General features: G+C 44.3%; 1 protein-coding gene across 2 annotated transcripts; it reads left to right on the forward strand.

Moving 5' to 3' along the window:
• The first annotated feature begins 6,455 nt into the window (after positions 1-6,455).
• On the forward strand, positions 6,456-118,396 carry NSL1 (NSL1 component of MIS12 kinetochore complex). Of its 2 annotated transcripts, XM_069233916.1 has the most exons (7): positions 6,456-6,714; positions 28,574-28,649; positions 39,321-39,451; positions 40,571-40,699; positions 82,536-82,590; positions 100,084-100,151; positions 117,028-118,396. In XM_069233916.1, the coding sequence occupies exons 1-7, from the start codon at positions 6,481-6,483 to the stop codon at positions 117,328-117,330; spliced, it is 996 nt and encodes a 331-aa protein (XP_069090017.1). In that variant the 5' UTR covers positions 6,456-6,480; the 3' UTR covers positions 117,331-118,396. The 2 variants fall into 2 exon arrangements, with proteins under 2 accessions (XP_069090017.1, XP_069090018.1); XM_069233917.1 differs by lacking the exon at positions 40,571-40,699.
• Positions 118,397-144,179: the final 25,783 nt, after the last annotated feature.

A 144,179-nucleotide genomic window follows, 5' to 3' on the forward strand; every position in this document is an offset into this window, starting at 1 on the left:
AGGTTTTCTGAGGAGGAGCTCAGGGTCATGGTGGAGAAAATCATCTGGGTAGAGCCACAGCTATTCGGATCACAGGTGCAGAAGACATCCATTGCAAGGAAGATGGAGCTATGGCAGAGAATTGTCAACAGGGTCAACGCAGTGGGATAGCGTCCAAGAACAAGAGATGACATCAGGAAGAGGTGGAACGACCTGCGGGGGAAGGTGTGTTCCGTGGTATCCAGGCACCAGGTAGCCGTACAGAGGAATGGCGGTGGACCCCCACCTCCTCCCCCACAACTAACAACATGGGAGGAGCACGTCTTGGCAATAATGAATCCTGAGGGCCTCGCAGGAGTAGCAGGAGGACTGGACTCTGGTAAGTCATATCCTTACTACTAAATCCCCCCACCCTACCTGCATGCCATCACATACTCCCATCCTCACACTCACCCTCACTCCCATGACTCCACCATCTCCCACACACCCCACCACTCCCACAACCAAGCCCTGCATGCAACAACAATGCATGGGCACCCATCACAGACATGCATGGACACCCATCACCAAAGCATGTCCATTAGAGAGACTCACCCAGGGCACACAATCACCACTCACACAAGGGCCAAGGCGATAGTGCAAGCACAGCAATAGAGGGAAACACACTCATTGCACAAGATGGCACACACAGATAAAATAACAATGCATTTACACCCCCCAACAGGACCCCTACCCAACGTCACCGGACAGGAGGTGCCAGCTATATCCGGTCCCCCCACAGAAGAGGCCCACAGTGACGACAGCATCTGTGCACGCCTGGATCAAGATGACCAACCTGGCCCATCAGGGACCTCTGGATAGTCGGTTCCCCTGCCACAGTCCCAAGCCACCACAGAACCTCGCCCCTCAAGAAACACCACCACAGCAACCACCCAGCGGGCCCATGCCACAGTCCCCAGGACACGTCAATCAGCATTGTGTCCACCACTACAGGGACACCAGGCAACCCCACTCACACAGGACGATCAGGGACCTGTGGTCAGTGGCAGTGGGCACACGGTTCAGGGGACGGAGGCACTGAACAACAGGGAAGCTGGGAGGACTGCTGTGCGACAGGGGGAGGACAGGCCCAGGGAACCGACCCTCCACAAGGCACTATCAAACATCATGGGAGCATACCACCTTTCCCAGGAGACCATGGGCACGGTACTGGCCAGGTTTCAGGAGACCCAGCGGCTGCAGGAGGGACAATACATGGGGATCAGGGAGGACCACACCAACATCTACACCATCCTGGTCACCATAGCAGGGGTGCTGGCTGACATAGACAAGACCATGAGGGAGGCAGTGGCACAACAAAGGGCCCCTGACACTAGCCAAATCGAGGAACACTGGCGCTAGTGGACAGGAGGCCCCGCCACAGGAACAACAGCCCACCAGTACCCCACCCCCTGCAGAAGGAGAACCACCCCGCAAACGGTCCCTGCGAACCAGGCAGAAGACAGAGTACATTGCCAAGACCCCGCCAGGAAATAGGGCCCTCCTGATTGTCACCCTTCTGTCCCACTATGTCAGCCTGTCCAGCCTTGAACTGCCATTACTCCCCTTCCTATGCCCCATTGGACAATGCACCTGTGATACCAAGACAGGACTCTTCTATGGACCTTCCTCCACCATCACCCCAGACCCTTCCACATACCCCATATACACATTAGCCCTTAAATAAACACCCTTGAATCACAAACCAATCTGGAGTCAGTCTGATCTTTCACAAATGTATTATTACAATATCACCAACAATTAAAAATGTAAATGTTCATTTGCTCATACCAATGTATGACAGTTGTTGGGCAGCAGTACATATAGCAGAAGGCAGAATGAGGTACCCAGATCTGAAACATTGAAAGCCAAAGTGAACTGTCAGTGTCCATAGACAGAGGTGAAGAGGCTGACTTATACAGTGTCCTACAGTATTCAGAAATGTGAGGAGCAGTTACAGTCTCTTACCTGTGTGTCACTGAAAGTACTGCATGATGATGTTCGTTCGGTTGTCAATATCTTCTTCCTCTGCCTCCTCTTCCTCACTGTCCACAGGCTCCACCGCTGCCACAAGACCATCATCAGGCCCATCCTCCTGCAGAAAAGGCACCTGGTGTCGCAATGCCAGGTTGTGCAATATGCAGCATGCCACGATTATCTGGCACACCTTCTTCGGTGAGTAGTATAGGGAGCCACCTGTTAGATGGAGGCACCGGAATCTGGCCTTCAGGAGGCCGAACATCCTCTCAATAATACACCTAGTTCACCCATGTGCCTCATTGTAGCGTTCCTCTGCCCTTGTCCTGGCATTCCTCACTGGGGTCAGTAGCTATGAGAGGTTGGGGGAACCAGAGTCACCTGCAAATGTCGAGGGATAACTGTTAGACACACACTAACCCTTAGGGACTACCCCATACCCAGACACCTACTCATACTGTGTGGGGACCTTGGGCTCACCTATTAGCCACACACGGTGCCTCTGCAGTTGGCCCATCACATAAGGGATACAGCTATTCCTCAAAATGTAGGCGTCATGCACAGAGCCAGGATACTTGGCATTCACATGAGAGATGCACTGGTCTGCCAAACACACCATCTGCACATTCATCGAATGGTAGTGTAGTGTAGCCATTTTTAATATAGCCTTTGCGCATTTGCTTAAAGCATTAGGCCTCTGTGCACTTTGTTCTAGATGCATTTTATTCTGCCTCGTGCTGTTATTTTTCAATAACCAGTTTCACAGTCTTTTTTTATTTTCTTCTATCACACTGTTTAGCTTACTTCAGCACCGGAGTTCTCAAACAATACATTCTTGCTCGCTCTGTGCTTCAGTCAAGGATACAGTCTGGTACATTGCCGATAGACGTGGTAGGAGTTTAGTCTTTAGGGTTCATAGAAAGTACACATTCTTACGTAGGGACGTTTCTTAGAACACTGGCGTGTTAGTTATAAAAACACTTCCTAGTACACGTAAGAGGGAGATTCCGACCAGGGAACCACAACTAGACGCTGACTGCCCTGTTGCAGATGCTAATCCAGATCACAGGCCTTTGCTCAGGTATGAGGGTTGATGTCCTCCCGGGTAATCTGAAAGGCAAGTTTAGAGCTTAACATGCTGTGCTCAAAATAGAATTTAGAAGAGAGAACGTAATCTGGTAACACTATGATAGCGTTATTTCTATGTTTCACTCTCCTCGTTACTATTTCAAGCCTATTGTGTTGTATGGTTCTGGTTATTGCGGCTCACGCCTTGTTATCTAAAATGCAGTCGTTTTATTAAATCAATCTGTAAAACTTAAACTGCCTCTGCCATTTGTATATGAGACCACACTTGGTATGAAAGAACTGGTTGGGATCTGAGGGACCACGACTTCCCTGAGAAGCTCTACGATGTCATGCGCTCGGCTGCCCTATCATCCCTTCCCTTTGGGAGAGATGAGACACTGCTAGTTAGCCGGAGCAAAACCGGATTAAGGACGGCAAGGGTCTTTCTCCGTGGGATAGACTTAGTCACCCGCACTGAGAACGACCCTGTCACCCAAAAATCCAGTAGTCTCATTAGGATAATAAGAGCCAACGCGACAGGGGGTTGGGGAAGTTTAGGTTTTAGGTTTGGGGTCAGGGTAGTTTTAGGGGCAGAGGTGGGGGTAGTTTTAGGGGTGGGGTGAGGTGTCGGGTAGTTTAGGTTTTAGGGGCGGGTGGGGGGTCATGGTAGTTTTAGGGGTGGGGTGGTTTTAGGGGTGGGGGTAGGAGTTAAAGGTTGTTTTAGGGGTGGGGGTTGGGGTAGTTAGATTTTAGGGGTGGGGATTGGGGTAGTTTTAGGGGCAGGGATAGGGGTAGTTTTAGGGATGGGGGTCGGGTAGTTTAGGTTTTATGGGCGGGTGGGGGGTTTGGGGTAGTTTAGGTTTTGGGGCGGGGTGGGGGCTTGGGTAGTTTTAGGTTTTAGGGACGGGTGGGGTTTTGGGTAGTTTAGGTTTAAGGGGTGGGGTTGCGGTACTTTTAGGGGCAGGGATGGGGGGGTTGCAGTAGTTTTAGGGGCGGGGGTGTGGGGTCGCAGTAGTTTTAGGGGCAGGGATGGGGGTCATGAGGATCGCATGCAGAAACCATGCATGCCATTCCACGCATGCCTTTACCAGGAATGCCTTTACAACGAAAAATCGTTGTTAAGGCATTTGTGGTAAAGGCATTAGTGGTAACAACGCAGTCTGTTGTTCATGCATGAGTGGTTCCAGCATGCGTTGTTCGAACATATATTCACCTGATCCTACAAAGGTAAAGGACATTCAGTCAGCCCCCAACAACGTTTCTAGTGTCCACAGCTATTTGGGCATGATCAATTACTGTGGACGTTTCAGCAAGAATTTAACGGCTTTGATGGCCCCTCTCAGAGACGTGATAAAATCCAATGTAGTGGGGGAATGTGGGTCTGAACAAGAAGCATCCTTCCAGGCCACCAAAATAGCTTTATCAGAGCACACTACGTTGGTCTATTTTGATCCCAATAAAGAGTCGGAGTTATCGGTTGATGCCAGCCCCACTGGTTAGGGGGCGGTGTTGGCGCAGAAGCAACTGGATTGAGAGTGGGCACCTGTGGCATATGCTAGTCGTGCCTTGACAGAGACTGAACAACGCTATTCTCAAATTGAAAAGGAGGCCATTGCAGTGGCAGGGTGGGAGCAAGTTTATGCTGCCTTTTGAAAAAGATCAGTGGGTGGTGAGTGCACTCAAGGGTACTACGATGACAGCTACCAAAGATCAGGAGACCATCACAAGGAACATATCGTTCTTCACTGTTTTGTGTGCCAGATCGTGAGGTAGCAGTGGCAACTGGGTCTGAGTTTGCAAGTTTGTTTGAAGCTGACGGAGAAAATACAGCAGATCATCCTGACAGTGGACCCCCAACTCTGGGTCCCTCGGTGAGTGTCACTAACTCTCAGTTATCTGCTCTGGAGGAGACGGAAGTGCAGAACTCTGAGCCAATTGGAGGGCTAGCTCCATGCCAATTAACTCACTGCCTCAGAGACAAGGAATTGAGTGATACAATTTACCTCCTCGACCACAAAGCTCGACGCGGCTGCAAGGATTTGTGGTGGACTAACTGCCAGTTATGTTTTTCGCTGTGGATTGTTCTAATATGCTGGAGTGTCATTGTACTTTCTTTTTAGGGTCGAGCCTGCGTTGCATGCGCTCGCCCATGCGTATCGCAGCGAGACGCTTTAGTATTTAGAAAAGGGCTGGAGCCCTGTCAACTTCACGTCAGTGTTTTTTATTGGTTCGTGGGCTTGCCTAATAAAATCTGCTTACTTTCATTAGTCGAAGGCACACATACGTCATGCCTTTTCCGGTGGCTAGCCCTCCTCGAGCGCAGCGACCAAGTACAGAAAACATGCGAGGCTCGCTGTTTTGCATCGGGCTCGTGGACTTCTTTTTCTCTAATTTACGAGTGCGATCTTGCTTGGCAGAAGTCGGGCGCTTTACAGTTATTTCACTTTTTCGGGTTAAGTGCATAAATGCACTTTTGCCTGATAGGTGAAAAGTCGGGTTAGGAGTTTACAACATGATCAGCTCTAACATGAGCAAACGCGAGACCCGTTGCATTGTAAATGCTTGTTATGTTTGTGTTTTGTTTGGGTTAAGGAGGAATGTTGTGTTCATCATGGGCACGCCCATGATGCACGCTCGGAGAGAGGTTATGTTTGAATCTCCCCAGGGGTTTAATGCGGATGGTATGACCTGTGACGTGGAACAGGAGTAAATAATAGGTCTGAGGAGGCCTTCCTTGTGACCCAGTATACGGATCTGAGTAATTACTGCATGCTGCGCTAACACAGTAGGACCCTGCTACGCACGACATTACATTCAGTGCTTTCTGTCACAGGTTAGGGCCTTGTAGCATTAACAATACACAAGCCACCATTCTCCATTGCACCACTCAAGATTTTATTCTGTTGCTTTCCGGTTACGCAGATACCTCTCAGTGCATTAACTAATAGAGGTTTCAGATACACAATAGTGAGCTTTCCACTGATTTACTTCACTTTTTTACATTCATTTTTCATTTAAGCCGTGAGTTATTTTACACACTCTTTGACTCCGCCCCCTTTGCATGCAACATCACAGTTCTCATACTTTATAAACGCACTTCGATGCTGCTCATAAGTACACGAAACCTTGAAGATATCACACATAACCAATCCGAAAACTCGGTAGATAAGCAAAGTGGCCTAAAACGATGCGTTTTAATTAGTATATTCATTGTATACGAATCTTTTTGGTTGAACGTGTTTAATACCTACAAATATTTTACAATTAATTTAAAAAGCATTTTCCTCACAAGCAACAATCTTAGCGCGTGCATCGCAAAAAAAAATGAAAACAACGCGCATGATGTAATCCCACAATTCAACGCGTGCGCACCGCACACAACTTCCGGTTTGGTGGACTTGTTTTTGAAAGAATAAAATGGCGGCAAGCCCCGGACCAGTTCCGGGGATGCCAGTGGGAGGCGGTATGGCGGCACCGCAGGGAGAGGAAGCGGAGACACCCGCTGAGCGAGACCCCCGGGTGCGCTGCTACAACAAGCGGCTCCTTGCGGAGGTGCTGGAGATGTGTAGCGACTTCACCAGTGCTGTACTGCAGAGCCAGCCGCAGCTGTGCCCGGAGCACAGGAACAGGGCGTTGCAGGAGGCGCGCTGGGTGAGTAAATACGGTGTACTTGTCCCTCTTGTCATTCGAAGAGTTGTCCATTGCTAGAGCCACAAGGTTTCGTGTTTCCAGTGTTTTGGGGTTAGCAGCTCATCAAGTCTTGTTCTTTGCATTCTGGTACTTGTAGTTTTGTGTATCCATTTATAAAGATGGGACAGAGTATCAGAAACCAAACTTGGACTGGATACATGGACCTGGGAAACTTCAGGGGCCATCTGCTTGGCTTCTTCCCTATAAGCCGTATATTTCAGGGGCAAAAGCTGTATTGCATTCAGTCTGGGTATTTCCTTCTATATTTTGGAAGCACCATTTCACCTTAAACCTTTTTGTGCATTTTGTATATTATACAGTATGTAATGCAAGTTTAAAAGAATGACTTGCATACTTACACATGCTCTGACCTCGTAGGACTGAAAATGCAAAGGTCACTTCTCCACTGCACCAATCAAGAGTCTCTGGTACTCTGGTTACACACAAACCTCTGCAGCACATTACCTAAGAGAGTTTTCATAATATACTATAGTGCATTTCCCAGTGAGTAACAACTTTTTTATTTTTTTATTTAAGCTTTATATGTAGTTACCTGATGGTGAAAGACCAAAACTTGCAGAATATTTTATTTTTTAGCCACACCTTTGACCCTGCCCCCTTTGCATGCCGCATCACAGTTCCCACACTTTTTCTGATGCACTTCAACCACTGGGTTTATTTGTATCTGATGCAGTATTTAATGTAGGTGTTGGGGGAGGTAGGGCTTCTCCCAGTGTGTGTATACCTGCCACAATTCTCTTCAACAAACATCTCATTACTCTATCGGGGTTCTTCATTTCCTTTGTTCATATAGAGGAGGGAGTGCTGTGGGCAGCGGAGTCCAAGGAGTCTTAGGGGATTTTCCTTCCTGATCTGGTTTAAATGCCTGCCACATGTTCGGTGTAACTATTAATTTCTTGAATTGTTTTCCCTTGAATGCCCCATAAGTATACACCTGTTAGTGGCTAGGTACTTCTGGGTCAAACGCTCCCCCTTTCATCATGGGTGCAGACTGTTCTGGGTACCCTGATGCCATTCTTCACAATGCTTAATAATCCTGTCTGAATCTTCTATAAATACTTTTAACACAAGTTGCAAAGGTGAAATCATTTCTGATATTGACTTCAGCACTGTACATATTAAATGCAAAAAAGTGTTTGTGTGTGTATATATATATATATATATATAGAGAGAGAGCACTTCATTTGTGATTAAACCAGTTGACAAAGGTGGTAATGTGGTTTTATGGGACTTGGCAAAATATCAAAAGGAGGCAAGAAGGCAGTTACACCTCTCAGGATGTTATGAAAAGTCACTGTTATTGGCCTATCGGATATCAGTGACCTCATTTCACAACATGTTAATGGACAGTTACAATCCGGGTTTATTGACAGATGATGAGATAAGATTTCTGACAGTAAAAAAGCCAGTTGCACCTTGTTTCTATATGCTGCCTAAGATCCACAAGGACATAGATAATCCTCTGGGCAGACCAATAGTGTCAGCAAGGGGTAGCCTGTTGGAAAATGCCTCAATTTATCTTGATTATTTTCTTCGTCCATATGTTTTCAACTTGGCATCATATTTTAGAGACAGTAAAGATTTCATCACAAAAAGATACAGAATATACCGTGGCACGATGATTGCATCATGGTTACAATAGATGTGGTATCTTTATATACCTGCATCCCACATGATTTAGGCATTCAGGCCTGTGAGCATTTCTTTAGAGATAAGCCTAGAAGAGTGTATGAGCATTCGAAATTACTTTTGAAAATATTAAGATTTTGCCTGGAGAATAACTTCTTCCTGTTTGAAAATCAATGGTACAGGCAAACTGTTGGGACTGCGATGGGAAGTTCATTTGCTCTGAGCTATTCCTCTTTGTTTATGGGGTGGTGGGAGACAAGATGTGATGACAAATGAAAAATGGTGCAAGCATATAATTTTCTGGACCAGATATATAGACAATAATTTTCTGATTTGGGATGGCCCAGATCAAATACTGAAAGATTTTTTGACTTGGCTCCCTAATAATAATTGCAATTTAAACTTTACATATAAAACTAATAGGCAAGTCATTGAGTTTCTTGACATAGAAGTTACAATTGAGGACAATACTTTACAAACTAAATTATTCAGGAAAAGTACGGCAGGAAACAGTATTTTACATGCCCGGAGTGGTCATCACCCCAAAGTCTTAAGTGGAGCATACCATATGGGGAGCTACTAAGGGCCAAGAGAAATTGTCAGTACATAGATAAGTTTCCAAAGTGAACAACTTGAAATTATTAAGATTTCAATCTAGGGGTTATCCGAATAAGGTCATTCAGAATGCATGTCAGAAGGTGACAAAAGTAGAGAGAAATGCTCTTCTGAATCAGAATAAGAAATGGAGAGATCGAATTACCTTGAGATGTATTACAACTTATAATGCATATTCACCTCAGATTACGATAGTCCTAATGAAATATTGGCATTTAATAAAGGCAGACAAAGTTATTGGTAAGATAGTTACTCCAAATCCACAACTGACATATAGGAAGAGCAGCTCCTTACAGGACATTCTGGTGCATAGTTATCAGATGAAGAACCAGGAGACGTTCCTTGAGAAACAAGACTTTTACAGGTGTATGAAATGGAAGGCCTGCAGGTACAGCTCAAATTGTGAATAGTATGTGCTACCCACAGGGAAGTCAGTCAGGATTAGAAAGTTTTTGAACTGTAACTCCGAATTTGCCGTTTATGTGATAAGATGCCCATGTGGCTTCAATATGTAGGTAGCACGACCTTTCTTTTGAAGAAACGGATCCTGGAGCATTGGCGAGCGATCAAAAATAATGATATAACATATTTGGTTGCACGTCATTGTAACCTAGTACATGCAGGAAAAATGGAGAATATGTTGTTCTTTGGAATAGATAGGGTACTACCAACACCAAGAGGGGGTGACGGGGAACGAATACTGAGATGGATGGTGTCTGAGTATATCATACAACTTAGTAGTAAACACCCATGGGGTTTAAATAAGGACGAGGAGCTCTTTGGTCATTTAGGCTAAATGCAATGATTGGAAATTAATTAGACGTTATTAGTTTATGAAAGGGAAGTGCTTTTAAAATTTAGGAATGAGTTTAACGACTTGCTTTGATTTATTTACCACTATTCTTGACTTTCGTTGGTTATCCCCACTTAAACAAAAATCTGGGATGTGAATGGCCACTTGTCTGGACAAGAATTGAGGACTGAGAACCATAATGAAAGTACAATTAACTTCACTATTAGAAATATTAGAACACAAAAAATTGATAAGCAGGTTAATATTAGAATTAAATCAATTGTTGATACAGTAGGCATAGTTTGCTATGGAGTAACAGGGTATAAGTTAGAGAAAGAAGTAAATGTTCGTGTTAAATGGAAAATGGTTGTGAAATGGATTGGGTTATGTGATTTACCATGTTAATAATGGGTCTTTATGTTATTTGTATTTTAGCGCATATTTATATATTTTTATATATAATATAATTTTTCCATAGATTTACTTCTGCTGTGTTTGATAGAAATTGGTAAGGGATATTTGTTAAACTGTATCGAGTAAAATTAATAGTCCTCGATAAGGACTGGCTGGTGATTTCATCTCCTGTAGTGGAGACACTTGTTAGTATTTCTTTCATGTTCAGTAATTGAAAAGTATTTGAGATTGGGGATAGGGTGGGGTCTTTTGTTAAGATTGAGGCTTTGGAAGAAGACAGTTTGGTCGAAACACGTAGCTGCTAAAAAGCAAGCACTTTGTTTTGTGTTGACCATTCATGAAAAATTAAAGACAGAGTTGTTTGGAGTGCCGCGTGGATTTTCTCTTCATTTGCAACATGATTTACGGGTCCTGCGCCTGTAGCAGTGCACCGACCCTGCTTGGTGGAATGCAGGAAGAACAGCAGGATGTGGTTTGTTTGAATATATATATATATATATATTTAGCAAGTCAATCTGTAAATCAATATACAGTCACCACAATATAACAATTTCTCATCAATGTATTTGCAATATTGTCACCATCTTAGTGGCACTAAAGTTTGTCTCCCCAAAAATGGCGTGAAACGGATTACCTCTCATCATTCACTTTGGACGTTCCTGATCATAAGCAAACAGGACCAGACTCGTAGTCTGCCTTACAAATTTGTACCTTCCAAGACCCTCAAGAGGGAGGGGAAAATATGAGCAACTCCAAGACTTCGGAGACCGCCCTGGGCTCACCTGTCTGTTCGAGCTGCAAGGCCCACACCCCCTCCACGATGGCATATTTTCCATAAACACTGGTATCTGCTTACCTGTATGCATGCTGATCATTGGAGGGAAGGCAATGGGCTAGTCCCCAGTGCCTGGTAGGTCCATCCCGGAGCTGTCTCCTGTCTGGCTCTGCTAATGTGAGCTCTGGACAATTTTCCTCCCTCTGCCCTTAGAAATTATCACAGCCTTCCATCTTGGGTTCTAAGGATAAAGTTTTTCACTGCCGGGTGACCCTCTGTAGTGCTGTATGCAAAGTCACTTAAAAGGGAGAGTCTCAAAGATAATCTGACTGCATCCAATATTTATACACTTCAGCAGGCATGGAATACAAATAGCTGATGCAAACGTTACAGCCTGACAAGCACATCTGTTAGTTATGTGAGTTTTTTTTTTTTTTCTTAGCCTCTAGATTTTTTGTAAGTGACACCCAATGCTTTCTGGGCTGGGGGTGTCCTGCTGCTTCTAGATAAGATAACCTGTGTTTCTTGGAACTGTTTGTGTTTTTTCTCTGCCCACACCTTTGTTCTGCTTTCCTGCTCTTATCTCATGACCGAGCTTACAGAACCTCTCTGGAATGTACTTCTGAGTTTATAGAAGACATTTATTGTTATTACTTCACCACGAGGTTCCTGAAAGACGAAATTAGTAGATTGGAAGCACGCGTTCAAAAGTAGTCGCAGCAATGAAAGCAAAATATATCAAAGTACTTCTCAGTTGCAATGCACACAGCAAATACATGTGATATATTATAGCATAACTTCAAAGCAAAGCATAAAACGATAATTTAGATATCACAGCACCAAGAAAAAATGCGTTACAAGAAAATGGACTGAACAAATGAACCCTTAGAAAAATGCCAGCAGCACCGCTCTTGGGGTTTGAAGAACACTTGTTAAAGTGCACATATTACCTTAGGGATAATTTATACATCACAGCACCAAGAAAACTTGATAAAGAGAGAGTGCATTACAAGATCGGGGTGTGAACAAGTGAAACCCTAGGAAGATACCAACAGCACCAGTCTCTGTGGGTTGGAATGAGAGTGCTAACTAATTTTTGCCCTAGGGCCCTATGCAGTGTTATCAATCCTGTTATTGTGTTTCCCAAATGTTATCATGTTATACAGGTGTGCACAAAACTGTGACCCCAGTCGATCTAAAATGGCAGTATATCTCACTATGGTTCACTGCGGGTACTAAAACAGTAATCAAGCAATATAAGCTACCAGAGAAGACAGTGCTCCTAGGGTCTAAAGTGAAAGTACACCACAGTGTAGATCCACCATGTATAAATCTACACTCTCTGAGAAGGTGCAAGGGCAATAATACGCCACTCCCATCATATTATTATCCCAAGGTTATTAAAAAGAAAGAATGGAAGAGATCTAAACTGGCAAAATCTAAAATGGCAAAGAAATTCAGTGCAGTTCACAACATATCCAGGTGTGGGGCTCTCAGATTAAGACTGCTGTACAGGATTAACTACAGAAAGAAAGCCAACCATCCCCCCAAAAAAACTAAAGTGCAATACAATGCAGATCCATCCTAGAGTTCAATGCTATATTCATCATACTTCTGTGTGTTCTTAGTGGCTTCTCTGCCTGAGAGGGAAGTAAAAAAGTAAGATGGACCACATAGCTAAATATCGCAAAGGAAAGGAGGGCATCCTAATGCCCAAATATTGCCTTGCTCAGCAATAGTAATGCAGCCTTCATGAACTTTACAAATCTTGCTGTTAGTTGGCTTGGTACCTGTTTTAGGCATTCTTCGACTGCCAATTTACAGGCCTTTTGTTCAATTTTCTGCAGCTCAGTAGAAGCCAATATCGTGTGAGAGAGCAAAGGATGTGTAAGAGAGTTTCCTTCATGGTGTCACAGCCCCTGCATGAGGTGTCCTGGTCACTCATTAGACCTACTTACTTATAAGCTTTGAGTTGCAAGTGCAGAAGTTGGACCTTAATGTTAAGTTTTTGTTCGGTGTGATAAATATTTACCGGCAATATTTTGGGTCCATATAAACCCTCTAGTAGATGTGCATTGCTTTTCGAATGGATGGTTTGTAGATCTTCATGGGCTGAAAGTAGCCTGGCTTGCTGTAGCAGAATTTTCAAAAGTGTTGTTTTTTTTTGTTGGTTTATTTATTTATTTATTTTTGCTGAAGAACAGCATGCAAGAGTTCTTTGTTGGCGAGTTGTTTTAGCAGGCAGCAATCAAACACATATAGATCTGATGATTTATCTTGGACAATGGCCCACCAGAGCTGCTTTAAAGCCCCTGGCTCCGCTGCTGATAGCTTTGCAGAGATGGAAAGAAGCCTTGCGCTGAGTATGTACTCTTGGCGCGCCAAATTAAAATCCAGACAGATTTGTGTCTGCACCGTGCATGCTGGTAGTTTGAATAAGCGACTATAACATTGGCATTACGTCTGATTCAGCCCGCTTAATATACAAGTATTATAAACAATAGAGCCACGTACATGCGGGGGCATCAGTTTACAATCCATGATTTTACGAATAGCAGAAAGATCTGGACCTGAAAGGTTCTTAAGGAGGCATTAAAACACAAAAGTAAGGGCGCTTGCTGTTATTGTCACTGCCTTAGTATGGGGCAGTTGGAAGGCCCTGGTCCTTTAGCCATACTTCCAAATATTTGATGTTAGACAATCTTTCCATTTTCTGGCCACGTATGAACCAGCCACCATATCTAATCTTCCTTCTACCAGAGAATAAATATTGGTTTTGATGGGATTAATACAGAGCCTATTGATTATTATTATTTTTTTTTTTCCTTCTCTCTTCCCCAGTATTCAGCCAGGTTGGTCAAGGATCTTTGAAGCCCAATCGCAGACTTGGTCTAGTAATATCTTATCAGCATATTGCAACAAGTGTAGGCTTCTACCTGAATATTTTGGTGAAAAGTTGTTAGCAGCACTTCTATGGTGATTGAAACTCGGCAAGATATAAGTTAAATAGTAAGGGGGCCAGAATGCAGCCTTGTTTGAGGCCTCTGTTAGTATAAATCTTTTCTGACGTAGACCACTTGTGTTGTCAGAAGTGAAGGGGAGTGATCCTATTAAGGAAGTAAGGATCAGGTTCTGTAATCAGGCGATACAGAGAGGGACCTACAAGGAGCATATTGACACACAAAGTAGTTATGTTCAGTGCCAGGAACTACTGTGGCAATCAGTGGTATAACAAAACTGGAGGGGGCTTCCCTGCAAAGAAAATGGAGCCCCCCTCCACTCTAGACTCACTCAGGGCAGCTGCTGTGCTGAGGGGGGCCGCTGGGCCTTTGTTACACCACTGGTGGCAATGTGTATTTTTTTAGAACAAAAACTTGTTTTCTTCTTTTTGCCAGTGTTTGTTACAATGGTGAGGGCCTGGAAGCTCCCACAACAATAAAATGTTACAAAAGCCATGTAAAAAAAAGACCTGCATTGACAAAACCAAAAGCCTCCCAAACAAATGTATCTGTTGGCTTTTACCAGTGCTTGTTTGTTTTCATGCTTCCCACATTCTTTTTGAAAATGGCTACACTGATTTTCCAGTAGGAATATTTTTTGGAAATACTCGCTTGCATCAACACATTTTACTAAATGACGCTTCAAAGAAATAGTACCTAAAATTTCATAGTAGTGAAACTTTTTTTCCTTCTTGCATTTTTCTCTGAACATTTTATTTTGAAACCAAAGAATCATCACTCTTGCTTACAAGCTTCTGCACACATTTGCATCAATCGGAGAGCATTCTGGGAACATTATATTTAGCCTCATAGTGTGAAACTTTTCAAAAGTTATGACTTTTTTGTTGTTGCTGGAACTGCTGTCAGTAGTGCAGTGTGACCTTAAAACGTTCATTTACAGCGCTCACCCTAATAATGAAAGCTTTTCATTAGTGAGCCATAAATACAAGTTTGAGCAGTATTAACATATGGACACATTACCTCAACTTCAGGCAGTTCCCTTCTCTGTAAATTTTCAGCCAAAGCGTTTGTGCTGCAGGGAGTTGGGCCTACTTGTCCCAAGGACAAAATATACATGAAAACTTGTAGCCCTTGACCCCAAACAATATGTCCCAGCATGCCTGATAGGAATTCTACATCCCTGTGTCCCTAAAACATCTCTCCAATTGCAATATTTGTAGTGTCATATATGGAATTATCTGCCCATGCAGTAAACTGTACATTAGGCAAACCGCCCAGAAAACTAAAATATGTATAGGCTGACATCATTGAACAACATCATTTCAGGACGATCTGACATGGCAAGTCATCAGTGTTTTCCTGATTCCTCAGGGAGGTGGAAACATGGAACAAAGTAGAATTAAGATGGATCTTAACCTCTTCACTGCTAGGTCTTTTCCCCCCTCAGATGACAGGCCTTTTTTTGGCTATTTGGGGCAGTTCGCACTTAGGCTCTCATAACTTTTTGTCCACATAAGCTACCCACGCCAAATATGCGTCCTTGTTTTCCAACATCCTAGGGATCCTAGAGGTACCCAGGGTTTGTGAATTCTCTTGGAGGAGACTAAGAAATTAGGCAAAATACAGCGATTCTTTTTTTTTTTTTAATGGGAAAAATGGCTGCAGAAGAAAGCTTGTGGCTTTCCCCCTGAAAAATGGCATCAACAAGGGGTTTGCGGTGCTAAAATCACCATCTTCCCAGCTTTCATTAACAGGCAGACTTGAATCAGAGAACCACAATTTTGTTATTTTACTGGGACATACTCATTTTTGCTATTTGTGTTTTTTAGCCTCCTTCCAGTTAGTGACAGCAATGCCCCAAAACACAACTTGGACACATCAAAATGATATGTTACAAAACTACCTGTAGTTGCAAAGGGGGGGGGGGGCAACCTGGGTTTTTGGTGCCAGGTTCGGCGGTCATCTAGGGGAAACCTACCAAATCCAGACATTTTTGAAAACTAGACACCCAGAGGAGTTCAGAGAGGTGTGGCTTGTGTGGATCCCCCAACATTTTCTTACCCAGACTCCTCTGCAAACCTCAAAATTTGCTTTAAAAAAAGGCATATTTTCCTCACTTTTCTTTGTAGGATCACTGCGCCTGCACAAATTTCCTCCCCCTGGCTGCAGGAAAAACTTACAACGCGAAGGAGGTCTCTAATGAGTATTATGTGTTTTAAATTTGACATCATTAAATGTGGGGGTGGAAGGGGAAGTCTCCCAGTGTCCTTTCTGTCCAAAGTTGGTGGAGGGAAGTCCTTGCCTCCCCACGCCAGACAGAAAACCTGTGTACTGCTTGATTTGCAGCTGCTCCGGCTTTTGTGCACTTTTCCAAGGATTCCTTTGTGCACAACCTCGCCTGGGTCCCCAGCACTCAGTCCTGCATTGCCCAACTCGCTGAGTTGGACTCCGACGTCGTGGGACCCTCCTTTGTGACTTTGAGTCCCCCACTGTCCTCAGATCTTCTAATTGTCCCGGTACTTCTGCGGGGGCTCTCTGAGTTGCTGAGCGCCCCCTCTGTCTCATCCTCCAAGAGGCGACTTCCTGGTCCCCAGCAGCACCCAATCCTGTGTTCCAGGGACCACGCTTGTCAGGGTGAGAGGGGACCCAGAGGACCGGTGATGCAGAAGTTTGGTGCCTGCGTTGGCAGGGGGAAGATTCCCTCGACCCACAGGAGATTTCTTCTTGGCTTCCAGTGCAGGGTGAAGCCATACAGCCCTCAGAGCATGCACCACCAGGAAACAGTTGAGAAAGCCGGCAGGATGAGGCGCTACAATGTTGCTGGTAGTCGTCTTGCTACTTTGCTCCAGGACGCCTGCAAAACCGCAACAGTCAGCGGTCGATCCTTGGCAGAAGTCGAAGAGGGAAGTGCAGAGGAACTCTGGTGAGCTCTTGCATTCGTTATCTGAGGAATAGCCCAGTGGAGAGACCCTAAATAGCCCAAAAGGAGGATTGGCTACTGAGAAAAGGTAAGTGCCTATCGGGAGGGGTCTCTGACGTCACCTGCTGGCACTGGCCACTCAGAGCTGTCCATTGTGCCCCAACACCTCTGTATCCAAGATGGCAGAGGTCTGGGACACACTGGAGGAGCTCTGGGCACCTCCCCTGGGAGGTGCTGGTCAGGGGAGTGGTCACTCCCCTTTCCTTTGTCCAGTTTCACGCCAGAGCAGGGTTGGGGGATCCCTGAACCGGTGTAGACTGGCTTATGCAGAGAGGGCACCATCTGTGCCCATCAAAGCATTTCCAGAGGCTGGGGGAGGCTACTCCTCCCCAGCCCTTCACACCTATTTCTAAAGGGAGACGGTGTAACACCAGAGGAAATCCTTTGTTCTGCCTTCCTGGGACCAGGCTGCCCAGGCCCCAGGGGAGCAGAAACCTGTCTGAGGGGTTGGCAGCAGCGGCAGCTGCAGTGGAGACCCCGGAAAGGCAGTTTGGCAGTACCCGGGTTCTGTGCTAGAGACCCGGGATGCATGGAATTGTCCCCTTAATACCAGGATGGTATTGGGGTGACAATTCCATGATCCTAGACATGTTACATGGCCATGTTCGGAGTTACCATTGTGACGCTACATATAGGTAGTGACCTATATGTAGTGCACGCGTGTAATGGTGTCCCTGCACTCACAAAGTTCAGGGAATTTGCCCTGAACAATGTGGGGGCACCTTGGGTAGTGCCAGGGTGCCCACACACTAAGTAACTTGGCACCTAACGTTCACCAAGTGAGGGTTAGACTTATAGGTGACAAGTTACTTATGTGCAGTGAAAAATGGCTGTGAAATAACGTGGATGTTATTTCACTCGGGCTGCGGTGGCAATCCTGTGTAAGAATTGTCTGAGCTCCCTATCGGTGTCAAAATAAATGCTGTAGCCCATAGGGGTCTCCTGGAACCCCAAATACCCTGGGTACCTAGGTACCGTATACAAGGGAATTATAAGGGTGTTCCAGTGTGCCAATGAGAATTGGTAAAATTAGTCACTAGCCTGCAGTGACAATTTTAAAAGCAGAGAGAGCATAAACACTGAGGTTCTGGTTAGCAGAGTCTCAGTGATACAGTTAGGCACCACACAGGAAACACATATAGGCCACAAACTTATGAGCACTGGGGTCCTGGCTAGCAGGGTCCCAGTGACACATATCAAACATACTGACAACATAGGGTTTTAACTATGAGCACTGGGCCTTGGCTAGCAGGATCCCAGTGAGACAGTAAAAACACCCTGACATATACTCACAAACAGGCCAAAAGTGGGGGTAACAAGGCTAGAAAGAGGCTACCTTCCTACAAGGATGAGTTGGACTGAGGTAATGAAGATTACTGGCAAGTAATCGGGATGTGCACTATTTGCATTGCAACAGGCTGTGAGCTGCAGAAGCATTAGTTGTGGAACAACGAGATCATAGGTGAAACTGATTTAGAGAGTTAGAAGATGTGCATACTCTGTAAGGTGTATACCTTTTATTTCCATTAAATGGTATTTCTGTTTTGAAGAGTGTTGCGCAATTCAAGTTTTGGTGTGGTCCTGTGACCGAGCTTGAAGAAGCTATATTGTTTTTTATCTGGAATAGTCAGGTGGCAGTAGATTTGAATTTAGGCACTGCATATTGTTTGGGACTGGTCTTGATAATTTCTGGAGCCTAGAGTCTTGCCCTGTCTAGGGCTCAGTAGAAAAATGTAGCATAAAAATGTGATGTGTATACAAAACTGAGAAAATACAAACTAAGTCACTTGACTTGTATGCAGTTCTTCTGTATTCTTGCAGTAAAGGTGCTTACATCTGAAAAGAAAGCACATGTGATTAGGTTTTCCTCTCAATGATTTACTCTTAGCTATTTTTAGGGTCGAGCCTGCGAGGCATGTGCAAGCGCATGTGTCTTGCATGTGAGACACTGTTGTTAACAAAAAGGGCTTGTAGCCTGACCGTTGCTTTCCCTTTTGTTGGCTTGCAATGCAGTTTTCTTTACAGCCTCTTAATTCATCACTGCAGGCCTAGCATCATTTCTCTTCCTCTCTGTGGAGAAGGGACCAAGTGTGACTGGCAAAGACGTGCCCAGCAGGACAAACTTATTTTCTATAGTTAAGTTTCTTTTATTTTTCTAAGCCTTTTTTTTTTTTTTTTTTTGCTCGTAGGCGCCGTTATCAAACGATGAGGAATATTTTGTTCTAAATATTGCAAAGAGACATGGTTTCTAATGTGTAATTTTTAAAATGCTGCTTTAACACATTACACCCCAATCTGCCCCACTCCAATCTGTCCCATTTCTATCCAAAACAGTCTGCCACACTCCAATCAAAAACAGTCCATCCCTCTTCAATCCAAAGCAATCTGCTCCACTCCAATCTGCCCTATTCCAATCCAAAACAATCTGCCTCGCTCCTATCCAAAACAAACTGCCCCTCACCAATCTGGTCCACTCCAATCCAAAACAATCGACCCACTCCAATCCATGCCACTCTAATCTTGCCCAATACAAAACAATCTGCCCACTTAAATTCAAAACAATATGCGCCACTCCAGTCCGCCCTAATCCAATCCACCTGGCCCCACTCCATCCTAATTTACTCCACTCCAATCCACCCCACCCCACTTCAGTCCAATCCACCCTACTCCCATCCAAAACAATCTGCCCCAAAACAATCTACTGCACCTCAAATCTGCCTCAATCCAATCCAGAACAATCCCCCTCCACTCCAATCTGCCCCTCTCCAATACAAAACACTCTCCAGTCTGCCTCTCTCCTATCCAGACCAATTTGCCTTATTCCAATCCCGACCAATCTGCCCTATTCCAATCCACCCCACCTCGCTCCAATCCACCCCACTCAAAGTCCAAAATTCTATCTTTGGCCAATCATTTTTATAAAAATAAATCTTAATATGGATAACATTTGATAACCTTCATTACAGATATGCAAGATCCATACAAAGTACATTGTACAGTGCAAAAGCTGCAATACAAAAATGAGCAGCACAGCTAATACGGGGACATAGAAAGTAAGGCTACATGTCTTATGCCCGTCTACAAAAAGCTATAGAAGGGTCCCCTATGTTCACTGGGGTACCCTATGTTCACTGGGGTATTTAAGTCCACTACATAAACTGGCGTAATATCAAATTATTAGTACAGGAATCTACTCTCACAATAATGTCTATGTACTATTTCTTTAAAAAGGCATTCAAACCACATCTTTGTCATGTACATTTTTTTCAAAAGAGCACCCAGGCAAAGCAATTAAGAACATCCACACGGCCAGTCAAAAGGCTCAGTAAAGGGATAGCAGTAAAAACGGAAAGCAAGCATTAAAACGTAATTGAATTACGCAGGGAAAATGCATTTTTCAGGAAGGAGCCAGCTGCTTCATAAAGAGAGCCTAGTTGCATAAAATATAACAATGCCGCTCTACACTTATTAAAATTAAGCTTCCTTAAAACAGGCAACAGATAACGTTTGGTCAAAGGAAGATAAAAACCACAAAAAGGCATGGTATAGCAAGGTCTGCGGTGCCATCTCATCACAAAGGGCATATGCAAATATCCATATTTGCAAATCGGCCTTGTTTTTTTTTATTTATTTTTTTTAAAATTTATAAAGTGCATTCCGGCATAAGCATTAAAGCGCTATGAACAAAGGTGAGCGGGCCACAAGGACACGGCACAAGGAGGGATGACACCAAGTTACTGTGGAAAGAGCCAAGTTTTTAACTTCTTTCTGAAAGTCAAGAGACCGTGTTCTTTCCTCAACATAGGAGGGAGAATATTCCAATATTTAGCTGCAGCAACTGAAAATGCCTTATCACCCCATCTGGCCTTTCGAGTCCGTGGTACGAAGGCCAAATTGGCATCAGCAGATCTGAGCTGGCGGCTAGGAATATACCAGCAAAGCCCTGAGTTCACAAGATCCGGGCTGCTGGTATAAGAGAGCTTTTTGTGTTAAACACATTGTCTTAAAGGCAATACGTTTCTTCACAGGCAACCAATGTAGTTGCCTCAAAGTAGTGCTGGCCGACGTGGAGCAGGGGAGGTTGAGTGTTAAACGTGCAGAAGTGTTCTGGATCAGTTAAAGTTTGCTTAGTGACAGCTTGTCAATATTAAACAATAGGGCATTGCAGTAATCTATTTTCGAGATAACTAGAGCAAGAGATACCATAATTTGGAGCTTCTCTTGTAAATAGGGAAATATTTTTCTCAGTTTTCAGTATCCAAAAACAGATTTCAGTGATGGAGCTAACCTGTGGTTTAAAGGACAAGACAGTGTCGAAGATGACCCCCAGATTCTTAGTAGAATCATTTGGAACCGGTAGATCTCCACACACTGATGGCCACCAGCTAGGCCCAAAAAATAAGAATTTCCATTTTGTCGCCATTCATTTTGAGCCAGTTCATGCCCATCCATCTATTAATCTCACACATACATCGCGGTCAGCGACTTCTTCCCAATTCCCATGAATAGGGTTGATCAATTGAGTAGCATCCGCGTAAGAAGAGGTCAGAAAGCCAAATGAGCGAATCAATCTGGCTAATGGAGCCATGTACAAATTAAACTGGCTGGGACTGAGTGAAGAACCCTGAGGTACCCCGCATAGTAACTGGTATGCAGGAGATTTAAAGTCCCCGCATGTTACTATAGTAGATCTGTTTTCAAGAAAAGTCTAGAGCTGTGCCTCTAATGCCTGCTGGATGTAGGTGATGCGTCATAATTTGAGGAGAGATGGCATCAAATGCTGCTGATAAATCTAAAAGTACTAAAATAGTGCCAACACCCTCATTGACTAGTTTCCGAATCGTATCTGAAGTGGAAATGAGAGCAGATTCGATGCTATGGTTCTTTCTAAAGCCATGATGAGTGGGATCTAGACTACCAGAGTCTTGAAGAAACTTGGCTAATTCTTCATTGATATGTTTTTTTTGAAGATCTTAGATTGGAAAGGCAGTAAGGCAATGGGCCTTAGATTCTTGAGGTTGTTAGATTTACCATATGCTTCCTTTTTCAAGGGAATCACTGTTGCCTCCTTCCAAGAGGAAGGGAACACCCCGAGGTCAAAACCTCCTGACAAATGGGGACAAGAGCAGTGGAAACTAGATCCGGGACCAGCTGTAAAATATGAGGTGGACAGGGGTCACTAGGGGACCCAGATTTAATGGTTGTCATAAGGGCTTTTTTTAAAAAAAATTCTCTGAGCCAAGAGGCTGAAAGATTGTGGAAAATCCACCTGGATGTGTAAAATGTTGTTTTCAAAATATGCTGCCACCTTATTGCAGAAATCTTGAGAATACTACGAATCTGTGGGCATATCAGAAGTGGTGAGAGAGCGTACTGTTCTAAAGAGCTCTCTAGGAGTATCAATGGCTTTCTCTGTTCTACTTGAGTAGTAATCCGTTTTAGCAGTATTAATGGCATTTTTTGTACAGTCTAAGGGTAGTTCTAAGATTAGCTTTTTCCGTAGGATCTAACCTCCATTTCTGTTCTTGTCCTTTTCCAATTTTTAAGGTCGTTCGTAAACCACTGGCTATTGGCCTTGTGGGGAGCAAAGTAACCATGAGCTGAGCCTTAATCAAGATAACAATACACATTCCCAAGCCAGACTACGGTGCCGCCCCTAATGTAATTTGAATAAAACAATAATCCCTGACAGCGCTCTTTGATAGTTCACTGCCCTCTCTTCTAGAGCACGCCCAGGACATCTTGTTTGGGGTCAAGGGCAACAAGTTTTTATGTCTACTTTGTCCTTGGGACAAGTAGGCCCAACCCTCTGCAGCACAAACCCTTTAACTGCCTGTTTACAGAGAGTGAAACTCTCTGCAGTTGAGGTAAAGTGTTTCCAAAAGATAATGCTGTTCGAACTTGTATTTATGGTTCATTATTTGAAAGCCTTCATTATTAGGGTGAGTGCTGTAAATAGATGTTTTAAGGTCACACTTCACTACTGACGTTGGTTCCAGTACAAAAAAAAAAAAGTGTATACACATGTTTGAAAAGTTTAGGTTATGAGGCAAAGTATAATGCTCCCAGAATGCTCTCTGATTAGATGCAAATGAAGTGTCATTTAGTAAAATGTTTTGATGCATGCTGATATTTCCCAAATATATTTCTAATGGAAAATCAGTGTAACCATTTTCAACACGATTATGGGAAGCATGAAAATAAACAAACACTGACAAAGCCAACTGATCTGACATATTTTTATAAGTCCTTTAGTTTAATCAATGCGTGTCTTGTTTTGACATGGCTTTTGTAACACTTTATTGTTGTGGGAGCTACCAGGCCCTCAACATTGTAACAAACACTGGCAAAAAAAAAAAAAAACGTTTTTGAACTCTAAAAGCACACGTTGCCACCAGTGGCATAACAAAGGCCCGCAGCCGCCCTACAGGGGGCCCCTTCACCTGCCCTGAGTGAGTCTGGAGAGGGGGCTCCTCCATGTTCTTTGCAAAGGGGCACCCTCCAGTTTCGTTATGTCACTGATTGCCACTGTAGTTCCTGACACTGAACAAAACTACTTTGTGTGCCAATATGCTCCTTGTGGAAGAGCAGAATGCGATCACTCACAGTAAAGCCAGCCGAAAGAGAGAGAAATAGAAGTTTAATAAAAACAAAATGTCTTTGTTAACACCAGACCTAATTAGGGACCAAGACCCACATGTAGGTAGCTTTTTGCATGTCGCAAACAGCAAAAAGCACATTGCGATGCACAAACACAGTTTTGCGACACAGTAACTTGGTTACTGAATCGCAAAACGGGTTTGCGACTCGCAATTAGGAAGGGGTGTTCCCTTCCTAATTGCGACTCGCAGTGCAATGTAGGATTGTTTTGCGAATGCGGGCGCAAACCAATCGCAGTTTGCACCCATTTCAAATCGGTGCTAACACTTTCGCAAAAGGGAAGGGGTCTCCATGGGACCCCTTCCCCATTGTGAATGTCACTGTAAACATTTTTTCAGAGCAGGCAGTGGTCCTGTGGATCACTGCCTGCTCTGAAAAAGTGAAACGAAAACGTTTCATTTTTCGTTTTTGTAATGCATCTCGTTTTCCTTTAAGGAAAACGGGCTGCATTACAAAAAAAAAAAAACTGCTTTATTGAAAAGCAGTCACAGACATGGTGGTCTGCTGTCTCCAGCAGGCCATCAGTCCTGTGAGGGCCGCCATTCGCAAGGGGGTCGCAAATTGCGACCCACCTCATGATTATTCATGAGGTGGGCATTTGCGAAGCACAAATGGTGTCAGGGACACCATCCTACATTCGGATTTGCGACTCGCAATTTGCGGGTCGCAAATCTGAACCTACCTACATGTGGCCCCAAATTCTTAAAGAAAGTCACAAAAGTGCACCCATGGTATATGTCGTACCCCTATAAAATATTTGTGAACTGTATTTTAGCATGGGTAAATACGCATGTGTAGATTTGCTCATGTGAAAATCTATTGAGCATTTGCAAGTTCATTTTCCCTCCAGCCACTTTCTTCCCAACCCTGGAAGAAGTTCTAATTCTGCCATTGTCAGGAGTAAATGTCCAACCTTTCTTATTATGGGAAAATATTAGAGAGAAGCTGGTGAAAATCTTTAAAACATGCAGGTTAGTAGGTTTGCAGACTCAAAGGCATTCCAGCCCTGGAACTATTGCTTACTGCTTCCTCCAGCCCCAGTATGCAGATCTGCAGAAAGGTGGAAAAATAAGGAAATTGCTACAGTAGGGATTGAAACTGCAAGTATTCAAGCCCTACTATGGTAGTAGCCCTGGCATAATCAGAGAGGCTATTATCAGAGCTCTTACATAATGAGATTGCTGCCATAATTTGGCGCCACACTACATGGCACCAAAGGGACAAGTAGATCTTTTTACAGGACAAGTAGATTTGAGAAGCAACCTGTCCCCTGGACAAGTAGATATTTTAATAAATTCCACACCCCTGTAGCGGCAATGAAACACTCCCTGATCCGCTCTCTATCCTTTTTATAAATGTCAGAGGGTTTCTCATAGAGGAGTGGGCAACCTATGGCTAATGTCTCCTGGATATATTTGAGCCAGGGTATTCTGTTCCCATGATCACATGATAGACAGTCCAAAACAATTTCCCTATTCAGGGTAGCTGCCTCCTTACAATATAACACCATTGCAGCAGCAGAACAAGGTTTATCTGGTCCTCTATGTACTCCATACCCAGTTCTTGATGAGTGGTGAAGTGGATACATGGACACCCAAAAGGCAGCGACACACCCTATTTTCCTTCCACCTGAACACTGCTAACATCTCAGTACCCCAGACCTCTGCACCATAAGTAAGTGTAGGCAAGCATTTAAGCAAGGGTAAAATAGGCATGTTGGCGTTTCATGAGGCCAAGGGGAAATTTGTGCCAATTGCACACAGAAATCGATTCTTTCATTGACACAAGGAGTCCAGGGTCAAGCATTATCCTACAATATACCAAGACATAGGAACAGGAGCACTTTCAAACCCTGTCCCCAATGCTAATGCGGCATGTTTTGGGGGCCACATACCATAATGAAGGTTTTAGTTAGATTGGTTTTCAACTCCAAGTCCTTCATAAATAGCAGGAAGGAGGAGATCAAGATCATTAAACTGTTAGCAGTTCTGGCGAGCAACATGGCATTGTATGCATAATAGAGCACATGGACAGGTTTTGTTCCTGACTGTCGGGACATCTGCCCCTGATTTGGTTAGGGCTGATTCCACACCTTTTAAATAGAATGAAAACAAAATGGGAGCCATCATGCAACCATGCCGTACCCTACGATTGACTGGGAAAGGGGTGGAGCATTCACATACCAGCCGCACCTCACAGATGTAGGCATGTCCGTATGTAGATGCCGCAGGAAAGTAACAAAATCCTCCTCCATGCTCAGGGTGCTTAAAATAGCCCACAACTTAGATCTATTGATGCAATGTAACGTGGATGAAAGATTCATGAACGCTAGATAAATGGGGCTGGATTTAGCATACCTATACGTTGAAAGTAAGAGATGTAGATTTAACCCTTGTTCAATAGATCCCAGGCATTTCCTAAAACCATATTGCACCTCAGAAAGGATATTCTTTTCAAAGGATCGAAAAAGCAGCCTATCTAATACTACTCTCCCAATGATTTCAACAGTGAAGTCTAATAATGAAATTGAGTGATAGCACTTTGGGTCCTGCACATTACCCTTTTTGAAAACTGGCACTATGTTGGAGGAGTGCCAGGAGGGCGGAAACCCTACCTTACATGCCGAATTACAGTTAACTAAGGGGCCCACAGCTCTGGGTTTATTTTATATATGTCCATAGGTATTCCATCAGGGCCGCCTCCTCCTCGCCCTCAAAGACACACAGGGCTTGTAGTCCCCTCACGAGCAGCAACAGCATTCCACCTCACTACAATCCAACCCACCCCATTCCACCCCAAACAACCTCACTCAATGTAATTCACCCCACTGACTCCATTCCACCCCTCCTCAATGCAGTCCACTCCAGGCCACACCACCCCATCCCACCCCCCTCCCCCCCAATTCACCCCACCCTTCTGGCAATTCACCCCACTCTACCCCAATCCACCCCATTCAGGTCACCCACTCCAATCACCCCACTCTATTCAGTCCAACCCACTGTACCCCAATCCACCTCAAACTGCCCCAATCCAATCCACGCCAACCCACTCCACTCTATCCCACGCCATTCCACTGCATTCTACGACACTGCTCTCTACGACACTCTACAACTGAGCCAACAAACTCTACTCCCCTGTGAGTCTCTACTCCACTCCCCCTCTAAACCACTCTGACTCTCCACTCCAACAAATCCAGTCCATGATATTCTACTCTCCCGCACTCACTCCTCTAGGACACTCCACACCACTACCTTTTAGCCATGCTGAACAGTTGCCACACTGGTGTTCAACATGGCAAAAACACATTGCTAAAGCCAATAGTTCTTTCATAGGCCTATTGGCTTGCCAATGCTTGTTAGTATTGCTGTCACTGTATTGGTAACAGTGTTTTGCACATACACAGCACTCAATTTTGTAAAAGGATAGATGTCAGGTCCCAAAGTTTTTTGCTCTGAAGCCGGGGCTGGAGCTATTGAATGTTGGGGATTCCAAATACCAAGACTGCGTAGTCTTGATTCCACTTGATACCTCTTTCATCCACTACCAGAAACTTCTGCCCATTCATCTCACTCTTGTAGTCTCCCTCCTCCTGTCTCATTATTCTAATGAAACTACTGGATTTGAGCGGCAGAATCACCTGTGGTGTGGGGAACGGAGTCTGAACCCACTATAGATTACACCTGTCGGCTTAATCCGGGTTTTGCTCCGGCTACTAGCAGTGCCTCATCCCTAACCAAGAGAAGGGATGATTGGGCAGCCAAGCGCATGACACAATTGACTCCTCAGGGAAATCGTGGTCACTCAGATCGCATCCGTTTCTCTCAGTTACATTAGTCTCACGTATACAAGGACAATCAGAGGCAGTATGTGTTTCAATAAGGTTTTTAATGAAGCAACTGCATCTTGGATACTAAAGCATGTACTGCAATAACCAGGACGATGAACCATGACAGGATTAAAATAGTGACGAGAAGAGTAAAGCATAAAAATAACGCTACCATATTGTGAGTAGACTAATTCCTACCTAGGCTACATTAGAGCACAGCATGTTAAGCTCTAGTTCTGCCCTTCAGGTTCCCCTGGGAAGACATCATCCCTCATACCTGAGCAAGAGGCCTGAAGTCTGCATAAGCAGCTGTAGCGAAGTGTCAAGCAATCCGCATACAGTCATGGTCATCTGGCTGGAATCTCCCTTTAATGTGTATGGGACAGAGAAGTGTTTTTGTAATAAAACAGCTGATGTTCTGAGAAAATGTCCCTACGTAAGGATGTGTATGTTTCTATGAATCCCAGAGACAAAGCGTTACCAGGTTTACCAGCAACCTATCATACTGCAGCCTTGAGAAAAGTGCAGAGTGAAAGAAATGTCTTTTTTTAAGAACGCAGTGCTGGCCTAGGTAAAGAACAGCCAAATAGAGAAAAATAAAACAAGACCGCAAATGTGGCTATCATTAAAATAATAAACGAAGCTGAATAAAATATATCAATGTTAAAGTGCACATCAGCAGGCCTCGTCTGCTACAATAACATGTATGGAGCTATAACTAAAATGGCTACACAACACTCCTTTCCCTCTTTTGTGGTTTTTCCTCTTCTGCACTCTGGGATGCAGTCTGGTGAGAAAAATTAAATGCTGGTACTCCTAAATGAGTGCCAGAGGGCTCCACTTGCATCCACCAGCTCCAATTAAGCACTGCATATCCAGAAGAAATATTTTCTATAACATACCTGAATGCCGCTAATACAATATATTGCTAAAAGTTGTTTTTTGTAATGTCTTACTAATAAAACATTAGTGAAAGTACTAGAATTTTTTTTTTTTTAAATGAACTTTAAAAACGAGGTAACATTAACAAAAAACATAACTCGTGCTTGTGTTTCAGAATTGGGTTAAATGAGCTTTGAAAAATGCAGAATGTGAAAAGGACCCAACACTGTTTATTGATAGATTTTTTTCTTTTTCTTTTTTTCAGAACTTTGAAACAATAGTACAAGAGAATGTCACTGTTGATGGACTGCCTTGGTCGGAAGCTTCAGAATCTCAAAGTGGTATGTTGTGTTCTTGCGTTTCCTTTAGTGCATCAAATTATGATGTTCAGTTTCTACTTTACCACCTTTCTTTAGCATTATCCCATGAAAGCAGAAATGTTTCATGAGATGTACAAGCTTAAAAATCTGTTGTCGACTGACTGTCAGCCCTGCCAGTTCAGGATAGACTGTTTTCCCATTTCTAACAATGAGGAACAGGGTCAGTGCTGATTTGCATAAGGCAGGCTAGAGTCTAGAATGGTATGGTGGGTTAAAATACTATGAACTGGAATGCGACCAGAGCAGTCTCCAGGAACTGAGATGAATTCACGTATTCCATCCTTGTTGTTGTTGTTGCAGAGGTCATCTTTAATAGGCATGGTATGTACTTATTGTATTTATTGACATTTATATTTGCTACTTTGCCAATCTCAAAGATAACTTTAATTATAAGCCCCATGAATTTGGGTTTATTTTGTGACATAATGTGTGTTGTGTGTCATTAGCCATAGTCTGTATTTATATGTTAACTATAAAACGCTGTTTTTAAAATATATCAGTAGCAAGAACTCTTTTGGTTATGGTTTAAGTAGTTATGTCCCAGGCTCAGTTGTGGTGCCTCTATTCCTGGCTTCTGCTCAATTTTTAGATTTCTTTGAAGCGTAATTTTGTAAAATGTGCTGATGCATGGCACCGTTTCCAAACAAATATTCGGAATGGAAAATCAGTGTAACCATTTTCAACAAGATTATGGGAAGCATGAAAATAAACCAGCACTGGCAAAGCCAACCGATCTGACATTTTTTGTGAGTCTTTGTTTCTTCAGTTCGTGCCTTGTTTTGACATGGCTTTTGTAACACTTTATTGCTGTGGGAGCTGTCGGGCCCTCATCATTCTAACAAACACTGGCAAAAGGAATAAAATGTTTTGGTCCCAAAAAGCACACATTGGCACCAGTGGCATAACAAAGGCCCCGCAGCCCCCCGCATGGGGGCCGCTTCAACACAGCACCTGCCCTGGGTCTGGACGGGGGGCCCTCCATGTTCTTTGCAGGGGGCGCTCTCCAGTTTCGTTATGCCACTTATTGCCACAGTAGTTCCTGGCACTGAACAAAACTACTTTGTGTGCCAATATCCTCCTTGTGGAAGAGCAGAATACAATTACTCACAGTAAAGCCAGCCGATAGAGAAATAGAAGTTTAATGAAAACGAAATGTCTTTGTTAACGCCAGACCGAATTAGGTACTCAATTCTTAAAAAAAGTCACAAAAGTGCACCCATGGTATGTCGACCATGAAATCGTACTCCGAGAAAATATTTGTCAACTGCATTTTAGCACAAGCAAATAAGCCGACCAGGAAATCGTACTCCTAGAAAATATTTGTCAACTGCATTTTAGCACAAGCAAATATGCATGTATAGATTTGCTCGTGTGAAAATCTATTGAGCGTTTACAAGTTCACTTTCCGCCCCCCCAACCACTCTTTTCCCAACTATGGAAGAGCTTCTACTTCTGCCATTGTCGGGAGTAAATTTTCAACCATTCTCATTATAGGAAAAGATTAGAGAAAAGCTGGTGGAAATCCTTAAAAAAAGGAAGTTAGTAGGTTTGCGGACTCAAAGGCATTCCAGCCCTGGAACTATTGCTTACTGCTTCCTCCAGCCCCAGTATGTAGATCTGCGGAAAGGAGCAAAATAAAGAAATTGCTATAGTAGGGATTGAAATTGCAAATATCCCCTACTCTAGTAGTAGCCCTGGCATATTCAGAGAGGCTATTACCAGAGCTCTTGCATAATGAGGTTGCTGCCATAATATGTTGTCACACAACATGGCACCAGGGGGGCAAGTAGATTTTTTGTTTTTACAGGACAGGTAGATTTAAGAAGCAACCTGTCCCATAGACAAGTAGATATTTTGTTAAATTCCACACCCCTGGTTGAAAGATGAGGAATAGGGATAGCTGCTGTGGCACCACCCGTGCAAACCTACGAACCATAATTTTTTATTTTTTTAAACTAGACAACCAGGGGAATCCCGGGTGGTGTTCCTTGCATGGATCCTGCAAGGTTTTCTTGCCAACAATACTATGTAAATATCAAACTTTGCCTGAAATGATACATTTTCCTTCCATTTTTGTGATGGAAACTTCTGGAATCTGCTGGGAACTACAAAATTACTAACACTCATCATTACCCCACTTGTGGCAATAAAAAAAAGGCTGACCCACTTGTGTGGCTGGGCCTAGTGCCCGTGACAGAAACAAATGAAACCAGGTTCAGTAGGAGTCCCCTGATGATGATGAGGAGGTGGTGGTGGGCAGTGAAAACTGACCTGTACGTCTGCACATCAAAATTAGATGTGCGGACTTGCAGGTCAGCTGCAGATGCCCCTTACTCAGTCAGATCATGGGAGGGTGGCAGCCATGCCATAGATGGAGCCATTTTCGCCATGGTTACAGCATCCACATATATATTGGGCGATGTGATAATTATCTTCACGCTAAGGATGCTCTGTCGCCATTGCAGCGGAGTATCCTTACCTCACAGAAATAAATCTGGTACTAATGTTTTAAAGTTAATTCGCCACTTACACTGGTTGTGATTTGAAGCTAGCATTTCTGAAGGTGCTAGTACAAAATAAATTGGCTGCATGATGCACTGAGATGCAGTGGCTTGTGTATGAGCAGGTTTTCACTACATCTGGAGGAACTTGATAAGGAGTTGAGAAAATGATTGCCTATTCTTTCTTAAACAAAGAAGTCACACCTCAATATGTAGAATGGTCAAACTCTTGGGTAAGCACATGAGAAGACTTAGTTCAGTGCTTTGACACTGAGAATTTTCATTGTTAAACCCTTGGTGATCAGTGTGTCTTCAGGGCATGAAGGATGAGTGAAGATTTGTTATATTATCTTGAATGTGATGCATGCTGTTCTAGGGACACATAGACTGCTTGATGAGGTGGATATAAAACTCTTTCTTCTTTAAGGTTGAGATGGGCAGCGGCATGGGTGATTCCCCTACTAGTACTGTTATAAATTTTGATGGACATAAATAGGGCATTTCCCCTAGAGGGGTGTGCAATTTTATTTTTAAAAAGTGTTCTTGTCCAAGGGACGGAATGCTTCAGAAATGTCCTGTATAATAATCTACTGATCGCATTTGATGCTATGCAGTAGGGTGACCTATTATGGCACCTAGTTTCACAATATATTACTAAAATACATAAAATAAACCCAATTGATATATTTGGGTCCAATACCTAGGTTGCCAAATGAAGATCAGCCAGACTGCTCATTACCTGACCTTTGCTACTTAAGAACATTGTATAACTTTTCTGCAGATCGCCTCCTGTCAATGAGCTTAAGTTTCCTTGTCTGCATTAATTAGGAGCATGAACCCGGCACTAGATCAATGGCTGGTTTATTTTTTGCAACTAGGTGAACTCAGCAAAAGTTATGGGCCTTTTCTCAAAGCTATTTACCCATTCAAGCTTGGTTCACATGCAAAATGTTGTTCTCTTTAATGGGAAACTGTCTGGGGGAAAAGAGGCTGCAAGAGGGGATGTGGTGACCAGTCCAGCTGAACACAGGAGGGGGTGGGGGCTTGAGACTTGAGGGTCTTTCGCACGCAGACCCACCGTCGGTCCACAGCAGCTTGGGCTGGGGGGCACGTGTGCAGTGAGTCTTTGTCAGGCGGGGATGCGTTGTAAAGACTTCTCGCAGTTCTTGGTTCCTGCACAAAGAGGCTGCAGACAGCGACTGGGAAATCATTCTGCCTCAGCCCGAGGTGGAGGTTCCGCTCTGGAGGGTGTCAGGACCTTATTGGCCCATTTTGATGCCGGCTGGGGGGATTGGGTGCAATGGTGCTTTTAGGTGTTGGGTTTTCTGTGGCCCAGGGCTTTTGCGGTTCTTGCTGTTCTTCTTGGGTGCCTGTAGATTGCAGGGAAGTAGCGCTGCAACTCCAGGGGAGAGGCTTGTTGTTCCTTGAAGTACTGGTAGTCATCCCAGGCTTCTGGAGGCAGAGGAGCTGCAGGACAAGGCGACTTTAATGCAGTAGTCGGGGACAGCAGGAAGGCCTGCAGGTTTGGGAGCCAAGTCAGTTCCTGCTCCTCAGTTCTTTATTTTGACAGCTCTTCGGTATCCTCTTTCTTAGGTCAGTAGACTCTGAGTTCCTCATGGCACGGTGACCCCTATGTACTAAATTTAGGGGTGTTAAGGGGAGTGGAGGGTTGTAGCCAATGGGCTTCTTACTCTTGGGGTCACTACAACCCCTATATGACCACTTCCTGTGGGAAGTGGGCATAACCCTGTCCCAGAGTTCCTAATTCTGCCATCACCAAGATGGTGGAATTTTCCTAGAGTGAGGCACATCAGGCAACTCGCCTTGGAGGGTGTGATTGGCCTGGTAGTGCACCAGGCCTCCTTACATATCTAATTGTCTGCCTGTCCTGGAGCCAAATGGACCTCAGGGCAGGGGGTGGCATCTCCCAAGTCTGAAGAGAGATTGGGTCACAAATCAAAGGCGGCAGGGACGTGTAAATCCCTGGCCTTGTTGTGTAGCCATTCTGCTGCAGGTGGTATGAACACCTTCCTCTGGAGGAGGCATTGTTTTTGACCTCCGAGAGTGAGGGCTGTCATCTGCAGGGGTCAGAAACCGGTCTGTGGTGGCAGGCTGGACTGTACCAGTTAGCCAGCACACTAAAGGACTAGTAGGTTTCGGGTTGTAACCTCTGTCCATGTATTAATCACTGGAATCATTGTGGGTTTGCTAATACAGGGTATTTGATACCAAACACTATAGGTTTTAATGAAGCCATTATGTAGCTGAGAAACCAGTTTTGACCAGTGCCCAGTACTTACCCTAAGTTAGCTTCCCAGTCCACTTGTAATGTCTAAGAGTTGATTTACACATCACCGGGACATATCTGTCCACGCAGATATGTCCTCAGTTGTAGCATAATGCTCCCTGTCGTAGTGCTGTAAGGCCAGTTGTAGGGATGACTTACCTATATTGCTTGTACTGATTACAGGCATGGCACACAGGTGTGTGCCATGTCGTGTTTTCAATTTTATATGCACCATGTCACACAGCCTGCAATGGCAGTCTACCGAAGTGTGGTGAGGGGTCCCGTAGGGTGGCACAATAAATGGTGCAACTCTTTGGGACCCTCCTTAAACCCATGCCCTAGGTACAATTTACTATTCAGTTGGAGGCGTGCTAAAGGTATTGTCAGTTGGGGTACAATTGCACAGTTTTGAGGAAAGAGATCTGACACTGGGGACCTGATTAGCAGGAGCCTGGTGCACTTCTGTCAAAATTGCGTCAAATGCCAGTCAAAAAGGGGCACTTTCCTACACTAACACAATAGAAATAACCCCTTTTCTAGGGTGGAAAGGGATCCTGCAGCATTTTGCGTCTGCAAAAATAAAATTCATAAAATGTTGATAGGAGTGTGTTTCCTGCCTGCTTACATAAACGCTTGTGAATTCCAATAAGTTGTAAATTTGCACCAATGCAAAGTCCGAGAACTGGGGAGTTACTTTTGCACCTTTCTTTAAAGATTGGGGGTGAGGGGGAAGGGTATGGGGGAGTGGGGTTAAATATATATATTTTTTTAATATGCTATCTATACAGGGGCCATTAATGGTTTGTACCCCGATTCTTCACTAGTTTTTTAAATACTGGCCTGCATCAAACATGTTTTATTAAATTACACCTTAGGAAAGTGTTATTTAAAGTTAACATAAATTGCATGGTAGTTTAGCAAAAATGCCAGATTTTTTTGTAATCAAATTGAAAATATTATTTGGCTACATTTTATTTTAAAAACACTCACAAATGTTGCTTAAATTCTTCTGTACGTACTAGTATATAAACTAGGAGCATTCTGGGATCATTATCAATATTGTAAATGTGTAGGCGTTTTTGTATTGCAACCACTTTCAGTAATGCAAGAAGAGCTTATAACTCGTGCATTTCACGAAAGTACCCTCTCTTTGGCATTCTTACCCCCACTTTTTGCCTGCTGATAGTATGCTTTGACTGTTGTCACTGGGATCATGCTAACCCGGACCCCAGTGATTATGCTCGCTCTATATTTGGTTGCTTAGGGCTTTGCACACCCTACAATTGTCATACTGGTACCACCATACCGGTCACTAGTATATCGTACCTAGATACCCAGGCATTGGGGCACCACAGGTTCCCCATGGGCTGCAGCTTGTATTGTGCCACCATGGAAGCCCATGCAAAATGTGTCTGCAGGCCTGCCATTGCAGCCTGCGTGAAAAGGTGCATGCACCCTTGCACTACAAGTCACTGCACCAGGTCACTGTAAGTCACCCCTATGATAGGCCCTCCTAGCCCAGAAGCAGGGTGTAAGTACGTGTGTTTGAGGGAACCCCGGACACCTGTGTCTAGCTACGTAATGGTAACTATGAACCTGGGCATATTTGGTATCAAACATGTCGGAATCATTCCCCAATTCTGTTGCCAATATTGGTTGTATGATTCCATTCATTCTGGAGCGTTTCTTAGAGGACCCCACTGCTCTTACTAGTCTTTCAGGTTTTGCAAGCAGCCCGTGCTGCTGCCACCCTCCAGACGGGTCTCTGCCCTCCTGCTGCTTGACCAGCCCAAGCAGGGGAAGGCAGAACAAAGGATTTCCTGTGGGAGAGGGAGGGCAACACCCTTGGAAATAGGTGTTACATGTCTTGGGAGGGGGTAGCCTCCCCAAGCCACCGGTATGCTTTGAAGGGCACATTTGGTGCCCTCTTTGCATAAACCAGTTTTACTAGTCCAGGGACCCTCTGTCCCTGCTCCGGCACGAAACTGGACATAGGAAAGGGGAGTAACCACTACTCTCCATCACCACCCCAGAGTGCCCCAGGTGCCCAGAGCTCCTCCAGGTGGCCACTTGGTTCTGCCATCTTGACTCCAAGATGTTCAGAGGCCCCTTGGAGCATCTGAGTGGCCAAGTCAGGTAGGGGACTCGCATAGGTGGTCACCCTGCTAGGTGACCAATCCCCCTTCCTGGGCTGTTTAGAGTCTCCCTCTTGGGTTGGTCCTCTGATTTGACGTTCAAGGTTCTAGCAAGACTCCTCTACCTCGTTTACTTAATCTTCTGGGACTGCAACTGCAACTGGACTCTTCAGGAACCACCAATCTGCAACGAGGACTCCGCTTTCCAAAGTTGTTTCTCTGGCTCCTTCTGGCAACTGCAACATTTCCCGGGCTATGCACCCTCTGAGATTGAAGAGATTCCATCCTCTCCCCTCCCCTCTCTCTTCTCTCTCTTCTCTCTCTCCCCTCTCTTCTCTCTCTCCCCTCTCCCCTCTCTCTCCCCTCTCTTCTCTCTTCTCTCTCTCTCCCCTCTCCCCTCTCTTCTCTCTCTACCCTCTCCCCTCTCTTCTCTCTCTCCCCTCTCCCCTCTCTTCTCTCTCTCCCCTCTCCCCTCTCTTCTCTCTCTCCCCTCTCCCCTCTCTTCTCTCTCTCCCCTCTCCCCTCTCTTCTCTCTCTCCCCTCTCCCCTCTCTTCTCTCTCTCCCCTCTCCCCTCTCTTCTCTCTCTCCCCTCTCCCCTCTCTTCTCTCTCTCCCCTCTCCCCTCTCTTTTCTCTCTCCCCTCTCCCCTCTCTTCTCTCTCTCTCTCCCCCTTCTCTTCTCTCTCTCTCCCCCTTCTCTTCTCTCTCTCTCTCCCCCTTCTCTTCTCTCTCTCTCTCCCCCTTCTCTTCTCTCTCTCTCTCTCTCCCCCTTCTCTTCTCTCTCTCTCTCCCCCTTCTCTTCTCTCTCTCTCCCCCTTCTCTTCTCTCTCTCTCTCTCCCCCTTCTCTTCTCTCTCTCTCTCTCTCCCCCTTCTCTTCTCTCTCTTCTCTCTCGCCCCTCTCGCCCTCTTTCTCTCCCCCCCTCTTTCTCTCCCCCCCTCTTTCTCTCCTCCAAGGCTTGTTGGTGGGTCTCCAGCACCACTGACCAACTGCAACCCGACAGATGACATGGGACACCACCTTCATCACTTAAGGAACTCCTCTTTATCTCTTGTGCTGCACTGCTGGTCTTCATCCCTCGTCGACCTGGTCCTGCATCCACCGAAGGGTGGGTAGTGGCTCCTGCCACGACCGGACACTTCATCACAAACTTGCCTTTTTCCCCTTCCTTTGCAAGCCCTCTTCTGTCGGAATCTACCTTTTGGGTTCTTCCAGTCTGGTTTGTGTCTTGCATAATCCTTATCCAAAGTCCTCCTATTTGTTTTGGGGAAAACCAAGTACTTAGCTCTCCTCTCCTGGTCGCTGGAGGTCACTCTGGTACTCATCTCTTGGGGTTTCTATTTCCTCCAGCTCCTTTCTAGTGATTCCACATTCTTGGATGGGGGTCTGCCTTCCACATTCCACTTTTTTAGTATATGGTTGTCCCTCACTATTTTCTATTACTTTTGCCAATGCTTATTGCTTTGTATGCTCTTTACTGATTACTAATGTATGTATAATGGTGTGTTTACTTACCTCCAGTTGGGGGACTGCCTATTAGTCTAGTATTTGTGTTACCATAATAAAGTACCTTTATTGTTGTAACACTGTGTGGTTCTTTCATGTGCGTAAGTGCTGCGTGACTATAATGGTATTGCATAAGCTTTGCATGTCTCATCCACAGCTACCTCTAGAGAGCCCTAGCTTCCAAGACACTGCCTACACTTCACTAATTGGGGATACCTGGACCTGGCAGAGGGTGATAACACCGTAGGTGTCCACCACACACCAGACCAGCTTTCTAAATGCCTTGTCTTAGAGCATATGCCCTAATAGTAAAGACGTTGCATATATATACAATTTTGAACACCTAATCCATATGGATGTATATGTTGCATTACCAGCAGACAATTCTGTTTCTTATACCTATACTGTACTCTGTAAATTGGCAACTAAAGTGTTTGTGCTGCTGAAAGTTGGGTCTGCTTATTCACTGGACAGAATAAACATGTTGTCCTTTCCCCCAAACAGTATGTCGTCTGGTTCAACAATAGGAATGCCACACCTGTACCCTATTGACATGCTGTAGGACAAGGGCATTGTTGGAAAATAGAGCTCTCAGAAGGGTAATCCCTAACTTTTTGCCTTCCTCCTCCTCCTCCTTTTTCTGACCTAGTTTTTGTTGGCTTTAGGGCTCTGAGCACTTGACCACTGCTACCAGTGCTGAAGTATATGTGCTCTCTTCCTAAAACATGGTAACGTTGGCTCATACCCAGTTGGCATAATTATTTAGTTGTAAGGTGCCTATTTAAGTTCACTCCATGTGCCCAGGGCCTGTTAATTAAATGCTACTAGTGGGCCTGCAGCACTGATTGTGCCACCATCATAAGTAGCCCCTTAACCAGATTTGCCATTGCCAGGCCTGTGTCTGCAGTTTCACTGCCACTTTGCGTTGACATTTAAAACTACTTGTTAGCCTTAAACTCCCCTTTTATTACACACGTCAACCCTAAGGTAGGCCCCAGGTAGCCCATAGGGCAGGGTGCTATGTAAGTGAAATGCAAGACATGTACACGTTTTACATGTCCTGGTAATGAAAAGCTCCCAAAGTCATTTTCTCTACTGTGAAGCCTGCTCCCCTCATAGGCTAGCAACCTCTGTTATATGCTTTTAAGTGGTAGTGTCTGATCTAAGAGGAGTAGCTTTGTCATATTTGGTATGGTTGGAATGATAGTGAGAAATCCTACTTACTGGTGAAGTTGGATTTTACATTACTATTTTAGAAACGTCACTTTTAGAAAGTAACCATTTCTCTGCCCTGCGCCTGTGTCTGTGCCTTTCAGCCTGTCTCCATTCCATGTGTGGTTTGTGCTGGTTGACAACTCCCCTTGTGCGTTTCACCAAGACAGCCATAAACACAGGACACTCAGCTACATCTGCATTCATTTGCATGCTGATGGGTTTCCCTGGGCAGGAAGGGTGGAGGGGCTCTTACACTTCAAAGGCCAGTGGCCTGCCCTCACACAAAAAACTGATACCCCTCTCCCCCCCAGGGCTCTCAGCAGACACGGCTGATTTAAAAGGGTGACTTGTGTTTTTTCAGAACCACTCTTTGAAGTTTCCTCCTCTTCCAAGGCACTTTGGGTGTTTATACTGGGTCTGTGACCCCACCAAATCGGACACTTCTGGACCTACAACTGGACTGTATCAGAGGGACTGCATGGCTGCCCAAAGGGCTTATCTGGAGTGCTTTGCTGGAATGACTGCTGGCCTGCTAGTTGCCCTGTTGCTTGCTGACCCCTGACTCTGCTGGAAGGACTCAGATGTCCTCCTCAATTGCTCCCCAAGGGCTTGGATTGAGCTTACCTCCTTGTTCCGAGAACTCAGGGCTATCAAAGACTTCACCAAAGAGAAGAAAATCCAGCAAACATTCACAATGACCCCCTCCCCCCACACAAATGTTAGAATACTATTGTAGTACTTAATACAATAACTTAGCTTCTGTCAACCTGCTTCCAATCTTATGAGATAAGAGGACAAGAGCAGATGATTTAATGGTGGGTGCTAAAATTATGATGCAGGTGAGACTGTGGTTGCTAGACCAGATATTCATACCAACATATGTAGTTTATTTTCCTTCTCGAGTAAAATAATTTTAAGTTTGTCCTTAAAACAAGTATGGTTTCTCTTTCTGTAAGATTGATGTCTTGTTTTTTTTCCCTGAGAGTTTAGGCCTTGACATAAAAATTCTAGAAGACCAGTTTGATGAAGTCATAGTGGATACAGCTACAAAACGAAAGTACCATCCTAGAAAGATCGCTGCACATGTCTCCAAAACCTTGAAGGCTGAGAGGGAAATTCTGGTAAGGCACGGTTTTGTAGTGCTGGGCCAGATTTGACAGTTGTTTGGTGTAATGTTGTGTGAATTTTTTCACAGATACGAAACAACATTGTCAATATATTTCTTGAGACTTTAACTGGTGTCTAAGTTTAATATATGCAAGGTTGGACTGTTGGTCCTTGTTTTTGTTGTATGTCCTTATCTACTAAAAATTGTATTCTGGTGTACCAATTAGTAAAGGTGATTTTCACCTGTGTCTTTGTGGTGTATTTGCTTGTGACATTCAGCAGATCTAACAATACATCCCACAGGAACAACCTGCAGACCCCTTTTAACCAGGTACCATGGGCAAATAATAATGAATAAAATTTCAGAAGAGGGCCTGGGTGTGAAAGGTGAATAGACCGGGCCAGTGATAAAGCCATATACCCAAAATGTGATAAAAAAGAAATCAGCAATAGTCTGTGTTAAGTATAGAATTGCAAAATTACAGAAATTTCATTTAAGTCCATCGAGTTAAATTTTTGTGCTGTGCATTAATCAACATATAAACAACATGATGGACTATAGCACACACAACACATGTAAAGAGAAAACTTTTAGCCAAACCTTAGCAGGTGTTGGTAATGAAGATCACACAATATCACCAGAATAGGGGTGAGTGTTAGGTTTATGACAGATTTTCAGAGGGCTGAACCACAGTCGCAAAAACAAATGGTAGGTCTTGTATTTAAAAATACATATTGTGTTTATGCAGGAGACATATCTGGTAGAGGAGGAGTGTGTATAAGCGAGAAAGAAATAGTACTACACCTTGTACCACACATCATATACATCACATTCTAGGCGAGGCAGGATGTAGTTAGCTTCAGGAAAACCTATTAAGGTCATGCAAGATATTCTGGACCCTTAAGGGAGCTATGTGGTATGTAGTGTCACAGTAGAAGGGACCGATGTACCACTTCATTTAGTGTGTGTACCAAATGAAAACAATTCTACTTATTTAGGTTTCATCTTCACAGCTCATATGTGCTGCTGCCAAAATGTTTTGTTTGCAAAAAAGGCTTAAAACAGGCTTAGAGCCTACCCCTTATATACTGTTGGCTGCTTCACTCTTGTTTCCTTGTTTCTTATTGGACAGAGTCTTCTCCTCGCCTTGGCTTCCTCCTGGGGCTTTGTGTGTGTGTCCCTGCCATGGGGCATAGACCAACTAAACCTTCTGGATGCTTCCTCCTGGATGTGTCCTTCCACTGGCTGCATGCTCCTGCAGGTACATTTTTTTTTTTTTTTTTTTTTTTTTTTTTTTTTTTTAACCTGCAAGTTTTTTTTAACATGGGCTGCTGTACAACATGGCTTAAGGAAAAAGTGCTATGACTCAGTCAGCGCTGGCCACGTTCCTTTTATGTTTTTAACACTGTGCCATGTTGCACAGCAGCCCGCTCTGCTGTGGAGCATGTCTACAAAAACATTGACAAGTCCAATATATCTTGCCTAGGCAAAACCTATTGCCTTTTCCAGTGCTTGTTTTTAATTGCCCACACTATTTATGGAGCCACTGATAGTGTGAGCTGTTGATTTTTAACTGTGTCTGGAATGATAAACAAGATAGACGTCCTGCAGGACACATGCACGTACCCTTGAAGGCGAATGGTCCGAAATGGGTAGTTTATGACTCAAATACAAGAGGCAGTAACACAGCAATCTACATGGATACTCCTAGTACTCAATAGTGCACAACACATAAACGTTTGGATACATTCCTTTTAATATCCTCTTTTTCAGACAAGTTTGTGCCCACAGACCATTAATACAGGCTCTTATTTGATCATATCTCAAATGTAACACTATACGCACTAAGTAAATAAAAAAATTAAAAAACTGAACATTTACACTGATGTGGCATGACCGAATGTGGTTGTGGGGGTGAAGTGATGCCGCACTGAAGACCAGGTAGAAGGATATACACTTTATTAAGTTAAGACATACAAGGAAACCGGTCCGTTGCAGGGAGAAGCTCAGGCTCAACTGACACAAGGAGGCTACACGTACTAGAACGTGGAATCTCCTTAGGTCAGCATCTGAGAGCATTCTAATAAGAATAAGAACACACTACATATCCCCCCCTCTTTACCCCTCAAACAATAAATAGCACAAAAAATAATTAAAATTAAAGAAAAAAAATAATTATAAACAAGGAACATGGAACTCCCCATGTGAATTGGAAGAAATAGTAATGTGTCCTAACACATAATCTTTTAACCACCCAGGAGGTGTCCCTTCTCCTTTTTCCTTCCTGCACAGATTCACACGAACCATCACTTCCAGAGTCACTCTGCTGCACCCGATCGGATACGCTCAAACCCCCACTTCCAAAGTCACCTCCAGAGGCACACACCGCATTCTCCTCTTCACTCAAAACATGACCCTCCAGCATATACGGAGACGCGTTCATTCTTGAAGCATTGTGAATCATAACTTCATCCTCTAACCATTCCGTCCTTCCCTTCTCATACCTCTTACCATTATTGAGGTCTTCACTACAATTGGGTTCTTGTTCATCTTTAAGTAGCACTATGTGCTTAAGATTCGACACTCTCCCATCACTAAGTTTGACAGCATTATGCAAAACCTCCATAACTCGTTCAGGATTAAAATACTGGCTCTCACCTTTCCTTACCTTTTTATAAGTTTTTTTTTTTAACCCAATCTCCTCCGTTAACTACCACAGACTTGACATGGTGGAGCTTGTCATAATAAGACTTCGATTTCTCTAGTGACTTATCCAAACTGTCCCTTACCTTCTCCATAGACCAGTGTTGGGTACCGGTCTTCACCCACCAAGCTGGGTTATGTTTGCTTCTCGGACTTCTTCCCCGCATAATAACGAAAGGGCTAAGTCCTGTTGTCGCATTCTCAGTTATCCTATACGCCCACAATGCCTTAAAGATAGCAATGTGCCAGTCCTCACCTCCATCCATAGCACATTGAATGACACCCTTGATAACTCCATTGAACCTTTCTACTGCACCTTTGCCACTAGGATTGTATAAAGAAGTGGTTTTGTGCTCATCTCCCACTCTCCCAAAATACTTCTTAGTTGCATCCGACATAAATTGTACACCATTATCACTCAGTAATTTAGAAGGAATGCATTCAGAAAGAAAAACCTTATCCAAAAACTCCAATACGCTGATGGTATCTGCCCTCTCCAATATACCAATTTCCGGACACCTAGAAAACAAATCAATAATAACTACTACAAATTCTTGAGAATTACCCACCGGCCCTAAGAGATCTACAGTGACATATTCCCATGGTTGCTTGGGTATGAATGTTTGCTGCATAGGTGGTCTTAGTGTACATAAACTTTTGTCAGCGGAAGAACACACGTGACCGGTTCTGACAAATCTTTCCACTGATTTATCCATCCCTGGCCACCAAAACAGCTCCTTCACCACTGATTTAGTTCTAACAATGCCAAAATGGACTTGTGACACAATTCTAAAATTGTTTCTCTTATCCCGGATGGGGGAATAATTCTATCACCCCTCCAAACAACATTTCTCACAACAGAAAGTTTGTTCCTAACTTCCCAAAAGCTTTTGCATTGTTCAGACAACTGATCCTTCTTAGGACACCCTTCTAAAACATATTTCAAGATAGACTTTAAATTGGTGTCCTCCTCCATTTCTTTCCTCCAATAATCTTTACTAAGTGCAGGGCTACCAGAATCCTGTACTAGAGCAACACTCCACTCATACCACGGATCAACAACAGACTCTTCCAGCAGATTAGGTAATCTGGATAGACAACCCGCCATTACATTATTCTTACCAGGGACATACACAATATATGTGTAATCCTTTAAGAGCATGGATAGCCTTGAGATCCTTGCCGAAGCTTGTACACTACCTTCACATGTAAGTAATTTAATCAAAGGTTTGTGGTTGCACCGAATAGTGATGACCTTGCCCCACACAAATGCTCAGAAGTGCTCCAGAGCCCAAGCACAAGCTAAAGCTTCTTTCTCAATAACTGAGTATTTCTCCTCAGATGGAGACAATGACCTGGAAGCGAATAGTATAATCCTTTCTTTTCCATTCCTATCCTTCTGAGACAAAACAGCCCCTAGGCCTTTGTTAGTTGCATCCGTGGTATCAAAGGTATCTAACCTGGGATCAAAACTTTCTGAACATGCTACCCTGCTCAAGTCCTTTTTTATGTTCTCAAATTCTTGATTGCATGCTTCACTCCACGAAAATGGAGAATTTTTTTAAAGTAAAGATCTTAAGTTGTACACCCTGCTGGCAAAGTTCGGAATAAATTTGGCACAAAACTCTGCCATGACAAAAAATGACCTTACCTCTTCCTTAGTCATTGGGGGTGACACACCCACAATAGCATTCACCAAAGATGCCTTTGGTCTAACACCATCACCACTTATCTCATCTCCCAAATACTACACACTTTATTTTTGCAAATTTACACTTACTTAGTTCCACTGTTAACCCTTTATCCCCCAACACCTCCAACACATGTTCCAACCACTCATCATGCATACTTTTATCTTTTCCAAAAATCAGTATATCGTCCTCGAAGCACACAACCCCCTTGGATTTTCCAAATAGTTTGTGCATTAGTCGTTGAAAAACTGCTGCAGCGGATGCAAGGCCGAAAGGCATCCTTTTGTATTGAAAGCACCCAAAAGGTGTGATGAAGGCAGTTCGATTTTTAGAATCCTCATATAAGGGAATCTGATGATAAGCAGACGATACGTCAATAGTGGAAAACCAGCATGCACCCTCAAGACTAGAAACCATTTCCGTAATCTTAGGTAGGGGAAACCGATCAATCAGAATATTGTTATTCAGGTATCTTAAGTCTACACATAAACGGATTTTCCCATTTCTGTGCCGAGCTATAACTACAGGCGAAATCCATTCCGAACTTTCGATTGGTTCTATTACATCCATTGATACCAATTTGTCTAGTTCTTTTGAAACTTCTTCCCTAATCATGATCGGCACAGTTCTGACTTTATGGATTTTGGGTATAGCTTCCTTCTTTAATATAATTTTGTGCTCGAACCCAGTCAGTTTCCCCAAACCTTTACAAAAAATTCTTGGAGATTTTGTTTCTATATTGGACGCCAACGAATGTTCATCCTTCAGCATCAATACTTTTTCTTTGCCATTTGGGTCCAGGATCATCTGCAACTGTCCGTGATCCTTCCAACCCAGAACAGATGGCCCTCTTTTAGCCACATACAGTGTCCCTCTGGCGTTCCTGTTTTTAAATGTAAATACCAGCCATCTAAACCCTAACAGATCAATCTTTTCTCTGGTGTAACTTTCTGGCTGAATATCCGGTGGGGCTAGTTGTTTGCCAATTTTATTTCCAAAGGACTTGTTCCATACGTCCTCATTCACAATTGTGAAAGGAGAGCCTGAGTCTGCATACATTGTAATGGGTACTCCTCCAATTTTCATGTCACATATGGGTTTTCTTTCGGTGTTTACCTTCGTTATGTTAAGAATGAAATGCTTATCCTCATCAGATCTTATGGGCTCTGTTTTTTCCTCCATATCACATTTGACAACATCTTCACCTTCATATATACATTTAACTGTTTTCTTTTTGTTTTTGCAAGCTTTTGCGAAATGTCCCACAACTCTGCATTTGCTGCATCTCAGTTTTAAAGCAGGGCACGATTTGGAATATGCCAGGTGGTCTTTGCTATCACACCTGTAGCAGCATCTTTCGTTTTCTCCACTTTGTAAGACCTCCCCAATTTTGCGATTTGTCACCTTATAAATGCCATCCACATTGTTTCCAGTAGATTTAAGTTCTGAAAAGCATCTTTCGGAAATTTCAGCCTTCTGTACTATGGCCAAAATTTCGTCCAATGGAGAGTCGCCATTTATCCATAGCCTTTCCTGAATAGATTGATTATTACAATGCATGACCACTTGATCTCTAATAAGTTCATCATGAATTGCCCCAAATTTGCAGTCAAGAGCCAGTTTCTTTAAGTCTGCAATTTAGTCATCTACTAGCTCACCTTTTTCTTGTTTCCTCTGGAAAAATTTATATCGGACAATTCCAACACATACTTTTGGTGCAAAGTATTTATCGAGATCTAGCATTGCGGCATTAAAGGCACAAATTTCACCAAATACAGGGTTTTTGGACATCTTATACGTTTTTAAACTCATAGGACCTAAGGAATGTAACAAAATCCTTTTTTTCTGTTTAGCAGACATGTTGTTATCTACATAGATAGCGCCTAGATAATTTAAGAAATAGTCCTTCCACTCCAACCACTTGAAGGGTGGTGAGTTACCCATGGCCCAGAATACTTGCGGAGGAACGATGGTAAAATTGGCCTGCACCATATCAGAGGCAAAATTAAATAACCAAGGAAATTTACTGTAACACTTCTTCAATACTCCCCCTTCCTGGACCTGTTCTCAATTTGTTAAATAATCCTTCAAGGTAAAGTAAAAAAATAAAAAATGATTTACCTTTGTTTATCCTTACTCCTTCCCTTTTTAAACATTTTTTTTTAATAGTCCAGGTCACCAACGTGTAGAATATTGTGTAATTTCAGATGAACAATGTAGTAGCAATACGTAAGGTGACGCGAGTTATTTTGGTAGTACACACATCACAGTCGCTGAAGCGGTGTCTGATCGCGTCTCTGTTGCCTTGAGACGTGTAGGGGAAGCGTCTCCGTTTCCTGGGAGACGCTCGTGGAAGTAGCGTCTGTCAGACAGAAGACGCGCCAGTGTGCTCCGTTGTCAAGGAGATGCTCGGGGCTGTTCTGGAACTGTGTGCGCAGGTGCTCTATCACGAGTGCCGTCACTGCATCTCAGTTTCCAGGGAAATGCCTTGACGTAGCTGGTGTCAGGTTCTCTTGGAGATGCTTGGAGACGCGACGCTCGTGGCACTGCCAGTAATCCTTTGAAAGACGTGTAAGCGCGCTCCGTACAGCGCTTACGGCAGTTCTGAAGATCACGTGCACCGCAACGGTCAGTGGTTGCACACATGGTAGAGTCCCAATAAAATAAATATATATTTTCTTCACTGACCACAAGGACGAAAATATCCCTCGATGGTCGGTTTAGGATCAGCGCCTCACCACAAGGATGGAAATATCCCTTGACGGTCGGTTCAGGATCAGCACCTCAAGATCGCGAAATGAGCCGATGAAAGTTCGTCTGTAACCACCATCGTCGCCAGATTGAAGTGATGCCGCACTCAAGACCAGGTAGAAGGATATACACTTTATTAAGTTAAGACATACAAGGAAACGGGTCCGTTGCAGGGAGAAGCTCAGGCTCAACTGACACAACGAGGCTACATGTACTAGAACGTGGAATCTCCGTAGGCCAGCATCTAAGAGCATTCTAATAAGAATAAGAACACACTACAATAAGAATAAGCACACACTACAGGGGGGTTGGGTATTAACTCCAGTACTGGCACTCACTGGGGCACAATAACAGGAATACAAAGATATTGGGTAGGGAAAATGGTTAGGGTCAAATAAGCACGGGTTGAAGGAGCTGTCCAATAAGAATAATGAATACAAGCACTGGAGAAAGGTCATTCTAGCAGATGTTTAGCTTGTAATGAACAATTGGAGTTTCAAAGGGCAGCTACACTTGCCCTAATGTCAAGATTAGGAAATTATCAACTGACAGGATTCTGACAGTGGCTCTATAGTGAGGGAGACAGGCCTTGAAAATCACTGATATGGTTACTGAAAAAGGACACCCCACAACCCATCCCCCCCTCCCCCTTTCTTTTGGGCAGAGTAGTATGCCTCAGTAAGGGATCAACAAAATATTCTTTCTTTAAAGAGCTGTAAGGGCCATGTCACAACAGCACCTTGCATTGCTGGACAGAACAATTATTGCAGTCTCTCACCCAGAATCAAAAACAAATCTTAGATATGGCAGTATCAAAGGAGGTGATATTACTGGCCATAATCTACCTGAATGGGAGTAGGAAGCCGCGCCTCAATAGTTTCCCTGCTTGAACTAATCAAAGAATATGGAGACATACTGGCGTAAATATTGCTGGCGGTGCTGGGGGAGCCAGAGTGAAGGGGATATACCCAGACACCATGCAGGACGCTAGGATATTAACGAATCATAAACCAAAAGGTATACCCACTAACTACAAACATACAGGCCACTGTCTGTTAAATACTAATACAAAGATCTTTGGCAAGGTAATGTCCAGCAGACTAGGAGTTATAGCCTCTATAATTAGTCAGTATTTATAAAATACAGTAACATCGGCTAGAACTTCTGAAGATTAGTACATGAAATAGAAGAAAGCAAAAAACATTCAGGTAACAATTCTATATTATTGTTGTAAAATAGACTGGCAGGGACTTTTCAAGATAGTAAAAAAGCTACATTTTGGTCAACAATTGAAATTGTGTCAAATTGTTGTATAAATCCCCATTGTGAGAATAAAGTCTAATTATGTGCTTTCAGGGTAATGGGAGCAGGGCAGAGACACAAGGCAGGGATGCCCACTCTGTCTGCTACTGTTTACATTGGAGTGTCTGCTGTGTTCTAAGGTGGTGGGACACTGTGGTATATAAATAGTGAAGACCATACATGTAATATCTCTATATGCAGATGACATCCTCAAATACCTAAACAATAGAGTACTTTCTATACCACTGTTATTAGAATGGGTAGCCAGATTTGGAGAGACTATCCAGTCTCAAGTTAAATTTGGACAAATCACTGTTGTACCCATTGAACATAAGAAGACCAGATAAGACTCCAACTTACCCGGAATTGCCCCTAAATTGGTACAAAGAACTTGTCATTATCTCTGTAATATGTGTGAATTGCTGAAACATAAGCTAAATATACTGATAAAACTCACTTCACTGGAGAAGGTGTTGAATTCTGACTGAAACACATAGGTACTGATTGGCAGAGTCATATTGGCAAACACGATAGTTCGTTCCAGATGCTTTTGGTTTTCCAGGCAGGATGACTTTTTCTTGGAGAAGCGTTTGGCAGAATAAATAAACTGATGTGGAGATTGTACAGTTTGGGGTGGGGGGATAATGGGCTAGTGTGTCTTGCTGTATCACAAAGTATGTATGCATCTCCAGCAGATTGTGTTATTACCTAGCCTCCCAACTCCAATAAATTATGTTGTGGTTTGCATAGGAGGGGCAAACTGGATTATTTGTTATTACGGGAGACGGTGGAAGATCAAATCTTATCCAAAGGCATTCTGCCTAATGCTCTTGGTGGGTGAACAAAAATGTATAGTCAAATTGTCTCAGAAACAATAGAAATAACTCTGCAGTACAATACAGATTACAAACCCATGTGCATCAGAGGCCGCTATATTAGAACTCAAGTTCCACAAAGCACTTGGTGATATGAACCTTATGCCATGGAAGAAAGGGGACTGAAGCAAATGGGGAAATTGTTCACATGTGGGAAAACCCAGTGCATATTTGGAGGCCCAAAAGATATATATATATATATATAGTATCGAAAAGGTGGCAATTCCCAGGGGACCTCAAAACTATCACAATATACCCAGTTATCACTGGTGTGTCAACCACTAAAAATTTGATTACACTACAATACAGTGATATAAGGGACGACATACCAAGTACACATCTAAAGGTGAAATCAAAGTGGGACAGGGACTATGGAGAGGATCGGTCATAGAAACACTTGAGTACTACCTGCAGACTGCCACAAGTGGTTTTTAGTGACACCAGGGTTAAACTGACAAAGTTCAATGTCTTACATAGGGCATTCTCTAGATCAGTGCTATTAGAAGAAGTTGGACATTGCAAACACAGGTGCCCTCTCATATAACCAAGATGCTGCACGCTTCTTCCACATGGTTTGGAGATGCACACTTGTTGTATCATGAAAATAGCGCTGCATCCTGTTGTAGACCTCTGTGGTACCTACTACACACACACAGATCTTGTCTGCTGGGACTGTGTATGGTATACCTTAAACACGAGAAAGAAACTGCCCATGGTGTTAGCGAGAGGTAGAATTGCCATTAAATGGATGCACACTCGGGCACCCAGTAAGACTGATTGGCTGAGGGATTTTAGGAAGTGATCTACCATAAAGATAGTGCTAGAGGTTTGGAGAGATAACAAACTGCCAGAAGATAAAGAAATGTGGAATGAATGTTTGAAAAATTTGCTTTTTACACAAAATGACACAATGAGGTGACTACCCTGAGGTGAACGAATGTACAAAATACAAATACTAATGAGATGAAAACGTATTGAACATGAGTGGGTAAATGTTAGATATATAGCAAGGAGCACTCTAATGTATGATTAAATTCTGCCAAAACGAATACCTAACAACAATGCTGTGAGAGTGCTCCCTGTGTGTCAGCAAAATGATAACTCTGTAACTAAGTTGTTTTCAGGGATGTTATGAGCTGTATTTGGTTTCTGAAAAGGAAAAGAATACACATGATTCCAGTTATTTCTATAATATTTCATAACTCTGACTTGCATATAATAAACTACTGTTGCTTAAACTGATTCGCTGACTCAGCTCTACAAGGTTTGCTTTCCCGCCCACAGGTGACACAAGTGAACTTAATTCAGTGTACCAATGCTGAATGTGAAAGCCCTGCAAAACTCCACCCATACATAGTTGAAGTGGTGTCCGTGCTTTTTGGTTACTAACGGTCTCAGGGACACCGCAGGGATCAGAAACTGAACCCTTTTCTGTCTTCAATACCGCACACACAAGATGCTTTAAGAAAGAAACGCGTCACCTAAAAATGTTTGTTTCAACAGGTGCACCCTGTTGCTCAGCACATCTAAAATAACAAAACAGGTATGATTAAAACAGCAGAATGCGGTAATTATGTGGAGTCAGGAAGGCTCTGTTTACTGCAAAAGGCAAACACACAATCAACATCAACTCCGATATCAGCTTTCAGTAGAGGGTGTGATACAGCGGTAGCATCTCTGGCAGTCAGGAAAGTCTTCTGGTCTGGCAATATCTTGCTTGTGATAATATGGGGAGAAGGACAACAGAGGTGGACAAGTGGCAGTCCTTATAATACTTTATTTTGTCTGAGATGGAATTTGCAATGTCACCTTTGAAGTGTCTTTAACCAATAGACATCAAGATGTTAGTTTAGGATGCATTCCTTTATACATATGTTTTGCTTTCACTTTCACATGAACGAGCTGACACAAATCTCTGGAATGCACTTCTCAGTTCAAAGAAGACATTTATTATTTCACCACGAGGTTCCTAAAAAGGAGATTATTAGGTCGAAAGCACATGCTTAAAAATAGTCACAGCAATGAAAGGAAAATATACCTAAATGATTCTCAACTGCAATGTACACAGCAAATATATATAGTTATGATAATATTATAATTGCAAATAATGAAGTAAAAATTCTTCACCGTAGGGCCTGCCAAGCTCTTCATCTTTCTCATGCCAGCAAGAAGATGACCCCGTTCAACTGTGAGAAAGAGATCTCCACCCTCACGGGACAGATGTCGGGCATTTGACATCTAATCCTGACTGAGGTCTCGGAAATTTCACTGCTACTGAGCTGGGCCACCTTGTTATATCCTAAAGACCCGGAGAAGGGCTTTCTGGAAAAAACCCTCCCATAAAAAAGAAATATTCAAACATGCTGGCTAATGTAGGCCAGAGTTGAAAGAAACAGGTTGGAACCTGCCAATTTCCCAAATTGTCTCTCCCGAGCCCAAACCGTTCCCTGCTCGCATTATAAACATCAGTCTGGTACTTTCTTATTGTGCCGACTGCCTACCTCCTCCATATTATGTACTAGCTGTTCGGTGATAATATGCCCTAGCTCTTCGGTGAGAAAGAATACGAAAACAAGCACAGTTTACAATGTGGAATAACACAAACACATTTAACATGGCAGTGTCTAACGCTACGATAAAGTTAATAGGCAGCTAAACTGAATACAAAATGTAGTCTGCAATTGGTGAACACTAGACAGCTAATCCAGGTGCAAAGTGGCGCAACACAGTCAGTGGTAAACACAAATTTCACTATAACATATAAGGTGAAATACGACAATTCAGATTACACTGTTTTTTTTTCTTTGTTTAACCTTGAAATTGAGATAACATGCCATTTATTCCAGACTGATGTCGCATCAGGTGTTTTGATTGTCTATATCTAAATGACTTGACACTTTCACAGCTCTTGGAAAGATAAGGATAGATGACATCTGCATCAAAGGCAGACAGTGGCTTTGCAGAAATACAGGAAATGGAATTGAGATCTATTTAAAAATGGAGTTGTGGCCTACCTGGAATGGAGTTGTACCTTATTTCTTTGTCACTACATATTTAAAAAAAAAAAAAAAAAAGAGAGAGAAGTCTCTTGCTATGAAACCGCTTTGGAACCACAATCACAGCTTTCATATATTTCTGCTCGTTAGTATCCATTGTTCTTCAACCTATAACAACTATAATATTGTTTCTCCTAAAACACTTTATCTGATCAAGATCAAGCTGCAGATTACTTACCTTAGAATTTCCAGGGGTCATCTTGTAATCCAGAACTTTAGCTGAGCAATACCCCTGTGTGACGGCAGGTGGCTCCATTTGGCGCCACGTGGCCTCATTGGCACTGTTGGAGCCGTCTGTGATATCACGATCACCTATAAAGATGCCACCCAGGCACACGTACGTCAGTTCTTTTCCTTCCGCGCCAGTTAGCACAGATCTGAAATAGAGCTACCCTCCTGTCTTTTTTTTTTTTTGAGAGGCCTTTTTTTTTTTTTTACTTTCTGTTGAAGATTTGTTTCTGTCTGTGCCGAGGATGTCATTTAGTAAGACAGGATTCAAGCCATGTGGTGACTGCTATCACGCCATGTAGGTGATGGATCCCCATCTAGTATGCTTTTGGTGTCTTGAGTGCGACTGTTACATCAGCAGGCGTGACCGGTCGAGGAGAAGTGCATGGGACCGCTCCCGGAGCCCCAAGTGCTCTTCTCCCACTCGAGGTCCTTCGAGCACTCTGGAAGAGGCACAAGAAGTAGTCATCCAAACTGACTTTGACTTCATCTCGCCCGTCGCCCAACGAGGCGAGTCGTGAATGTCGATGTTCCAGACCCAGTTCTGTGGAATTGTTGCCAGGGCCAACTCCAAGCATTCCCCACCCCCCAACTTTCCAGGAGCCAGAGTGACCCCTGCTCAATTTAATTAATTTTACGAGGCCCTGTGCCGTGTATTTGAGCATACTGGCTGCATTGGAACGTCTTTGGGCGTCTTATGTAGTGGTGGTGTGCAGGGCACCGGAGATCCTGGACCTCAAACTGCCCTCAGTGCAAATCAGGATTAACCTCCTGACAGAGGTGCTTGAGCTGGGGGCTTCCTCTTCGGAACTAATGTTGCCCTTTAACAAGGCCCTCACTGATGTCCTGCTGGGGACATGGTCCACACCCAGCACAGGGACTCCTGTAACCAAGACAATCCGCCATCGCTCTGCTCCGGGCGACCCTAGTTTTCTCTCCCAAAACCCTACCCCTGAGAGCTTGGTAGTCCAAGCCTCCACTTCCCAGGGTGCCTTTACTTCTTCACCCCGATAGGGAATCCAAGAGGCTGGACCAGCTTGGGAAGATGTTTTCTTCCAACAGCCTAGCATTGAGGTCCATGAACACCTCTTGCTTATTGGTCCGTTTTCCCACACTTTGTGGGATACGGCAGCGTAAGTGCTGCCCCATGTCCTCAGGGATGCATGGGCCATTCTCTTCCAGGAAGTGAAGGACGGGAGAGATGCTGCAAAGTTCACAATACGCTGTAGCTTAAATATGACTGATTTGCTGGGCAGAGGTGGTCCTTTGTCGCCATGCCTGGCTACGAACATCTGGCTTTTTGGGAGATGGCCAGGCAAACCTTATGAACATGCCCTTTGATGGGTCTCGCCCATTTCGTGAGAAGGCAGACTCTGCACTGGAGTGCTTTAAGGACTCCCAGGCTATGGCCGAGTCCTTGGGCCTCTCTGCGACCCCTTGCCAACAGTCTGCCTTTCCCCTATTTCGTGGCTACGGATGGGGTGTGGCACAGTGCCACCCACATGCCAGCCACCGTCCTGTGCCAGGCCCACAGCTTGTGTGAGGACAGTCATTGTGCCTTCAGACCTAGAGGGTCTGGCCAGAAGTCATCCATCACCCACCCCCCCTACCTCTACAGCATTCAAGCTCTTCTACTGTGATTCTGCAAGTTCCGCAAGACCATACTCCTCCAGTTGGAGGGAGGATCGGTCATTATCTCCCTCAGACATTGGGCAAATGGATTTTGCAGATCATACAGCAGGGCTACTCCTTCCCCTTTTAGTCTTTTCCTCCTCCAATGCCTCCGTCTGAAGAACGGCTGATGGAGGATCATTTGGTTTTGCTTCGCAAGGAAGGTAAGTCTGTCGGCCAAAGGAGCCATAGAAAGGGTCCCAATATCAGAAGTAGGGAGTGGTTATTATTTCTGGTACTTTCTGATACACAAAATGAACAAGGGTCTGCACCCTATTCTTGATTTGCAGGGCGTCAATCTCTTCCTCAAAATGGAGAAATTCAGAATGCTTACTCTAGCGCAGGTCTTGTCTGCCCTAGAACAAGCAAATTTCCCCATCCCCATCCTGCTTGCACACAGGAGTTACTTGCGGTTCAAGTTAGGCCACAAACACTTTCAGTTTATTGTGCTCTCCTTCGACCTTACCAGTGCCCCATGGATGTTCACCAAGGTGATGGCGGTGGTTGCAGCTCATCTATGCAGGTTAGGAGTTTCTTTCCCTACCTTGATGGCTGGCTGTTGAAGGCACAGTCGCCACAGGCTGTTGTCTCCCACCTCCAGACTAAGGTGAACCTCCTGCTTTCACAGGGGTTCATTATAAGCATGCCAAAGTCACACCTGACTCACTCTCAAGCGCTCTCTTTCATTAGAGCTGTTCTAGACACAGTGCAGTTTCAGGCTTATCCTCCTGAGCAGCGAGTCCAGGATATACAGATTAGGATAACAATGTTTATGCCTCTATCCTGGATTTCAGTGAGACAGACTCTGAAGCTGCTGGGCCTCATGGCCACATGGCATCATGTTAGTAAATCATGCCAGATGGCATATGCAAGCTCTGCAGTGAGACCTGAAGTTCCAGTGGGCGCAGCATCAGGGAGATCTCTCTGACACGGTCCGGATCTCGGAGAGAACTGCAAAAGACCTACAGTGGTGGTTAACAAATCGCGATTGGTCAGAGGCAGACTACTTTCCCTTCCCCAACCAGATCTCACAGTAGTGGGAGATGAGTCCCTTCTACGATGGGGTTACCATCTGGGAGATGTAGAGATCAGGGGACTCTGGTTTCTGGCGGAATCAGGGCTCCATAACAACCTACTGGGCGATCTAGCTAGCATTGAAAGCATTTTTTCCCTTTGTCAAGGGGAAGCACCACCTCTGTGTGGTGCTGCAACAAGCAGGGCGGTGTGGGGTTGTGGACCCTTTGTCAAATGGTCTTGTGCCTCTGGACATGGCTGGAACACCTGGCTGGTTCTCTAATCATGAGTGGCTTCTCCATCCGGAGGTGGCACAATACCTCTTTCAGCAGTAGGGAGAGGCTTGGTTAGATCTGTTTGCCTCCGAAGAGAATTTGCCATGTCAGCAGTATTGCATGTTGAAGTGTCCAAGGTGGCACTCGCTTGGTGACACTTTGTTGCCAGTAGAGTTTAGGCCTCCTGTCAGCCTTTCCGCTCATACCACTTCTGCCCAGATTTCTTAAGAAGATAAAATACGACTGGGCCCAAGTAATCCTTGTGGCTCCAGACTGGGCACGTAGAGTCTGGTATCCCGAGCTTCTGAAAATAAGCATTGATCTTCCGATCAGGCTGCCACTTTGGGAGGAACTTCTGTTGCAGGGGAGGATTCGCCACCTGAACCTGTCAACTCTGCCCCTTCATGCGTGGAGATTGGGAGGAAGGTCGAAGGCTGTCGACTACCGCTGCTCAAAGTCTGTAAAGTTATTCTGCCAGCCAGATGTCCCTCCATCAAGACTCTGTACGCCTGCCGTTGGAAACGATTTGTAGATTATTGTACCGAAAGATCTATTGATCCTCTTTTTGCCACTCTGATATTCTTCTCTTTATTTTATCCCTTGCCCCCCAGTAGGGATCTGCATTGGGCACACTTAAGAAATATCTGTCTGTTTTTCTACAGCTGCCTGATCAGCCTTCCTTCAAATCACCTATTGTACATAGATTTCTCAAAGGGCTTGTACATATGTTTCCTCCTTTGCTTTGTCATGCCTCATTGGGACTTAAATCTAGTTCTCACCTATCTTATGTGCGCTCCCTTCGAGCCACTGCACAATTGTCCTCTCTGGCTGCTCACCAGCAAGACATCCTTCTTAGTGCAATAACCCCTGCCCGGAGGGTAAGTGAGATGTATGCTTTGTCATCCAAGCCTCCATATCTCACAATGTTTCTGGACAAGGTAGTGCTTCGCACTTGCACATCCTTCCTCGTAAGCTGGCGACCCCATTTTACGTGGGTGAGACTGTCACCCTGCCCACCTTCTTTGCATCTCTGCACCCATCTAAGGAAGAGGAGCGACGCCACCGACTGGGCCCAAAAAGGGTGTTGTTTTCCCTTGACCGCACAAAAGAGTTCCGGGTGAATGACCAACTCTTTGTGGGGTACGTGGGAGAAAAGGAACATCGGACAGTGCAGAAATGAACCATTTTGTGCTGGGTTGTTCTCTGCACAAAAATCTGCTACGCCCTGCCCACAAAGCAGCCTCCGGAGGGCTTGCGGGCCGATTCCAGGAGGGGCAAAGCTGCTACCACATTGTTAGTACGAGGTGTACCAGCCCTGGGCATCTGCCAGGCAGCAACATGGGCTTCTCTGCACATGTTTGCCGAACACTAGTGCCTGGACAATCTGGTCCGCACAGTCGGACATTTTGCCCGTTCAGATCTGCAGGAATTTATCGCAGCCCACCGTCAGGCGATAATGGCGTGGGTATCTATTCTAAGATCAGGAATCTACAGCAAGACGTCTTTATCAGATGAACAAGTTGCTTACCTGGGGTAAAGCATTTCCTGGTAGAGACTCTTAACTAGCTGCAGATTCGTTGCACCCACCCATGCCTCCCGCTCTGCAGACTTATTTACTCGGGTTCAGAGTTGTCCCTTTCAGGGCCCTAGTTTTGACACAGACAAAACTTGTCAGTTTCTTCCATGGCTCTGCGCCTGTGGCATGGAAGTTTGTGACATATGCCCACCTGGGTGGTGCCTTTATAGGCGACGTGCTCCAACGATGCCACGCATAGCAGAACTGAGCCACCTGACAGCGCACAGGGGGGTATTGCTCAGCAAAAGTTCTGGACTCCGAGCTGACACTCAGAAATTCCAAGGTAAGGAATCTGCAGCTAGATAGTCTCTATCAGATAATGTGTTACTGAAGGTAAGTAACTTGTTCACTAAACCCACTCTTTTCTCTGAACCTGAACGCAACCTCTCTCCACAAAATGCTTCCATTTCTCTGTTTCTTGCACTGTGTGACTGCTGAAAACCCTCAAATCCTCTTGTTATCTTTAATCAGACTATTCCACTCCAAGATTGAGGCCTACTACCTCTCTGACATTCATTTTTTACATGATTACCAAGACCAAAATCATCTATTTTCCTCACAGCAACTGAGACAAAATTCAAAGTCCCAACTGGTTGACTTAATTCGTCCATCTCCTTCGTCCCTTCTCTGCTCTGTTCATATCAACATGGAAATTACTTTGACCCCACCACGTCGTCCCTCTGCCACCCAATTAATTTTCTTACATGCAACAGACCGATAAATAAAACATCTGATAGAAAAACAGCTGTGTTCAGCAAGCAGTGCACCTCAGAAGGCCCAATCCCTAAGCCTCATGTAGAGTGGCGAGAATAGCAAAGATGAGGAGAAGGCACACGAAGAGTAGTTTTCCAAGATGGGTATTTAATAAGGGTCCACGCAGACATACACACGACTGAACAGATGGAGATCAATCCTGCCCCAAGAATCTAGAGCCCCAAATAAGACTCTACTAGGATAACAGTGTAGAACTTTACAAACCTGAAAGAAAACCATAGTTAAGCACTGATAGCAACAAATAAGCATTAGGAAATACCAACATATATGCTACATCATCTTCCCCCTTTACACAAAACAAAATATAAAATAAAAGTTCAGTTTAAAAGGTAATCATCAAACTTTGAAGGAAGTTTAACAAGTCTGTGACTGCATGTATATAGAGGTTCTGCCACGGGACATAAAGTTGAAGAGCGGCCAGAACCATCCTTATCCCGGCCAGAACCATCCTTGTCCCGGCCAGAACCATCCTTGTCCATAGATTCATCACAAGAGTTCTCTGCTTGACAATGAGAATTGTTATGTTCATGATTACACATCCTGTCTTCCATGCTTGTAGGATTTTCAATAAAAGTGGCACTAGAGCTGGTATCATCTTCACGTCCTGCATAAACATGCCTGAAAATGTCAGCTTGTGACGAGGAAATAGGAACAACACAACTTCTTTTCCACCATCCCTTGCCTTCTAGTAACACACCAGACTTCGTAACTCTTAAGATTTTAACAGGTAAGGTAAATTTTGATGCTCCTTTGGGCACCTTGCACGGTTTTTTAATTAAAACCCAGCAATTTACATTGAATACTACATCACTCACCTTTTTCCGAGAATCATAGTCCTGTTTCTGAACAGACTGTTTTTCGGAGACTCTGACTCAGTTCTTTGACATCCACATGCATGCCTTTGTGAAACAAAGCCATCCACGATGGCAGTAGTTTAGATCCAGATTCCCTCCCCCTGAGTAGCAGAAAAGGCAAAAGACCAGTGGTGGAATGTGGTGTATTCAAGTATGCCCATAATTTCTCATTCAAGAATTCACACCCGTCGCAGTTGGTTGCAAAGGCTGTTTGAATGCCCTCTTTAAGAATACGATTGGCTCTTTCCACTAGTCCATTAGAAGCTGGACTGTACAAAGCTACACAAGAATGCTTGATATTAAATTTAGACATGAATTTCTCCATTTTGGAAGAGGTGAACTGTACGCCGTTGTCTGTGACAATATTAGATGGTGGGCCTTCCAAGGAGAACAAAAATGATAAAAACGATATGACCGATTCTGTGTCTGCTTGTTCAACAAAAGTATAGTAAATCCATTTTGAGAAGTAATCTATGGCAACAATCATGTGTCTCATCTTTCTAGGAAGTAGGTGAAACGGGCCTGAAAAATCAATGGCAATACTCTCCCAAGCACCCTTGGGGAAAGGAAGTGTGCAAGGGTTTATTGTGGCACTTCCAATGTTTATCAGATACAACACATGATGTGCACTGATCCACCAAGTTCCACACTTGTTTGTCGAAACCCGGCCACCAGTATTTCTCCTTAAGTCTTCTGCAGGTAGCTAAAATGCCTAAATGCCCCTCATGAGCAGCTTTAATCAACAAAGGTCTCAAATCACATGGCGGAATACAGACAGGACCTCTCATGCATACTCCATCCTCACACGACCATTCAGCCGCTAGCTGACGAATTATGTTGAGTTCCCCACTAAGTTTCTTATTTTTGGGCCAACCATGTTTAATATGAAACATTACTTCTGACAACAATGGATCTCTAGACATTGCTGAGGTCCAATCTTGTTCAGAAAATAAACCTTCCGAAACTGAAGACGTGTCTAACGCACCAACCACACACTCAGTGTCCTCATTCTGGATATCGGACAAGGGTAGAGACAACCTGGAAAGACAGTTTGCCCTCACATTCTTTCCTCCAGGAAGATATTTGACATCCAAATAAAATTAATTTGGACAACAATCTTGCTAATCTTGAAGAGGCTTTACCTAAACCATTACCATCCATCAAAAATACAAGTGGCTTGTGATCAGTGTACAAAGTACAGGCTGTACCCCAAATACAAGTCTTGAATTTATGCACTGCCCATACGCAAGCTAAAGCCTCTCTCTCAATGGTGCTGTAGTTAACTTCTGTTTCAGAGAGAGATCTGGACGCAAATGCGATAGTGTGTTCTCGTCCATCAACCCATTGTCCAAACACCACTCCTAGGCCCTTCATACTAGCATCAACAGCCACAAAAGTTAGCCGAGGGTAAGAAAGGTTTCAGAGCTGGAGCAGACACCAACTTTTTGATAGTGTCGAATGCTCTCAGCACTTGTTCGCTACACTCGACTCTACTGCCTTTCTTCAATAGGGATCTAAGAGATTGCACAATCATTGCATAACCATCAACAAACCTCGAATAATATTCACACAGACCTAAAAATGAACGAAGTTCATCTTTGTTTGTGAGTTGAAGGTGCATTCGTGATTGCCTCCAAGTTCCCTTGTTTGGGTTTGATGCCATCTGCAGAAATAGTGTGTCCTAAATATTCCACATTCTGCACCAAAAATGTACATTTCTCCAGCTTTATGGTGATACCATAATCCCTGAGGATGGAAAACACTCTGTCTAGAAGAATTCTATGTTCTTCCATAGTTGCAGTGTGGATCAGTGTAAGGAAATGCCTCCTTGGCATGGTTACCCCCTGACTTTTTGCCTTTGCTGATGCTATGTTTTGAATTGAAAGTGTGCTGAGGCCTGCTAACCAGGCCCCAGCACCAGTGTTCTTTCCCTAACATGTACTTTTGATTCCACAATTGGCACACCCTGGCATCCAGATAAGTCCCTTGTAAGTGGTACCCCTGGTACCAAGGGCCCTGATGCCAAGGAAGGTCTCTAACGGCTGCAGCATGTCTTATGCCATCCTGGAGACCCCTCACTCAGCACAGACACACTGCTTGCCAGCTTGTGTGTGCTGGTGAGAACAAAACGAGTAAGTCGACATGGCACTCCCCTCAGGGTGCCATGCCAGCCTCTCACTGCCTATGCAGGTATAGATAAGTCACCCCTCTAGTAGGCCTTACAGCCCTAAGGCAGGGTGCACTATACCCTAGGTGAGGGCACCAGTGCATGAGCACTGTGCCCCTACAGTGTCTAAGCAACACCTTAGACATTGTAAGTGCAGGGTAGCCATAAGAGTATATGGTCTGGGAGTCTGTTTTACACGAACTCCACAGCACCATAATGGCTACACTGAAAACTGGGAAGTTTGGTATCAAACTTCTCAGCACAATAAATGCACACTGATGCCAGTGTACATTTTATTGTAAAATACACCCCAGAGGGCACCTTAGAGGTGCCCCCTGAAACCTTAACCGACTATCTGTGTAGGCTGACTAGTTCCAGCAGCCTGCCACAACCGAGACATGTTGCTGGCCCCATGGGGAGAGTGCCTTTGTCACTCTGAGGCCAGTAACAAAGCCTGCACTGGGTGGAGATGCTAACACCTCCCCCAGGCAGGAGCTGTCACACCTGGCGGTGAGCCTCAAAGGCTCACCCCTTTGTGCCAGCACCGCAGGACACTCCAGCTAGTGGAGTTGCCCGCCCCCTCCGGCCACGGCCCCCACTTTTGGCGGCAAGGCCGGAGAAAAACAAGGAGTCACTGGCCAGTCAGGACAGCCCCTAAGGTGTCCTGAGCTGAAGTGACTCTAACTTTTAGAAATCCTCCATCTTGCAGATGGAGGATTTCCCAATAGGATTAGGGATGTGACCCCCTCCCCTTGGGAGGAGGCACAAAGAGGGTGTACCCACCCTCCGGGCTAGTAGCCATTGGCTACTAACCCCCCAGACCTAAACACGCCCTTAAATTTAGTATTTAAGGGCTCCCCTGAACCTAAGAATTTAGATTCCTGCAACTTACCGAAGAAGAAGACTGCTGAGCTGAAAACCCCTGCAGAAGAAGAAAGACACCAACTGCTTTGGCCCCAGTCCTACCGGCCCGTCTCCTGCCTTCTAAAGAACCCTGCTCCAGCGACGCTTTCTCCAGGACCAGCGACCTCTGAATCCTCAGAGGACTGCCCTACTTCCGAGAGACCAAGAAACTCCAGAGGACAGCGGCACTGCTCCAAAAGAACTGCAACTTTGTTTCAAGTAGCAGATTTAAAGACCCCTGCAACTCCCCGCAAGAAGGGTGAGACTTGCAACACTGCGACCCCGACTCGACTGGTGGAGAAACAACGCTTCAGGGAGGACCCTCCGGCGACTCTACGACTGTGAGTAACCAAAGTTGTCCCCCCTGAGCCCCCACAGCGACGCCTGCAGAGGGAATCCCGAGGCTCCCCCTGACCGCGACTGCCTGAACTCCCTTTCCCGACGGCTGGAAAAGACTCTGCACCCGCAGCCCCCAGCACCTAAAGAAACGGAACTCCTGTGCAGGAGTGACCCCCAGGAGGCCCTCTCCCTTGCCCAGGTGGTGGCTACCCCGAGGAGCCCCCCCCTTGCCTGCCTGCAACGCTGAAGAGATCCCTTGATCTCTCATTGAAAACAATTACAAACCCGACGTGTGTTTGCACTCTGCACCCGGCCGCCCCCGCGCTGCTGAGGGTGTACTTTTTGTGCTGACCTGTGTCCCCCCCGGTGCCCTACAAAACCCCCCTGGTCTGCCCTCCGAAGACGCGGGTACTTACCTGCTGGCAGACCGGAACCGGGGCACCCCCTTCTCTCCATTGCAGCCTATGTGTTTTGGGCACCTCTTTGACCTCTGCACCTGACCGGCCCTGAGCTGCTGGTGTGGTGACTTTGGGGTTGCTCTGAACCCCCAACGGTGGGCTACCTTGGACCAAAAACTGAAACCTGTAAGTGACTTACTTACCTGTGAAAACTAACAAAAACTTACCTCCCCCAGGAACTGTGAAAATTGCACTGTGTCCACTTTTAAAACAACTTATTGTGTTTTATGTGAAAAGTATACATGCTAATGAAATGATTCAAAGTTCCTAAAGTACTTACCTGCAATACCTTTCAAATGAGATATTACATGTAAAATCTGAACCTGTGGTTCTTAAAATAAACTAAGAAAAGATATTTTTCTATAACAAAACCTCTTGGCTGGATTTGTCTCTGAGTGTGTGTTCCTCATTTATTGCCTGTATGTATGTACAACAAATGCTTAACACTACTCCTTTGATAAGCCTACTGCTCGACCACACTACCACAAAATAGAGCATTAGTATTATCTCTTTTTGCCACTATCTTACCTCTAAGGGGAACCCTTGGACTCTGTGCATACTATTCCTTACTTTGAAATAGTGCATACAGAGCCAACTTCCTACATTGGTGGATCAGCGTTGGGGTACAAGACTTTGCATTTGCTGGACTACTCAGCCAATACCTGATCACACGACAAATTCCAAAAATTGTCATTAGAAATTGTTTTTGCAATTTGAAATTTTTCTAAATTCTTAAGACCTGCTAGGGCCTTGTGTTAGATCCTGTTTAGCATTTCTTTTAGAGTTTAAAAGTTTGAATTAGAACCTAGAACTAGTTTTAGTTTCTTAAAAAGTATTCCAACTTTTAGAAGCATAATGTCTAGTGCAGAGATGAATGTGGTGGAACTCGACACCACACCTTACCTCCATCTTAAGATGAGGGAGCTAAGGTCACTCTGTAAAATAAAGAAAATAGTAATGGGCCCCAGACCTTCCAAACTACAACTCCCGGAGCTGTTGGCAGAGTTTGAAAAGGCCAACCCCTCTGAGGATGGCAACTCCGAGGATGATGATAGTGACTTGGAGGGTGATTCCCCCCTACCAGTCCTATCTAGGGAAGACCGGGCCTCTCAAGCCCTGACTCCACAAATCATAGTCAGAGATGCTGGCTCCCTCACAGGAGGGACCAACCTCTCTGAAATCACTGAGGATAACTCCAGTGAAGAGGACATCCAGTTAGCCAGGATGGCCAAAAGATTGGCTTTGGAAAGACAGATCCTAGCCATAGAAAGGGAAAGACAAGAGATGGGCCTAGGACCCGTCAATGGTGGCAGCAACATAAATAGGGTCAGAGATTCTCCTGACATGTTGAAAATCCCTAAAGGGATTGTAACTAAATATGAAGATGGTGATTACATCACCAAATGGTTCACAGCTTTTGATAGGGCTTGTGTAACCAGAAAAGTGAACAAATCTCACTGGGGTGCTCTCCTTTGGGAAATGTTCACAGGAAAGTGTAGGGATAGACTCCTCACACTCTCTGGAAAAGATGCAGAATCTTATGACCTCATGAAGGGTACCCTGATTGAGGGCTTTGGATTCTCCACTGAGGAGTATAGGATTAGATTCAGGGGGGCTCAAAAATCCTCGAGCCAGACCTGGGTTGACTTTGTAGACTACTCAGTAAAAACACTAGATGGTTGGATTCAAGGCAGTGGTGTAAGTAATTATGATGGGCTGTACAATTTATTTGTGAAAGAACACCTATTAAGTAATTGTTTCAATGATAAACTGCATCAGCATCTGGTAGACCTAGGACCAATTTCTCCCCAAGAATTGGGAAAGAAGGCGGACCATTGGGTCAAGACTAGGGTGTCCAAAACTTCCACAGGGGGTGACCAAAAGAAAGGGGTCACAAAACCTCCCCAGGGGAAAGGTGGTGAGACAGCCAAAAACAAAAATAGTAAAGAGTCTTCTACAGGCCCCCAAAAACCTGCACAGGAGAGTGGGCCCAGAGCCTCTTCACAAAACAATTCTGGGTACAAGGGTAAAAACTTTGATCCCAAAAAGGCCTGGTGTCGTAGCTGTAGTCAGTCTGGACACCAAACTGGAGACAAGGCCTGTCCCAAGAAAGATACCACTTCTAACTCCACTCCAGCTAAAACTGGAATGGCCAGTCTCCAAGTGGGATCAACAGTGTGCCCAGAGCAAATCAGGTGTCACACTGAAGCTACATTAGTCTCTGAGGGTGGGGTGGATTTAGCCACACTGGCTGCCTGGCCCCCTAACATGCAAAAATACAGGCAGCAGCTCTTAATTAATGGGACAAGTGTAGAGGGCCTGAGGGATACAGGTGCCAGTGTCACTATGGTGACAGAGAAACTGGTTTCCCCTGGCCAATACCTGGCTGGACAAACTTATCCAGTCACCAACGCTGACAATCAGACTAAAGTACATCCCATGGCTATGGTAACTTTAGAGTGGGGAGGGGTCAATGGCCTGAAACAGGTGGTGGTCTCCTCAAATATCCCAGTAGACTGTTTGCTTGGAAATGACCTGGAGTCCTCAGCATGGGCTGAGGTAGAACTGAAAACCCATGCAGCCATGCTGGGTATCCCTGAACTGGTGTGTGTCAAGACAAGGGCACAGTGCAAGGCTCAGGGTGAAAAAGTAGAGCTGGAGTCTGGAAGAAAGGCCCAGTCTACCAAGAGGAAAGGAAAGTCAGCTGGGAAACCAGCTGCAACACAGCAAGAAAAAGAGAACCTCTCTTCTCAGGAAGAAGTTCTGCCCTCTGAGGGAACTGAGCCTATGGAGCTGGAACCTTATCAGGTTGAGCTCTTAGGCCCAGGGGGACCCTCAAGGGAAGAGCTGTGTAAGGGACAAGAAACCTGTCCCTCTCTTGAAGGCCTTAGGCAGCAAGCTGCTGAAGAGTCCAAAGGCAAGAAAAATGGAACACACAGGGTCTATTGGGAAGATGGACTCCTGTACACTGAGGCAAGAGATCCCAAACCTGGTGCCACTAGGAGAGTGGTAGTGCCTCAGGGTTTCAGAGAGTTCATTCTGACCTTAGCCCATGATATTCCCCTTGCTGGGCATTTGGGACAAACCAAGACGTGGGAGAGGTTAGTCAACCACTTCTACTGGCCCAACATGTCCCAGAAGGTTAAGGAGTTTTGCCTCTCCTGCCCCACCTGTCAAGCCAGTGGTAAGACAGGTGGGCATCCAAAGGCCTCCCTCATTCCACTTCCAGTGGTGGGGGTCCCCTTTGAAAGAGTGGGTGTGGACATAGTTGGTCAACTAGAACCTCCCACAGCCTCAGGAAATATGTACATCCTAGTAGTAGTGGATCATGCTACTAGGTATCCTGAAGCTATTCCCCTTAGGTCGACTACTGCCCCTGCAGTAGCCAAGGCCCTCATTGGTATCTTTACCAGAGTGGGTTTCCCTAAGGAGGTGGTGTCTGACAGAGGTACCAACTTCATGTCAGCATACCTGAAACATGTGGAATGAGTGTGGGGTGACTTATAAATTCACTACACCATATCATCCACAAACTAATGGCCTTGTTGAGAGATTCAACAAGACATTAAAGGGCATGATCATGGGGCTCCCAGAAAAACTCAAAAGGAGATGGGATGTCCTCCTGCCATGTCTGCTTTTCGCTTACAGAGAGGTGCCTCAGAAGGGAGTAGGATTCTCACCCTTTGAACTTCTGTTTGGCCACCCTGTAAGGGGACCACTTGCTCTTGTTAAAGAAGGCTGGGAGAGACCTCTTCATGAGCCTAAACAAGACATAGTGGACTATGTACTTGGCCTTCGCTCAAGGATGGCAGAGTACATGGAAAAGGCAAGTAAAAACCCTGAGGCCAGCCAACAACTCCAGAAGTTGTGGTATGACCAAAAGGCTGCACTGGTTGAATTTCAACCAGGGCAGAAAGTCTGGGTTCTGGAGCCTGTGGCTCCCAGGGCACTCCAGGACAAATGGAGTGGCCCTTACCCAGTACTAGAAAGGAAGAGTCAGGTCACCTACCTGGTGGACCTGGGCACAAGCAGGAGCCCCAAGAGGGTGATCCATGTGAACCGCCTTAAGCTCTTCCATGACCGGGCTGATGTAAATCTGTTGATGGTAACCGATGAGGACCAGGAAGCTGAGAGTGAACCTCTCCCTGATCTCCTCTCATCAGACCCTAAAGATGGCTCAGTGGATGGAGTGATCTACTCAGACACCCTCTCTAGCCAACAGCAGTCTGACTGTAGGAAGGTCCTGCAGCAGTTTGCTGAACTCTTTTCCCTAACCCCTGGTCAGACACACCTGTGTACCCATGATGTGGACACAGGAGACGGCATGCCTGTCAAAAACAAAATATTTAGACAGTCTGACCAAGTTAAGGAAAGCATCAAGGTGGAAGTCCACAAGATGCTGGAATTGGGAGTAATTGAGTACTCTGACAGCCCCTGGGCTAGCCCAGTGGTCTTAGTCCCCAAACCTCACACCAAAGAAGGAAAGAGAGAGATGAGGTTTTGTGTGGACTACAGAGGTCTCAACTCTGTCACCAAGACAGATGCTCATCCCATTCCTAGAGCTGATGAGCTAATAGACAAATTAGGGGCTGCCAAATTCTTAAGTACCTTTGACTTAACAGCAGGGTACTGGCAAATCAGAATGGCCCCTGGAGCAAAAGAAAAGACAGCATTCTCCACACCTGATGGGCATTATCAGTTCACTGTTATGCCCTTTGGTTTAAAGAATGCCCCTGCCACCTTCCAAAGGTTGGTGAATCAAGTCCTTGCTGGGTTGGAATCCTTTAGTGCAGCTTATCTTGACGATATTGCTGTCTTCAGCTCCACCTGGCAGGATCACCTGGTCCACCTGAAGAAGGTTTTGAAGGCCCTGCAATCTGCAGGCCTCTATCAAGGCATCCAAATGCCAGATAGGGCAGGGAACTGTGGTTTACTTGGGACACCTTGTAGGTGGAGGCCAAGTTCAGCCACTCCAGCCTAAGATCCAGACTATTCTGGACTGGGCAGCTCCAAAAACCCAGACTCAAGTCAGGGCATTCCTTGGCTTGACTGGGTACTATAGGAGGTTTGTGAAGGGATATGGATCCATTGTGACAGCCCTCACAGAACTCACCTCCAAGAAAATGCCCAAGAAAGTAAACTGGACTGTAGAATGCCAACAGGCCTTTGACACCCTGAAGCAAGCTATGTGCACAGCACCAGTTCTAAAAGCTCCAGATTACTCCAAGCAATTAATTGTGCAAACAGATGCCTCTGAACATGGGATAGGGGCAGTTTTGTCCCAAACAAATGATGATGGCCTTGACCAGCCTGTTGCTTTCATTAGCAGGAGGTTACTCCCCAGGGAGCAGCGTTGGAGTGCCATTGAGAGGGAGGCCTTTGCTGTGGTTTGGTCCCTGAAGAAGTTGAGACCATACCTCTTTGGTACTCACTTCCTAGTTCAAACTGACCACAGACCTCTCAGATGGCTAATGCAAATGAAAGGTGAAAATCCAAAACTGTTGAGGTGGTCCATCTCCCTACAGGGAATGGACTTTATAGTGGAACACAGACCTGGGACTGCCCATGCCAATGCAGATGGCCATTCCAGGTTCTTCCACTTAGAAAATGAAGACTCTCTTGGGAAAGGTTAGTCTTATCCTCTTTCGTTTGGGGGGGGGGGTTGTGTAAGGAAATGCCTCCTTGGCATGGTTACCCCCTGACTTTTTGCCTTTGCTGATGCTATGTTTTGAATTGAAAGTGTGCTGAGGCCTGCTAACCAGGCCCCAGCACCAGTGTTCTTTCCCTAACATGTACTTTTGATTCCAAAATTGGCACACCCTGGCATCCAGATAAGTCCCTTGTAAGTGGTACCCCTGGTACCAAGGGCCCTGATGCCAAGGAAGGTCTCTAAGGGCTGCAACATGTCTTATGCCACCCTGGAGACCCCTCACTCAGCACAGACACACTGCTTGCCAGCTTGTGTGTGCTGGTGAGAACAAAACGAGTAAGTCGACATGGCACTCCCCTCAGGGTGCCATGCCAGCCTCTCACTGCCTATGCAGGTATAGATAAGTCACCCCTCTAGTAGGCCTTACAGCCCTAAGGCAGGGTGCACTATACCCTAGGTGAGGGCACCAGTGCATGAGCACTGTGCCCCTACAGTGTCTAAGCAATACCTTAGACATTGTAAGTGCAGGGTAGCCATAAGAGTATATGGTCTGGGAGTCTGTTTTACACGAACTCCACAGCACCATAATGGCTACACTGAAAACTGGGAAGTTTGGTATCAAACTTCTCAGCACAATAAATGCACACTGATGCCAGTGTACATTTTATTGTAAAATACACCCCAGAGGGCACCTTAGAGGTGCCCCCTGAAACCTTAACCGACTATCTGTGTAGGCTGACTAGTTCCAGCAGCCTGCCACAACTGAGACATGTTGCTGGCCCCATGGGGAGAGTGCCTTTGTCACTCTGAGGCCAGTAACAAAGCCTGCACTGGGTGGAGATGCTAACACCTCCCCCAGGCAGGAGCTGTCACACCTGGCGGTGAGCCTCAAAGGCTCACCCCTTTGTGCCAGCACCGCAGGACACTCCAGCTAGTGGAGTTGCCCGCCCCCTCTGGCCACGGCCCCCACTTTTGGCGGCAAGGCCGGAGAAAATAATGAGAAAAACAAGGAGTCACTGGCCAGTCAGGACAGCCCCTAAGGTGTCCTGAGCTGAAGTGACTCTAACTTTTAGAAATTCTCCATCTTGCAGATGGAGGATTCCCCAATAGGATTAGGGATGTGACCCCCTCCCCTTGGGAGGAGGCACAAAGAGGGTGTACCCACCCTCAGGGCTAGTAGCCATTGGCTACTAACCCCCCAGACCTAAACACGCCCTTAAATTTAGTATTTAAGGGCTCCCCTGAACCTAAGAATTTAGATTCCTGCAACTTACCGAAGAAGAAGACTGCTGAGCTGAAAACCCCTGCAGAAGAAGAAAGAAGACACCAACTGCTTTGGCCCCAGTCCTACCGGCCCGTCTCCTGCCTTCTAAAGAACCCTGCTCCAGCGACGCTTTCTCCAGGACCAGCGACCTCTGAATCCTCAGAGGACTGCCCTACTTCAGAGAGACCAAGAAACTCCCGAGGACAGCGGCACTGCTCCAAAAGAACTGCAACTTTGTTTCAAGTAGCAGATTTAAAGACCCCTGCAACTCCCCGCAAGAAGCGTGAGACTTGCAACACTGCACCCGGCGACCCCGACTCGACTGGTGGAGAAACAACGCTTCAGGGAGGACCCTCCGGCGACTCTACGACTGTGAGTAACCAAAGTTGTCCCCCCTGAGCCCCCACAGCGACGCCTGCAGAGGGAATCCCGAGGCTCCCCCTGACCGCGACTGCCTGAACTCCCTTTCCCGACGGCTGGAAAAGACTCTGCACCCGCAGCCCCCAGCACCTAAAGAAACGGAACTCCTGTGCAGGAGTGACCCCCAGGAGGCCCTCTCCCTTGCCCAGGTGGTGGCTACCCCGAGGAGCCCCCTCCCTGCCTGCCTGCAACGCTGAAGAGATCCCTTGATCTCTCATTGAAAACCATTACAAACCCGACGCGTGTTTGCACACTGCACCCGGCCGCCCCTGCGCTGCTGAGGGTGTACTTTTTGTGCTGACCTGTGTCCCCCCCGGTGCCCTACAAATCCCCCCTGGTCTGCCCTCCGAAGACGCGGGTACTTACCTGCTGGCAGACCGGAACCGGGGAACCCCCTTCTCTCCATTGCAGCCTATGTGTTTTGGGCACCTCTTTGACCTCTGCACCTGACCGGCCCTGAGCTGCTGGTGTGGTGACTTTGGGGTTGCTCTGAACCCCCAACGGTGGGCTACCTTGGACCAAAAACTGAAACCTGTAAGTGACTTACTTACCTGTGAAAACTAACAAAAACTTACCTCCCCCAGGAACTGTGAAAATTGCACTAAGTGTCCACTTTTAAAACAACTTATTGTGTTTTATGTGAAAAGTATACATGCTAATGAAATGATTCAAAGTTCCTAAAGTACTTACCTGCAATACCTTTCAAATGAGATATTACATGTAAAATCTGAACCTGTGGTTCTTAAAATAAACTAAGAAAATATATTTTTCTATAACAAAACCTATTGGCTGGATTTGTCTCTGAGTGTGTGTTCCTCATTTATTGCCTGTATGTATGTACAACAAATGCTTAACACTACTCCTTTGATAAGCCTACTGCTCGACCACACTACCACAAAATAGAGCATTAGTATTATCTCTTTTTGCCACTATCTTACCTCTAAGGGGAACCCTTGGACTCTGTGCATACTATTCCTTACTTTGAAATAGTGCATACAGAGCCAACTTCCTACAATCCGGATGTCATCCTGAAAGGCACACACATTCTCAAAATCGCCAAACAGAGAATCCATTAATTTCTGAAAGACGCTCGCTGCAGAGGCCAGACCAAACGGTAACCTAAGATATTTATAGGCCCCAAATGGAGTGAGTTCCTGGGAGTCTAAACTGAGGGCAATCTGATGATACGAAGAGTGTAAATCAATAGTGGAGAAGACTTTAGAGGTGCCTAAGCTAGCGATCATTTCCTGTATACGAGGAAGAGGGTGACAGTCAATGATTGTTTTTATTTAAAGATCTTAAATCTACACATAATCTCAAATCTCCGCTCCTTTTTTTCGTGAGGACAATGGGCGAAACCCACTCAGAAGAATCTGTGGGAGTAATAATACCGTCCTTAACAAGGTTTTCTAATAAAACTTTAAGTTGTCCTTTTACGGAGATAGGAATCGGCCTTACCTTATGCAAAACTGGAACAGCTCCCTTCTTGAGCCTGATACAATGTTCGAAAACCTTGACCATTTCAATTTGATCAGCAAATACCTCTGGGTACGTCGCAATGAATAATTCTGAAATATTGGTATCGGACACCCTGAGTTCTGACACTTCCACAGGCATTTCTCCCAAAACTATAGGGTTGTCACATCCAGGACGTGGAACTATTCCTAATTTCGCAAGATCTTTCCACCCTACAATATCTGTACCATCCACTGCCACATAAATCTTAGTTACTGTGCTCCTACCTAGGATGGATAGGGTGGACAAAAAGTAACCAGAGAGGTCTGTATCATGATCTCCAAAAGCTTTAGGACAGATGTCGGCATTCTGTAGTGTTTTTGTGAAATGTCACATCTGCAATAATGGTGACTGGTGAACCAGAATCAGCCATGATGGAAATTTCAACTGAGTCAATAACTGCCTGACAGATGGGTCTCTTCACATTTTTTGATGTAGGGATATCTACTATTAGTACAACATTAGATAATTTAGTGACACAATCATCCATCACACCATCTGCCTGTTCATCTTTAGAATACATATTGCTCACTTTCACTCTCATACTTCCGTTGTTTGATTTATAAGTGCGGTTATTTTGCCTGCAAACAACCTGAAAGTGACCGATTTTTTTTTTTTTTTTTTGTTGACATTTTAGGCATTTCTTGCCTAAAGCTGGGCACAATTGACTGTTGCTAATGTGATTACATGAACCACAAAGGAAACACCATTGAGTGTTCTTATTCTGCTTCAAGGTTCTCTCCTTAATGCAGCAAACATCAGGATCTTCGACTATATGGTTTATCCCTGCATTCTCCGCTTGTCCAGACAACTTTAGAGGTAACAATAGATCTCTCAACAACTTTGGCTATATCTACTCTTTCTTCCAAAGAAGGATTACGACAAGCTAACAATCGTTCTTGAATTTTTCTAGAATAGCAGTGGAACACAAATTGATCCCTAATGTGTACATCAACATGAGCACCAAAATCACACCTTGCAGCCAGCACACGTAAATTAGCCACATACTCATCGACTGTTTCGTCTATGGCCTGCTTGCACATTGCAAAATTGAACCTTTCTAATAAAACAGTGGATTAATCTGAAAATTGTTTCCTAATCCTTTCTTTCCCTTCTGTATACACATTCCATGTTGCAATATCACCACTAACCTCATTAGGTGGGGCAACAACTGTTAAGTTAAACACACTCTGCCCAGCAACACCTAGGTAATTGAATAGTAGGGCCAACTTCCTAGTGGGAGAAAAATCACTGGCATCAATTGCAACTAGATAATTTTCAAAAATTCTTATCCACTCGCTCCACTTAATGTCCAGTTTCCCACCTCTGGGTAGAAAAGGTAGTGGTTTTACCACGAGATTGCTAGAAGCCATTTTGAGAGTGACAAATAAGTTCTAAGAGATCAAAGTTCCTGTAAGGCAGAAAGCCGGTGAGACGATTCAAATGTCAAATGTGATTTATGGAGTTAGAAATAAACGAGGAGAAAAGGACAAAAGGAAAAGTTACTAAGTGAAGAATTCCTACTTCGCTAGGAGTCTTGTCAATATTGTCATCATTCAACGCTCGCGTACCCAGATACGCGAGGCGTTTTCCGTGGTGCGTTGTATCCAGGCAACCAGGTGCGCGAGACCTGGGAAATGTGCGTCTTGCTTACGCAATGGTAGGATTGACGCGTTGTGACGCTAGGTTCCAAGGGTAGCGTCAAGGGGGCGTCACACGTCGTCCTGTCAGGAAGGCGTTCGACGCTCTGAAGAGAGCCGGTAAGGCTGACGCTCGTGGCTGGCAGGACAGTAAATCAAAGGAAAACAGACCTTGCGGCCAGCGAACTCACTTCCACGCTGAAGAACGGTCAGTAAAACTCGACATTACACACCTCAAAGTATAAGCAAAGTGCGCTGCGCCAACGTTACGTGTCCATAATTTTGACAATTACGGCCTACAAAGATCCTTCGTCTGTCTATGTGCTAGTTGGTGAACCCTTCTTGATCTGTCGAGCCAACTCCAACTTTCCTCTGAAATCCCCGATTTTCTCGACTTCGCAGTACCCCACTCCTGGTACCATAAATGTAGAGTGGCGAGAATAGCAAAGATGAGGAGAAGGCACACGAAGAGTAGTTTTCCTAGATGGGTATTTAATAAGGGTCCACGACTGAACAGATGGAGATCAATCCTGCCCCACGAATCTAGAACCCCAAATGAGACTCTACTAGGATAACGGTGTAGAACTTTACAAACCTGAAAGAAAACAATAGTTAAGCACTGATAGCAACAATAGAAGAGAGCAGCAAATAGGCATTGGGGAAATACCAACATATATGCTATATGCTACACCTCACCCACTATTTTCCAACCCCATTAAAAATGTACTCCGTTTTTAGGTCTCTCCTGAGATGGTCTGTGCTGTCATTTCCAAGACATTTTGTTAGCTTAAAGTGGGCTTAGAGCTCACCCATTGCTTACCATTGGTTTGCTTCATCGTTCCTTTCATTTCTTTGGTTAGCCCATGCCAGCTTCGCTTCCTGTTCCTGTTCGTGTTAGTCTCAACCCACCCCCCACCCCCAGACCATAGTCCAAATATTGCTTTTGTGCCCAGCAGTTATCCTTCCGCTGCTTTCATTTTTGGTTCTGGGCTGTTTTTTTCCTCTTGCAGCACTTGGTAAGAGTGCATATGCTTGCATGCCCTCTCTCCTCTGTCCTTCACCCTCCTACCCTCCTCCAGCTACCCAGCTGGAACCTTGCCCTCTCCCAACTCCTGCCTCCGATTCCTTGTGTCGCTTGCTCCACTTCTGTTCTGGCGTTCCTTGCCCAGTGCCACTTCCATCCTCCTATGTTGTTGCATCACCCATTCCCGTCTCCCCTGACTGCTTCGCCTGTTGTTGCTTCCCTTGTCACTCTCCTGATATTGTATACCCCTCCCTCCCATTGTTGCTTGCCCCCGCTCTACCACACCTCCACCAGGAAAAAGTGGTATGATGCAACCAGTTCTGGCAGCGTCATAATGTGCTTTTTCGTAACATTTAGCCCTGCTGCTTTGCTGTACAACGTGGCTAAAACACCTTGACAAAGCTCTCACATAGACAAGACCTGTTGGCTTTGTTTACGCTTGTTTCAGTTGCAGTATGTGTCGGATGCATCCTTCTCTTCAATGCTCCAAGTCAAAATTAACATAGAATAGCAATCCATCAAATACATCATGTACATGAACATTTTTAAATAACATTATACAGTAGGACCGGAGGACTCTCTTATCAAAAATAGACCTAGCCCGAACATAAATTAACCAACCATCTTAAAACGTTGGTATAAATTGGCAGCTTGGCATAAAAACAAAGAAATCGCTACCTATTCTTTTTCCCTTCGTATTCCTCATCCTAGAAAGTGTTGTTATGTTACAGAACTTTTCTAAACTGAAAGAAAATCATGTTTAACCGGCACTAAGCATTCGTAAGTTGATCAAGCTAGCGTCTGTACTTGAGTCATATTAGTAGAACCGTTATCACAGCAAAGAGGTCTACATAACTGAAGTGCAACAAAGTTTGGTGCAAAATAAGCAGTTGAGCACAAAAAGTGCTGCTGTGCTACAGTACTTTTCTGAGTTGTAGATCATCTATGCACCAAACAAAATATATTGATACCCCACACAACAAAATACATTGCAGATCTGAAGGTTAATCAACATAACATCTGTGCAAATTCATCTTCATCATATTTGTGGAACCTTTATCACAACAATAAAAATGCAATAATATAAACAATAGTTTCATTATAGAAAACTGTAACTCAGTTTAAGGTGTATCAATTAATAAAGTGCCTTCCTGCTTTGCAAGACTAAGATTCTAGAATGAAACAAATTCTTCATTGCCATTACAACTTTACTTACCTATTGCATTACTCTGCAGCAACTTCAACACGCTACACAATAGTACTGCATTGTCCCTTTGCATTATCGGAGCCTAATGTTACTTAGCCATTGAACCAAAAGGACAAGTGTATTACAACACTGCTGCATACATAGTCATCGCTTCTAATGGAGCCCATGCAAAAAGATATTTCTTCCTATTTCTTCAGGCTGCTCGTTCTCCTAGCGTACGCTTCCTTGAATCATCATATCCTCTGTAGCTTCACAGACCACATCTTAGGGGTTGGTACTGTGATGGTATGCCAATATTGTAAAATCAATGGCCTTGCAACGGCTAATGATGCTGAGATAAAAGTCTGAGTATTCTTATCTAGCCAGGAAGTTTGACTTGATACCCCAAAAAGGACCAGCTAACATCACCTGAGTTCTTTGACTTAGCTCTCGAAAAACCGCTAAAAAAAAAAATGGGACCAATCCCCCTTTTCCTCTTGGGCACACCTGTAGCATTTGTTAGTGACTGATCAATACATTTTATGAAAAGTTTTCATTGTGTAATAAGCTAACCAATGCCATAAAAAAAAAATGCTTTTTTAAATTAGCTGCCCTAAGAGATTTATATCCTGATATCAAGATGTGCTCCCATTCTCTGATTGTCAAGCTACATCCGTTCTCCTGCTCTACCTTACTCAGATGCCTTTCGATCAATAACAAGCCTGTATATTTCTGAAAAGACCTGTACGAATTTCCTATTCCTATCACTTGACTTTTGTACCAAAGTTTCATAGTTTCCTCTGAGGAATGGCTCATCTCTTGCCAACAACTATTTATCAAACATTTAATTTGGACAAAATTATGCCAGAATTTACGCCCCTCTGTCCCTACTGGTAATTTTTATCTCCGCCCAATTAGCAAGCAGACTGCCTAGGTAGAAGTCGCTGAGTGTCGAATAACCTTTAGAGTTCCAGATGCTAATAATAGTTTTTTAAATTGTCAAACCAAGCCCCTGGCAGTCCTGTAACTTTACCAGCCGATGACATGGTAGAATATGCCCAAATTTAAAGAAACCTTTGTGGAGACCAAATAATTTTAGCTAGCACCTTATACCTTGTTTATTTCGGCAATCTCGACATCTTTAAAAAAAAAAGAAAAAGGCAAATTGCTTCCACTCTTTTGTGCCATTTTTCGGATAGAAAAAGTATCCAAACCCCCATCCATTATACCAGTGGTCTCCAAACTTTTTATGCTGCGCCCCCTTAGTTGAAAAATAAAAATCATTGGGCCCCCCTCAGAATTTTTCACACTTTGTTTGATAAAGTTGGCAATGTTAAATATTTCTAGACGTATTTAAACATTGCAGTTAAGTACTGTTGCCTTTTACAAAATTCAACAACATGTTTCTGCTTAAAACAAAGCACTGTTACTGTGTCATGCTTAATATGTCCAGGACCATTTTTCTAGAAGTCCTTTCACTTTCAGCATTGTTTTCTCAGTCTAATTTAAATAAATTTGTGTAACTGTTCGTCACAAGGATCCCAAGATAGTGAATGGGACAATTGTTTTTAAAGTTTTGAATTAACGCTGGCAGCAGCACTGATGGATGAACACTAAAAAGTAATGTATCCGTTTTATCCTGATTAACCTTATACCCCCCATATTTGTATAATCTTGAATGATATCCAGTGCTTCCTTAATATTACCTGGTCAGCCCTTAGATATAACACCAAGTCGTCTGCAAACAACTGAAGTTTGGACATCTCTGGTGGTGGTGGTGGTGGGGGGGGGGGTGCGGCAATGTTGTTGGCAGTACATATATGTTCCACTAATGGCTCAGTAATGAGCGTAAAAAGTATAGGGGACATTGGACATCCATGTCGGGTGCTGCGCTTTATCTGCACAGTATCTGCTAGCTTTGCATTAATTATGACCCAGGCTTCTGTCCCTTGGTATCGTTTTTTTTTAACATTGATACCATTCGATCTGGGAATGCAAATTTCTCCAACACAAAGAAAAGAGCATCCCAATTCACAAGATGGAACCCCTTCTCTGCGTCAGTCATTGCAATTGCAGCCCCGTCCTTGGGGTAGGAGAATAAAATCGATAGCCTGGAACAAATACTGCGTGTTCTCATCCATTGTTCGCTTTGGCAAAACCCCACACGGATCCTTGTGTACCACGGTCTGGCCAACCTCCGTTATACAAGATGCCCAGATCTTGGCTAATAATATGTAGTCCACATTGAGTAGACTTATTGGTGGATAAGTGTTTACGCTAGCAGGATCTTTATATCTTTTAAAGAAAAACTTACAACCACTGACTCTTTAAATGTCGGGGGATGCCCATACCATCTCCGATTTGATTAAATAAACATACCAAATGCGGCAATAGCTCTTTCTGAAATGTCTTATATTCTTCAGTTGGAATTCCATCTATACTGGTTGCTTTGGCATTGGGCATCCTTTGAAGCACCCGAGCAACCTCCAGCTAGATTTCTAGCAATAATGCCTCTACCTGTGTCCCTGTCAAGCTTGGAAGCCTGAATACTCTAATTCCTCAAGGCTAGATTTGGAAATTATCTTCTCGTAGCCATACGTAGTATTCTAATACTGCAAAAATATCTGAGCTATTTTAATTTCATATTTTTGACTTACATTGGAGCCGGGATTTTTAATCTGCCCAATACGCAATGCGTCTTGTTTCTCGCATGCTGCCCAGGCTAGCAGTTTGTCCTCAAGATGGCTCTCCTCATACTGCTGTAAGGTTTTTAAGCTAGTGATCTCTTTGAGAACATAGAAGTCACACAACATCTGTTTGGCCTGATCTGATTTCATTTTGAAATCCGCTCTACACTCTGTCGCCCCTTCACCACCCAGTTAAAGCTTTGTGGGCGTAATCAAGAGCATCTTGTAATTCTTTGGCTCATATTTTCTGAACTATCCTCTGGGCTGACTGGCCTCTAAATGCAGCTTTAAATGACTCCCATACAGAGAACGGGGAGGCAGTATCCTGATTAATCATGAATAATTCCTGGATAAATTTACGCATACTATCCAACTAGATTCACTAGAGGTGTCCTATCAAACTGCCATTGTACCCTCTAGGTTTTGGTGCCCTCTACCTCCAAAGTGATTCCTACCACAGAATGATCTGAAAGTGCATTAGCCCAGATCCTTGTCACCTTCCATTTTGCTGATTTTGGAACTAAAAAGTAGTCAAGTCGAGAAGTTGTATTATATTGGCTTATTATCTTCATTTTCTCTCTTTCTATTAAGATTCCCTTAAGAGGGTTGCAACTGCACATGGTCTCTTGCTGAAATATATGGTATAACTGGTAAATCTGCTCATTTTATTTTTTTCCAAACCACCTCACCTCATGTACCACTGCCACCAATCCCACGACTCACTGAGTGCCCCCTCCCCAACCAAGCTGGAGGGGGTGGAGGTGGGCCCACACTGTCCCCTACCATCTCCTACTACTACCGCTACTAAACATGGGTGCCCTGGAAAAGCACCATGGCACGCATGCAAGGGAAACTTTGTCCCCCACCCTTCACCCCTTGCTCTAGACCTTTTACTTTTTGAGCCATGTCACATAAACCTCTGTTGTTGTTACCCTTATGCAGCAAAAAAAAAAAAACCTCTTTCTGACAGACCATGCCATCTTTCCAGCAATTCTGGGCACCTTTAGATAATATACAGAAATGGAATGATCTTACACCATCGCTAAACAGACTTTGCCTTCTCTAAAAGATTCTTGGCATCTTCAAGAGTGGTACACAAATAAAATTGGCCTTTAAGCCAAACTTTTAACTTTGATTGCTGAGTTATAGAGGCCTGGGCCCCTGCTGCCTTGAATTGGTCAATCATGTGAAAAGTTATCTTCTGCGCGCTGAGGCCGCTGACATATCGTAGAAAACCTGCACCTGTTCTTTCTTTGCCAGAAAAAAATATTTCTTTTGGATTGCTTTTGTGAGAATCTGTTCATTAATTCTGTAGCCTGCAAAGTTTACAATGATAGTACGAGGATACTTTGCGTGTTTTGCTTTTGGGAGGGGACCCGGTGCGCCCATATGAGTGTCCGATCGACTGGAGAGTTTTCCAGAATTCGTTTTTATCAGGATTTCCATGAATTGCAGCATATCTTGGTGATTACCCTGCTTTTCTGCCCCGTCCGCTACCCACACAAAACAGAGGTTTGACCTCCTCGTATAGTTCTCCATGTCCTCAATTTTATCCTGAGACTCTAACTGCATCTTTTGAGCTCTATTTCGCTCGCTATCATGGGCTAAGGAGCGATCCTTCAGATTTGATATTCTGTGCTCCAGTTCCTGCAGGTGTGCTGGAATCTGCCCCATTGCTTCCATTATTTTATCCAGCCTCTGATTTATCTCGGCTGTCTCCTTTTGTTGTGAATCCCTTAATTCTCGTAGCTCCTTCAAGATGATTTCGAGCAATATTTGTGATTGCACCTAGGCCTGGTCAGTTCTATCCTGCATTTGCCAGTTATCAGACTGCTCAGTTGGACTGCTGCCCGGCCCAGCCTGTGAGGAAGACTGTTCATCACCATTCTCTCTTGACAGCTGGCTTGACTTACGCCATCCTTCTACTAACAGATCTCTTGTTGATTGCTTCTGGCTCACTGACTGGCTTATTAATTTCTCAGTTGAACCCTTTGATGCCAGTTCAGTTGCCGGCTCAGATACGGGCACTCCGTCCTTGCCGCACCCCCCTTTTCACACCTCAACACCTTCTGTCACAGGTGGTGTGGAGGCATTCACCAAGTTCCTGATGTTGGTAGTTTTAAAGAACATAGGGTAGCCTTTCCTACCACCAGCGCCACATGTGCTATCCCTCAAAGTTGGAGTAACCATTTATGCCTGTCTGAGGGTAGACGGATCCTCCTGCCGATGGCATGTCTTCAACCCTTGCCTCAACAGCTGATGTCATAATAGAGAGCTAGTGAAGTTGGAGGAGTTGGGGGGAATTAGGAAGATAAGGGGAAATAGTTAATGCCTGGTCACAGTCCTGCATCTCTGCCCCCCGACTGCTTTCCCTAATCAGAACTCTGTGTCTTATCTTATCCTAAGGTGTTGGAGACTAACACTTGAGTCACTAATCCCAACAGCGATACGATTTTAGCCATTGATGTTGCCCTGTGGAAGTTACCAATTTGCTTTATGTGCAGCAGAAGGGCGAGTGAGATGTTACTTACTCTTCTGAATATGAGGAGGTGATTCAGCAGTTGCAGAGTTAGAGCCTATGTTAAACGGCTGCCGCATTTCCAGTGTCCAGAAGTCGGCTCTTTAATCAACAATGTGTAATCAGTAGAGGCAGCAAACCGATTGGTTGCCGGCTGTTATTATTTCAGTTCCAGGACGTCTGAAACACTCAAGGAGCCCGACCCAGCGACCCACCACCATCCGCAAAAGTGCACTTCTTCACAGCCTATACGGGCTTGCCAATGCAGTAAGAAACCTGGCAGCTTTTGAGAACAAGATGAATTTGCAATACAATGTGTCTTTCCTTTGCTCGAGTTAGAGCTATTGGCATTGTAAATTCCTAACTGGACTTTTCTTGCCACTTAAATTGAAAATGAAAAGTTAAACAGTTGATATAAGCGAGCCGATTCAGATCGCAGAGGAGAGACACAAAAGGAAAAAAGTTTGCTCGCAGTCAAACGTGTCCGTAATCTTACAATTATTCATGTAAGAGGGTTGATGTCCAAGGCGGTAACCAAACCACCCCATTTACCAATGTGAACAAACTATTTTTGAAAGGCAAACCCATGAACGAGTAATAGTGGTGGGCGTGGTTAAACGCCCACTGATAGACCAGATCAGGCCAGAGTGCTTGCGCGCTTGACCTAAAAACGACATCCGTGCCCGTAATCTTTGGCCATACATCAATAGCTGCGGCCTGCTCAGAAGCAGAAAGCCCTTAACAACCTTGTCATTAGAATATTCTTCCCAAATATTAGTGGCCCTTTTGGAAATATAATTGTCGTCAAGGAAAGCTGGTGATAATGTCCTGAAAACGTAACTTGAGGTTAAAATGTGGTTTGAATCCAATTATGCTTTCGAAGTCTACAGGAGGGCTTTGCATCAGCTCTCCGATACTAAGATTCTGTGTTAACATTCGACTCCTTTGAGATATTGTTTTCTTATGTCTTTAAGTCGAACCCTTTTTCAGGATCGGTCTTCTAATTGGGCATTGTCCCATTTTAAGGCTGTCTGCCATTCCCAGAGATGAAGATTCTTCTCAAAAGAAAGCTCTTGAGGCTTGATCCTTCATAATTTTGTTTAAAGCAGAGTCTTTGTACCGCATGGTGTGTCAACCTTACGGAATACTGATACTGAGTCTGAGCCATCCAGAGAATGTGGCGATCAGCTCTGCTGCCCTATGTCAACCTGAAATAATCTAGAGGACCCTACGTCCCAGCCCCGAGTATGGTTTGTCATGTTCTACTGCAAAGGCACCTTCTGAAAACTCATAAGGCCCTTCTATTTCAGTAGTACATATTGTTTCCCCGTCGTACCATTTGGTGCTGGATTGTAATTTTACTTGGAAATACTTTTAACAACGAGCGGTAGCCTCGGTATGGTTTCCTGTAAAGCACGTTACAGGTTCTGTGCTGGGCTGACCAGAGAAATTTGGAATTGCAAGTAGTGCAGGACATAAAGCCGTGCTGTGCATCACCTGACCCCGATCTCACCATTCGTCTGCTCCTGGTCCCTCGCTAAAGTTTTTGATTGTTAGCAGTCCTTTCCAGCATCTCATCCAGTGTTGTTCCTGCTTTTAATAGCCTACCTCTGTTGTTGAAATCTTTAATGCTGCACATTTTTAACATGGCGCCTTACTTCGTGTCCAGACTCGGTGAGGGGAAAAAAAAGAAAAAGATTGGTCTGTGTCCGTATGCCATGTGGGATTCAGGGACATGGTCATGAGTTATTCACTGTATGCTCAAAAGAAGTAGTTGAAGAAAATTAACTTGCAGTATTTTTAACCCAACACTCAATGGCAGGAGAGTGCACAGCATGTGAAACAAGCTATCACAAGGAAGGTAAGTTCCCCTCATTTAACTCCTCTCAAAACCCTGTCCAATTAGGCACTCCCACCTCCCTCACCATCTTCAAAATGGCCTTAAAACATGACCAGCTACAGCTTGAAGATTTCACTGCCTGTCCCCAGTCTTTAAAGTGACAGTCCACATCATTTACATATAGTGCACCATTCTCACCCCAGACAATAAAGCATAATGTTCAAAGTAAATGCTGACCTTATATTTGTAATACGTTTGTACACTGTGCCTTCAAAGTACCAGTATTTTCAGTCCAGTGCTAAGCTTCTGTGTACCGTCTGATGTCTTCTCTATATGGTGTTTGTGTTACAAATTTGTACCAAAGAAATGTATGTAAGTAAACCGATTCTAGGACCACTGTTTACTGTTTGGTGGGATGGTGTCCATGTATCCTTTCCACAAAGTGTCTGATTAAAACATCTGTTTTTAGAAGACACCATTTGGTCTTGTGTTACGTTGAAAAATAGCTAATGTTCTGTTCCTTCATGCTTTACGAATTTACCTAGCGTTGCTTGTGCACTTGGCTGTTATTTAGATGCTGAAAACTGAGTTTTGTGTAGATGCCAAGGGCAACACATTTTCAAAAGCTGTGACGGGAGCCAGATATGGTATCAATGTACTTTTGTGAGTCTCTGCATTTGCTAACAAAAATATATGTATACAATTTGTCTTTTTAGGGGCACTACCAGCCTGTTGTAAGTCAAGAACCAATAAGGTGCGATCCTAATCAAGGTGAGTACAGGGAGACACTAGGGTTTAAGATTTTTTAAAATATCTATTGGTTTACTGGACGGGATGCTTCATAAATATACCTGTCAAGTAAAAAACAAATCCACTTGTTCCTTTGAGGCCATGAAGTGACACATTGTGGCAGTGTTCTTATTACATAAGAGTTCTTATAAATGCCTCTGTGATTATGACGGGACTCGTATCAGCAGGGCCCAGATTTGGCTCCTTTCTGCTAATCTATGTACTGGGGCTGGAAGAAGTGGGAAGCGGTAGCTCCAGCACTGGAATGCACTTTGAGTCTGTGTACCCACAAACGTACCTGGTTAAGGGCTTTCACCAACTCTTCTCTAAGCTGTTCCCGCACTTGGAAAGGTTAAAAAAAAAAAAAAAAGTACCCCTGACAAGGAAAGTAAATAAATTTCCATTGTGTGTGTGTGTGTGTGTGGGGGGGGGGGCGGGGGGGGCTGTTGGGTTTGGAGGGAAAGCGAACTTGCAAACAAAAGCTCTGCAGATTTTTGCATGGCCAAGTAGACACATGCATAGTTGCTCATGCAAGAGTGCAAATCATAAACGTTTTCTAGAAATGTGGTTTCCAGGGCTACTTCTGTAAATTCCTATACATTTGTGAAAGTCTTAAATCTGCGTTAATGCATGGTTGATAACCGTAGGTGCATTTTTCTGACTTTCTTTACAAATTCGATCCCTATTTAGGTCTAACTTTAGCCAGGACTTATTATTTTTTAAAGATATTTGTATATCTCAGCCTCCATGTGGCTGCACTCAAAACGGGACTGACACTTGCCACTAGCCCTCAGCTGTTTCAAGTGAAAGTAGACTCAGTAGCCCTACCCGGTGGGTTCTAGTCAGTGAGGTCCATCTCTGAAAGTTGCAGCTCATCTAAAAGAGCATAACTTGGTAACTGTTAATTACTTTCAAATATTTCATTTTTGTTAGCTGCAAACACCTTTTTCGCTCCTTATAAACTCTTTGGTGGAGCATAGCAAGTATTGAGAGCCAAATTGTTCTAACATTCAAAGATCACTGCCTTCGTAGCTGTCCAACAACCAGCTGATTATGCCCTGTGGTACGAGCCATTGGCACCAGGAATGATTTAATGAAAAGCAGTCTCCATGTGGCTACACTCAAAACACGACTGGCACCAATAACAGCCTTCAGTTGTAAAAGCAGATCGCGTGGCTGGCTGAGTGCATTTGGGCCAATGTGGTACATATTTGTTATGTTGCAGTTCTTCAAATGGAGCATAAGTTAGTAACTGTTAGTTTCTTTCAGCTGTATATTTTTCGTTAGCCCCAGATGTGTTTCATGCTTTGAGGCCTTTGGTGGAGCACAGCGGGCATTAAGTAACATACTTGTTTGCAGCATAATGTTCAAAGATCAGCACTGGCTTAACTGCACTACAAACAGCAAGTTACTACAAGGGGCACCTCCCTCTAGTGTGAGCCATTGACCCCGGGAACCATTTAATGCAAAACCACCTCCTTGTGGCCTCATCCAAAACAGGAGTGGCACTCCCATATAGCCTTTCGCTGCGAGCTTCATTCTCCATTATTAATCCTTTTTGGCAATACTGGCGGGTACCAAACATGTTTTCTAAATAATGGTTCAAAGAAATGGTTCCTCAAGTTGCACAATAATTTTACAAAACATTTTTTCAAGTTGTATTTTTTGTGTATATTTTATTTTTAAAGAAAATAAGTCGCCAATTTTGCTTTCTAGCTTAAACAAGTATTTTTTTCTAATCGAAGAGCATTCTTGCAGTAGGTTCAAATTGTTAAACTTTGTCATGGCGTATACTGGAACCACCCTCCCCCTAATAATGAAGGCTTTGCATTAATGAACCAGATATAACCATAGAACCATATACACAGGAAACAGCACAAACATATGACTGCAAGTCTTACTGTAGCTGCAGAAAATGCTCTTTCATGGATCCACACTGTGGCACTGTGAACTTGCAGACAATAGTTTGTGCTTCTGGGGGGGTTGCATCTGCTTCCCCAGTGGACAAAAAAAACATGAACGCTTGTTATCCTCGACTCCAAATAATGTGTCACCTGGAACAGGTATCAGGAATTCCACATGAGTGGACACATTCTGTCTGAGCGGAGAGGTGATTCTTCTTTCTTGTGGGAGATGTTAACCATGGAGTTTTCAAGATCCCGAAGCTTAACTTAAAAGACTGAGAAGCAGTGTACAAATGCCAATATAGGGGACGATTCTTCAGATATACAAAGAAACAACATATTATGTCAATGATGTTCTAGAGGAAGCAACACTGGATTAAATGAATTAGCATTAAGTAGTTTGTGGACTCTGGGGCTGAAGATATATATATATATATATATATATATATTTTTTTTTTTTGTTGCTTTCACAGGGAAATAATTCAAACATGTTTAACATCTGGCTTGTGGCTTTCCCCTGAAAGTTTACAGAGGTATGTGTTCTGTTCAACCAGCATATATGATATAAAGGACATTTTAATTTGATACTGTTAGACCCAGTACTCCTTCCTCTCTACTCTCGCCCTAATCAGTCAGGAAGAAACCAAAGGACATTTGCACATTAGAGGTTTGAGGTTATTTAGGGAAATAACTGGAATCCTTGTGGCATAGCTGCATTGGCTCAAGAGCACCCGTTCTTCTGTCTCATAACCACGGAACTTCACGTTAGGACAGTGCTCACAGTTTCTGATTGAAACTTCTTTTTTTTTTCTTAATCGTATTTTGATTTTTCAAAATATCATGCTCAAATTGACAGTCACTTACAGTAATCAACACCCTCTCCCTCTGGGGTCACTATCTCTCTTCCTAAGTAACCTTCCCTCTAATGGCAGTAGTGGTCAGACCAATTGAGCTGTATGTGGCTGTCAGCTGTAGGCACTTTTTTTTTTTTCCAGGTATGGCTGGAGTCTTTTTCACTCTTCCCCTCTGTCTCCTGTGGCGGAATACTTTACAGCGTTAGCCTTCTCCCACCCGTTCCATATTTTATAAATTTCTTGGGGCAGCCTCTCCTCATATAGATTGTTCTTTCTTGCGCATAATAAATATTGATTTCATGTTCCCAGTGCCGCTCCGTTGTTACCTCCATGGAACTTCATTTATGCGCTGGTGCTCTCCGACTCGGTCAGGGCTGCTATGCCCTTGACCGAGGCCGCGCTCAGTTTTCATCGAGCCCTGCATCGCCTGATGTCCCACTTGCACAAGACAGACCTCACACATAACATTCCGTGTTTTGCACATATTCTGACAACGATTATGGTACAGGTATGACGACCTACAAGATGCCAGTGGTCTCATTACCTCTGGCATCCTTCCACCCCAAGGTCCTGCCACAGAAGAGAGTGCTTCTTTGTGGTGGTCATGAGGAGGGTAGCCATAGCTCTCGACCGCCAGCTCCCCAGCGTAAGGGTCAAATTAAATGTCTTGACAGAAATTCCCAAACCGGGGCAAATCATTATCAATCCCCTGTTAGCATTTAATGAGGCCCACACTGATACTAGGCCTGGGCGGAGCTCGCGGAGTTAAATTCCCTGGAATTCCACGAAGTTACCGGAAAACTGCGCAATTCCACAAAGTTCCATGAGTAGGCAGAGTATTAGGTTCGAGTTTCGGCAACAGTTCAATATCTTCTTATATTCGGCAAACCGCTAATCTGCTCTTGCCTAAAAATCTGATGACCGAGCCGCAACCTGTCCCTTCCCGATAGCAATATACAATTAATACCAGCTCACTGCAGCAGTTTGGAAGGTTTGTTCAATGGTAACTTGTCATTTGCCAGCCCTTTGCGTGGTAGAGTTTAGGCGAAACATCTTGGTTTCCTTGAAACATTTCCCTTTGTTTTTAAATTGTATTTCTTTGGGTCCCCTCTAAACCAGTTGATGTCTGAGGCAGTGCCTCCTGGGAACAGTGAGATAGATTCACTCGGATCAACACAGCCCTTTAAGGTTCATGTCCAATCTGTGCTACCACCAGTGGAGGCGCAGGCGCGCTTTTACCCACAGGCTGTGCTACGTGTTATCGGACTAAATAGTACTACAGTACATATTAATTGTACGTTCATCCTCTCATTATGTATGTGATTGACATGTCAGGATTCTGCTTTGCCCTCACAAGGAGGAATTATATCACTGTGCACAAAAGTTCCTGTAAGCATGAGTGGGGAAGTGGGTTGTGGGAAGAAGAGGGTTGTAGTAGGAAATGTGAGGAGTAACCAGTTCCATTTAGATTACATATTTGGTACCCCAAAAAACAAACTCCTTCAAAGAGACGCATCTGAGTGACAGCAAGGCACTAACTGTCGCAATGACAGCTTGTAACACTGGTGCAAGAGGGGACTCCTCTGCGCGTGCTTGTAATGAAACGAGGAGAGCCCAGGTGGTTTTTGCTGCTGTAGTCAACTCCTGACCTTACCACGGTGAAACCTGTGGTACTGCCTTTAAAGCAATGTCTATATTAATGGCAAATGACTCTATCCCATACCGTAGATGTCACTCTATCTGCTGAGGCTTCTTAAGCCAGACCTGCCTCCCGCTATCCCCACAATAGTGGCAGAACCACATTTAGAATAGCTATGACTTGTCATAGAGCCCAGAAACGGCACGCCAGGTGGTTCAAATTGACATTGAGCCTAAGTTCTAATACAGTTAGCACTGCAGCAGGTGACCATGCGCTCGTGGGGGAAGGGAGCGAGTGCACATATGGCCTAGAGTGAGGAGGGGTCGCCTCCCTTCACAATTTTATTCATATGCTTTTATACAATTACAGTGAGTGGTGCAGCTCTCACAGCTGGAAGCTGATGGCAGTGGTTGGGTCTCCTTTCTTTGTTGCTTGAGCACACACTGAAAGAAGCAGAATGGGAAACTCAGACGGGCAAAGGGCTGGGGAAGCGTGGTGCACAGCAGTGACTTCCCACTACGCCCCCTCCCCACCAACAGCAGTGGAAACCAGCCCAGGGGGAGAAACTGAGAAAGGACGTGTTTGGCAGAACCCACCCGATCTGTGCAAGTCAACCAACAAGGGGCAGTGCCTCGTCCGTGGCCATATTAAGATCAGGCTGTACTTGATTAGGGTTGTTTTTAGGGTCGAGCCTGCATAGCATGTGCTCACGCATGCGTATCGCAGCGAGACGCTTTAGGGTTTAGAAAAGGGCTCGGAGCCCTGTCGACGTCACATCAGTGTTTTTCATTGGTTCGTGGGCTTGCCTAATAAAATCTGCTTGCTTTCATTAGTCGAAGGCATGCATACATCATGCCTTTTCAGGTGGCTAGCCCTCCTCGAGCGCATCGACCAAGTACAGAAAACTTGCGAGGCTCGCTGTTTTCTGTCCGGCTCGTGGACTACTTTTTCTCTAATTTACTAGCACGATTTCGCTTGGCAGAAGTCGAGCACTTTACATAGTTAATTGCACTTTTTCGGGTTAAGTACATAAATGCACTTTTGCCGATAGCGTTGTAAACTCCTAAGCCGACTTTTCACCTATCAGCTCTAACATGAGCAAACGTGAGACCCGTTGCATTGCAAATGCTTGTTAAATATTATAGGTGGGCGGCGGAAAACTCCGCTATGCGGCAGTTAGTGGAGTTTTTGCTGCACTTTCAGCGCGGAGTGGCAAAACTCTGCAAACTCTGCCGGCACAGCAGAGTTTACCGCCAAGGCCTAACCTATACCCTCTTAGGAGCATGGGCCACACTTTAGAGAGCTTAGTGGTACAGGCATCAACTACCCAGGGTAATCGGAACACTTCTACTACATCCGTGATGGGAAGTCTAAAAGGGTAGAATCCTTTGTGAAGAGGGTATATTATTCCACCAGTTTGACCCTCCGGTCTGCAATGCCGGTTGCCTGCTGCCCTGCTTTTCCCATGCTCTTTGAGACTCAGTGGCTCAAATCTTTCCAGGTGTCCTGGGAAGACCTCCGAATTGTCTTCACCCAATCTATACAGTATGGTTATGACGTTGCCAAGTATACAATTTATTGTGGCCTAGACCCCAGTGATTCCATCGTTGGCATCATTTTTGCCAATTTGTCACCATGCCTGGCTTTGGATAACAAGTTTTTCAGGCACTGGCCAGTCGTCCCTTATAGGCATACCCTTTGACAGGACTCGCCTTTTTGGGGGCAAAGAGCAAGACCACAGCATGCTTCCTAGATTTATCTGCCTCACGTCACCAGCCTCATAAACCCTGTTGTTCCTTTCTTACCTTTGTTAGAGGCACTTCATACTGACAGCCATTATAACCACTGCAAGATGCCTAGCCATTTTGCAGCCCTGGCAACCACCAACCCTGTGCCAGGGTCAGCAAGCCAATCAGACTACCATCTCTCCCCACCCTAACAGTCCCACCTGTCCAAACTCCTTGAGTGTGCCTTTGGTGGAGCACAGCCATCCGGAATTGGTGGCAGGGTCCAACTATTCTTACAGGCTGGCAGGCCATTACATCAGAAAGGTAGGTCCTGCAAATCATCTATAAGGGCATGCCTTTCCCTTCCTGGCCATTTTGCCACATCATCCACCATCAACAGAATGATTTACGGAGGACCTTCTGTCTGTTTTACAGCAGAAAATGGTAGCACTTTTGTCCATGGAGCCTATTGGGAGGGTCCCTTCATCCAACCTGGGTTGTGGTTGCTGCTCCTGGAGTCAAAGGAGGACCGAGACCTTCATCCTGTTTTTAGACTTTACCATTCTCATAGCTCAATCATACCGAATAAAAAAATTGTGGCACGACGTTGGACTGGACCTTTGTTTCTTCTTTTGTGCAGACTTCGATCATATGAACTTTGACACCTACTTTATAAATTGATAAGTTAGATATATGAAGCAGGACAAATAGAACTTGTGGTAAATTATGAATCATGTAACGCCTTGAAATAAGACAAAAGAGAAAATGTATTTTTTTGGATCAGAAATCATACATTGTGTACATGTTTGGGCTTTTGCACATTGAGGGGAGATAAAAACATATAGGCCTTAGTTGTCGGGCACCGCCATGCCGACGGTGATGCAATGACTGCCGATGGCATGGCAGTGCTCGACCGCCTTATAATGATGCTAGTAGTGAACTGGCTGCAAACCAGCCAGTTTACTACCACCCACGGCCAGTCCTGAGTCGACGGCCGGGCCGAATGTAGTCACCTTCGACCTGACGGTCGACCATAGACCGCCGGTGGGCTAATGATCCCATTTCCACCAGGGATTTCATGGCGGGAAACCCCACCAGGTAATCCCTGGCGGAAAGCATACTGGTGACAGGAGTACTCATTCCTGTTACCAGTATGTGACATGCCAGGCCAGCTCCCCCCCCACCCCCCGGCTGCACCATTCCCCACCAACCGAACCCGGAAAATCAAAACCCTACCCCTCCTCCCCTCTATCCCTGTAGGCCCTCCCTAACCCCCCCTCACCATCCCCCACCTCCGTTTAGCCCCCCACCTTCCCTCTCTGACAGCACTTACTTTTTCTGTGGTGTTACTCTGGGAGGGAAAGGGCTTCCTGGATGCTGCTCCGCCAGCAGCGCTTTGTCTCCATTGCATCATAATAGGCATGGCGGTATCTGGCAGACGTGATGGTGAGGGTGGAGTAGCACCCCCTCCGCCAACGAACCTCAGCCTGGGGACTGGCGGCTCTCACCTCCGTCAATGGCGGTGAGGCTCCAGTCATCATTATATGCTGGTCATAGGACCACCATCGCTGGCTGTCCTCCCGTGGCGGTGATCTCGGCGGTCCACTGTTTGGACCGCCAAGATCATAATGAGAGCCTTAGTGATGAATTGTAGGTTTACAACAATACCATTCCAGACTTTTTATTCGGTATGATTGAGGCATGAGAATGGTAGGTTTTAATGGTACGCATTTGGGAGGGATCCTGATTCTTAGTTCCTATAGGTTCTTCTTATGCTATACTGTGAGATGTAATTAGGGGTAATATAAATGTTAATTAAAAAGTAGTTTTCAATCATATTAATGATTATTTGACTATTGCTTGACTGTTATATATAAATATTAAGGGATTCTACAAAAATGGAACCAAACCTAGGAGGTGGGTGATTGTGTTCATGCTTTTACATTTTGTCCCTGTGTCGCTCCTACATTCTTTTTTTCTTTTCCAGGGAACCCTTTAGTTGAGATTTAGTGGTGGTAACTGGGCCATGGTTGGGTCAGCTGCAGATCTCTCTCTCTCTCCCCCTGCCCCACCCAGAACTGACAGTGATGACTAATGCATTACTTCTGGGTTAGAGTGGATACCTGGGAGAGGTGGAGATCGGAGGTCTGTCTCAGAGACCCGACTCCATATCAGCCTCCTGGAGCTCTGGGTCATCTGCTTGCCTATGAAAGCCTTTCCGTCACAGGGAGGCTGGCTAACACCACTCCCATGTGGTATTGCAACAAGCAGGGTGGAGTTAGGTGCTGGATCATGCGCCAGGAGGCACTATGACTCTGGAAATGGCTGGACCACCAAGGAATCTTCCTGGTGGTGAATGACCTGATAGGATATTTGAATGCCAGGGTGGACAAACTGAGCCGTAGACACCTAGTGGATAGCAAGTCTCAGTTACTGCTTGCTTGCTAATGGGCAATCCTTCCTTTTTGTCCCTCCTTTTTGACTTTCCTTTACACCCACAGAGCAGTGACCAAGTACTGTATCTTTACACTATGATTCTTTATCTGTTTCTTGGAGGGACTATTTTATTATTTCTTCTGAGCTCGTGTTACACTCTGGGTGCTTGTACAAGAGCAGCCACGCTCCCTGGGGGACTGGTAACAAGTCCTACAGCAGGTCTCCCTTCCCACATAGCTCCTACTCTGTTGTTTGTTTCTTATATTAATTGATTGTTTCTTTGGTGCGTGTTCAGCGTCGCTACTGGTTTTTCTTTTATGCCCTTTCTTCCGCTCACAACATCCTCGTTTTAAGGGCACCGGGGAAAAAAGCGAAAACAGACGAAGGACTGAGGTTTTGGTGTGTTTGAAGAGGGACGCAGAAGAGCTGCTGTCTGTCTTGAGCCGGTGGTGAAGGGAAAATAGCGAAAAGAGGCCAGAGGAAGAGTGTGATTCCTTCTATTTTCAAGGGAAGGTTTTCAGCTCTGCGCACTCTATGCATTCACACCTGACTACTGTCCTGTTGCGGGTGGTGGCTATGGCTGGGAAGGCTGGGTGAGCGCCTCGCCTCTCTCTGTTGAGCAGGGCTTTCTCCTTTTCTGGTTCCGTGCGCCTGCTTCTCTCAAAAAATACTTTTCTTTTTCATCCACACAGCTGCAGGTTTTGTGCCTTTTTTGGGGGGGGGCAAAACTGTGCTCAGATCATTTGTTTAAAGGCCCTCTTGCGCCGTGTCTTGCCTGTTACAGGGGCTTGTTGTAGCTGGGGACAGCAGTCTGCGATCCCTGCTGCTCTGGAGATGGGGATACCCGTCTTTTTGATTTTTCCTTCCTGCGGTTCCTATTTAAAAGATGTTTCAGGAGAAATGTTTCTTTGTGTGTGTTTTTTTTTTTTTTTTTTTTTTGCTATTGCTTCCTCCTTTTATTTTCGGCAAAAATGTTTTGTAGCATTAGAGCCTGTTCCTGGCCCCACCCTCATCGCTGCTTGTTTTCTCAGCTGGTTCCCTTGTGCACCCCCCTCCGTGTTCCTCCTGTTCTTCCTTGGCTGTGTGCTAGTTTATCGCTTACCTTGCTGATCAATATTGTTTCCATACATTTTCTTGTGAACTCTTACCCCGTTCTTTTGCTCTTAGCCTTGGTCCCTATTATACATGTAAATCAAAACCTTCTGTATCGCACTACGCAACCTCGAGGCCTGGTGCAGGCCTCATACAGAACTCCTAAACAAAATATTACAAATATGCCTCGTTTTTTTTATTTTATTTTTTATTTTAAATTCACCCCTTTCCTCCCCACCCCCTCCCCCTTTAGAAACCGACAGCATTCCCAAACACATTTTCTTTGTCCAGCATGAATTGGTGGTGTTGAGCGTGTGCTCTTACAACTACAGAATTATGATGGAGGAAGAGAAAATGGTTTTTATTTATTTATTTTGTCTTTTAAAGTTTAGATCATTTGAATCCACCAATTGGCACATGCGTGTTACTTTAAACTCCATTCATCCTCCCCGCCCTACTGTTGACACAGTGCTGGACCTCCTCCTGCCTCTTGGTGGCTCATGTCCGCTTCAGAGGAAAACTGCTGCCCCAGACTGCGGCTGGTAGAAGGTGGAAATAGAAGCGAAGGCCTCAAAGCTGCGACTGGCAAGACCTGGAAAGGCTGCCGCCTTTGTCTGACTTTGATGCTATGGAAGGCTGTCGCTGGTATCCATTAAAAGTTAGTTGTTTTCCTGCCCTTTCGAGTTTGTATATTTCCTGCATTCTCTTTACGCATTGTGATTTCCTCCTCCCCTCCTAATCTCAGAATGCAAAACCTAAACTGGATGAGCTATCAATACAAGGGCCTGGAAACTTCAGAATTAGGGGGCTCCTCTTCCTCTGCTCCAATACTGAATGTTGGTGCTTCTCCACTGCCCCTCCCTAATGAGTCTTCTCTTCTGAACTTTAAGGATGTTACTCGTCCTCAACCACCTGTCTGTTTCGTCTTACATGGCTGTGAATAGCCTATTGAGTCTGAGTTGTGTTTTTTCATTTCAGAACTTTCAGTCCTGTTTATCCCATAGTAGTTGCATTTGCATTTGGTGTCATAGGTTGTTTTTTCCCCTTTCAGTCCAGCTGTACAGCAGCAGCTGCATTGCTGTACAGTACGGCTAAAGATAAAAATAAATGACAGACAATAGTTCTTGCATAGATGAGACCTATTGGCTATATCAATGCTTGTTCCCAAGGAAACTAGTTCTGCAGACAGAAGCATCTTTTTTGCTGACAGTTGTGATGCTGTTCCACATTGGTCAGACCATCAGTCTGCCGGCGTTGCATGCTCTGCCCCACCCCTCCAAAGAGCAGGAGAGATTTCATCACCAAAAGAGCACTTAATTTTGCATTGACTGTATCAGAGAACGCAGCTTAGATGATCAGCGCTTTGTGAGGTTCACTGGTGCTAAAAAGACACAGTTGTGCACAAAAGTCCCATCTCCTGTTGGATCGTATCCTGCATTAAGATCTGCTATGCACTGAATAAAAATCAGCCTCCAGACGGACTGCAAGCTCATTCCAGCAGGGCCAAAGTGGCCTCCACATGGAGTTCCTGTCCTGGACATCTGTCAAGCAGCTGTATGGGCATTACTCCAAAGGTTCACAACGTACTACTCCCTGGCCAGCTAGGTTCTCCGAGAGGGGCATTTCGCCCACTCGGTCCCATAGGACTTATGGTTTGCGCCATTTCACAGACCCACCTTCTAATAGATACTGCTCTAGTATATGATAATAAAATGAGGAATCTGTGCTTAAAAATCTTAAATTACTTAACTTTGGTAACACTGTTTCTGGTAGAGAGACTATCTGGACGTAGCTTCCTCACTGACCCTCTCTTCATCCCCGTTCTATGAATTGGGCTTTTTCTATTAATAGGATCCTGAGTCTGGGAATCTACACACTGATCAAAGCCAATATGCTATTGTGGCTCTGCTTCTGGGGGTGTGGAAAGCCTAAAAAGCAACTGTCAGCGTGAGGGAGTGGCACCTGTATAGGCCTTGCATGTACTTTCCGGAGCAGAACAACTTCATTGTGGAGCATTACAGCGCCACTTACCTGCGTGACTATCTTGCTGTGAAAGTTTTCCGACAGGGAGTCGCATAGTTCTTGGGATGGGCAGACTATGTTTTTGGTGGCTGACAGGCAGGAGAATTCCCTGACTATGTTGAAGAGTTCTTTTGTGCTGTTGGCACATATCAATGCAGTCTGTGAGGGAGCCTCTTGATGTCCTTCATGCTTTGGTGGTACTTGCTAAGGGCTCCAAGGGATCTTCAGGCTCTGAGTAGCCCAGGCCCCCAGCACTTCATCCTGCCAAGCACAGACTCCTCTCTGCTGCTCCAGCGGCATAGGACTCCTCTTCACATGTGCTGACTGGGCCTCACTGCGACTTGCTGTGCCTACTGCTAGTGGGTTGCCTGCGGGGGCTGCGATAGGCTCTCCCGAAAGCGGAGACTCACCTTGGACTCCCCTCCAAGGGTCCAGTCCCCTGGGCCTTGCTGATCTCTTCAGCCTTGTAACTCTTCTTTTGCTCCTCTTGCATTTGCCAAGGGTTGTTGGTGGTTCTCCTGCACTACTGACCAACTGCAACCCGACAACTAACGTGGGACACCATCTGCACCACTCCAAGGACTCCTCTTCAGCTCCTGAGCTCCACAGCTGGTCTTCTTCTCCCTTGTCGTCCTGGTTCTGCATACACAGAAGAGTGGGTAGTAGCTTCTACCCCCACTGGACACTTCATTGTGGACTGACTCTGTCCCCTTCTTTTGCAGGTCCTCTTCTACCGGAATCCACCTTTGGTTTCTTCTTGTCCGGTCCTGTTCTTGTACAATCCTTTTTCCAAGTCCTCCTGTTAGTCCTTGGGAAAACCAGGTACTTACCTCTGCTCTCCTGGTTGCTGGGGGTCATCAGGTGCTCACCTCTTGGGGTTCCTAGGTCTTCCAGCTCCCCTCTTACAACTCCACATCCTTGGGTGGGGAGGGGGACTACATTTCGCATTCCATTTTCTTAGTATATGGTTTGTCCCTCCCCTGGGCCCTATCTATTGTTTGTGTGTGTGTGTGTGTGTGTGTGTGTGTGTGTGTGTGTATATCTATCTATACTGTGTGTATGTACCTCCAGTTGGGGGGAAGGGGGAGACTGCCTATTAGTAATCTAGTGTTGTGTTGCTATAATAAAGTGATAGTATGGGATAACTGAGAAGTGGTCCTGCGCTCTCACCCACAGGAGTCAGTTTATCCCCCTGACTAAATTGTCCACTATGCCACAGAATTGTGGGAAGAAAAAACTCAATACTAGCAACATTTACACAAAAACAAAATAAATACACCACAAATATTAAATAATTAAAAATAATTTGTATGTTATTCAATTAATGCAAATTCATCGGATCAAAAAGACTAGGCAAATCACTGTCTCATCTATCTAATCATGATAATTGTTTCCCATATAACATTTTCAGCAGTGACATGCACCTATTATATTCATTACATGTACATCATAATTGCACCTATAATGTTCATAGCATGTAGATCAAATATTGCTTATAGTTGCCAAAATGTATCCTTCCACAAGACGTAGCTGGAGTTGCCATCCATTGCAGTTGCCAACAGGTGTTTCACGGAATCCCGCTTCTACAGGGCTATACATAAATAGCACAAGAACTAAAAGAAATCAATAAGACACAACACAAAAAGAACACATAGAAAAGTTTGAAAATATATAACATTGAATTCAGACCTAACATCTTCAAATAACAATCTATCTTGCACAACATCTTATAGATAGTACATCATAGCAAGCATATACAAGTTGCTAGCACAGGAGACAAATATGTAATGACAAAATAGAGAGGCAAATGTAGAATGTAAGTATATTAATCTGTCTGGTTATCAACCATTAATAAAGGAAAAATGGCAGAACTTCAAAAGGCCATATTAGTGAAGATATATTCACCCAAAATAGACACCTAAGCAGAAGAACCTTAATAATTCATTAAAATATAAACATTGCCAAAATATACCTAAAAACAAAACCAAACATATATACTTACCAAAATCCATTAAAAAACAGACCAACATAAGTCTTAACTCATAAAGTAAATGCTTCACAATCCGCGAAAAAACTCATAAAGAGCCTGAATAGAAAAACAGATGTCGGGTATATCAGTTCCCTGCTCCACTTGCAGACTCACAGAAAATATAATATCAAAACAAGCCAAACATTATTTTCATACATACCCATACTCTTGTTCATCCACTCGACTAGTGCATCACAAAGAAACTGTGCAGGGATTCTTAGGCTGATCATTGATAATAGCCTACAGAAAAACAATCATCAAAAAGATAACTTTGTCTGTGGCATTTGTAGCTGTAGATGTACATGCTGTGCATACTCTTGTCACGTAGCATTGGGCTCAGATGTGTGCAACTTGTTTTTCATTGAAGCAGTCTTCAGGTCACAAGGTATAGTGACTTCATCTATTGCTGGTAATGCACATGGGTATATAGGGTTCATTGTTATATTGTTTTTTGTTCCCGCTGTCTTGTTTGGACGTATTCCACAGAGTTCCGCGTCAATGTCTCGTAGTAGTCTTGTTCAGGCCTCCTTGGATTTTCTACTCCCACTGGTAAAACAATCACAGCGTCTCCTACTGTTTCAGTGTGCTACCACTCTCTTTTGTCAACAATGACCTCTTCAATGCCCCATTTGGAGCCTCATCCCCTCTGGGGCCACTTTCATTGTGTTTGGCACAAAAAGTGTCCCATCAGTGATGGGAAGAACTCAATATTGTCTGAAGTGCTGGGCAGACCATTTCTAGGTGTGTAAGCTTTGTCTCTGTCCGGATCAAGACAGGGCCGCCTGCCTTGCCTCCTATTCAAAGAAAATGCTGCATTACTGTCAGGCTTGACACCTAACGTCACAAACCATGGCGCAGCAGCAAGGTGACAACACACCCTATCTTTTCGGCGACCAGGACTTCCAGATCGAACCTCTGCAAAGCCACAGATCTTCTCTTCCGAGGCAAGTTTCTGCTTGGATTCCGAAGACATTCAGTCAGTGCAGATCCAGATAATGAAGACCGAAACCACGAGTACAATACCTCACACTCCAGCACTGGATGGAGGCCGAGCACCACCCTGGAGAGGGATGAGCGTTGATCCCTAAAACCCATCACCAGGCTTCTGGTCCACCCTGCCTGAGGGAAATGGTTGGCTATGAAAACACCTTCAGATCCGGCACCCAGCCACTTCCTGGTGCCGAAGCACACCTTGAAGCAATTGCTCTCGGCGCTGACACCTCCTTTGGATCCGGAGTTGAGAATGCCTCCTGTGCCGTCCATTGCCTTCTTTGGCACCAAAACCGACCTTGGTGCAGAGTGGTGCAAAAAAAAAAAACCTTCTTTGATGCCTAACATCCACAGGCTTGGAGGGCCAAGATCAGCCAATCCACCAGTGGCTCCAAGAAAGTCTCAACGCCAGGCAGATGCTCATCATGATCCACCCACAAACTGGTTGGATCGTGACTTTGCTGCCTCCTAGGCCTCAAGACCCACTGCCTCCTAAAAAGAGTAGATTTTTAAGAAAGACCTTGATTCAGCATCTGTGCCAACAGCCAAAGTAAAGAGGCAACATGACTGAGGCACCCATCCCCTGCCTCCTCAGCCACCAACACCTTCCCTTTTGGCCTCACCCCCTTGCCTTTCTCTCCACCACCTCCTCCCCGCTCCACCGGTTTTGCACAGCCTCTTAACACAGGGTGGAGATGCACAAATCACAACAGGAGAAATAATTTCTTGTGGAGATGCTATCCTTTATCCAGCTCTCCTTGCAGTTTCTTCCAATGTTAAAGGGCGTGTTAATGGCCACTCCTGATGCCTTTAAGGAGCCGGTTAAAGCTGGGATGATAAAAAATACAAAGTCTCAGCCTTTGACCTCCCCCTCAGACTCTGAAAACATTGGGGTACAACCTCCACAAGATTCACTGGTGGTACATACTTGTCTGTAAGTGATCCAATCCTCAAGGCACCGGAGATACACCACTGCCTGAAAAGATGTGCGCTGTACTGAATTCCCTGGCACATCAACCTTCTCCTAACGGCAGTCTAAGTCGACTTCTGTTATTAGCTTCACTAGCAGTAATTCGGCCATGTTAATACCTCCATTAGATGTACCTTAGCCGCATTTTCTGCTTACCTTCAGAATAGGGAACTCACTTCACGTTAAGTGTTCTAGCCATTAAAACCTTTATGGAAGGACTTGAGTCATTCCACTCAGGGTGCCACCCTCCCCTGCTTGGAATCTTAGCATAGTTCTCACCAGACTTACGGGGCCTTCTTTTGAACCACTCTCAAGCCCCTTGCAGTTCCTTTCCTGGAAGGCAGCTTTCCTAGTGCAGTCTCCTCCCTTAGGCATGTGAGTGAGCTTCAGGCTCTTACCCTGGAAAAACTTTCTTCCATATTCACATTGATAGACTAGTACTTAAGACAAACACCAAATTCCTCTCCAAGGTGATCCCTTCTTTTCACCTCAGTCAAACTCCTGGTGTTCTTGCCCCATCAGTGTTGTAGCAGAGAAGGCTCTACACACACTAGATGTCAAAATGGCCCTCATATATTTAATTGACGGGATAAAACCCTTCCATAAGACACAGCAGTTCTGTCTCTTTTCCAGACCACACAGAGGCATTGTTCTTTAAAGCAGGAATAACACACTAGTTGGTCAATGTATCCAGACCTGTTATGCTAAAGCCAAAAGATCTTCGCCTGTACCTTAAGGCCTCCATTGTTTTCTTGGGTAACATCCCTACAGTTGACACCTGCAAGGAAGCTACCTATTCTACTCCACCCATTTTCACCAAGCATTACTATGTGGATGTCTAAGCACTTGCAAGCCAACTTTAGCCAGGCTGTACTCCATAATCTTTTCCAGTCTTTTGCAACATCCTCCGCCTAGCCACCGTTTAGGGCAGAACTTCTTCACAGTCTACACAGCATGGTTTTCTACAGCTAAACATGCCACAAACTGAAAATGTTGCTTATCCTGTAAAGCATCTGTTAGCGGCATGTGGTACTGTAGATTCACAGGCGCTCACCCCCCCTATGAGGAAGCATTATGTAGTTGCAGATGCTTTTCTTTCTTCATTTTAATCGTGGTCATCTTATTCTGTTATCTCTACGCTCCATTTCCGTCCTCATCCGCCATGTGGAAAAACAGTCTAACAGTGGAGCCAATGGCCGTGTTTATTACCAGGAATACATGACATCACTATACCTCGCAACTCCACGCCTTCTTTGAAGAAAAACAAGTTGCACACATCCAAGCCCAACACTAGATGGCAGGAGTATCCACAGCGCATGGATCTACAGCACTACATACCACAAACAGATGCTGAAGAGGTAAGTAACATTTTCTTCTTTGGGTTTGCTGCAATCCGTAAACCTTCATTGTACATTGCTGTTGCTCTTTTATGAAGCTTTTAAATTTCCTTGTAACATTTTTGTAGCTTGCTCAGTTAGTGTTGCAGAAAAAGGCAAATCCTAAGACATGGAATTAAACCATGGACAAATAAATTGACTATTACTTCTAGTCTGTCCTTAAGGAATAGATTTGTAACATGTGGATTATTAGAGCAGTTGAAAAAGATGGATAGCATTTACTTTGAAGCGTATGGCTGAGTAATGCGTGAACTTGATGTTCAATACATGTAATACAGTAATTTTGGTCCACTAGAATAAGTACGGGTTGTGCCCAAAATTTGTACACAAAATCAAAATGCAGTTTTAAAATAGTCTTATGCTCAGGTTTATCTCCCCTGCACTTGACAGACAAGTTTCATTTTATTTTTTGTAGTGTCTCGCATGGCTAATTTGACGTCTGAATTGTCTACGATGTCAAGAAAGTTAAATGAAAGTTTGAAGGTAAGACCCAATGTAAATCTACTGTGGAGCTTCAGGATCCCATATGATTCTTTCAGTGTGCCCCAAAACTTTATTTCATTCATAGAGGGTCCCAACCTTGATCCCAATTTCTCTGCTAATAGGAACTTTATACAAATGGCGTTATTAAGGGACCGGTTCTCACGATGACTGACAACTGATGATTTCGGCTGTGGGTCACAAAACAGCGTAAAGTGAACCCTGCCAAATTAAGTTAGGCAAAGCTACTAAACCTTTTATTAATAACTAAGCTATGAATTTAAATGTACATTTTGTGGGACGTTGCACATGAAGGATATCAGTTCATGTTTTTAGCAGTACACATTGGACATTGATTGTGAGCTTATTTATTAACACTAAAAATATTTTGAGAATTTTTGTAGATGTGATGCTTAATCTATTCAGTATTGTCCAGTATGTTTTACCATTGTCCGGAACACGTTTTATTTCCTATGTAGACATATTGTTAGCTACAAAGCAATCGCTCACTTAGTTATATATTTATGAGCAGTTCTATAAGGATGTGCAATAAAATACCATCCTGTGGCAAGAAGTATGTTTATCTCTAATCATCCCGGTCAGGTTCTGTGCCAGCTGAAATATGATCTACTGCACAGGAAGTTGGATCGAAAAACTTACCTTTAATATTCCTCTAGAGGTGCACCCCTGCCTTAGTCTGTGGGGTCCAAATGCAGGCAAAAAGGTTCTCCTGGCAGTTTAGTTTAGTCCTGCACTGACATGCCGTGGCTGAGAAGGAAGGGTACCCCACTGAATAGGTGTTTACAATCTTGAAAGGCACATGCCGGCAGATAAGAGTACATTAGATGTGATGCCGTCTACACTACCGACGAGTGCCACATCCTGCTATTAAAGCATGCCAGGAATAACCTTTTGTTTTAGGACAATGCACAGAAATGGCGAAGGCATTACTGAATGCATTCTCAAATATGCACCAGTCAATTACTGCTGTGTTAACTATACCATTGGAAGGTGGATGGAAAAATCAGGAGACCTCAGTAAATATATGTAGCGGGCAGGCTGCTTTATAATGGGTTGGGCAAACTGAATTCTCCAACTGCACAGGGGGATTATTTTACTAATCTATTAAGTTCAGGTATGATCAAAGGTAGTCCTTTTTCATGGGACGGGTTTATAATGTGTTTTTGGATGCCACTGGCCCAGCTGATCCTATCCATGACAAAGGTACTAAAAACTGGTGATGTTTGTGTCCTTCAACGTGGCTTATTAATGGAGCAAGTCATTTCCTTTTCAATTGGAAGCTGTTCCCGTGCCCCAATAACAGTTGAAGTGGGAATTAATCCTGTAATATTTCAGTATATGATATTGGCTTGGAAAAAAGATATGGATGGGAAAAAGTTGGAAAATTGCATGTCCGCTCTCCTCCAGGACTCCAGCAAATACTGAGTAAAACAAATGTTGGTGGGAGAAGCACCTGAGGCTGCATCTTCAGGCAATGTGGCCAGGGAGCCTGTGCCAAAGAACAGTCAGATGAATTCCAGTACGTAATTTACAGTAATGATCTGGAGAAACTAAATAGATTAATGAGATGGTGGTTTTGCTAAACTAAAAAATGGTGCTTAACTCTTAAGATGTTTAAACCTCACGTTTTTGCACTAAAAACAAAAAGTCCTAAAGCATATTATAGCACAGCATATGTTTGGAAACACACAAGAAGAGATACAAGTCATTTGTTGCTTAGAGAATGAAATGCTAATTTGGAAAACTCACACTAAGCCCTGCAGAATTCGTTTATCTCAATTCATAATAGTAATGACGCTAAGAGGATGGCATTCTACAAAAGACAGGGAAACCGAAAAGGCTGCGTGTAAGCTAGATCCTATGGCACCTGAAAATGTGTTTTGCGTTTCATCCCGTAGCATAGATGGCAGTCAGAGTGCTGACAACAACAGGACAGTACATCCAGAAAGTCTTGTGCTCGGGCGCATCCCCTACTCACTAGCTTTCGATTAACTTTTTGCGAATCGGAGAAGCAAGCACAGCAATCGCAAGTATTAAGCCTCAACTCGTAGTGTGGTTGCAAATGTAGCGCATACCTGTGGGATTCATTCAGCAAATCTTTGTTTGGATAGGCAAATGCACAATTAAATAGCAAAAACAAAAATCAATGCAAATTGAGTCTTTAGTTACGTATTGCATTTGTGGTTCAGTAAAGTGAGTACAACCACAATCTCTACCTCCAAACAAAAATAAAAAATCACAAAACAAAAAGGGAATGTTTTTCAATCATTTTTTTAAAATTATTTTAGTCGCAGTTGGTGCTGCGCCGTTTGACCATGGAAATTAGTAAAACTTGTTAAATTTGTCTCTTGATATCATGCAAGACACATATGGTTAGTTATGTGGACTTGAGACAACATTGCTAATTTCTACCTTTCAAAAGATTTATTTTGTTTAACAAGTTAAAAAAGCAGTATTTTGCTCACGTTTTAATGTTCAAAAAGGTAAACGTGGATAACAAATGTATTCATCCCCCAATTTGCATTTGTAAATTTAGAACAACCCTTAAAAATTAACTTAGGAACACAGGCTACCGGAATAGATTTGGGCACTTAGAGGGACTCTGAGTGCAACAACAGGAAGACACTGGCCTAACATGGCCAAAATCACAGAAGGAAACTGCTATCAGATCGCCTGTGGTTGTTCGCCACAGCCTTAAGTACTCACTACCCAAGTGTTTCTGCCGAGAAGGAACGTCCAATTGATGCAAAGGTTACATCTTTTGTTAAATATTTTATCTTGTAATATGGACAGTCTAAACTGAATCGGAGAATTACAAAAGGTGCATTTGTATGTGCTCTAGTATAACTTTATTACCGCCCAAGAAACATGGGCAAAGGTCCTAACACTCTCAGAAAACTACCAGTCCTTCACCATCTCTTCGGCATGTTCTGATAAAAATGGATGCACTATTGGCAGCCTTTTGTATTGCCTCTTGTTTAAACTTTGATGTAGTACAACTGAAGACCTCACATGGGCGAGCCAGTGTTTTAGTCCATTATCTGTGAATAGATGACTGACTTGTTCTGTGCCAAACATCCTAAAATGACAAGTTATAGAGAATTTTTAACTCGAACCTGACACCCACTCAGGCTTTGCAGATGAGCAACAGCAAATTCTGAACAAGCAGTATCCACATGCACAGTAAACGCAAATTTAAGGAAGATGTTTTAGCCTCTCTCTTGCCCTTAATCTTAAGGCACTTAATATCTGCACAGGGACTCACCAGTTGAGTATTCCATGGCACATCTGCAATATTTGATTATAATTTTGTTTCTTTATTCTCAACTTTATCTAGGTTGGACAGCAATCATTTCCCTCAAACTGTTATCCTAACCACTGCATTAAGACTCTGAAATTTTAATAGACCTACAGAACTTTGAGCCTAGAAAATTAGAAGTCAGTCCATTGAAATTCAGATGTCCACTACACTAGACCTGTATCATTAGAAATAAATAGAGCAACCGTCACTTAGGCAGGCATATTTAAGTTCTGGGAAGCAATGCTTAATAATTTGCTATTTTGTGTCAATTGGAGGTCTGACAGTCAACTGGTAGTTATAAAAAGATGAATTAGGAAATTCATTGACTGGGTTACCGCCAGCTCTGGGATAGAAAAACTGCAAATTGCAAGTTACTCCAGATGCTCAATAGGAAACCATATTCACTTAATGCTTAAGCAGTTATCAATGTATTAAAATGAATGTATAAAAAAACCTTTATGTGAAGCAAAGAAGTAAGCATGTGATTTGCTAGACAGAAGTATTAGAGATAACTGCTAGTAAGTGAGCTGCAAGAATTCTAATCCCACAGGGCAGTAATTGCATGCTAGTTCAGAGAGGGGAGAACCATAAGGCCGACAAGCCCTACAGGCATAGGTGGATAAAACTGGATTGAGAGCCTTTTTCAATAATGTGGCTTTATCTATGAGAGTTCACCGGGATGGCTTGGCATCTGAAGAGAGCAGACACAATGAACTAAGGCCCATGTGGCCCTTGTCCAGCAAGCAGTGGTCATTTATGGTTACACACCCGAGCCTGAATAGCAGATAAAAGTGCTGTAGAACATGCATTGAGTAAATTATCCTGGTGAAATTCTGCCCGAGGTGGCATATTGGCAATGAAGATCTCTGAGCACTTCTGCACTACCTTAGCAAGCCTCAGCCTGAATAAAACAGCTGTGTGCAGCCAAAGATCCTGCGTGCCCCAAAGCAGCAACATGGAATGAGGTAGCGGTTGCCCAGAAGAACAGATGAGACAGGGCTGCTCTAAAAGGCCACAGCTGCCATGGGAGGTTGCTGTGGGGAAGCGCGGTAGTGCCAGACAGACCTGATTGTCCCAGGCCTAATGCGTGCTGTGGAACCTGACTGGGGACTGGTTGAGGAGGTCGGGATGAACAGTGTGGCAGCTGCCCCCACGAGATTCCATGCACTTGTGGACTCTACTGCAAGGCGGGTTAGTACCCCTTGGGAAACGCACATAAAAGGCAAAGGACCACACTAGGAGACATAATGGCAGCAATTGTCAACACTATAGTGACGCATCAAGTCTTACATTACTAACTGTGAGGGGAGCTCAGTCTCCGAATGTGGTGCTGGTGGGGGGGACCTCCATAGGCATGGCCCCTGAAGGAATGCACAACTAAGGGAATTGTGGGTGGGGCCTGTAAAACCATAGGACATCCCCTTGTGAGCTGCAGCCAGGCTCTTGTATCATATGACACCTTCATGTATGAAGCAACAACTGCCCTGGAAATCTTGCACAAATCATCTTGACCTTGTGAGACCTACATGAATGAGTGGCAGGCAGTTGGGCCTGCCACTACCCTTTTGGACGCTGTGCTGTTACCTTCCACTAATTGCTCCTTGTTGAGGTGCATAAGATTGGGGGACTCAGACTAGCCCTAGAGGACATAAGAACGGATCCATGTCAACAGAACAGCGCTGAATGAAAGGAAATATCCTGCAGTGCAGATCTCGAAACATGGGTTTCCCTAGGACATCAAAAGCTCTTGACAAATCCAGCATTGAAGATAGGGATAAACTTTGTGACAACTTGTCAGTGGTGGAGACCAAAGACTGGAACCACATAGCCATGGTGACTCTTTGGCACAGTTTAAACTGGCTAAAATCCTAGTGGCAATTACCTAAACACTGGAACATGAAATAGACATAATTGCTTTGTATATGGGCCTGCTATGTGATGATCATAAAAAGTTGTCTTGATAGGGTCCAGATCAAACATATTGCCCTAGAGACAACTCAAGTGCGATGTGAGGTATAGGACCTTACTGACCAAGTGCGTTTCGTGGAGGGGAGAGCTGAGGACCTCAGCGGGCGATCCTGCTCCAATAACATTTGATTAGTGGGGCTCCCAGAACATAAGGAAGGTAATAATATTTTGGGATGCCTTGAGGAATGTGTACGACAAGAGCTAGTGCTGTAAAAACTTTCAAACTTTTGTGATAAAGTGTGCACACAGGGTTCTGTCTCAGTCGCCACAACCAGGAGCAACACTGCAACCAGTAGTGTTATGCATCTTGAATTATAGGGACCACAATGCCATCCACGTAGCTGCCAGAAAGGCTGGTCACTTAAAGCAAATGATGCCAAGATCATGCTGTTCCCCAATTTTTACCCTAGCCATACAACATAAGAAACCTGCATTCTTAGAAGTCAAGAGAAGAATTCAAATATGCTCTCATGTTTTCAGCCTGGCTAAAGTTAATGCTTAATGATGGTATGCGATTCTTTGATTACCCCAGGAAGACCTGGGACTGGCTTCATAGTCACTCTAACAAGGAAACTAACAGTAACCCATTTCCTCGCCCGAAACCTTGAGTGTGAAGACGATGTAATACCAGGAAATATTCACCCAGCGCTGAAGACCTGCCCACAGCTCAACAATGGTCTTTTCGGGAGAGCACGTCAGGGTAGGTTCCCCTGCAGACTGCCGTCATCCACAAATAGTGACCGCTTTCGGCATGCTACTTCCCAAGGGGCCCCCCCATGTACCAAGGGATGGGCGACCATTAGAGGTTTCTGACAATTAGTGAACTTCAATGTAAGTGACTATATGATTTGTTTGACATTTTTGCAAACTTTCGGTAATATAGACAGGAGAAGTCTTATTATGTATTGGTCCTGAAGAAGCGTCATAGGATCTTGTTAGACCACTGTACGCGAAACATGTTGACCATGTCCTAGGAGCCCGACGATAATCTCCTTAAGCTCCAGCACCATGCAGAAAGTGGTTGAGCATTATTCCTCATTTTACACTTTCCTTCTGTTTTTAATCTTGGTCCCGGTCTTATTCCATTGATTAATTAAATTGACTCGCTCCTATTAAGACTGGGAACCAATTTTAGCTTTCACTCTCCTGCCAGGATTAGCGCCTGACCGCAACACCAGGTCTTGTAGTGTCCGCTACCACGGCTGCTACCTAAAAGATCTCCGGCAAAGAGCCCCCTTACGGGGAGCCCGTCAGACATTGCAGCGCCGGTCTGACGAGGAGCTACCCGATGATGAAGCATGACATCCTCTCGGATGTGTGAGGGCTCTTGCTCCTGAACTTTAATGTTCTCCTAGTGATTATATTTTTCCATTTGGAACAGTGTACACCTTTTTTGTATGTTCAGTTAATTGGGAGACCGTACACTGGACCAACTAATCTCCCAGTCCCTCCCTTTGTTGACACAGCTCAACAAAGCCAGACATGAAAATGAAAGAGGATTCTGTATAATTTACCGCAAATCAACTGACAATGGAAAGAGTTGAATTATAGGTGATCTAAGAGGATGGCTGATCTAGTTTGAGGTCGGGTGTAGAAGCCATAGTTAAATCCCACATAGATTGACCAGTTCTTACTCCCAGAACAGCTGACAGGCGCCTTTAAACATGAAATAGTCTGTTTTGTGAGGGTTAGACAACAAGGCCCGTTGGACGGAATCTGAATGATCCTAGGAGAGCACCCTCCCTCCCCCGACCCTCAACCCCCCTGCCTGTAGCTGAGAGCAGCAAAACATAGACAAATATGACACAGCAGGGACAATGATAAGCAGACCACTACACATCCAGACATATCGACAGCAGCACACTACCACACATGGCCCCCTCAAAAAACATGTGGGCACTATTGGTGGTAATAATTGTTTTATCTTGCATGTTTTCGACGAATGCCGGTCTAGCCCTGTCCTGGGAGTGAGAGTTAAGAAGGGAAGTTTGTATTGTAATTGTTTGGTTTCACTAGGTGGGATTATGCAGTAACAGTATTCTCAGGGGAACTTGGGGGATAGGCATGGCAGGAGGCACTGCTACAGACTCTAATCTACTTTATACAACATTGCTGAGACCACTCCCCCTGTTTACTAACATGACCCAAATATATGCAATTGACCAGGAACATTGGGGGCTTAACTATGTCCCTCAACATCATACTATACGCATCTTTACACCGTAGAGGAGTAAGGTGACACATCTGAGCAGTCAGATTTAAAAGACGCTGGAGTGGGTAACATTTTGACACCACTTGCTCGGCCTTTGCCAGAGACACATTGATGTGGGTTAGGCCAGGCCTCGCGTTCGAGCCCTTGAAGCAGGTGGTTGACACTGAGGGACTGGCTAGCATTTATACTCCAAAAGTTGGCTAAGGGGTCTTTTACAATATCCTATCTGTGGAAATGGCCAGGTTTATCAGCTCCCCTTATTAATTTGAGAGGCCTTTAACAGGATGAAGTCTTAAGCATAGATAGACCTCACCTGCCACTCACATCGGCCACAGTGGTCATGGTTGCAAAGGCAGACAGGCTGGATAAACAGTGGGAAATGACTGACTGACAGACAGCTACACTGACTTGACTGAATGCTTATTACTCACCCATCCACAACTTGCATGTCAGACTGGACAAGATATATGGCAGTGACAAACTACCACCCACACATTTTACGCACTATACCTAGGTAGAGCATTCTCTGCCCATAAATTCCTAATAACACATCAGACATTGGGACAGCCTCAGCCATCGATTCCAATATGGAGGCTGCAGCCTCAGGCCTCAGAAGACCCTACTGTTCGAAGCAAAATAGGGAAGACGTTGACAGTTATTTCGAAATAAATTAGCGTGCAGCAGTAGAAGCCACCAACAGATTGAGATCTTTGAAGTAGTGTTGTGTGGAACCTCCATTTTGACCATGTATGGACTTAGGTCAATGCTCATGTTTAAACTAACCTCCACAAAAGAACAAATACAACAATCTGATCAGATAAACTGACTGACTGACTGGATCTGACAGGGAAAACACCCCCAGCTGAGGGATCAACATGCTCAATTAACCCTCCAATTGAACTGTCATGATCATAAGCCCTACCTCGCTACTAGACACGCCAGCAGATAGGACAGGCAGACTGTTAGCCTGGCTCATTAACTGAGATCAGAGGGGAAGCGCGAATTGCTGCCGCTGTCTGGAGGAGGGCAGGAGCCCTTTAAATCAAAGACGCGCGGGGAGCGCGAACTTCTTCTTCTTCTTCTTCTTCTTCTTCTTCTTCTTCTTCTTCTTCTTCTTCTTCTTCTTCTTCTTCTTCTTCTTCTTCTTCTTCTCCTTCTCCTTCTTCTCCTTCTCCTTCTCCTTCTCCTTCTCCTTCTCCTTCTTCTCCTCCTTCTCCTTCTCCTTCTCCTTCTCCTTCTCCTTCTCCTTCTCCTTCTCCTTCTCCTTCTCCTTCTCCTTCTCTTTCTCTTTCTCTTTCTTCTTTGTTTTTCTCTTTCTCTTTCTTCTTTGTTTTTCTCTTTCTCTTTCTTCTTTGTTTTTCTCTTTCTTCTTTGTTTTTCTCTTTTTCTCTTTCTTCTTTGTTTTTCTCTTTTTCTCTTTCTTCTTTGTTTTTCTCTTTTTCTCTTTCTTCTTTGTTTTTCTCTTTTTCTCTTTCTTCTTTGTTTTTCTCTTTTTCTCTTTCTTCTTTGTTTTTCTCTTTTTCTCTTTCTTCTTTGTTTTTCTCTTTTTCTCTTTCTTCTTTGTTTTTCTCTTTTTCTCTTTCTTCTTTGTTTTTCTCTTTTTCTCTTTCTTCTTTGTTTTTCTCTTTTTCTCTTTCTTCTTTGTTTTTCTCTTTCTTCTTTGTTTTTCTCTTTCTTCTTTGTTTTTCTCTTTCTTCTTTGTTTTTCTCTTTCTCTTTCTCTTTCTTCTTTGTTTTTCTCTTTTTCTCTTCTTTGTTTTTCTCTTTTTCTCTTTCTTCTTTGTTTTTCTCTTTCTCTTTCTTCTTTGTTTTTCTCTTTCTCTTTCTTCTTTGTTTTTCTCTTTCTCTTTCTTCTTTGTTTTTCTCTTTCTCTTTCTTCTTTGTTTTTCTCTTTCTCTTTCTTCTTTGTTTTTCTCTTTCTCTTTCTTCTTTGTTTTTCTCTTTCTTCTTTGTTTTTCTCTTTCTCTTTCTTCTTTGTTTTTCTCTTTCTCTTTCTTCTTTGTTTTTCTCTTTCTCTTTCTTCTTTGTTTTTCTCTTTCTCTTTCTCTTTCTCTTTCTTCTTTGTTTTTCTCTTTCTCTTTCTCTTTCTTCTTTGTTTTTCTCTTTCTTCTTTCTCTTTCTCTTTCTTCTTTGTTTTTCTCTTTCTCTTTCTCTTTCTCTTTCTTCTTTGTTTTTCTCTTTCTCTTTCTTCTTTGTTTTTCTCTTTCTCTTTCTCTTTCTTCTTTGTTTTTCTCTTTCTCTTTCTCTTTCTTCTTTGTTTTTCTCTTTCTCTTTCTTCTTTGTTTTTCTCCGTGGAGCCCGGGCCCGTCTTCGCCAGGAAGAGACTGGGCTGGGCCCCCTCCCTTTCTTTTTTCCTTTTTGAGGCCCTGTTCTATGGAGAGTCACTACCTTAAGGAAAGCAAGGAGGAGCCTTCGCCATCTGTGATTTGGGTATTTAAAATGCATTTATTTTTAAATCAGTTTGTCCCCTGTACCCCGCTGACTAATATAGGCGAAATACGCGCAAGGCGACAGCAAGGCCTACTGCCCTACATCTTGAGGGAGATTGGTGTGGCAGAAGGTTGTGGCTGGACAATTGAGCCAAGCAGGACCTGAGTATAATTTGGCTCTATTTCTGCCTAGTCTGGGGCACTGAGACTGAAACAGCTGTTAAAGAAATATACAGCGCCTTATTTTGGATAAATGGATTAGCTTGCCTAAATGGGAAAACGTAAGGGAGGTGAGATGGAGATAGGGAGAGTAGAAGCCACTCTAGAGCCGTCTCTTGAGAAAGCAGGAAAGGGTAGGGGGGAGGGAAGGACTCTGCCGGTAACATCTTCATTAAGCAAGACCAAGATAGGAAACTCTTGTGTAACAACAGACATTGATTTAATTACTCCTACAACTCCAGAGAGTCCACCTCCCAAAAAAAAGCAGGCAAGTAACCCCCCCTAACCCCCATACTGCAGTAACCCCCATAGATCAAGTTGGATCTCCTGTAGACGGGGATGACCTTGGAGAGTCCCTATCAGGAACTAAGAAGATTAAGAGGAAATGCCTTTCTAAACCTCAAAAAAAAACAAAAAACATTCTAGGGAAACAGTCAAAAGACTGTAAAAATCCAGATCCAATTATAACTTGTTTTTCTCAGATTGAAGATCAACTTAGAGACATAAAAAAGCTGTGTTCATCAGTTCTGGAGAGAGTGGCTATCCTCGAGCAGAAGGTTGAATTTATAATAAATATAAAACCTATATCACCGAGGGTAGAACCTCAGAATAATCACTCCATCCCTGAATGTTTACCAGCTCCACCCATTCATCAGCATCGAAACTTTAGATTGACTCCTGCCCAGAACCCAACCCAAAAACCACTGAACGCAGAGGTACTCCAGGATTCTACAAACTTACAGTCTCAGTGGGGTACAACCAAACGGGAAGGCTTAGCGGGTCATAAGATTACAAGAACTCAAGTAGCCTGCCCGAGGATTCCGGTGGCATGTGCCCCCTATATTTTAATCCTGGAAAATGTCCCTATATTGGAAAATACTCTCCCAGAGTCCCATGTGTCACTGTTAAATAAAGTGACTCATTGGGTAGGAAAACATATGGGAGGGCGGGTAGATTTCCATAGGGACATCCTAACTGTAAGAAGGGTACCTTGGGTTGGCTCATCCCCTAAAACATCACCTGGGGATTGTATTATAATAAACTTTAGGAGCCCCTGGACTGTCAATGCTTTGTACCACCATCTTCCAACTATGAGACCATCTGTAGGGCCTATAAGAGTACAACGTTTGACTAAGTTTATCCCCCCAATATCAAATCCACGTTATCCTGATCCAACCTATTCTGGGAATCAGAATCCCAGCAACCTTGGTCTCTCTAATCCCCTTGACACTGTCTTGACATTGTCTAACAGGTATGAGCCTCTGACCTCATTAGAGCAGCTAGATTGACCATTAGTAATTGAGCCTTCTTTGCAATGCCCCTTGGAGACAAATGTACTTCCACAGTCCCCCTTAGAATCTAAAGGACCCCCTGATATATATGATACACAGGGTATGACGGCCCTAGGGATTATTTCCTGGAATGTTGCAGGCTTAAAATCAAAAATTGGAAACTCTGACTGGATAAAATTAGTGACGGAAAATCTCTTCATCTGCTGCCAGGAGACCTGGCTCACAGAATCCCCGCATATTAATGGTTATACCACACATAGTGTTCCTGCAACTAAGGCCTCCGCAGGTAGAGCTAAGGGCGGTCTGACTACTTTTTTTTATCTGTGGAGGCCGGAGGGATGGAAGCACGTGTTGTGGGCACATCACCTTTTTTTCTGGCTTTCTCTGAAATTAGCAGAGCCATTTGATATACTACTGATCAACTACTATAATAACACCTTTGATAATTCTGATATAAGTGTGGTCAGTAGTCTGGAGACGTTAATACATAAGGTAACAACTTTTAGCAAAAAGGACCTAAGAATAGTCTGGGTTGGTGACTTTAATGCCCACCTGTGTGAGCCAGAGTTCTTGGACTGCTGTGGACTTTTGGACGAGAATGACAATCCCATTCAACATTTTAAACACTTCCCATATGGGAATGCCCTCAACTCTCTGATAACAGTAAATTCTCTTCTTTTTCCCACACCAGTCATTAGAGGGATACCAACATTTGTAAGGGGGGATACTCATACTACTATTGATTATATTATTTATTCTAGAGAACTATCTTCTATTGCAGGACAATTCAGGGTGACCCCGACCTGTATTAGTGACCATAACCCCTTATCTATCGTGATTAACTTAGATCTGACGAGCGACTCAAGAAGAGGGAAGCGATACCCTGCTATGAAGCTCTCATCCCAAAAAAGGACTCCCAATCAAATGGGGAAAGATAAATAGTAATACTTTTTTTAAAGATCTTTTCCTGAATAAATGGTCAGATGTTACGACATCCCTGGATGAAGACAAGGCCCCCCATGAAATTATCCGTGGATTCTCCTCTCTGACAAAATACATGGCGGAGAAATTACAGCCCTCACGTGCTAATAAAGTCCATGGCTCAAGATGGTTTAACCATGCATGTACCACATCCTTAAGCAAGCTAAAAAAAACAATCAAGGCATCTCCCAAAGATCGACAAGCAATTAAGATTGCTAGGAAAAACTATAAAGAAGCTCTTGCCAAAAGGAAAGTCGAACTAAGTGAATCTGCGTGGGAGGAATTGATGGATGCAAGCAAAATCAAAGACACAACTGCATTTTGGCGTGTGGTTAACTCTTCATTTCTGAATGATAAACCTGAGACGCCCATGGACACTGTCATTCCAGCCAAGACTTGGGTGGACTATTTTAAAAAAAACGTTCGCCATAGAGACAAATGTTCAATCAGAAATGTTAAATTGTCTGAAGCTTGCAGGAAATGATCAGCTAAGTCTGGCTTTTAGTAATATTATAAGTGTGGATGATGTTAAACAAGCCATTCAAGACAGCCCTTCTGAGAAAGCAGACAGAATTCCTGCTGACTTATATAAAGCACTTTCAGATTTCTGGGGACCACTGCTTACCAATGTCCTGAGATCGGCTGTGGTAGGCCCTTTAGTAGATTCTTGGAAAGAAGCGATCATCGTCCCGATTTTTAAGAAGGGAGATAGGGCAGATCCCTTGTGCTATCGCCCTATTTCTTTATTGGATAGTTCAGTTAAAACTTTAGGCCGAGTGATCTTAAATAAGTTAGAAGAATGGGCGACTGAATCTCACTCCCTTTCAGAAATACAATTTGGCTTTCGCCCAGGGGTGGGCACAGTAGAACAAACTCTTAATCAGACTCTTCTAGTCCAGAAATATACCAAAGCCAAAAGGGGCTGTATACATCTAGCATTCATGGATCTGTCCTGTGCCTTTGACACAGTTAACAGGCAGAAATTGTGGAGGGTTGCTGGGTATGGGCGTGGATAAAGATATAGTTATATTGCTTAGTAAACTTCATGCCTGCACAGAGGCTCGGGTCTGTTATTCCCGGGAGGGATGTTTGACAGAGAAATTTCCCTCATTAAATGGGGTTAGACAGGGATGTGTTCTTGCCCCCTTTCTCTTTCTCTTGTATATAAATGGGTTAGAGAAATTTCTTTGTGAATCAGGGAAAGATTCCCCAGTCATCAATAATTCTCCAATCCCTGTACTCTTGTATGCGGACGATGCAGTACTCATTTCAAGGACAGCAAATGGCCTCCAGATTTTATTAAATGCTTTTAATATTTTTATGGGGAACCTCGGTCTTAAAATTAACAGAACTAAGTAATTTGTTATGAAGTCCGGACCCAAATTAGCAAAAACAAAAAAATTCATTTTAGATGGGCACAAGATACTTAAAGTCCCACATTTTACTTTTCTGGGGTCCCCATTGATGTAGATTTTAACTGGAAATTTTTAGTTAATATACGCTCAATACAATTCCAAAAAGCCATTGAAGCTGTTTTTAGGTTCGCAAGAAGACTCCGACATAAACCTGTTAAGGAAATGATGACTGTCTTCTCCTCTAAGTGTGTCTCTATTGCGACATTTGGAGCCGGGGTTTGGGGGCTTGCAGAATGTACAGGACTTCAGGTTATAGAAAATAAATGTTTAAGAAGGTTATTAGCAGTCCCTCAATCTACATCAGTAATGTTCTTTCATAAAGAAGTAGGTTTGAGATACATATCTAGCTATATAAAACTTCAACCTCTCATACTGTGGGTAAAAATCTGGACTAAGCCAGAAGCGTTTTTATGTAGAAAGGTGATACAGGATTGTCTCCTCTTGTCACGATTTCTAGATATACCCTGGCTTAGATATGTTTATCTCTCTCTCCTATCATTAGGATTAGGAGAACTTTTCCTCAAACCAGATACTCTAACAAGACAGGACATTAAGAAGGTTAAAGACATATACTGGCAGAAAAACTCAGGCCATGGAGCCAGCCTCTGGTGTAATGAGACTATGGACGAGGCATGAGACCCAACAACTTCAACCAAAGTTGTATCTGACCATTATTAATCACGAGCGACAAAGGTTTTTACTCACGAGGCTACGTCTAAATACTTTACACTACCTGGTAGCATTTCCAGTTTGTGGAACCTGGTTCAAGAACCTTCCTCCCTGTTGTTGCGATGGAAAGACATCTCAGAGTACATTACATTTTATGCTTTTTTGCACTTTATATGCTGTTCCAAGAAAAAGGTTTTTACGTCCGTTATTTCTGTCCAACAGTATTAGAACTAGCCAGCTTGCTTATTCCCACGTACATGATCTGGGAAATATGGACATAATTCAGGCTGTGTTAAATTTTATATATGCTGCTTTTAGTTTTCGGAAAATGTATTAACGTTTTTTAGAGAAAAAAAATTATGATTGAGATATTTGTATGTTTTATTCATTTGATGTCTTTTATGGTCTTTTTGCACCGAGTAAAGTAATGAATGAATGAGATCAGAGGGGCAAATCCATTACACAAAAAGTAAATACTGACGAGTAATATAAACAATACGCAACATATTTGCAAGGTCGTCTTTGACTATTATGCAGAGCGCTACTCAAAAGGGCCCCACACCTCAACCCCCAGTATCCCCTTAGCAGACATAGAGGACTACACATGCAACTCAACCACCTAACACCTGCACAAAGGGATGATGTAATGGCCCAATCACGCTGCAAGAAATAACTGCAGCAAGACACCCTGATCTGATGGCTTAGCCGTCGAATTTTACAAGACTTACCTGGAACAATTAGCCCCCAAATTGCCAACAGTGTGTGAGCATGGACAACTGACAAATTCAATGAGGGAGGCGCTTCTTGTTGCTAAATTACAGCCATGCACCTTTTAGGATTAATGACTGACCTGGTACATCCAGACCAGAGTGCTTTAATCCGTGGATGCAGTACCTCACTAAATATACAGCACCTACTGCACATTGTGGGCTTCAACCTAAACGGACATATAAAAACAAGGTGTCTTGTTAGTGGATCTGTGCAAAGCTTTTGAAACGATCAGCTGGCCATACGTCATGGCAGTGCAGAGGATTTACACGGACCCAGTAGCCGGGTTCAAGACTGAGAAGTTCATTTCAACTCCTGTACAGATCTTGAGACGAACAAGAAAGGGATGCCCTCCTCCCTTTTCCTTGAAGATGGGACGTCTGGTGTCCTGTTTCAGGGCGAGAGTGGAATACTGGGAATTAGGACTGCTGGGACAGGGCATGTAATATCCCTGTATGCAGATGATGTCGTGGAAGAACTAGACCAGGGACTACGACGAATTATTAAAATATTAGAAGACTGGGACAGGTGTCAGAACTCATGCTAACTTGGACCACAACATGTGTGTTCCCAATCAGACCAAACATGCCAACGCCAGCGACTGATCAACAGGGAGGGATGATACATTGGGAGTCACATTTGTTTAAATACCTCAGCTTTCGGATCCTGCAAACTAAAAAGGAAATTTGCTACAAATATCGGGGTGCAGCCAGAGCTCTACACTCCAGTACTGAGTTTTGGAAGACCTTGCCTTTAAGCATAATGGGGAAAGTAGCTTTGACCAAGATAGTAGTTCTTCCGAGGATGCTTTACAACCTTCCATGAAGCTCCCCATGAGTCATTATGGTAAATTAGACTCCTTGGTGTTCTCACTTATTTGGAAGGACAGCAGGTGCACAGTACCACTAAACACACTTAAGCTTCCACCAGATAAAGGAGGAGGGGTGGGATTCCCCAATTTGAACACTGTCATGTGGCAACTCAATTGACAACAGTGTGTTGAGCACACAACCCGTAGTTTAATTTGTTATGCATACACGCTTCAGTCTCCGATTCATCGTTATTTTGTATGTGTTGTTAAAATGACATGTTGTTATGCTGTGTATGTCTTGATGAAACCAAAAAACACACAAAAATGATTTGATTTTAAAAACTTAATTCACAGGTCACGTTCTGTTAAAAAAAAATATATATATTTTATATATATATATATATATATATATATATATATATATATATATATATATATATATATATATATATAATTACTGTTCGTAGACTGTTGATTTTTCGGTGTCATTTTCCACTTCCTGCCTACATCCTAATCTGACTCCCCACCCTTCCAGATCACAGTCCAGCTTCCCTAGCCACTCAGCTCTCATGAGACCCTCTCCATCCCCCATCTTGCTCATGGTGTTACATTGGAGTGTTGGGACAGCACACATGCACAGTTGGTATGGACCACTGTCGCTATTTTAAGTAAAGTCCCCAGCATGACACTGTAATCGTTTGTGCTCTGCTTGATCTCCGTTATTATTGCTTTAAGTAAATCTAAACCCCTTTGTTTACCACCTAATCAATTACTTTTCTGTTTCCTTCTCCTAGTCTCTCCCGTCACTGATTGAGACAACTGATGGACTATCTCAGGTCTTGAGCATGCATCCTGTCTTGCAGCTTTCAAGAACCCACAAAGAAGTGTTTTCCCATAATTCATCTGAGGAAAATGAGAAAACTATGGACCTTGTCAGAGGCCTAGAAATTACACCTACAGGGACTGGAGCTCCAGATATACCAGAGCTTACTCGGAAAAGAAAAAGATCGCACTCCCCAGAAAGCAGGCTATATCCACTTCGCTCACGGTCAAAGAGGATAATCAGCCTTAATGCTGCGCAAAAAAAACCAACTTGAGACCTAAAAAAAAAAACTATTTATGATTACGGCAATGACCATATAAAAAAAATGTCAGCAATGTGCTCCTGCAGGCATACGGGACAGTATATTCTTGGTTGATGCAGCAGCGTTTTTCATACCCACAACATGAAGAGATTTGTTTTTCTTTGGACCGTCAAGCCAGCCGGCGCAGAAGCTGACCGAGGCTGCCGCCTACAAGGCCATGAACATCGATCCATTCCACCAACATTTCCTGTTTTAAAACCGGATTTTGAATTTTTAATCCCTGTAGCTGCGAAAATATTATTTTTTTACCTCTTGGAAGAGCGTGTTTTAAACTATTTTTGTAAAACATCCAACTGTCAGATAACCAGTAATTTGTTCCCAAAGAAAATTCGATTTTCTTGAATTTTTGCAAAGCGAACCTTTCTGTTTATTACCATTTTGATGCTGTTGAGTATCTTAGGATATAGTTAGCTATCGAACACCTTGAGCAAGCACTCCCGTTTTAGAGAGTGCTGTTTTCGTCCGACAAGCCAGAATGGTCCACAAAACGCAACATAAAAATCTTCCCTCCTTGATTTCAATATGATCTAGTGATGGACTGCATCTCTACAGCCGCCTGAAATCAGCAAGTCTAAACCTGAATGTAATGTACTTTGTGTTCTTATTCCCCAGTTCTAACTTAGTGTTATTTGAAATTATTCCATGACTAGTTAAGTGAGTGTCAAGCTAACTAAACGAAGTGCAAACTCATTGAATAGCACTGTTAAGTAACATTTTATTTGTAAGTACCGAACGCTCATGTTTTTTGGTACTGTTATTGTTTTGTGATTTCGGTCAGTTCTCTGCTACATAGTCAATATTAGCACCAATTTTATTTAACTTCGGCCTTAAGGCATATGCTTGCAGCTAAGGCAATTGTCAAAAGCTTCCACTTGTCTGTTTCTCTGTTAACACGTTTTAAATGACCGTCAGTTCCGCTGGCTTTACCTGTGTGTTTTTTAATGGTTGAAACCAATTAATTTATATATATATAACTACTGGCTTTATTTGAACGTAATTAAAAGTGAAATATTAAGTACTTAAGACTAGGCATTATGATGTGACATTGAATCTGGTTTTGTAGCCGTATGCTTTTCTATTCCAGCCATCCAATTTTAAGTAATGTTCTTGTATGCAAACTCCTCCATATACTTGTAAAGTTTATTGTAGATTGCCTTATGTCAAGGTCGGATCACAGAGACCCAACATCCTGGCTGGAGTAATGCAGAGGCCCTATCCACAGCAGTCTTCACGGAAATGAACTAGTGTGAACAAAATGAACACAAATGATGTGTTAAATCTATATAACAGCATGCCCTGGATAGCCACGACCTAGATGACGTACCCATGAAGACTGAAGGGTTGGACGTACCGCCAGGGACTGGTTGAAACTGAGCCTCAAGGGTCATAAGGTGACCCATTTTGAACCAACAGAGATCGATGCCCCTAAACCCTAAGGCGCGCCAGACGTCTCAATTTGCCCCCCTCCGATGCAGATGGAAAAGAGCTTGCAGGCGGCGATGAAAGGGGACACATTTCATAGGATGTGATAGAGCTCTAGTCTGCCAAGCCCTTTCGATAATCATCGTGCAAAAACATAGAGAGCTTTCAAGGTTGTAACATGCTTCCTGAAGAAGAAGGGGGTTGGGTATAGATGGGGTCACCAATGTCGCTTCTTTGAATGGGAAGGTTGGTCCTCTGTAGCTGATTCTGAACCTGCTGGAGGCCAGGCTCAGCCGAGGAAGGACAAGGACAACAATCTTCAAATGGAGCCCTTTTTAGCCAAGTAACCCAGAGTGATAGAGGGTTTCTCTAAGATGCTCTCTGTGAGCTCAGAGGAAGGATGTGATCACGGAGGAACTCAGTGCAGCAATAGAACTGCTTCAGAGGACCAGTGCTGGCAGCTCCCTGAGGCACCCGGGTCTCCGTCTGTGGACAACAGCACCAATGCCATGAATATGTGGGCCTATCGGGGGCAGGGAGAGCCTGGGGTGTGGGAAGAAGGGGTTACCACCTTAGTATAGCATTGTTGGTTATATGGTCTACTCGTGGGGATGGAATGCTGACCAGTTCCAGACAGAAGCATCCCCCACACTTACTCCTTTGAGGGTCACTTATTGGCAGCTGTTACTAAACAAAAAGCGTGGTCCAACTCCATAATTGTCATCTACCCTCCCGATTCAGGGTGGTTACACGTTATTAATTGTTGGTTTTTGAGGCTTGAAGAAGCCATAGATTGTTTGAGTTGCAGGGAATCACAATGGGTAGGGGAGGATTACCGCACCCATACAGATGGCCTCAGGGTATATAATCAGTGCACAGACAGCTACCCCACCACTCTGAGTACCATTGATGTGTTTGACGGTCACATTTTACAATGTCTGGTGTTAAAATACCCCACGAAAAGACCGTGTTCTCAACAAACTAGCACTTCTAACCACTGATGTAGGACACCCACCAATTACAATCTGACTACATCAATCTCAACTCCAAACTTTTTCCTTATCAAGTCTTCTCTTCTGTGAAGAAAACTGCAGGAGGTGAGTATCCTAATAAAGGATAGCTGCACCTTTAAGGTTTAAGATTATTTAAAAATCGAGAGGTAGATAGATGAATGAAAATATCCTATAGAGGGAACCCACTAAAAATTGCCTCAATGTACTCCCCGAATTTCCAGCAGCAGCAATTCCTCTTTCAAACACTGCACACACTGATGAGGTGGGTGAAGGAAGGCACCATGGTGCTGGGAGGTAATATACATATGGTCATGAACAGTGAAGTGCACAGGTTGAATAATAAGTTTGTCTGTGATGGGCAAAACCCAACCTGTAGAAATAGGCTTAGTGACTGGCTAGCGGTACAGATATTCACTGGGTGCCAAGTAAGATGCCAGCATAGATCACATCTGAAAATGGTGATTGTAGGAAGCTGGATAATTATGTAGTGCACCTCAATGGGGGATCACAATGCCAATCGTCCAGATGACCCTTTTTGATTTACAGGAGCTTTCTTCAATAATCCCAAGTGCTCTATTTTTGTGGTAGGGTGGTTGAGCAGCTGAGGCTAATCAAAGGGGATTGTAAAGTATTGCGCACACACACACACATTTTTATGTATTTTTAGACACCAAGATCTTTGAAATCGGGAAAGTACTTTCGGAATTAGCGATTTATAAACGTACAAAAATACTTATTTTGTAGATTTGAGGCAGTAGACTAATGCGGTAGTGATATCCTATGGGAGAAACATTAATTGCATAGAAGTAAATTACAATTGACTTCCAGGACTGTTCTTTATGACTTAAGTAGGGGCCAGGGTCCAAGAATGCACCGACAGTTCACTTCTGTCTTCCCAGGGGGTTTCCGGGTGAAGAGGTGCTTCTCGAAGTGGTAGTCACAAACGCAACCTGTGACAGTCAATGGGGAAGGGTACCTGTTAAAAGGGGCTGCAAGTGAGGCCTGGGTGGAGTGGGCGGGGGCAGTCCGGCTGAACCCAAAAGGGGGCTCAGGTCTTAATGGTCCCTGGGCCTACTCTGTCTCACATGCTCCTGTCCGGGTCACTTCCTCTGGGAAGCTGCCCCATCTTAACAGTCATAGGACCCAGTTTAAACTGAATTTTGACTGCTGCTTTGGTTTCCTAATTTATTCTCTTTTCTCTGGGGCCAGGTATCTACCTCTGCTAACCCTATCTTAGCTAGGGCAACACCCAGCTTATCCACAACTGGAGTAACCCCATCCTGACCAGCAGGGTCAGAGGGCCTAACTAGCTACCAGACATGGGGTCAGAATACCATGCCCAGGACAGTGCAGCCAGAAAGGTTAACACCCAGCAGATGCTACTGGCAGCTGTCAGTACCCAGGACAACACCTTGAGCTCTCCACTGACAGGTGGATGGGCTAACAAATAGGTTTCTTTACGTTCGGGGAGGGATGGGGGGGTCCTACTGCTATCATTGAGTGGCATCTTTTAACAAACACCCTCCTCCCACTCTCTCTTCTGTTAGCTGAGGGGGCCGCAACCTCCTGCTTAACAGCTGCCTGACTAGTCAGGACGTCTTGTGGGACAGGTAAGGCTTCACCAGGACCAGCTTTGGAGTTCTTCCTTACTGGAGCAGAATCTCCTTGTCTTGCTAGAAAGTGTTAAAAGGCACCCACCCTTCCTACACTACTTCCTGCCTTTCTTTTGGGGCCTACTTTTACTAGCTGTACGTTCAGCACCTCTAGAATCCTTGGTAGAGGTATTGCCCTGGGTCAGTACCTCCTTTGGGCTCAGACCAACCTCTGGGAGGTCATTTCCAAGGAGACAATCAAGGGGAAAGTTCTGCCAACTACAGGTCCTAGCTATCTATATGGGTACTAAACCCACAGGCCCCACAGTACTCTCACCTTGGACAACCCTTACTCTTTTAGTCTCTCTAGGCAAATACTGGCCTGGGGATACCAACCTGTCATGCACCATGGTGGTGTTAGCACTATTATCCCTCAGGGCAGTGACTGGGGTTCCATTCACCTGGATGTGATGGAATTGTCTACTTCCCTCTGGAATCACCAACTCACCTTCTGGCCACACATCCCAGTGAAAAGCTATAAGAATGTCCTCATCTGGGGAGCAGTCCTCAAAGGCTACATTGACAACCAGAGTGCCTACCTTTTTCTTGAGACAAGCTAAGTCTCCTCTATAGTGCCTAACTTGCTGGCAATCACTATCAATGAACTTTTTGTGCTTAGTAAGCATAGCGATGGGGATCCCATCAGAGTTAGGGGGGGACTGCCCTATCTTCTTTCAGGGGCCTGGGTCCCTGAAGGAATCTCTTTGGAGGACTTACCACCTCCCTTATTTTCCTTTCTGTGGTCCTAATCTCACTTTCTGGGGAACTCCCTCTTGGTACTTTTTGGGAATCGTAGTACTAACCCACTGATAAGCTTTCTTGGCCAGATCCTAGGACTGGGACTAGAAAGTGAAGCATCTGTCAGGTGCTGGTGTAACTTGTTTGATGTACAGTTTGCTAATATCTTTTCCTTCATAATCAAATTGTAGAGCCCTTTATAGTCTTACACCTTGTTTCCTCTTGACCAGCCACCTAGAGTTTTGACTGAAGTCCACAAAATCTACCCAGGTCAGACTCAGTTTTGTGAGTCTCCCTGAACTTAATTTTGTACTCTTCAGTGGTGAGTCCAAAGCCCTCAATCAGGGTATCCATCATGAGGTCATGAGACTCAGCACTTTCCTCATCCAGTGTCAGGAGTGTATCCCTGTAGTTTCCTGAGAATAGCTCCCAGAGTAGAGAGACCCAGTGTTTCTGGTGTAACCTCATCCTACAAGCCCTCTCAAAGGCTGTGAACCACTCGGTTATATCATAACCCTCCACATATTTGGGAACAAACCCTTCGGGATTTTAGGGTCAAAGGTTTTATCTCTCTTCCTATTTGTATTATTGCTGCCACCATTCATGGGTGCAAGACCCCACCTCAGCCCTTTCTTTTCATGTGGCCAGGATTTTGGCCTCAAGGGCTTCTCTTTTGGCTAGTCTCCAGATCTGTCTGGATGGCCTAGTTCTTCTATGGGCCTGGCCGGCCTCCAGTCACCACTTGAGGTAAGAGGTTCCTATGGTTTCCCCTCTCCCTCTGGGGTATCTGTAGGGGAGCTATCCCCATTAGTACTGATTAAAGTCTCTTCTTCGCCGACCGTCTGCATTTTCTTTTCTTGCCTGGGCCCTTTCAAACTCAGCAAGCAACTCCTGGAGTTGTGCCTTAGTTAGATTAGGCCCATGTGAAATTTTACAAGCCTCACAGAGGTTCCGTAGATGCTTCCTCTTAAAATGCAAGTATGGGGCCAGTTTGAGTTCCTGGACACTGTCCTCTATGCCAGACCTGTTTTTAGACCTAATGGGGACCTTATTAGAAAATAGCCCAAAATTGTAACAGATTTTTAAGGCCTAACTGACTAATATACTTTTGGGGTTTCTAATAGAACAGGACTGAGGGAGGGCATGGCAGGGAGGGAGCTTAACACAAGGCCCTGACAGTCCAGATTAGATTTTTGAAAAAAAGGTGGAAAAATTAAAAATTGAAGATATTTTTGGTTACTAAAGCCAATTCTGGATTCCTCTGTGGAACTACCAATGAAGGAATCTTGCTATTTAGGTAGTGCACCTATAAGAAGGGGGTCCTCTATGCAGGAGACCAGATGGCCTTTATTGATTTACGGGGGCTTTCTTCAGTAATCCCAAGTGTTCTATTTTTGTGGTAGGGTGGGCGAGCAGCTTGGGCTAATCAAAGGAGAGTGATAGGCATGTATTGCATACATAGTCAGTAAGTGAGACTCACACTTAAAGAAGGAATCTAACATCAATTTATGAAAATAAAACAGATTTTTAGGTATTTTTAGACAAGATTATCAGAATCATCAAAGTACTTTCAGAGTTAGCAACTTTTAAACGTACAATAATACTTATTTTGTAGATTTGTGGCTGTAGCATTCACTGCATAATGTCACTTACAGTTGACTTCTAGAACTGTTCTTCAGGACTTAAGATCAGTAGGGGCCAGAGTTCAAGAATGCACCAACAGTTTGCTTCTGTCTGCACTAGGGCATCCGGGTGCAGAGGTGCTTCTCGCACCAGTAGCCTCAAACACTACCCTTGACAATCAGTAGGGAACTGTACGTGTAAGAAGAGGCTGCAAGCCCGGGCTGGGGGCCAGTCTGGTTGAACCCAATTCTGAGCTCCGGTCTTGAGGGTCCCTGGGATGCCATCAGTTCACTCATACTTGGGCTAGGGACGTTCGGGTGCAGTGGTGTTTTCTCTGGCAAGGTTGTGCTTTCAAAGGCTCTTATGGTTCTCAGTGTTCTGCAGACGAGGCTTGAGGGTGGGACTGGGGGACTAGTCCGGCTGAACCCAATGTGAGGGCTCTGCTCTTAAGGGGTCTCTGGACCACATAGGCACCATTGCTGCCTGTGAACTCAGGCTGGGGGGGTCGGGGCTCGGGTGCATAGGTGTTTTGGCCAGTGGGTCACAGCGGTCAGAGGCTCCCACTGTTGTAGGACAGCTGGGTCACTCTTGATGTGAGTCCCACTGTCCCTGAAGTCCCTCGACATGTAGGTCAGTCTTCCTCAGTGTTGGTTTCTGGACTAGACACAACAAGCCTTGGCTGCTGCAACTGCCCCAGTACCCAGGGAATTGGTGCTGTGGGGCTCCTGGAGGGTTCAGTGTCTCAAAGCTTACAGGTGAGGTGGGGCTGACGTCCCAGAACCTCAGTGACATCTTCCTGGGAGGTTGCTCCCTCTGTCGAGCCCCATTGGTCAACAGCACAGTGGACTGAACAGCTGGTTTTGGTGCCTTCGGATGCAGGGGAGTAGCTCCTCTACTCCAGGGGAGATCTTTTCAGGTTGTTGAGGTGCTGGACAGTCCCCCAAGGGTTTGGGGAGGTTGTCCAGCTCTTTGCAAAGTCGGTCCCAGTGATTGTCGAAGTGCAAGCAGCCTGGCAGGGTTTGGCACCAATCTTTGGTGCAGGCCTTCAGATATCGCTCTCTTGGTCCTCCTCCTTACTTCCTTGATTCCCAGTAGTCGAAGCCTCGAATTGACCTGGTGTCAGGGGGCCACCTAAATACTAAATTGAGGGGTGTTAAGGGGAGTGTAAGGTAGTAACCAATGAGTTACTTACCTCTGGGGTCAGTACACCCCCATAACCATTTTCTGCACGAAGTGGGCATAACCCTATCCCAGCGTTCCTAATTTTACCACACACAAGATGGTGTTCACTCAGGTAGCCCACCCTAGGGGTGTGACTAGCTTAATTGTGTAACACGCCTTCTGACTATCCAATTTCCCACCTGTCCTGGTGCCAAATGGGCCACATGGCAGAGGGTGGCATTTTCCAGGTCTAGATGAAGCCGGGTGGCATTTAAAAGGGGGCAAAGGCTTTGAAGCCTCTGGCCTTTATATGCTGATTTACTAGCCTTCCTGCTAGAAGGGTGATCACACCTTCTGCCAGAGCAAGTATTGTTCCTGACTTCCTGAGAGCGTGGGCTGCCACCTGCTGGGGATCAGAAATGCGTCTGTGGTGGCAGGCTGGACGAGACCAGTCACCCAGCCCACTAGAGGACTAGTAAGGTTTCAGGGGGCACCTTTAAGGTGCCTTTCAGGTGATATAATAAATCTAGTACTGGCATCAGTACAGATTTAATAAGACAAGGCGTTCGGTACCAAACAACATAGGTTTCAGGGAAGCCATTATGTAGATGGGTAACTCGTGTCGACCAGTGCCCAGTACATACCTTAAGATGGCTTCCCTGCTCCCTTGTAATATCTAGGAATTGTACTAGATATTACAGGGGCATATGTGCTCATGCAGATAATGTCCTCATGTGCTATAAATGTACCCTGCCCTAGGGATCCAAGGACTGCTGTGACTTCTAGCCTGTGCAGTGTCTTTGGCATGCCAAATAGGAGCGTGCCTTGTCATGTTTTCAAACATGGTTTGCACCATGTCACGCAGCCTGTAATGGTAGTTTGTGTGAAACTTGTGTGTGAGCCCCTTAGGGTGGCACAATATTTGCTGCAGCCCTTAGGGATCCTCTTCGGAAACCATGCCCTAGGAGGGACTTACAGGGGTACTAAAGTCTATGCCAATTGGGTTAGAATTAGACAAAACCTTGTTTTAGGGAAAGAGCACTGAGGTCTGGTTAGCAGGCTTCAGTGCACTGCCAGAGTTGGAAAACCAGCATCTAAAAAGGAGGCAAAAAGTGTTTGAGGCAGGGGAGGGGTTACTACAACAAAGAAAACCCAGTTTCCTACAGTGATTACTTTTGTACTTTTGGCAGTCCACAATGTGTACCAGTGACCTATACCGCCGCCAGACCAGGGTCCACAGACTTGCAAAGTCGCACAGGGCTGCACAAAAAGGGAAACTTAATGAGGCCTTGTAAGAGATGATGCAGTAACGATTAATATCACTAAAACTATCAAAGACTAGCATTTAAAACGACATGGGGGAAGTTTGTGCAAGCAACCTACGAGATGTGCTGACGGCAGTACAGCGAGGAACCTTGTTCGACAAAGGTGCTTGCTTGAAAAAAAAAAAAAAAAAGGAGGACCTCTTAATACAGTGGAAGCCAGAGCTGAAGAGGCACACAAGCAAACTATCTCGCAAAGCTTGGAGAAAGGTGAGCTAGATAAGTGATTTCATACAGTGGGCAACAAACCTAGCAGGTTATTGGCCAATCTGTTCAGGGCAAGAGGCCAAACGCCGCATAGTGAAAGTCCAGGATGGAGACGGTGTGTTGTTCACAGCAGAAACCGAGTCAGCCGGCTGCATTCATGATTGTTTTTTGTTTTGTGATGCAGTGCAAACACACAAATATATTAACTAGCAAAAATATGCATACATATGGTAAGGTCTTTTTTTTTTCAAAACAAGACAGTACTGATTAATGAACACTGCTCGGGCAGAGCATCATTGCAACAACAGGCGTGCAATTAGGTCATTACCTTCTACAAATAGATGGGGCAATTTGTTTACACGCGTGGCATCTTTCCTCTTAACGAGGCCCATCTTCTAGCCAGCACCATCCTTTCCCCGCTTATATGGAACAGTCCCTCTACAACTATCAGACATTAGTACATTCCATCACCGCAGTATAGAATCCATTCATCACACTGCTTCCTAGATTTGGCATCACTGGCCATCGGAATGGCTTCCGCCCTACCATGTGCATGGGTCTCGCAACCATCCTGTGACTGAAGAAGCTTTACCACTCTTCAGTTGCACCACAATCTATCGTTTAGTCAATACACGGACAATATGTGCCAGTTTACAGGGTGTTTTGGTCTTTTCGACCTCGGTGGGTCATTCCCGGAGCCCCGGCTGTTCTGTTTCGCCTCTAGCATTGCATTAAAGGATAGGAACTGGTCCTCTCCCAGTCCAGAGGTCTCCCCCAGCATCTGACAGGTATGGAATTTGCCTTCAGTTAAGTCACCTGGTGTACCTTCATTTGTCCCTGTTCTAACATCTACAGTGTTAGTGAGGCCATAGGACACATCGCCCATGTGACCCCCAGCTGTGGGGCATACGGTACTTTAACAATATTGCGGGTCAGCTTTCTGGACGTGCTCAGTCTCGCTGCAGTCACTGCCGTGTGGTTGGTGTGTTTCTTATCCTGCTCAAACGTCACGGCAGAGCTCTCCACTCACACCCACATCACAGGTTCAGCTCAGCGACTGACAACGACTGATTCTCTTGTTAGCTTTGCCAAATGTGCTCTAATTAGTGTCGCTGCAGTTCCCTTAAGAATTCCTTTTTGGTATAAAGGCCTTGTCTGAAAAAGGTATGGGGCTTGAGGTAATATCGACATGTTAAAGGCTGAAATACATCCCAGCCAGAAGAGTGTCTTACTATTCTACCTATCTATTGGTGTGCACAAAGTGCTAGATTTATCTAGGTTTTATGTTGCACTTGCACCGCGCAAGGGGGCGCCCTCAAAACCTAAGTGAGATTTATCAAGCCACACCAGGCCACCTTCAATGTCCCTGCAGGGCTTGATATATCTCTAGTAACACCTGCGTCACTCTGCCCCAATAAGACGTTCCATGCGTGCAGTGTGTATCTACCCATGGACTTTGGCGCATTCCCAGATTTGCCATATGTAGTAGACCTGAGAATGCCACACCTTCCCAGTGGAGGTGTAACCAGCAGAAATATCTTTATCTCTCCTTGTTGTTTCCTCTCTCTACGTGTGCCGTGTTCTGCAGCACACGTAGGAAGAGGAAAAACCCTCAAAGGATTGTTCCTGTGCGGGAAGGTGCACCTTCATGCACAAAAAAATGTCCTGCCTGCAATGCAAGCACCCTTGCACCATTGTGCAAGAGTGCCTGTGTTGGCACTAGACAACCAAGAGTGCGCAACTGCAATGCGAGAGCAGGAATGCACCATATCTTCATAGATACAGTGCATTCCTGCCCTTTCGAGCAGCGCAGCAAGGTATCTTGCTGCGTTGCGTGAAAATAATGCTAAATGTGGTCCTTTGTTTTTTAGCGCAAGGTATACATATAACATGTTTGACATCCACAAGCTGCTGCTTTTACGTGAGTATGCTGATTTTAAATATGCACTGTAAGGAAATAGCACATATTAAATAGAGTTGTGTGCTGTCCTGCATGGATGCCCTTAGGAGCAGCAAAGCACCTAATCATGATTGCTGAAAAAGCAGTGCAAGCTCTTATACAATACTAGGGCCCCTGATGGACTGCATCTGTCTAATACATTTGAGTCAGCCAGCTTCTTAATTTATTCTCCCTGGACCTTTGGTAGAGTTGTGCCTGTTGATCTGGTTCGCAGGCCTGTTCGAGGAAGACTCCAGTGTTGACATTTCCAGGAGTGACCTGGTGGCCTTGAAATCAAAGTTTGATACAAAAATATAGAGATGGTCTCTCCTCTTTTTAGGTCAAGCCTAGGCAGTGTGCAAGCGCTGTCTCTCGACATGTTGTAATCTACATCTCACGCCCATCCCTTTCATTCGTTCCTTGACCTGCCTTTCAAAATGCCCCTGATTTTGTAGGTAAATGCTTTTCGTTTGTCCTGCCTTGAGGCTGCATTGTTACCGCCTTGGAGACTGACCTTATTACATGGATTATTGCACATATCGGCCATTTAACTTAGTGTGATGTACTACTTTTTTCTTTTGCCTCATTGCTTCGCGCTGTGTGGCCGTACGTTGTTTCTTCCTCTTCCTTGTTTTGAGCATGCCGCTGTTTCTTTGTGGTGTTTCAGCGCTTTATATGAGGACATGAAGTTTCATATAGTGCGAACTCGATTGGAAGAGCGCTTTACATGACTACATTAAGTTTAATATTGTGCGACCTCATACTTATTATTTTTTTTAAACAGCATTTTACTCTTGTCTCCTCTCCCTCATAACCTGAATGCAGATCGTAAAATGTTACTCTCAACGGGTGATGTGCTTCATTTTCTAGCACGGCTCTCGAAAGTCATTGGGTATGTATGTAATTCAAGATTGCAGGGTGCAGTACCTTATGTGGCCAACATAGATCCCAAGGGACACCTAGTGACAGCCTGTGGTACTGTACCCTTTCCCTGCTTCGTGCACATTAGAACAGTAAATGTTGAAGGTTTATTTTTCATTCAGTATATTAGAGGTGTAAAAACATTAACGTAACCATGTTGTTCCTGCTTACAATTCACATGCTTTACTTAATCTTGCATTCTCAATTAGTGTTTGCTTTTTCCAGGATGCTGTTACTTAGTTGTTTCTCAGCCAGCATATTACTATTGTCTTCCCTCCCTCATTACCTATTTCCCATTTTCTGGTTCTCCAGTACTGCAATGTCATACGAATGGCAATCACGCTATGCAAATTTCATCACTCCACTGCATACAAAAAAAATAAAAGTGTAAAAAAAAAATGCTATTTTCAGTGCCAAGAGCTCTAACTTTCACAAATGCTAGACTGATTGCATTGCAAATGCTTGTTTATTATTCTTAGTGTGCCCCTGCCGCCTTTTACTATTCTTAGTGTGCCACTGCCCTCTTGTGGACAATTTTGATGCTAATTTGCACTATGCTTCCCATCTGAAACTGGTTGTTAAAGGTGTGGTTGTTATCTTTTAAAGAGTCCTTTTAAGGTCTGGCCTTTGAGACAGCGTTAAATTTTTCACCAGACTATTGCTTTTCCAAAAACATAATACATAATATACATACACAGAAGGGATTTTTTGGTCAGTGGGCTTCATCCATTGGTCAGTTTAACTGTCTCCCAGATTTTGCTTCCCCCCCTTACCATAGTGTCGGGCAAAGGGTGAGCCCCTGTTAGTCGTTGGCTCTCTTATCTTTGAGTGACTGCACAAAGCCTGTGCACAATGTTTACATCCTGGTAAAATAAATTATTTATCTTCAGTGAGGAAGCTAGTTGACAGTCTGCTTTTGAAATTGACTTTCAATAGTGATTATGTATTTTGCCTGCACTTTAGGTGGCCAGTTACTTGGGGATTAATTTACCATCTCTTTTTTTTTTTTATTTTTTTATAAACAGCTAAAAGGCATTTTGGTTAATATATATATATAGTTAATTAATTAATCAGCCACATCAGTTAATGTTTTTTAAATATCAATTATTTTTGCAGGCATATGGTGGCCACATTTAAGTGGTGACATATATTTCCTTTTTATTTTTGTGACATAGGCCTGCAAGAAAAAACAACCATCATACTAGCTTGCCTAGCCTGGACCTATTGGGTTTGCCAGTGATTTTTTTTAGGTCTAGCCTCACAGCACATCTCTCTGCTAGAGTTTGTCAGCACTCTTCTAAAAGGTATACATACATTGAGCTTCAGAGGAATAAATACCTCTGACCACAAGAGATTGGCTGTCTGGTGCATCATTCCTCTATGCTCATAGAAGTCTTTATGCAAGTTTAAAGCAAAAACAGCCAGCAAGCATCATACATATTCTGAGAACATTGTCATTACAATGGACCAGAGCTTCGTCCCTCGATCAGCGGGTACCGCATTTATACTCGCTTTTTTTTTCAGCGGTGTAGGAGTAGGAAAAAGCGTGAATCAACTCTTACCTTATGTTATCCCTCTTCAGTGTCTAATCGCATTTTCCCCACAAGAAGCCCGCAAGTATGAACTCTTCTTGTGGGAAGAATGTGGTTAGACATTGATGAGGGTTCCAATAAGGCGGAGTTAAAAGGCTGACCTCGAATTCTGCAGTTCTCGCTCCATTGTCCCGTCTTCAGAAAGAGGCTGCGTTTCCTAGAGCACTTCAGCTAAATGCCCAAAGTGTAACACAGGATCGCAGAACTGCAGTGCATTTAATATTCTGTAGCTCCGGTGCACGAGGAGCTAAAGGGTCTGATTTTCATTGTTTTTCTAAATCCTAGGTATCTCTCAGGCTGTTTTTGGCTAAGGTGCCAGCAAAATGCTGAAATTTACCCATTCATCCTTGTTGGTTTATAAAAAGGGGATGCACGTATGGCATGGAGCAAACCACCATAAGAACTTCACCCGCTGAACTAATCCGCTACAAATGCATTTGTACGGTTTGCTGCTCATATGCATCGGAACTCCTTTCCCATTTTGAAAGGTTTCTCTGGCATTTATCAGCAGGTTGTCCATGTGAGTGACTGACGGCAGTGAATCAGGAGCTGCATTTCAGTAGCCGAGAATTATTTAGCAGAGTAATCTGAAGGAGAGTTGTAAAAAAATAAAAATAAACGGCCTCTTGGACGAAACACTTCAGCAGCATCACAGTTCCCTCTGAGCAAGAACAGTGGCAAACATTCAGTACGGCTTCCATTTGGACAAAAGAAAACACAAAGGTGATGGGTTTATTACGTGGGTACTCGCAAACATTTTCCCGGGGGCCACAGAGTTTGGTCTTTGATGTGACCGAGGGCCGCACTGATGCGATGGCAGCAGGATGGCGGTCGGGGGTTGGCAGTAAGGTGGGTGTTAGGGAACCAAAGCTATACTTCTAGTGTCTGAATAGCACAACGTGAAACCATAAACTTGGGAATAATCACGGCTTCTCCACTTAACCAAACTGTGTGATCCTAAGCAAATGTTTTATTTCATTTTCCCGGCTTTTTGTTCATTATCACATGAGGACCTAGCATGACTTCAGGATGTGTGCTGCACAAAACCTTCTCTTGTTTGATTTAATAAACTATAATATTCTTGTATAATTGAAACCTAGGCCACCCAAAGAGTGCACATAGCTGACTTGCCTCACCAAAGGCATTGTTGTTGGGGTGGGGGATGGGAGAGTGAATGTTTCTAAATTCTGGTTAGAAAATTATCATTTTGAAAAAATATATTTCTTCAATGCAGTGATATAATCTGGTGTACTAAGGTGAAGTTTCTGCATGTTAATGAAATACACTTTTTGAATTTTGAGTAGACTTGATCATGCTTTTACATTTTTGCTTTGAATGTGTATTTAAAAATGAAGGTGGTTCTGATGTTAGTTGTACAGAACACCCTCTGTTATATCTTTTCTTTATCTTCAACTCACCTTAAATAAATGCTTGACTGTTTATTTACATTTTTTAAATGCTAGTGCTGAGTCTAGTTAAGAGCAGCCCAGTGCGCTGGGCCGCATGTAAAGGTCAGGAGGGCTGCATGCGGCCCCCGGGCAGTACTATGAGTATCACTGGTTTAATACTTCCAAAAGGTTTCAGCTGCTGGCAATCAAATGAGCTGCATGTCAGTCCATTGTTTTTTTTAGTGTGTCACTTCAGAGAGAGAAGAGCCACATGCAAATCAGCCAATAGGAACAATATATACTGGAACGCCAGGCCATGCCCCCTTGGAATGGAAACACAACCAACCCCAGAGTAATTCGGACAACTTATGCCTCATCAGTGAGATATAGCTTGAGCAACATAGTGTGCCCATTACACTTAGGACGTTGCATGGAGGGAAATGCAAAAGTGATGGGCGGAATTGATTCAAAAGTCTCAGACATTGGTAATCGCCCAAAACATTTTTTTCATCCGCTACGCCATTTCAAAGGGAGACCAGTCCAGCCTGGCATTTCGCTCTGGGTTGTACCTATTGGAACCAGAACCAAAGATGATTTTCACGTGGCTGGCACTGTCTGAACTGGCAGACTCCATGTTCCTGCAAGCACAGTCCGACCCCTCAATCCCTAAAGATGCTTTCGAGAGTTCCCCGTTGCTGCGTCTTTGCTTGGTTACCTATGACAGAACTGTGTTGTCTAAGGCATCAGTTAGAAAATGAAGACTGTGGTGGTTTCGATGGGGACTAACAACATTTGAGTTTTACAGCCACAAAATCAAGGTGACTGTGCAGTTTATAGAAAGTGAAGTTTGATTCTCAGGACCAGTGACTTACAGATACAGGCACATAAAGAAGAATATTCGACCCAGCCTTTGGCATAAAAAAATAATTAGTACAATCGTGTGAATCTATTGCACCGCACACAAGGATTTGTTTTCAAGTCAACTTTCATTTTCAGCAAGACAATTTCAGATGAAAACCAGCGATCCAGTAAACACAGTGACTTTTTCATGCATATAAAATGCTACAACCTTTTGGTCTAAAATACAAACAGCGTCTCACATCACTTAAAATCATTAATTTTGTTGGTGAACAATATGTGCCTGCCACCATGTGCGAAAAAGTGTCTGTGCATAATATATTGTGAACAACTTATATAACCAGTTTATACAGTAGAAAAACGCATAAGAAGCATAATGCAATGAGGCAGACGTCTCTCCTGAGTGGGGGGAGCCTCCCCCCGGTGCGTTCTCCAGGGTGTCTCTGTAAAGTACAGATACCCGGGTGCAGTGTAAGGCTTCAGGTGCCCCTCCCAGGGATTCTTCTATCTGATTGGCGACATCACTCACGCTTTTAGGAATAAATAAACACAAGCTTTTCCGACCCTTCAAGGATCGGTTGGGGGCTTACTCCCGCAATAGTGGGGAAAGCAAACATGACACCAGGGAATTTTGAAATGAGGAAATGCCCCCGGACAATGGGGTCTACCTGCCTTGGGGGAAGCAGTAAACTTCTCACGAATTGTAATAGGAATAGTCTAATTGGCCCTTTAGGGTGAAAGGGAAGCCCACGAGACACCAATTAACTTAAAAATGGTGGTGCATTCCCCGCCATCCTCTAGATGTCTGGCTTGCTCACAAAACAATGGGTCTCCCCTGGCACAGGCCTGACTCCGCCCCAAATTCCTGACATGTTCACCCCATTCTCCCCATCAATCTACTCACAGGAATGAGAAAAGCAAGAAATATGCTGGTTAGAGGCCAGAAAGAGGATGCATGCCTCCCAACTCAGTCATTCAATGTCTTTGCTTGACCAAAAGTAGCAAGGAGCACTTCAGTTCCCCAGAGGGAGTCAGATCAGGGGGGACTCCAACCTCTTCTTACTTCCCCCTGGGAAATGAGATGAAGATGTTCTTGTGTAGAGGCCAAAGAAAGGCCAGTCATAGACCAGGAAGGCAGGCCCCCTACTCCATTTCTATATTTTCTCTTAATCAAGAGGACGTTTCAGGCCCTGCTTGATCTGCTCCTTTAGGGAAGCTGAAAGTAAGATGGTCGGTAAGACCAAGAGAGAAGCATCCATTGTGTCAGAAAAGCTCCCCCTGGATTGGGGAAACACTGCATCTAACTATGTGAACTATGGGCCTGTTACACCAGGTTGGGAGTGGCTCCCACTTTGGAAGTCCACAGTGGTTGGGTGAGAATTTCTGATGGTGCTTGTGGTCCTCTTGCAGTTCCCTACCAGGAATGCCAACCAGCGACATTCAAATGTTGCAGCAGGCTCCCCGGCAGAGAGAAAGACACCACATAGTATTTCCCTGACCCAGGGAAGGCATATTAATCAGGTACCTGCCAAGTGGCAGTAGATATACTATCAGGCTACTTGGTAGTTTGTGCCAAAGCAAATAGACAAGATCACAGAATCATAGGAGTCCGATAGAGAGGCAATTCCGGAACAGGAGACTTCCACCTTTACAATATCCTTCCCGTAAAGATTCCTGGTGTCCGACTCGGGGAGCACTCCTGACTCCTGGTCACAGGTCAGGGTCCATCTATAATTGCAGAGCAGAGTTTCTTTGTGAGAGGTGCTGTTGGACATAGCCATTTTTGCAGGGTTATCCCGAAACTTTTTGCCTTCTTCCTCCTACTTTTTCTGATCTGTTTTTGCTGGTTTATTGTCTCTGTGCACTTTACCACTGCACTGCAGATCAGTTGCTAATGTGCAAGTGCTCGCTGGGTAAATTGTATTGGTGATTGGCTTATCCATGATTTGATTTACTAGTAAGTCCCTAGTAAAGTGCACTATGTGTGCTAGGGCCTGTAAATCAAATGCTACTAGTGGGCCTGCAGCACTGATAGTGCCACCCACATGATTAGCCTGTAAACATGTCACAGACATGCCACTGCAGTGTTTGTGTGTGCAGTTTTAAACTGCCAATTCGACCTGGCAAGTGTACCCACTTGGCAGGCCCAAACCTTCCCTTTTACTACATGCAAGTCACCCCTAAGGTAGGCCCTAGGTAGCTTCATGGGCAGAGTGCAGTGTATGTAAAAGGTAGGTGTGTTTTACATGTCCTGATAGTGAAAAACGAATTTGGCAGTATTTCACTATTGCAAGGCCTATCTCTCCCATAGGGAATCATAGGGACTGCCTTTAAATATCTTTTAGGTGCAGTTTTCCATTGGGAGCAAATAGAGATGTGGAGTTTGTCGTTTCTGAATACATCTTTTGGCAAAGTTGTTTTTTAGTGGCAGTTTGAAAATGCCACTTTTAGAAAGTGGGCATTTGCTTGCTTAACAATTCCGTGCCTCTGCCTGCTTGTGGGATACATGTCCGGGTCAGATTGACAGTTGGACTGTTTGTGAATTCCCTCTAGACAGTGACGCAAAGGGAGCTGTGGAGTGTCCTACATATGCTGCTGAGTCTCCTGGACTAGAGTAGGAAGGGAGGAGCTGACACCTGCACCTGAAAGGGCTGTGCCTGTCCCCACACAATGCAGTTTCCAACCCCTTGGTGTGACTCTGGGGCCAGTCCTGGGTAAGGCAGGATCTTGTAAATAACACAAACTTTCCTTTGAAGTTTGCCTACTTAAAGGCAGAAATGAGTATAAGTAGTGGACCCAAACCCCCAGGCTTTGAGAACACTTCTGGATCAAGAGGAACCTCTGCCAAGGAGAAGACCTGATGAGCTGGAGGAGAAGTACTGCCCCTTTGCTGTGTGTGCTTTGCTGGGTTGGCCTGCAGTTGCTGCTTCTGCCTCACAGAGGACAAAGACTGGACTTTGCTGTGTATCCTGCTTGTGAAGTTTCTCCAAGGGCTAGAAGTAGAACTTGCCTCCTGTTGGAAGTTTCAGGGATACCAAGGACTTCAGGTTCATCTGCCTTCAGTACTGGGAACTGTGTGTTTTGTGCTGCAACAGAAAAAAACCCACAACAATGCCGCTGCCTGCACATAACCTGATGCTGCCGCACTGAGCCGTGCCCTGCTTCGCACCGGAACCCTGGTCTCACTGCTGCCGCCACCTGACGCAGTCACTGAGCCGCTGCTTGCACTGTGACCTGTGGGCCCCACACTCCATAGCCTTGGTGTGCCCGATGATGCCGCTCTACACTGACACCGATGCAGCTGCCTGCACCGTGGTCTGAGGACACCGCTCATGAGGTACATGAAGCACCATCATGCACCACAGCCCCACTCCACCGATGCCATCGACTCCAGCCTTGTCAACAGATGCCCCTGCCTGCACCATGACCTGTGGGTGCCGCACAGAGCCTGCCCTGGTCGTACCGCTGCCTTGGGCCTACCAACAACAGTGCTTGAACAACAACACTGCTGCCTGCACTGCGACCTGGAGACGCCGCATGTCGCACCGCCCCTCTTCACACCTTAGTCCTGGTCTCACCGACACCGCAGGACGACATCACCGAGCTGCTGCCTGCACCGTGACCTGTGGGTACCGCACGTCGCATTGTCCGCCTTTGCACCGCAGCCCGGATGCCATCAACGCCAGCGCTCCTGACTTTGTCATCATCCCGGAGTTCGATCTGCAACACGTGTGACTTCAAGGACCCTACGACCCCTGCACCGGCCTTTGGAACTGACCTCCGGAACCAACGCCCGCCATTGCCTTTCGATGCCAGCAATGCCGTATTCCATATTTCATTGTGAGGATCACGATGCCCTACATTTCCAAGTTACTGTTTGCGGGTCTCCCCGACACCATAGCTGGCCCGCGATCCTGCAGTCGGACTATACTATTGGATTTGTTGTTCATGACGCCATGATAGCCCCAGACGTAGCTATTGAATTCAAGGAACTGTGTTTTTAAAAAATTCTTGCAAAATTCATATATTTATTAATGTATGTTGGATTTTTATTGTTTTGGTCTTGTTTTACATAGATAAATATTGGCTATTCTAAAATTGGTGTGGTGTCGTTTTGTAGTGTTTTCACTATATTACTGTGTGTTATGTGCAAATGCTTTACACCTTGCTTCTGAGATAAGCCTGACTGCTCATGCCAAGCTACCACGGGGGTGAGCAGGGGTTATCTGAGCTGGGTATCTCCCTTACTCTGACTAGAGTGAGGGTTCCTAATTTGAAAGGGTGTAAACCTACTGCCAACTAGAGACCCCATTTTTAACAGATGTGTTATTGGAATGTGGAGTAAATGTAAGTGTTACCCTCTAACCAGCTCTCTTTGGTTACCTGGCATGCACCCTACACAGCAGGAATAATTTTTAGTCATTCTGGCTGGAATTTAAGGCACAGCGGCAGGCATGCTTTCTCATACCTATCTCCAACAGCCTAGAACAACCTACCCCTGCACATCAGAGCTACCAGCTTGGTTCCCAAATTCTGCAAGAAACTGAATACCTGGTTTTTCTATTATGCCCCTGTCAGGGCCGGCACAGTCCCTTCTTGCTAGCACCTGGATACGCTCCTGGGTGTGATGTGTGTTATACAGCTACTCATACCCGAACAGTGAGTGTTGTCCTCTGGCCTCTATCAAGCATCTACATTTCAACACCCATGGCGGAGGCAGGTCAGTCGCTTTACTGTTCTTATTCACCCTGGAGAAGGGATCATTTATTTTCTATAACTGGGAAATGTATATGATCTGTGCTATGGTTTAGTGTCTGCACACCCCGCTATCCTAACCATTTCTTTGTCAAAATGCGACCACATGTTTGAGTGGCTACAACACATTGGTGATGAATAGACAAAAACTGCTCCCATGTGGACAAAAAAGTGGGTAGTCTCCCACTAGATCTATGCTTAGCTACAATAATCCTCACCTATAACCATGGCAAACCGCAAGAGAAGTCTGACTCTTTGGAAGTATTACCCACTACAGATATAGTATGATACCTTGGCATTCAACCGACCAGAGATAAGGAAAGTTTCATTGATCATGCTCCTGATGGCCTTAATTCTGATGTAGAATGCTGGAGAAGACTCCCACTCTCAATAAAGTGCAGAGCTGCCATCTTGGCATCTTGTTGCCTTGACTCTACGGTACACTTTCCAACACACCCCATATTTGGTCCCATCGGTCACAGACAAATACATTCACCCCATCACCAGCTGGATGGAATCAAGCCACCTCGAGTTAAACAAAGAAAAGACAGAAATCCTCAGCTTTGGCACCAACCCCTCAACTTGGAATGACTCCTGGTGGCCCACCTCCCTAGGAACCGCGCCCTCACCCACCACCCACGCACGCAACCTAGGCTTCATCTTGGACTCCACACTCAGCGTGACTCAGCAGGTCAGTGCCATCTCCTCTTCCTTCTACAACACTCTCCGCATGCTCCGCAAAATCTTCAAGTCCCGTCGAAACCAGGAAAACTCGCCCACGCCCTGGTCAGCAGCCGATTGGACTATGGAAATGCCCTATATGCAGGAATAACAACCAAACTACTAATAAAGCTGCAAAGAATCCAGAACGCATCCGCCCACCTCATTCTGGACATCCCAAGCCGCGACCACATTTCCCCCCACCTCAGAGAACTTCACTGGCTACCAGTATCAAAGAGGATCACCTTCAAACTCCTCATCCACACACACAAGGCCCTCCACGACACAGGCCCAGCCTACCTCAACGACAGACTCACCTTCCACACCCCCACCCGCAATCTTCGCTCTGCCAGCCTCACCCTCGCCTCCGCCGCACCACTGCCGGAGGAAGATCCTTCTCTCACCTAGCCGCCAAGACCTGGAACTCCCTACCGCTCCACCTTCGTCAGACCCAAGACCTCTTGACATTCAGGAAACGCCTCAAGACATGGCTCTACGACCAGTAGCTCCCCCCCCCCCCCAGCGCCTTGAGACCCTAACGGGTGATTAGTGCGCTCTATAAATCCTTGATTGATTGATTGATTGATTCATAAATACGTACCTTGCTATGGGGTGGCAGTACAGCTAGAATAGCCATGACAAAGTTACGTAGAGGCATATACAATGGGGTAATATATTTGACAGAGCATCAGAAAAACTATTGTGTTACACATTTAATAGCCATTAATGACTGGTATTTGGTGTTAGAGTGTGAAATTTAGTAATGCTTTTAGTGCACCAGATGTCAGCATTTGGTGTCATTTATATACATGTTTAAAAGCCTAACATGGAGAAAAAGCTGTACAGACATGTATTTTAAAAGTGTTCGCATTTATGTTTTGTGGCAGCTGTTGAGACTACCAGAACTGGCAATTGCTAACATGATTTAAAACAATGTTGAAACATATTTTTGTTAGAACAACAATGACTAGTAGAAATGAATTTGATTTATGAAGGTTTAGGATTTAGTAGTATAAAGTTACATATGGGCAGAAAAATAAACACATGTCTCTGTCGTACTTAATGTGATATTTTAACAAAGATTCCAATTATTAATTAAGTGCTTTTCCATATTCTGATGCTATACTATTACTATTGAATTCATATGTTTGCATATTATATCTGTTTCATTAATGGTGATATTAATGCATTATATTTCTTGCGTTAGCATAACTAGGGCTAAAGTTTTCATATTGCAGCCACATAGATGTGTTGAGTCAGTTCTTTCTCTCTATCATGAGTTTTTCCACTAGGTTTTCACATGTTTAGCAAAGAGCCCTATTGTATTATGTGTAAGTTTTACACTGCAGTGTCCTTGGATGTTTCAACATCGGAGCCTTGTTACTAAAAGGGGAGTAGTATTATTGTTCTAAAGACTTGTTCTCATGAGAATGGAGAAAAACATCTTGTGCCATGGGAAGGAACTATTGGAGTTGCATGGAAAAGAGAGATGACTTCACACCAAGCCTGGGAAAGTTTCCTAATGTTTCAAATTTGATTTCTTCCATTACTTTTGTTGGATATTGCCCTTTTTGCATAATGTGGACCCATTGAATGGACCAATCAAACTAATTTGAGTAATTCCAAGTCTGGGAAGGACTTGTAAGTTTCAGCGGCAGTCCCTCTTTGAATCTAGTACTGTTAACTTGTCCCTCTGGATTTGTCCTGTTTTCCATGTGCAGTCTGTGTTCTGCACTTTCCCGCTGATGGTGTCTCTAACGGACTTTGTTGATCTTCATGCTTTGCTGATAAAACTGAATTGAATACTGAACCTAGGAGAGGTATATTCTAATACAAATGCTATTTTCCTCTGACCTGCTTTTCTGAGTAGAAATTAGCATGCTGACACCTGTCTTTATTTTTTCTTAGCTAGTTTAACTTAGCCCGAGATATATTATTTTCCAAATTATTTTTGTCTTGTCTTTTTGACTTTTGCCCACATTTGTTAGCTGTTTCATACACATGCTTGTCCTAATTTGGTTAGTAGTAGGGAGAATCCATGTCTAAATCCCTGAATTCTAAATGTGTGCATTTGATTTGACTAATGTCTTTACAGACTGAATTGAAACATGCTTCTGTCTCACAAGTGATTGCTTTATTAATAAGCATTATTCTTCTTGAATGACTAATGGTGAAGATGTAGAGTAGATTAAACTTGTTCCATAAATTTGGTCAGCCTATCGCGTTCATTTATCTTTACAACTTGATTCTGAGCACTATTTACTTGACTTTGGCTTTGCGATTATAAATAAAGCTTTGAAACTTTTATTTTGATTGGAGTATTCTTCCATGGCCACATGGGTCATGGTGTTTAAATATGTTGTGTGGGATTGAAAGGAGTGTGCATGGTTACCACTCTCTTCAATGGGTCAAAAAATCCCTTTGACTGTAGAAAAGGGAAAGAAAAAGTGTTTTTCGAATCCTGTGAAGGATGAGGTAAATGCATCAACTAATCTGGTAGCAGAGTGACGGATTAGACCCTTGAGGAGGGGAGCTGTCAATTTGATGAGTGTTAAGGGTGACACATTTGGTAGTAGAGTTGTTCTATGGTTAGTCTTAGAGGTTGATGAAATGTCAGTGTTGTGTTACAAGTGTACAGTGTATGAAGGTAGGGATTTGTGCTTGCAATGCTTTTGCTACGAATTCCAGTGAAGTGTGATGTTGTAAGGTGTTTGTGGTGTCATGGTACTCAAAGTGATTGTGGCGCTTTGTGCTAAAACAATGTCTGTGGTTGTTGCTGATGGGTCCGTCGTGGCCTAAGACCCCGGGGTAATGCACAAGTGTATGGAGGCGCTTGGTTAATTTATTGTCTGCAGTAAGGTATTGGTCATGAGACGCTATTGACAAGAACTACATCCATGTGTTGAGAATTATGGATGTGCAATTTGTCACTGAGATATGAAGAGTAGATCTCCACAGTTTTTGGCCCTTGGGTTGCATGGCATCCACAAAAACCTACAAACACCCACATATTTATGGTAACTTGGCAATTATGGTGGCTAGGAGAAATACTGCAAGAGAATGGGGATGAGGGAAGCTGGTATTCGTCTTAGAGCTTAAAGCCTAGATCGGTGCATGTCTGCAGAAAGATGGCCTAATGAGGCTCGAGGAATGTTCCAAGTTCTTGAAAATTGGAGGCCCACGCAAAGTATTCAGAGGTCTAACATGATAAAGGGAAGAAGGCCCGAGACTGATGGAGTTTTTGGCCCTTGGGTTGCATGGCATCCACAAAAACCTACAATCCCAGTACAGACCCTGTACGTTTCAGGAGGTGTAATTTTCTGCATCACACAAGTTCTCGCTGATAATATCAGATAAATGTCAAATATTGGAGAAAAACACTCATTCCTCAAGCACTGTATGCCAGAATTTAGTGTCAATGGTGAATGTTCTATTCTCCAGTGTTCCTACAATTCTGCTTATAAAAACTTTATTCTATACTTGGGTGGGCCTATCGTACAGGATAGGACAGGGCTAAATTAAAATGTCTGCACTCCTGTTGGCAGCGCCCTTTCATTCACTCAGAAGGTGGTGGAGAATGTCTCCCATAAATAATCTTGTTTGCATGGAGTGCTGACCTGCATCAACAAGCCCCACAGATGGGATCTGCAGGTGAAGCATGCTTTGGCCCTTTCTGCCCCCAGACAAGATGGGGTTCACCTTTTTTTAATGCTGGCCACTAGAATAGCAAACACCTACCTCAAAGGCCAGATTAAGGTGTACCACTAGCTTAGTGGCATGAGGATACCTAGCTGAGGGAACCAGGATGAACCCTTCTTCAAGAGGTCTTCATCTCCCAAAGGAGAAAGGATGGTTATCAAAGACATCAGCTTTGCAGACTCATCAGTGAGTCACTGCCCAATGCCCAAACTCTTCCACCTGTTTGAGAACAGGATGGGGGACCCAGTGATTGGGATTTGATTGTGGCCAGTCCTCTAGTCTCTCCACTCTGGCGGACCAGAGCATGAACACCAACTCCGTTGTTAGGAACGAGCCTTCAAGGAAGGTGGTGGGTAGATCTGAATACATATTAACTGAGGTCACGTGTTGTAAAAGACATTTGTGTGTCTGGCTAGAGGGTGAAATTCCCCATGTGTGCGTAAAATGTTCTGCCAGTCATGAGGTTTGGTTGAGGACAGCTTTTATGCATTACTTTATTCCCTATAATATTTGCTTTTTCTGTACTCTTTTTTTTGGATTCAATTGGCGCCTGGGCCTGTATAACTGCCACAGGACTTCAGGGGAATATTTATCAAGGGTTTTGCATCATCCTTGCATCGGTGCAAGGGGGGTACAGGGCAATGCAAAACCTATAATGAGATTTACCAAGCCATGCATGCCACCTTGCATAGCCCTGCGTGGCTTGATAAATCTGTAGTAATGCAAGGCAGCATAAGTCGCCAACATGTGATGCTGTACCCCTGCTGTTAATATGGCCCTGAATGTTTTTGTTTAATGTGCACTACACAGCAAAGCCCACTGCCAATCAGTCCAAACACTGTATCCAGGTCAGGTTAGCTTTTGATATAAAGTGAACACATGGAACATATCTGGTACATGAGATCTACCTGCCTTTGCACAGCCAAGTGCAAGGTTTAAAACTGTACTGAAAAATATATTATGCTTACCCATTGAGACATCCATAAATACACATTGTGCCTACTGGTAAAGTGTATCTGAAAGCTGCCTCTTTTGAAGTTATGTCCCTCATTCAGAATTTATGGAGATTAACAGATTGGAATTTGCAGATGTGTCTTAATTTCTGAGAAAAGAGGAAGTGGATCTCCATTCACAGGATTCTTCTTCCACTGCAACAGCCTATCTGACCTTAACAGTAAGGTTCTCAAAGTACTTCAGACACCAATGGGATGGTCCAGTTTGCTGTTGTGTTTACATTCTGTTAGGAGACTGAAGTGCTTTAAAATCCTTCGGTGACCTGGTAGGCATGAGACTTCAGCAGATACAGAGGCTGCAAGTAGACAGTCCCCAGGGTCGAGACACCAAGATGTACTTGGATCTCCGTTACCCTTAAGTAGATAGGAGGACTGAGAAGTTTAGACTGTATACATCTACCAAAGAAACTAATTTTACCCCAACCCCACTGATGTTGTTTTGAGACCCTTCCTAGAGACTAATCATGGTACACTGCGGCCCTGCAGTCATTAAATACTTTTAGTACTAAACTCTGTCATGCCTCTCACTTAAACATTCTTAGGAAGTCAGGGTCGGACTGACCTTTAAGCCCAGTGGCATAACGGAATATGATGAGTCTTCCCTCAGAATGTGATGAGGGACCCCTGAGTCTCCCATATCTCACAGATATTCATAGACCCTGGGCTAAATGGAGGCCCACGAAGGGCTGGGACCCCCTCAAGGGTCGAGTCTCCCTCCCCAACACTCGGCACCGCAGTGGCTGCAAGGGTCTGTGTTACACCTCTTTGTAGGGGAGTC

Source organism: Pleurodeles waltl, chromosome 5 (genome assembly GCF_031143425.1).
Source record: "Pleurodeles waltl isolate 20211129_DDA chromosome 5, aPleWal1.hap1.20221129, whole genome shotgun sequence".
Lineage (NCBI taxonomy): Eukaryota > Metazoa > Chordata > Amphibia > Caudata > Salamandridae > Pleurodeles > Pleurodeles waltl.

Coding starts and splice junctions, on each gene's coding strand:
- NSL1 (XM_069233916.1), top strand. CDS start 6,481: ATGGCGGCAAGCCCCGGACCAGTTCCGGGGATGCCAGTGGGAGGCGGT. Junction 6,715..28,573: donor CGTTGCAGGAGGCGCGCTGG/GTGAGTAAATAC, acceptor TCTTTTTTTCAG/AACTTTGAAACAATAGTACA. Junction 40,700..82,535: donor CTGGCTGCATGCTCCTGCAG/GTACATTTTTTT, acceptor TTGTCTTTTTAG/GGGCACTACCAGCCTGTTGT.